Source organism: Lissotriton helveticus, chromosome 11 (assembly GCF_964261635.1).
Source record: "Lissotriton helveticus chromosome 11, aLisHel1.1, whole genome shotgun sequence".
Classification (NCBI taxonomy): Eukaryota; Metazoa; Chordata; class Amphibia; order Caudata; family Salamandridae; genus Lissotriton; species Lissotriton helveticus.
The window spans coordinates 786,147,931-786,292,109 of record NC_136072.1 but is presented as its reverse complement, the minus strand read 5'-3'; the positions used below and the strand labels follow the sequence as shown (position 1 = coordinate 786,292,109).

Below are 144,179 nucleotides of genomic sequence, written 5' to 3'. Positions count from 1 at the left end.
CTTGAGTGGTGTTCCCGGTGCCATCCTTATCAGAGTACCTCTAGCGTAGCTTGACTACGTGGTCCCAGTACCAGCCTCTCCATCTTTACGCATGGATACAAGTGTCTCTGTGGTTAAGTGTGTTTCCTGCAGGAGTGCAATGATAACCCCTCTCCTTCTTAGATATTGGTAGACATGTAAACCCATGGTATAACCTGCCAGCCCACTTACATTCCAGGTTATAAGTTTGATATTGTCTAATCGCACGCCCATTTGCATGAGGTAAGTAGAGTGAAATTGTCTGTGCCCCATTTCAACATTAGTATATCCACCGGACGTGTATGGGTGTGTGTGCATAGCACTTCGTAAGGTTGAAAAGAACATTTGCAATAACAGGGTTAATAATGTCTAGGCGCTGGTTTAGCATTGTATCCAATAACATTCCCCAACTCTGTTCCCAGGACTAGGCACCAACGGCAGCCAGTCATCCCCACCTGGTTGCAGTACATAACAGTGAAATTTCGTACAAATATAAGCAACATAAAGAAAGATATAGTATTGAACATCAAATACTAGGCCTATAATAGCCACACAGTGTGAGTGGTAAGGGGGGGTGGAAGGGGTGGAGTCTGCAAGATAGTCTCTATAAGCCTGCCTGCATTAATTTTCAGTCCTAACCCTGATTGGACTTAAATGTATGCTCCCAAATAGGGGGTAGGGGGATGGGGGAAGGGAGGAGGGGAAGAAACTCAGAGTATCTGTCTTAGATGCCGCTGATGCATTTATATACGTTCTATAGTAAACCTGTAGAAGACCTTTCACAGGAGATCATCTGTCGTCTGTGACGTGATGTCTGGGCCATCTGTTTCCACGCAGCCCTCTGAGAACTTTTTAAGGAGGGGGAGTCCTCCGAAGGGTTATCAGGCTCAGACCCCGATGATGTGGAGGATTGAAGTACCGCATATCTTGCAGCGTTTTTCACCGCTTGCGCTCTTTCCTTCTTCGCTTGTGCTTTGGTTGAGCCCTGTGAGTGATGCTTGGAATGCTGAACTTTGCGCCTTTGCATTTGTCATTGCCATAGAGGTACGGAGGTCGATTTACTCCTGTCTGCAACGCCATGTTGTTCTAGCCAGTCCCATGAGATCTCTGGCGTGGCACAGAAGGTAGTTTTAGCATCGTGTTGGATTCTCAGTGTGGTTGGAAACTGAAGAGCATATTTTATGCTGTGTTCCCTTAGGGTTTTCTTTATTGCGAGGAATGACGACCTGCGTTGTTGCAATGCTAGGGTATAATCCGGATCAATATGAACCGTGGCATTGTCTATTGTCCATGGTCCTCGTGCCCTTGCAACCAGTAAGATGTGGTCCTTTTCATGATAATTAAATAGGCGGGCCACCATTGGCTGCGGGGGCCCCCCGGGAACCCTGTGACCTTTCCACCAAGAAGAACTTGGATTGCTTGCCCTGCAAAAGTGTGTCTACAGACCACTTCGCCAGGTATAGCTCCATGCTCTGACCTTCTAACCGTTCTGGTATGCCCACTATGCGAACATTATTTCTTTACGATCTGCCCTCCTGGTCCTCCACATGATCGCCTAAGTATTCCACCTCTTTTTGTAGTGCTTTAAGTTGCACCTCCGTCCCCTTCACGGTGGGCCTCAAGGACAACCGGGTTGACTCCAAGTTCTCTACCCTTTCCTTTAGGCATTTTTTCTATTCTCGAAGGAGGCCCATCTCAATACAAAGCGAGTCAATTTTGAGGCCTAGGGTGGACTTGATGTCCAAGATGGCTGCCATAATGTCTTCTAACTGATCTGCATGACCGGGTAAGGTCTCCGGGTTATGCCCCATTGTGTGGGCTGTCTCGGGTGCTTTGTCTGTAGATTCAGGCATGCACCCCACCAGCGCCTGTGATTGTCCGCTTTGTATCTGTCCATTTTGGTTGACAGGAACGAGGAGAAGAGAGGGGGGAATGAAGAGAAGGGCAGTCAATTGTTATTGGGATGTGAGCACTGTATTATGTCTCATTGTTCTCAATTGTTCCCCTTTGGTATCGCTTTGTTCGCCCTAAGTTGGCAGGGTATGCCCAGACGAGGGTCCATTGCTCACTTTGCCACTGGATTCAAGCTAGCCTGGCTTATGACGGCTGAATAGCCAGAAACCGGTCCCAGAATGCTTCTTTCCGTTTCAGGGAAGACATAGCTTGGCAGTTCGGGCTGGACTGTTCCCATGAGGCACAGGATCAAACTGATTTGCATATGGCCATGTTTGAACTGGGGTGGTGGAGTGAGCTAAAGAATGATGATGGATTAAACCCAGATCAGTTGACTGGGGGTGAGTGTTTGATTTGCTCAGGCGCTCCGTCCATCATCCCCTTTGGTATCGCTCTATCTGCACTGGCACACTATGTGCTGCCTTGGCAAATATTGACTAAATGTTCCAAACGGAATGCAGCCACTCGTACATAATGTACACCACAAGAGGTTTTTACATTTGAGCATGTTGTGCATATTTCATGAAAACATTGGGGTCATGTGCAAAACTACATCCCCCAGGTATCCAAAGTAATGTATTCAGGAAGTATAATGACACCGCTTGTGTGCATGCGCAGCCAGAGAGATGACGCAACTTCTGCTTGAAGCATCGCACAGATATGTAAAGAATGTGGACTGAGGTAATACATTTCCCATAGGTCCACTGGCGCGCACTCGATCAATACATTGCATCGGACGTGAGCTCCGCGCCGGAGGCAGGATGACATCATTTTCCGGCGCGAGGTACGCAAGTGACACAGATGAGGCGTCAGCTGTGGTGAATCTAGGCGGCCAATGTCCGGTATGTAAACAGGTATGCCTGTCCGTCTGGTTACCTCCCCTTCCATCTCAGTCCAGTCAGGGGTACTGACGGACAGGTAAGGAGTGATCTGCTTGGGTGTCTCTCTTGGGTGCCTCTTAGAAAATATTCTCATTGAAGAGAGACTGCACGATTGTGAGATCGGGAGTGGGGTCCTTTTTCTTTTGTTATGATCTAATTTGAGAATCTTGTAGGTCTGATGTTTGTTTTTCAAAAGCGTTTCCCAAGCTGTAATTGTTCTTTTGAAGGGTTTTGACTAACAGATAGAGCCCCCCTTTTTCTTTAAAAGACGCATGAGACCATGGTGGAGACAAATTTTGAAGGATGTTCAAAAGGAGCTATATTAGTATAGTTGGGACATCTTAACACTAAGATACATTAATGATTTTTAACAATCGTGAATGCCATGTGGTACTGGTTTGTTGATTTAGTTACATAAGTGAACCACTTACGGGTGCCTGGTTAGGCGCATCAATACATATATTTTTTCATCAGATAATCAGAGGTTCCTGGATCTCGCTAATGGTCTGAGTTTTGCGTGAAAGTGTTGCTATAAACATGATAGGTAGCCACTGTTCAGAGGACTTGGAATCTGATTGTGTTTTTTATGTTTTCACCTGTAATACAGAGCGGTGCCTCATTCCCTGAGCGGATGCCAGGTGAGGTGAGGAGTACTCCTGCATAAAGACGGGTAAGTGCGATAACTTTCTTTAAATATATTTTCTGTAATTTATATACTTATGGGTATATGATACAATCCCATAGTACCTACATCATCACAATAGCAATGTCAAGATGATGTTTTCTTTGACAACAACACACTTTTGGTTTGGTCTTATAGTAAAACATGCATATTTTGTTTTTTTAGGAATGGGTCCAATACTCCTGTGATATTCAACCATATTCAGGATTCACAGGTGATCGTAGGTTGTATTGAACCAACCTCTTTCTTTTGAGACTTTGTATTTTGTTCTTGCACATTAGGCGCACCATCGTGCAGTAGCGATTTCATTTATTTAGGTCCTGATGAAAGCCTGGATCAGAGGATCCATAGGCTGAAACATGTAGACCTGTCATCCTTGTGGACTTTTTACAGTTATTCTTTTAAACTGCACACGCACTGGTTTAATTTTGACACTAGAATAGCGTTGCTTAAAATTGTTTAGTATCCTGGTAGTCAATTTTAAATTTCACTTTTGTACACACATTAATTTACATGCACTGCAAACCCCTCTAAAATTAGAATTCCGTCTCATCATATTGGGATCATAGTGGATTCCATCTTAGGCCACTGATCAAAACATCCGTGAGCTCCCTTCCAGTGTTGGGAAGGTTGCAGCCATTGGCTGCACTAGGACTTGCAGCTAAGAGGAGATCCCAGATGATGAAGCATGCCACCTTGGTGGGTGATGGGATTCTGTCCTCTTTAAAGGCCAAATTAGTTTAGTCTGTTGTTGTTTAAGTTTATTTCTTTTAGATCAATGGTTTCTTGTTTGTTATGTAAGGATAAGTTTGTTCTTTAAATATTTTCCCCAGGACCCCCTGTTTAAATATTTTGTGATATGCTGCCTTGTGCCAACCCTTGCACCATGGTGCATGGGTGCCTGTATTACAGGTAGGATTGTTTTTGAGCAGATAGGGACACCTTCCAGTACAAAAACAATCCTTAGAGGCATTTTCCTTTTTCTTTGAGTGCTGCAGAATAGAGCTCACACGAAACAAGGAAATAACGAGTAGGATGTGAATATTACTCTATTGGGAAGGCCTACTATTTTGACACATTCCCAGGTTTACTAGTTTTAATAAATCTGGGAATTCACCAAAATCCATGAGTGAATGAGTGGGAACTCTCACAATCCACTGATGGAATGCCTCCCCAATGCAACTTGCACTGCCTTGCGTCACTCCAGATTTACTAAGCCACGCAGAGCCACAACAGGTGGCTTTGCGTGGCTTAGTAAATCTCACTGAAGCTCATGCATTGCCTTCCGTCACATTGCGTGACACAATGGCAACGCTCAGGCTCTGTAAATCTGCACCAGGGCATACTAAGGAATGTCTGTGGCACCGTGTAAGGAAACCAGGTTATCACTGCAGTAAACTGCAGCCTCAATTCTTCCATAAAGCTGACATTGGTGTAGTCTGAGTTTGCGGGATCCAGAAGGGCAATCAAGTAGGGGGCAAGAGCGTCATCAACTCTCCCACGTTAGTAGCTTGAGTGAGGGGGTTACCACAGGGCCGAATATCTGAAATAAATATTTTAAAATGTTCAAATGTTCTTTTTGTTCACTTTGCTTTGATCGGAGGCACTGACGGGAAACGCAGGATGGAGTTGTGGGGTAAGCGAAAATGCAAGAGAATACGAGAATAACAAAAGAAGTGAGGGCTGGATGGAGAAATGGATGGAAAATTGGATTGATGTGTGGGTGGATGGACAGCTGGGTGATGAGTTGGTGGATAAAGAGGTGGATGCAGGGATGAAGGCATAAAGATGGTTGCATGAGGGATGGCTAGATAGTTGGAATGATGGTGCGAAGGATGGACTGAAGAAAGGATGATGGGTAGATGGCAAGAAATAAGGATGATGGACTATACAAGAATAGATAGATAGAAATATGGATGGATTGATAAAAAATAAGCGAGGATGGATGGCAGGTGGATGGAGAGATGGATCTATGTATGCATACATGCCACCAGACCTGATTCAGACGATAGAGACTCCCAATTTTAAAGCCAAAAATCGCTTTATTCTCGCTGTCTCCAGTCTGGAATTGTCTGTGGTTCAATATTTGTCGACGAAGAAAATACGTCCCCGGTTCCCCCGAATTTTCTCCCCTTATCTCCCACTTTCCTTTTGTAAAATGTTAACAAGGAAGTAATGGTAGAGATGATCGATATTTGGATGGATGTGCAAATTTACTGATAATGCAGATGAAAAAGGGTTGATCATTGACAGAATTTCCTCGGGGAAGCAACCAAATGAGTGCCTCGCTGGCCACTCTAATTCTATGTCAGGACGGAGGCTCCGATTATGCTTTTCTCAATTTCTTTACTGAACACAGCAGCCAATAAAAACACAGTAAAGAAATCAAAAAACTACATTACCCATAAACCCTGGGTAACCATAGAGTACATAGATAGTATATAAACAGTCATAGAGGTTCCAACTTCCTCTTTCTTTGCTGCTCCGCAGCCAGTTAAGTGTTTTTTCCTTATTACTGCATTATTGTGTTTTTAAACTTGATATACTTGAGCGCGCTTTGTTGTAATTGCTTGCGCTTTGTTTATATGGCTTGCGCTATTGTTATATGCTAATTAGGAACACTCGGTTCCTTTGCTCGCGCTTCTTACCGGCCGTTTGCTTTTACGCCGCTTTGTTATCGGGGGCGTGTGCTCACCCCTCGTTGCAGGCTTGCTATCTGCGCCTGTTGATATTTTAGTGGAGCGGGAGCGGGGCTGAGAGACGCGCGTCCTGCTCGCGCGTCCTGCTCGCGCATCTCCCATTTTCGGCAGACACGCTCCGCGCATGCGCAGTCTCACCGTTGGTTCTGCCTCAGCGGCCGGAGGTGGAACTGCGTGTTTGTCCTTGTTACCAGATTCTGACAGGACTTGGTGCGCGGGTCGATCATTCTCCGTGTGGAGTTAAGTGACTTTGGCTATCAGCCTTGCCCTTTTTTGCCTGCCGTTAGACCCCTGACGCCCTAGTTTATTTTAAGACTGGGGTTGTAATAATTTTGCATAAGGCTTTGCCTAGAGTGTTTAAGCAAGCCCTCTCTCCACACTTTACACTGTTTGACAGGTTATTTCCTGTTACATTTGGCTTGCTTTGGGGTATACGCTCCCCCTGCATTGCCCTTTGAGCGTCAATATTTTTTCTTCTCCTCGTTGGGCATATTATCCTTTCCATAAGGTCATTATGGGTGACTATTATGAGGACGAAGATGATTACTATTACGCTGAGGAAGAGCCGGCTGGCTCTGAGGGTGCTGAATATATGAACCAGGCTTTGTACCAAGCTATCGCCCCTCTGAAACGGCATTTATCAGAGTATGCCAATCAGCAGGGCTGGCTACCTAAATCAGGACGCTCAAAAAAGTCACCTAAAAATCCTCATATGGCGGATTTTGTCAAATTGGCCAAGAATCTTTCTTCTTCAAAATCTTCCAAAAAATCAGCCACATATGTGAAAACGCATCAGGTTTCTCCCATTATTGATGACTCCTCCACGGACACTTCTTCGGAAGCTGCGGTTCCACCTCCCAAGAAGAAGGCTCGCAAGGAACATTTCGTAAATGCTTCCTCCACTCCTCAAGTGTTAACATTTGATCCGGATGACATTATCCACCCCAATTCTTCCGCCTAGCTTCCCTCTCCTGAGGTAGCGGACTATGTGCAATCACACATTCGTAGGCCTTTTGAAAAGGATGTTCGTGCACGCTTGCGCTCTGAGTGTCCCCGTCCGGATCTGGCTGATAAGTTGGCGGATACTCCAGAAGTTGATCCAACTATGGTTACCTACATGCGCAAGTATTCAAAAGACCCGAAAAAAGGTCTGGACAGATCTTGGAGGTCCTGTCAGGACAAAATGTTGGATCTGTTGGGTCCCCTGACAAAAAATTTGGATTTGGCATATTGTGCAAAACATTCCAACTCTATGAGGAATTGGTAGGATGGTCTCAGAGGGCCATCTGCATTCTGGGCAATGCAAATTGTGCCCTGTCCTGCGAACGTCGCCGTCCATTCTTATGAAGTTGGATCCTAAGTTGACGGATCTCGCCCCTTCCGAGTCAGGTTCAATGGCGCAAGGCTTTCTCTTTGGTCCTCCCTTTTTAAAAGAATTGACAAACTTTGTGGCAACGTTCAGTGGCCTCGACAAGGCGCAATCCAATTTGCGTTGCGCCTTCCGTCCGGTTTTCGGACGGGCCGGACGAAGGGGACGTTCGTCCGGCCGGGGAGGTAACCAGCCTAACCAACGAGGTGGTCAGTCCCACAGAGGAAGCGGCCAGGACAACTATGGATCTGGCAAATCCAGATTCTACCCTTCACGCAAGGGCAGAGGCAACTACAACAAAGGCGGCTATGGAGGAGCCCAAGGAGGACGTCAAGATTCCTCCAACTCAGGTGAGCTTGATTCTAGTTTCCGAGGTTGTTTTGGGGGGCAGACTAAAAAAAATTCTCCACAATTGGCGGCTAATCTCCAGTGATGCCTGGGTGTTGGAGACGGTGCAAGGCTTCAAACTAGAGTTTTACGAACGCCCTCTCCAACATCGCATTTCTTTTCCCCTTGTTTTTCCCAACTAGATCAGGACTTCATCTCCGAAGAAGTCGACTCTCTTCTGGAGAAAGGGGCCATCGTTCATTCTTCCTGTCATCCCGACGGCTTTGTCAGCAACATTATTCTAGTAGAGAAAAAAGGAGGTGGTTCACGTCTAGTCCTCAACCTCAAGGATTTCAATGGCGGAGTAGTATACCGTCATTTCAATATGGAGGGTATCCGTCTTCTTCGAGATCTTCTTCAAGAAGGGGACTGGATGGTCCGATTGGACCTGAAGGATGCCTATCTGTCTGTGCCGATCTATGTTCCCCACCGTCGCTTCCTTCAGTTTCAGTGGTTGGGGAAATGGTACGAGTACACTGTACTACCCTTCGGTCTTTCTTCCGCTCCATGGTGCTTTACGAAGCTCATGAGACCAGTGATGGAATCTTTGCGGGCCCGTGGAGTCCGTTTGATTGTCTATCTCGACGACATTCTTTTTCACAACCGTGTTTATTAGGAGTTTAAGCAGATTATATGTACAGTCCTCCAACATCAGGAGAACACGTCAGTGGTCAACATACAATAGAGTATATGCATAGCTTAAACGTTTAACTGGCCCCACCCACCCTTCCGTCCCCCCCAACAACCTTAATAGTCCCCACTACCCACCCCTTATCCCGCCCTAACCCGATGCACGTGATCACAATCAGCTGCATTATATACATTGAAGCAAAAACAGGAGTCATGGAGCCACCTAGGCCCCGAGGTCTCTATCAGTAGACAGTCCATCATCCATGTCAATGGGAGGTTCCAAGGGCAGGTCTCTGTAGTCTGCCCACCGCTTCCAGATCTTATAATGTTTCCGAGGGCAGCCCCTGGCCTCAAACACTGGCAATTCCAACCCCATGAGGAAGTCTAAGCCCGCCCTCCATGCGCCAAGCGGGGGAGCACGATCACTCTTCCAGGCTCTCGCCAGATCCCTTTTGGCCACGACGAGGCCCAGCAGAAGGAGATGACGCTTATAGATGTTACCACCCACTTGATCCAGGATATGAAGAAGACCCAATCTGGGTGTACGGGGAAGATCCCACCCCAGCACCTCCGATAAGCAGTCCCACACTCCATTCCAGAACCGAACCAGGCCCACACACGACCATACAGTATGCACCAATGTGCCTCTCTCAGTCCCGCAGCGCAGGCAGTCTGGGGAAGCAATAAGGCCCGCCTTCCACAATCTCTCTCTGGTGTAATAGGCCCGATGCAGATACTTATATTGTATGAACCGTAATCTCACTGCAATTGCAGCACCTCGAGGGGACTCCAGTGCCTCCCGCCAGTCATCCTCATCTAACGGACCGACATCCACCTCCCAGGAGGCCTTCAACGACATAAAGGGAAGAGGAGCAGTGAGTGACCAGCGTCTGGTAAATTTTGGAGACTTTTTTATCCCCTAGGTCTCCCATGAAAAGCTTAGCTTCCACGGGGCTAAACTCCGGGAGCCGGTCCAGCCCTACCAGACTCGGCGCTAGAGCATGTCGAAACTGTAGATATTTGAAAAATTGGGTCTTAGGCATGTCAAATTCAGTGCTGAGTGCCTGGAAGGATTTGAGGGTGGTTCCGGTAAGGACATGGCCAAGGGACGAGATCCCTATGGAGTCCCAGCCATCAAACCCTTGCAGCGAGGCCAGCGCAGGGAGCTGTCCGTTATTCCAAAGTGGAGTTTCGGCCGTCAGCTGTCCCCACCAGCCCATGCGACGCAGTGCTTGTCTCCAAATCAGGAAGACTACTTGAGTAGCCCGCGGTAGTTTCTTCCGCTGCCCGGCCGAATACAAGAGGGTATGAAGCGTGGCATCCCCCATCAGAAAATGTTCCAGGGCGTACGCCGGATCGCTATGTCCACCGTACCACCACTCATTTAAAACCAACAAATGGGAGGCTTGGTAGTAGGACAAGATGTCAGACGTTGCGAGACCCCCACAGTATGTGGACAAAAAACAAGTCCGCAGTGCCACTCTGGAAGCACCCCCAGCCCATAAAAAACGGCCCAGCAATGAATTCACACGACGGAACCACTGCGGGTCCACCCTGTGTGGATGGTTTTGCAGTTGGTATAGTAGTCTAGGAAGGGCCACCATCTTGAAAATTGCAGACCTGCCATAGATATTAAGGGGCATGCGCGACCATGTTTTGACGTCTGATTGGACCTTGTCCCATACCGGCTGTATGTTACGCTCCCATGCAATGGCAGCCGACTCCGACAGGAAGACTCCCAGATATTTCAGTCCACCAATCGCTACTTGCAGATCCGACGCCCAAGAAGACGCCTCGGACCGTCCCCCTAGCACCCAGAGAGTCGACTTTCGCGGGTTGAGGTAGAGTCCCGAGACGTCACCAAAAATGCGCAGTATCTCCAAAATTCGAGGGCCCGAACGATCAAGGTCTGTTAAAAAGAAAAGGACGTCATCCGCATAGAGCGCGATCCTATCTGAGAATCCCGCCCCCCATACAAAGCCACGAAGCTGCGCATCGATGCGCACCCATGCAGCTAGTGGCTCCATGACCAGTGCAAAGAGATACGGGGACAGGGGGCACCCCTGCCGGGTCGCCCTAGCAACCGGAAACCTCTCCGATATGGCTCCTGAAACACGTACCGAGGCGGTGATGTCCGTGTATAGCAGTTTGACGTATGAAACAAAAACCGGACCCAGATTGAGGCGCGGCAATAAAGCAAAAAGGTAAGTCCAGCTGACAGAGTCAAACGCTCTGTCGATGTCCGCGAGCAGGAGCGCCGCCTGCTCTTCTGTCGCCCCCATCGCATCTACCGCCACCTGCGCACGTCTGATATTGTGCCTTGTCGCTCTGCCTGGCATAAAGCCCGCCTGATCTGGGTGGACCAAATCCACTATATACGGGAGGAGACGATTCGCTAACGCTTTAGCCAACAATTTGGCTTCAAAATTGATTAGAGATATTGGGCGATACGACTCGTGCCTATCGGGAGACCTGCCCGGTTTCTGGAATACCACAATCTCAGCCTGACGCCAGTCCACCGGCAAGCTACCACATTCCCGCGCAGCTTCCAACGCCCGTCGATAGTGCGGTCCTAGCTGCAAGTGAAATTTCTTGTAGAATTCACTGGGAAAGCCACTCGGTCCGGGCGCCTTACCAGCGTTGAGTTGTCCCAGTGCATCGCCCAATTCCTCCGCAGTCAGGGGAAGGTCCAGAGCCGTCCTGGCCTCATCCGATATCGCCCGGGGGGGAAGGTCAGCTATGAACTTGTCAATTGCCTCCGGCGGGAGACTGTCCCGTGGGGCGTATTGTACCGCATAGTAGGCAGCAAAACTCGCCGCAAGGGCAGCAGGATCTGTCATGGCAATCCCCTCCCCGTCCGTGAGACCCGGTAGAGTGATCGGTTGCAGAGTTTGTTGACACAACCGGTGGAGCATGGTGCAGGACTTGTCGCCCCACTGGTAGACCCTGCTCCTTGTGGCTAGCCAGGCTTGTCGAGCCTCGTCTAGTAGGACCGAGGCATAGGATTGCTGCGCCTGCAAGAGCAGTCTTAACGCGACATCGCCATTGTCTTCCCTACACCGGTCTTCCAATGCTCTCACCTTAGCTGCAGCTGCCACTGTGACTTCCCGGCGCTTTCGACAGGCGGCAGCACACCAGGCGATGTCCACGCCTCTCAGCACTGGTTTCATGGCCTCCCAGACCGTCACACTATCTACACCCTCAGTCAAATTCTCCTGCCAGTATTGGGCTATCGCACCGCGGAGGCACGTCGTATACTCTGGCTGTTGGAGATGCCACGAAGACATCCGCCACCGAAACGGCCGGCGTGACTTGCGCAGCTCGATCCGCACCATGACCGGGGAGTGGTCCGACAGCCCTCGAGGTTGTATCGCGGCCTGCTTCACCCTATCGAGGAAGGCCCCTGGCACAAACACACAGTCTAGCCGGGAGAAGGAGCCATGTACTGCTGACACATACGTGTATTCACGCGTCCTGACATGCAAATGTCTCCAAGCGTCCACCCAGCCCAATCCATCCACCATTGCCCTCAGACGTGTAGGGGAGGTTGCCACTGCGGCCCCTTGCATTCTCTGCCTGTCCAGACCCACATCCAGCACATCATTCCAGTCGCCACCTATCACAGCCAAGCAGTCCGGAATCTCAGCCCACAATTCAAACAGGCGCTCCGCCAGGGCCCATTGCAGAGGTGGGGGAGCATATACACTACCAAACACCACAGGTTCCATACCAATCATGCCCTTAACAAACACATAACGACCCTGGGGGTCGATCCAATGGCGTTCGTGAGTATAAGACAGTTGTCTATGAATAAGGATGGCTACTCCCCTCGACCCCCTGGCAAAACCTGCATGGAATACCTGGGTATATCCAAACCGTTGTAAGCTTAGAACCTTCGTTCCCAACATATGCGTCTCCTGCAACATCATGACATCAGCTGAATCCCTCTTACCCCAGCGCAGCACTGCCCCTCTCTTGATTTTGTCCAGCATTACCCTGACATTCCAACTAAGGATTCGCATGGAGCCACTAGTAGGCGCCGTCTCCGGGGAATCACCCATAGTCTCGATAGAAAAGTCTCTGAAGGTCCCAGGACCCAGTCCAAGCTCCCCGTACCACTGACATCTTGGCAGCAAAAATCACGTGCATCCCCATCCCATCACCACATCCCCCCCCTCCCCTGCCCACCAACACAACCCCCCCAACTACCCAACCTCCGCCCTTCCCCCCACCCCCACCCCTATACCTCACGGAACTTTGAAGTATCTGTCGCGGCATGGGGAGCTCCAGGCCCAAAACAGAGCGCCTAAAGCCACCCATACCAATGGATCCCACTACTCTCCCCAACTAACAGTACCTCCCCTTAGGGCCCCCCCTCGAACGTGAGAGGACTAGGCCGCCCATGGGTCAGTACCCCGAGCCCTATTGAACCACATGTGACCTACCACTGAAACGGCGTGGGATAGCTCAACAACACTCATAACGCCCCTCCCGTGCCAAGCCATGTCCCAGATCTCACCACCCCAGGCGCCAGGTAATTGATCAGTGAGGCAACCACTCAGGGCCACTAGCATAGACCAGTGACGAAGTGTCGCTTGGGAAGCAAGAAAGGGGCTTCACGGCCCTCAGGTCCCAGACTCGGATTGCGTAGTGTCAGACTGTGCACCATCCAACGGGCCGCCCCCGGATCGGGAGCGTCGCCGTGAACGAGACTTCCTGTGTCTTTTGCCCTTGTTGGAAGATTCGCCCCTCTCCTGCGACGACCCACGCGATGCTCCAGGGTTCAAGCCCGGCTGGGCATTCGGTCGGATCCTGACCGTCTCATCAGTCCAGCTAAACACTGCCTCCGGGGTGTCAAAATAGTGGGTCTTGGATTGGAAGACAACTCGAAGACGAGCCGGGTACAACAGCGAATATTGGATTTTCAGACCCCGCAATTTGGCCTTCGCATCTTGGAAGGATCGACGCTGCTGCTGCACCAGCCTAGTATAGTCCGGGAAAATCATAATCCTGTGGCCCTCGAACAACAGATCTTCCTTGGCCCTCGCTTCACGAAGTATGGTGTCTCTGTCGTGGAAGTTGAGGATTTTAGCGATGACCGGACATGGCCGCTCTCCCACCGGCGGTTTCTGCATCAGGGCCCTATGGGCGCGCTCCACTACAAAGCAACGCGACAGGACGTCCGGGGGAAGCCAACTCTCCAGCCAGTGCGTCAGGAACGCATCCATGGACCCCTTCTCACAATCCTCTGGAAAGCCCACGAATCGCAGATTATTTCGGCGCGCACGCCCTTCCGCATCCTCGACGCGTAGTGCCAGCCCCTTCTGGATCTTGGCCATGTCTTCCACCTTCTTTTTTAGGGCCACTACATCATCTTCCACCCCTGTGATCCGAGTTTCCGTTTCTGTGATGCGAGCAACAGCGTTGCGGAGGTCTTGGCGCAGCAGCATGACATCAGCTCCAACCGCACCTATTTTGGCATCAAGCATGTCCCTGGATTGAGTTATGGCGGCCATCAAGGCCGCATTATCAGGACCCGTGCCCTGGCTGCCCCCAGAGGCCCCGGATCCCCCACTGGGTCCAGTGAATTTATCAATCGTTCCTTGTTTGGAGGAACCAGTGCCGCCCCCACCTCTCGTCATGGTGAGCGATAATTGAAAGGTCCGCCCTGCACCTGCGGTGGGGCCTTCCCGAACAGCTATCCAACAGCAGAGTCCACACGGGGGACCAAGAAGACACTGTCGAAGCCTGGACGCCGTCTCCAGCGAGCACCCCCAGATAACGTGTGCCGCAGCCAAGTTCCGGGCGGTAAGGCCCAGTGGAAAACAATCGTCCCCACCAGACGTGCTGAATAAGGCAGTCTCCTTACTTGTTCAGGGCCTCCAAGTGCTAGGTCCGGACCTCCACCAGGGCCTATGAGCCAGAGCACGTACAGTGTAGTCTCAGTTCACCAGGACGCCCAGTCGCGTCGGACCTCCTGGCTCCCCCACACCCCACTCGGGTCTCAGATCAGCAGATGTAGGACAGGCACCGGGGCCCCCAAACCGAATAGTATAGATCACCCCCGGGCCGCAATCCTCCGCACTGCGCCACAGAAGCAGGCTCTCCAGGGAGGGTGAGGGGGTGGGCACTCACAGTTTTTCGCGGGCTATCTGGGGACCACTCCCGGTCCCCACCAGGGCAGCAGGCGCGTACCTCCAGGCGCGTATGTAGGTTCCACTGGACGGCACTACACAGCGTCACTCCACCGCTCCATCCAGCACTGCGAGATCAGTCCCAGCCCTCCAAATCGGACGTGGCGCTCGACCCTCCAGCGCCCCGGCTGCACAGTGCTTGTACCCTCGTCCAGGAGCCAGTGAGGATACTGTCCGGCGGGGATCGCCAAAGTCCAGGCCCCGGCGTCCCCAGGGCCAGGCAGGCCGCAGTCGTACTCTTATGCCCCAAGTGCCCGAAACAGGATCCAGCAGGGACTCCCTCCTACGCGCCGCCGGTTCCAAGCGGCCCCGGGCCAGGCCAGGGGAAGCGCGCCTCAGGGCTTACTTCATGAGCAAAGTCCAGGCCACCGGGCAGCCGGGCTCCAGCTGCAATCTACCCCTTCGTGCTCCTCCTGCGTGTGCCCCGCGGTCTTCGGGCGCTGCAACCGCCCCACCAACACCAGGGGTGAGCCTCGGCAACCCACCGTCATCCGGGCCCGGGCCGGCCCGGGGTCGCCAAACTCGAGGCCCCGGCTGCTCGGGGTCCGTATAGGCCGCTGCGCCTCCCCGCCGTCTCAGAGTCGCCTCAAGGAATGAGGCCGCTCCACAGGGCCCCACAGTGGCGTCCACAAGCTCCGGCGTTGCTGTCTCCGAGTGGGAATCGCCTGACCGGCCCGACCACCGGCCGTCGGCGTCCGACCCCGAAAATCGAGGTCCCGGCTCCGCCCGTGAATTCCAGGCCGCACCTCGCTGCTGGCAATCTCGGGTCACTGGGACTGCAGAGGGAGTGGGTCGGCACACCGGAGAGATCCGGACACCACCAGGAACACTCTCCACACCGGTAAGGCAGTTAGCGGGCTCGGGGGCCAGGATAAAAGGACAGATTATGACTGGGCCGGCGGGAGCTCCTCTAAGCTGCGACCGCCATCTTCGCCCTCCAAGCCACGCCCCCCCCTCGACGACATTCTTTTGATGGCTCATTGCCCTATTCTTCTGCAACTTCATTTATAATGGTCCATAGAACTCTTGCAATCTCTGGGGTTTCTTGTCAATCCTCTAAAGTCGGATTTTCAACCCTCGCAGAAGATGGACTTCCTCGGGTTCCGCATCGATTCGATAGCCTGTCAGCTTCTTCTTCCATGTCAAAAGATCAGAGCGCTCAAAAGAGAATTGCGCATGGTCTTGTCCAAACAGATGGTCTCTTTGTGGACAGTGGCTCGGATTGTGGGTCTATTGTCCTCTTCAATCCAAGCCATATTTCCCGGTCCCTTACATTATCGCGCTCTTCAGCGCCTCAAGATCAGGCATCTTCAGAAGGGCCTTCGTTACTCAGATCTCATCCCCCTTTCGGAGGATGCTCGCTGGGAGATGTTATGGTGGCTGGACCACATGGACTCTTGGAACGGTCGTGCGCTGTTTGGGAAGACTCCGGACATAGTTATCGAGTCCGATGCGAGTCTTTGGGGATGGGGAGCCCGGTGCGGTTCTCTGACGACAGGGGGCCGTTGGTCCCAGGAGGAATTATCTCTCCACATCAATTGTCTAGAGCTTCTTGCGGGCTCTTTTGCGATCCGCTGTCTTTCCCCTCAGGCGACGAACTGTTGCATTCTCCTCCGCATGGACAACATCTCAGCGGTGAGGTATGTCAACAAACTGGGGGGCACAAAATCCAAACTCCTTTCGGAGATCGCCAAGGACTTTTGGCATCTATGCTTGCAACGCCAGATCACGATTATTGCCGAGTACCTTCCGGGTCGCGACAATCTTATTGCGGATTGGAACTCACGTCACCTCCGGGATTACAGTGACTGGCGTCTCCAGACTCTCTACCCTCGGGTGTTTCGGACTTTGGTCCGGATTTGGGGCCGATGCCACTTGGACATCTTTGCCTCTCGCCTGAACAAACAGCTTCCCCTGTTTTACAGTTGGCGTCCGGATCCGGAGGCCCTGGCCACGGATGCCTTTCTCCAGTCTTGGCCTCCTCTCCTGTGCTATGCGTTTCCTCCCTTCATGATGATTACCAGGGTTCTGGCCCGCGCGAGACGTTTTCTCTCGGACATGATTCTCATCACTCCTCTTTGGAGGGCTCAGGCGTGGTTTCCAGTTCTTCTGGAGATGAGTTGCTCTCCGCCGCTCCTTCTCCCCAACAGGTGGAACCTGTTGCTGGATCCTCTTCGGCAGCCTCACCCTCTCATTCTGTCGGGTCATCTCTGTCTTGTGGCGTGGCGGATTTCGGGGGACGCTGGCAAGTCTCAGGCCTTTCTTCAGACGCTGCCCGATGTATCGGTGAAGTTTGGGCCCCCAACACACACAAACGTTATGCGTCAGCTTGGAAACGGTGGTGTGATTGGTGTACTCAATGGTCAGTGGATCCCTCTTCTGCAGATGTCACCTTAGTTCTGAATTTTCTTGCTTCTCTTGCTTCTTCTGGTTTGGCATACAGAATGGTAAATAACTTTCGTTCTGCTATTTCGGCTGGTCACATTCCGGTGGATAGTAAACCTATTGGGGAACATCCTTTGGTTTCCAAATTACTCAGAGGCATCCGGATGGTAAAACCTCCTTGCCCTAAGTATGTTACATTATCGGATGTCTCTGTGGTTTTGCGTTTCTTGAATTCCTGGCCTGTTAATTCATTGCTTTCTCGTAAGCAATTGTCAGCCAAATTGACAATGTTGCTATGCCTCTTGTCCTGCAAGCGCGTATCGGATGTTCGTGCACTGGATCTTGCCGGTCGAACTTTCTCGCCGGAAGGTGTTTCATTTTCCATTTCTCGCCGTACTAAAAGTAACACGTCTTCTGTGTCTTTTTTTTTTTTTTTTTTTTTAAACCTTTATTGAAACTTGCAAAGTATTACATGCGCAGGCCCACAACCACAGGGGCCGGCCGCAAGCGTATCAAATGAATCAGGATGTAGAAACAAGAACACGACCGAAAAAAGCAATATCATAGATACGTCATGTGTGAGTGCGCACTGCAAAGCATAAGGATATATGAGGTTTTCGTTTTTTTTAAAGTTATGTAGAGTAGGAACGGCTGCAGGAGCAATGGCGTCACACCACATAATAAAATAAGAAGAGGTAAGGGGGGGACGTACCCCGCAGAGCAAACAGAATCAGTTGATGAACCACACAGTTGTCAAAACAATACAGTCGCCGAGACGGACCTAGAGCAAAAACAATATGACAGCAAACAATAAAGCAGAGCACCATTCTGAAAACTCGCCCCCCAGTAACCTAAAGGCATAGTTGAGTGTAGAAGCCTTATAAGAAAGGAAAAAGGGAAAGAAAGACAGCCAACCCTACTAAAGAGGTAAAGAACCCTCCCAGAGACAGACGGAAAAAGAAGAAAGGGACCATAGAACAAAACAAACTAAAATAACAAACCCCCCCCACACCCGCCACCCTACACCACTGTAATGGCTACGGCCTACCCCACTAACAGCGTGCCTGTCGCCCAGGAACTGCCCCAAAGGAGAGAGAAAGAAAAGAGAAAGCGGAGGAGGAGAAAGCAGACACACTCCCGGACTCCCATGCCCACCGCCAACAGCAACCACCCGGAGACACAATAAAACCAATATTCAGCAATTATACAAACCAGTCACGGTAGGATAAATAACAGCCACCCAATTCCCATCACAATATAGGCACAACCCAGGCATTAAGAAAAGCTATTATATCGGAACCCAGCGATAAAGTTCAGCCCTGGCCATTACGGTCCGTCCTAAGAGTCCTTGCCACTCGAGCCGCCATTTTGATGGAAAAGGCAGAGCGTCCATAAAAGGTCTTTGCAGCATAAGAGGATCGAAAACAGGATAAAAGTACATGGCTCGAACTAGGAAAGATGTCCAAGAACAGCGAGCATCCGAAACCATCAGCAAGTAACTCGTGGCCACATGGAAGTTTGTCCATAGAAGTGATGGGTGGCAGCAGGGTCAGGCAAAAGACACTAGTGAGAAGCACGGGCTGGCTAGCCGGCAATAGGGGACCGCCAAGAATCATAAAGTCCGGGCGATGCACAGGGACCCCGACCTCTGAGATGCCATGCATCGCTGGTACCATCTCCAGCTGGAGACCAAACGAGGTGTCGTCCTCAGGTGCCAGAATACCGTCCACTTTCACCATCAGTGTCCGGAACACAGCGACTGTGTGCGAATGGAGCGCCCCAATGGCGGCCACAACGGCCCGTAGTGATGGCGTGCCCTCCGTCCGCTCCATCTCCTCTCGGTAGGTGACAGAGCCGGGTTCGGACCCCGGAGGCCGGCTGCTCCGGAGTCACAGGCCACGTAAATCTCATCACAAATAATGGGCGCTCCTCGTCTTATAGAACACACCTTCGCCGTCAGGGAGGACCCAGCCCGTCGACCCCCACGGGGCAGAAAGGGCTCCGGGCGCCGGGCCTCCACCACGGCAGCCGGCGTGGCACGCTGGCGTGTCCCGGGTGTGGATCGTTCAAAGGATCGTCAGAAAAATCAACAATTCAGGCACTCTTCGGGAGACCGGGCTCAGTCCAGGTCTCACGGCCGATGTTGTTCAACTCCGACTCGGGTAGTCTAGAAATCGAGGCCCCTGCTTCAACACGATGTTAGGCCGAGAATAGAAACACGGCGTATATTCGTCAGCCGATAAGGTAGAAATCTCGGGATTGCACCTCTGGAAGCAGTAGACCTTCATAAACAAGAAAATCAGGTGTGCAGACAGGATGAAAGACAGGATAATCGAGCTGTTGGCGGAGGTCGACGGAGCCGGGAGCTTATGCGGCCATCTTGATTCGTAGCGTAGCTCCTCCCCCCACGTCTTCTGTGTCTTATCCTTCATTTCCACACAATCCGAAACTGTGTGTAGTACAATGCATCAAGGATTATGAGGTGAGTACTGCTCCTTTTCGACATGATTTGCAGGGTCAACTGCTTATTGCTTTGCAAAAGCCTTTTAAGCCTGTCTCTCCCGCTACCTTGGCACGCTGGGTGCGCTGGCTCATGTTAGAAGCGGGCATTGACGTTTCCGTCTTGGGGGCCCATTCTGCTCGGGGAGCCATGGCTTCAAAGGCTTTTTCCTTGGGGGTTGGCCTCCAGGATATCATGAGGCCGCTGGCTGGTCTTCGGAATCTGTATTTAAAACGTTTTATTTCAAACCTATTGTTGTTGTTGCTTCTGTTGTGGTGGATCAGCTTTGAACAAGCATAATCGGAGCCTCCGTCCTGACATAGAATTTAAAATTTGCTAACATTCGTGCCAAGAATTTTCAATTCTATTAAGGACAGGAGGCGAGGATTATCCCACCCTTATTTACAGTCTTTATATTGTATTGATGTATGCAATTTTGCTATACTGTAATGTTCATTAATCTATGACTTTTTTCCCGCCCTGTTTTTTGAACTTTGTACTCCTTCCTTTTGAAATGGCCTTTACGGCTCTGTTTTTTATTTCCTCCAGGCTCCGACCTTAAATGAGATGTGTTGCGAGTTTCTACTTTTCGTTGGTCTACTGTTGTTCCTGTGGCTATGGGAAGTTCCTTGGTCCCTTCCTCCGGATGATGACTTCTCCGTGGGACTTTCTTTTTTTTTTTTTTTTTTATAAACCTTTATTAGTACAGAAAGGATATACAAAGCAGGGCCTACAACCGATCCGGCCGGCCACGATACGATAAGCAGTCAAAGAGTCCAAATGAAAAGTCACAGAATCAGACGTAAAGAGGTGCGTTCAATACAATCGTAAAAAGGGGGGGGAGGTAAAAGGATCTAGACGGCCAGCAATCAGGAGCAAAATAAGGTTCATTTTATATTATAGCAATAAGGCGTATGACAGGCTCAGCGACAACAAAGAAGTATCCGGATTCCCAAAACAGATCATTAGCAACAAAAGGAGAAAGGGCAGCAATGCAGAAGTGTCAACACTGTAGACATCGGTATAAAAACAGATGTGGTGAACACAAATCAATATGCAAATAGTAACAACTTTGCATTCCCACCACCCAGTAGCACATTGGATACAGAACAGGGGGGGCGGAATAGCGACAGCAACAAAACTAGCCCGTCATACTAACCTTGGGAGAGAAGGAAAAGGGGAGGAGGGGAGAGGGGAGAGGAAAGAGGAAAGGGAAGGAAAACACAGACTAAAAGAGAAGAATGCCGCGCTGAAACAGGCGCCCCGTAGCGAGGAACATATAAAAGAACAGGAATAGCAGCAGCGAAGAGGGCATGGGAGTCGCAATGGAAGCAGCAGAACTATAAAAGAAGAGCAGCGATGTTACAGACCCCACCCTAATCATACCACAGAAGGCAAGGACAGACGCGGCACTCTCATAAAGATACACAAAAGGGCCATAGAACTGAGAAAAATAAAACATCAAAGAAGACCCAACCCACCCAGCCCACCCAGCACCCCTGCAGAAGGCTACGGCCTACCCTCCAAACAGCGCGCCTGTCGCCCTAAACCAGAACCCGAAATGTAGTAGAGACAAGAGAGAAAAGGAAGAAAAAGACAAAAAGAAGATATGAAAACAAGGTAGTAAATAGGAGGGAGGAGCATGAGGGCAGAAATAAATACGGTCGGCCACAGCCCTCCGCCCAACCATACAATCATAATACGTGTGCACCAGAACGACACGAACTCGAGCGCCACAGAACTTACAGAGGGGTCTCCCATAGCACTATGGATAGGAACCACGCCGTCACGAATCCGTATACCAATAATCCAACGGGAGCCATGCATCTTACCCCAGTCCCTTCTTCACCGCAATTACCACCCACCAAATAACAGTGTGAAGTGAGCAACACGATGCGAGGCTAGCACACAAATGAAAAAAATTACAAGAAAGACGCAGGTCAGAGAGGTCAATCAATAAGCAAGTGAACAAAAGGTCAAATAGGCAGTTCAAATGTCTCAATAACGGCAACAGGGGCAGTAAAGGACAAGAGTTCAGTTCCGCAGATCGAAAAGGCGGGGGTATGCTAGCAAAATAGAAACAAGACCTCATCAAGGCAGAAACAAGCATCAGTCCGCCATTTTTCTCAGGCACCCGGGGATGATCGGGCCTCCGCACGACATCCAAGTCCCCAATTTCCAGACATCGAAAAGCAGGAGGTTCCAAAGCCGTCGGCCTGTAAATCCGTCGATGGACAGTAGCAGCATCCTTCGGAGCCACCGAGGGGGGCGAGGCAATGGCATCTCCAAGGCAAGAGGGGACCATGAAGAAGCGTCCACCCAAGATGGCGGCGGAGCGCAACGAGTCTCCAGGAGCACCGGGGGCCAAGGTCGCGTGCAAAGATCGCAAAGCATCAAGAACGTCGCCAATCGTAGGCTCACGCCCACATGACCCTGCTCCCGTGCAATCCAGCAACCGGAGACCGCCATCAAGAGGAAATCCACATCTCAGGTCCCCGGCAGCCATTTTGTAGAATCAGCCCCCTCACTTCTCTCCGCCACTCCCGGAGCAGTCCACAAATGTAGGACTTTACAGATGTCCGGGGGGTCCCAGTAACGGCCGCTTCGGTGCAGAAAGGAGAGCCGCCCAAGGCGGAGGGTCACCTATACGAGAGCTGGCGCTCCTCAAAGGTAGAGCCCGAGCGCGAGGGTCCAGGGTCGATGGACGGAGCAGCGGCGGGGGGACCCCTTCACACGGTCAGTCCACGGAGCATCGCGCCCCGCACCAGCCGCACGGCCGCCAAGGTAGGCCCGGTTCAGGGTCACCGGGAAGTTCTCACAGTGGCTCTCTCCAGTGGTGCAGTCTCTCGGCCGGGGCCGACGGTTACCGCAACGCCGGGCCGGATCCAATAGGCGATGCCCCGGTCCCAGCTCTACGAAGGCCCCGGTCCCCTCGGGGGGCACAGCTCCGGAACCACTGCAAGCCGGAGCCTCCAGGTCAAACGGTGAGTGAGAGCGAAATGTTGCGTTTCTATTTCTTCGAAAATATGTCGTCTCTGGGCAGGATATGCAGCAGGATATGTGAGTCAGGACGGAGGGCTGACGGAGCCGAGCTATAAGGCGACCATTTCGCTCGCGAGCTTGGCTCCTCCCCCCTCCGTGGGACGTTCTTAATGGATTTTTGGGGCTTATGTGGTAAATAAATAAATAATACCTCTCTTTTTGACTAGACATATATCATAACAGATAGCTCAATAAATAAGAGTCAAGATTCGAGGTAGTAGGAGTTTTGCAGGTTTAATACAGCATAAGGACAGGAACAGGACAACCTGCATAGGAATAGGATGGCAGGGCCCAGCAGCTGCTGGGGCTGGATCTGGGATGAGCGCGCGCTGGCTTTTAATAACAATACATGAGCATATATACATAACGCAAACACATAGCATTACATTGCAGTAGGCGTAGCAGTGGGTGGAGCAGAAGGTGTGACGTGTAGCAGTCGCGAAAGATAAGGGCGAAAAGAGGTGTAACGGGGCGTATACATAGACATGTGATGCAAACGTAACAGAATATGTCATGAATGGGGCGGAAACCATGGAGGGGGCTACCTAAGGAGCCGGGACCTCTAACCTGATGGTGCGCGCAAACTAGCAGTGACGTGTTACTAGGAGAAGCTGGGGGCTATGAACTCTGTGCTAGGAGCAGAGACTGAAGTCTGGAGAGTCAGGGCGACATGTACCTAAACAGTATCTAGTATCTGATGTTTAGAGAACATGTTGATATAAACTAGAAGTCAGGAGGGGAAAGGCTAACTTGATTCTAAGACTGGACCATGCATTATTCTACATGTAGTGCGTGATGAAGAATATTAAATGACCATTAAATGCAGTATTTCTCTAACGTGGAGACGTGAAGGCTAGACAATGACGGAAACTATCGATGCGATTCAGTAGCTTAGGAATGCAGAGAAGGAGGACTGAACTGATAACTGGAAACATAACATATTCTTGGCAGACTCAGAGACTGAGCCAGGCTGGGCCGGGCACTGCGAGGCAGGAAGTAAGTGAAGGGTCGAGGATACAGGTGGGGGCTGTATCGCTCCTCAGCGAGGCTTCAGGAGACAGGAGCTGAATCTGGTGTCCAGGCCCTTTTGAGGCCTAGAAACGGGGACTTTATAATAGAATAACGTGCACACTGAGAAACGTGGCAACGTAGCTTTACATAGGCCTGATATTCGTAGTATTCACGAGGACTGGAAACTGGCATACTAGAGGTGGACACAACTGTAATTGCGTCATTAATCGGACATGGGGAATGTATATGCATATTTAATCATGCACACATAACATATGATGGATGACACGTAGGGACACAGAACATGGCAAAATTTACTTTTCCACATTCCCTCCTTGTCACTACGTGTCCATCAGGAAACATCAATTTTCATGATACCATCTATCATTTCATACAGTATCATTTGCTCGTCTCGAATTATCCTGGAACGGGATTTAGAACGGGGCTTGGGACTAGGAATACAAGAGGTAGCACAAATGCCGCAAATCGCAGGGCCACATTGTATACAGAGGCAGCAGCTGAATATGATCGCTACTGCAATACCTAGAAAGGACAATATTTTCCATCCCCATGCGGAAATTATATTCCAGAACCAACCGGACCATGTCCAGGTGCCTGGATCTTGGTGTATCAGATGGGCAATTTTATGGAGTCTGGTTATAGCTGAATAAACAGACGGCGCGTTATTTGGAATGAAAATACAGCAACTAGATCCGATGACTCTACAGGCCCCGCCCCTATCGGCCAGTATGACGTCAAGGACGAGACGATTCTGTAAAACGACAAATCTCATAGCAGATTGCTCTTCGGTTAAGTTACCTAGAGCGGAGGCAGTCTCATTTACTACAGCTTCAAGGGTTCTGGTTAACCTACGGATTAACTTACTATTCTGGATAGGTCCTATAAAGAAAAAGAAACCTTTATTGAAATCGGTATATTGTTCTAGAGCAGTTTCAGTATAATCGACAATTGGGGACTCCCTTCTATGTCTAACGTGTACTAGATGTGTGTTTCTATGATAATCAGGTGGGGCTAGGAAAACAGGTGGCAGTAGGAAGGCAATGTAACAGGTTCCCTCCCAATCGAGGGGCAGACGAACATATGCAGTTTGACCACAAATAAAATAAGAATGACGTGAAGCTTTGAAAATAGATTTCCCACTGTCACTATACTTGACAATAGTAGTACATTCACTATGTCCTACATGTACGGAACCCTTATTTCGGACACATAATTCGCCTTTGACTGGTAGTACTGAAATAACAGGTATGTCTGGAGTAGTATCAGACTGAACATTCAGGACCATAAAATTCGAAGAATAATTACCTAAATTGTAAACTTCATTTTCTAGATCTAAACCTGTTCTGTGGGGAAGACCTTGCTTGTCTGGAAAACATGTACTGTTAAGAAAAGACATATCTGTTGAGGATGACGTTAACGTGGACCATGCTCCACACGAACCATTATGTGAAAAAGGATAAGGAAAAAGTGGCAGGACTCCCTTCGGTGTCTGGAAAGGGGGGAGTCGACCACACACCCAACAATTAGTGGCATTGCTGGTCTGGTGTGAGTAATGTAACATACGGATAAAGGAGTTATTACGCATAGCGAGGCGGTAAGACAGTTCATGAGGGGGCAGATCACTAAACGTGTGCTCAACTGTAGCATTAGCAGACTTATTTACATGAAGAACTGGGAAATACAAGAAAAATGCATAACTGGTGCAGGAAATCATAAGGCTGAGAAATAATATGAAACATAGAAAAACGATACATCGGATTGAGTTTTGACTAACTCTCTCACTATGGGGGTCTATTTTATACATGTCAGAAACAGTCTAACCGTTTCACCTAGGGGAGGACTTAGACAATCAAACTGACTGACTTATTTTACTAGACCGGAGTTTTAGCTTGTACTCCTGTTGCGGAGTTTTCTCTAACAGGGGAGGGGTTGTAGCAATGTCTTTTGCGGGACAGTCCTTGAGAACAATGCTTTGGCAATCCTTCAAATCCTGGGAAATGTTCTTTAAGACGGGTTTCAGTCCATTAAAGAGTTTGACATGAGAAAGGTGCACCCAGCCTTTGCGTCCTTCCAACTTCACGGCTGTACGGGTGGTGAGGAGGACCTGTCGGGGCTCTTTCCAACGAGGCTCCAGCGGACTTGATCTGTCAAAGTTGCGGACCATCACCATGGATCCTGGAACGATTTCGTGCGGTGCCACCTCGGTATTGTCTGGAAATGCGGCAGCAACCTGTGAACGACATGAGTTGAGGGCAGACATCAAGGAAGCTGGGTAATCTGTCAGCATATTACTTGAAACATCGGTAATACTTCGGGGTCTAGGAGTACCCCACATGTTAGGGGGGCGGCCGAAAACGACCTCATACGGGGACAGACCTGATCTGGAATGTGCGACCATGCGCATATAAAACAAAGCGACTGGTAGAGCTACTAGCCAGTCCACGCCTTTTTCTTTACACACTTTGGCAATACGGATTTTCAGGGTCTGGTTATGTCTCTCTACAAGACCGGCTGCTTCAGGATGGCGTACACAATGAAACTTCCACTGGTACCCTAACAACAGGGAAACATGCTTCATGAGTTCAGATGAGAATGGCTGGCCGTTGTCAGAATATACGACTCTAGGGAGTCCATAACGGGGGAAGAACTCACGAACCAACTGCTTGGCAGTGGTCGCGGCTGTGTAATCTGGGACTGGATATGCTTCTGTCCACCTGGATAAAGCGCATACAACTACAAGGACATACTTGAAACCTCGACATCGCTCCATCTGAATATAATCCATCTGGAGGACTTCAAAAGGGTGGTCAGGGGGCTGGAATCCACCTTGTTCCACCGGGACACTTTTACCTGGATTAAACTGACAACATATCATACAGGTACGGACTTTCTGCTTGGCTGCAGCTCGTAAATGCTTGTTGAACCAAATGTTCTGGATACTGTCTAACATAGCTTTTTCTCCTAAATGTGCTGGACTATGTGCGGTATTGATAATGACTTGAACCATAGAGTCGGGGAGAAACCATGTGGCTCTACCCTTCGTTAACCATCCTTGATCTGTCTGGACCCCTCCTTGTTCGGACCATTTCTTGATTTCTTCGGGAGTAGCATATAACTGGATATCTATGACATCTTGTGTAGGGTCCTTAACTGTCATACATGTAGTCGGAGCTGGAGTATGTGTCTGTATCGGATTAACTTGAATGTCTGGAGTCTGTGCTGTAAGCTTGGCTGTGCGATCTGCTAGATCATTACCTTGGGAAATGGTGTCAGTAACTTTCGTATGTGCTTTGCACTTCATGATAGCGATAGATGTCGGCAAGTGTATGGCATCTAACAGAGCTTGAATAAGGAGACCATGCTGAATCTTGGTTCCATGAGAAGTCATGAAACCTCTCTCCTGCCAGAGCACTCCGAAGTCGTGTACAACTCCGAATGCGTAACGTGAATCTGTGTAAACATTAACTTTCAAGTTCTTGGCGTGTGTGCAGGCTTGTGTCAGAGCAACTAGCTCTGCTGCTTGAGCGGACAGGGTATCAATACGGTGTGTTTCAATAACTTCGGTGTCAGTAGTCACTGCATACGCGGCGACTAGTTCTCCTGTACTAGTTCTCATACATGAACCATCCACATAAAGTGTCAGGTCGGGGTCTGGTAACGGAATATCTGTCAGATCTTGTCTTGGCTTTGTCGTAATGTTAACTACTTCCACACAGTCATGTGGGTCAGGATTCGAAGTAACTGATGGTAACAGTGTAGCAGGATTTAAAATGTTGCAGCGTCTGATTTCTATGTGTGGCTGGAACAGTGTCAATTCATAACCTGTTAAACGTGCAATTGTCAAGTGCTGAGTTTGTGTTCGGTTTAAAAGAACTTCCACGGAATGTGGAACTTGTACTGTCAAGGTATGTCCTAAGACTATGGAATCACTTTGTCTGATAGCTAGTGCTGTGGCTGCAACTGACTTGAGGCACGCAGGCAGAGCCTGGGCTACAGGATCTAATGTGCTCGAAAAATAAGCACAGGGCTTGTATTGTCCTGCTTGATCTTGTGTGAGAACAGATAATGCTGTACCTTCACGTTCAGTAACGAAAAGTGTAAAAGGCTTACTGTAGTTTGGTGTCGCTAGGACTGGAGCTTGGCATAGGGCTTTCTTTAACTCATTGAAGCTAAGTGTATGTTCAGATGTCCAAGGGAGGACAGTCGATACGGCTGCCTCCTGTGTCGTTAACTGTATCAGTGGTTTAGCTAGAAATGCATACTGAGGAATCCATTGTCTACAATAAGAAGTAAGGCCGATAAAAGCACGTACCTCCTTCTGGGTCTTGGGCTGAGGAAGACTCGCTATTAACTGGATACGGTCTGGTGTCAACTGCCTACCCCTCTTGGACAGTAAGTGTCCTAAGTATACCACTTGCTGGACACAGAATTGAAGCTTAGAAGGGGACACCTTGTGCCCCATCTCGGCCAGGAAATACAAGACTGTAAGGGATGCTTGCTCGCAAGCACGTTCAGAACGGGCTGTGATCAGTAGATCATCGACATACTGGAGCAGGGCAGTGTCAGTTGGCATGTGAATGTTGTCTAGTTGTCTCTTAAGTGCTTGACTGTAAATACTAGGACTTTCTGTGAAACCTTGAGGAGCTCGTGTAAACATATAGCTCCTTCCATTTAAACAAAATCCGAAAAGGAACTGGCTGTCTGGATGAATAGGAACACTGAAAAATGCGTTCTTGAGGTCTATGACAGTGAAGAACGTGGCTTCGGAATCAATGGCTGTCAATAGGGAAGAGATGTCTGGGACAACTGGGTACTGCGGAATAATACATTTATTAAGTTCTCGTAGGTCGATCACTAATCGATATACTGGGGGTGCATTTGGATCAGTACGTTTCATGACTGGAATGATCGGAGAATTACATACATTGGAGTCAGTTTCTACAACCACTCCTTGAGCAATGAGCTCGTCAATAATTTTGGATAAGGCTGCTACAGCCTCAGGTGGCAATCTGTACTGTCTGATTCGTGGTAACACTACACCTGGCTTGAGAGTCACACGATAGGGTGTGATTTGCATGTAACCTACATCAGTTGGACCTTGTGCCCATAGATGCTGCGGAACATTAGACAGTCTTGAATCAAAATCTCGTAATACATAGTGACCCTTAAAGTCACGTAGGAACAATCGTATTCCCTCTGGGGAACAGCATATAACTGCACCTAACTCTTTCAGTGTCTTAATGCCTAATAGGTTTTCTGGACATGACTTAGTAAGTAACAGATCAGTAGTGCGGGACAATGGACCTACTTCTAGAGAAACTGGTTTTGAAATCTCATTTACGATAGGTTTTCCTGAAAATCCAAGGGAAACATTTCTTGAGCCTGAGAGCGGAGCCCCTGGAACTTCGGCGTGACTAATTGTGGTCCTACTTGCCCCTGTATCAATCAAAAACTTTCTGTCTTTCCCTAATACTTGACTGTGAACATAGGGACCTTCTTGATCCACAGGTATCTCGATGAGAGGCAAGCCTACCTCCCTCTCTAGGCTGTTTCATGAATACTGCTGGTACTCTGGATACTCAGACTGTGCATACTGGTACATCTGCGATGTAACATGCTGTGTTGCAGCAATAGGCTGCGGTGCGGTAACTGTCTGTGGTGCATTCTGTGGCTGAGGAATCTGTGAAACTTGTTCCTGTCTAGGCGGACGTGGTCTTTCTTTAGTCTTACCAGTAGCTAGTAGCTATGTTGTGTTTCAGAACTGCACACTCATTTATAAAATGACCTGGCTGTTTACAATAATTGCAATTCCCTTTAACGGGAGCTGCAGGATGACTGGCTTGATTCGGACCCCTCTTCTGACTGTCTTGAGGAACGGATTGTGCAACTAGTACTTTCATTTTCGTGTCTTTCATACGTTTTCTTTCGTGTTCTTGCTCTTCCCTGATTCTATTCTGATGGTATTGGAGCATTTGCAACATCTGGGACGGGGTATTAGCTTGCCAGGTACTTTCGACTTTCAGAACTCGATTTTTAATTGGTGGGCTTGAATTCTCGACTAATTTAGTAACAAAAAGGTGAGGGTATGACTCACTACTTGTCTTGAGGCCACTGTTGATACTAAAACACTTTTCAAATCTAGAATAAAAATCACTAATATCCTCATCTTGCTTTTGTTTACAGGCTGAGATTGCATCCCAGTCTTCTTTTCTAGTTGTCAATAATCTGGGTAAAACTTGTATTAATAATTCTGGTAATTCTTTACATTTATCTCCAAGACCGGTACCTGGTACTCGTGCCTTGTCTTCAGCTTCTAGAACTGCCCAATCGATCTTTTTCTCTCCCACCTCCCATTCTTTTTCCTTTAGCTTTTCATACACCCCTGCGGGCAACAGGACCTTTAACATTTTAATGATATCTGGGTAAGTGTATTCTCCCATACGGAGCATGTCTTTTAATTCTCTATGGAACCCTGCTGGATCTTTGTCATGACAGGGAATTAATTTCTTCATTTCGAGGAGTTCCATCTTTGTAATTGGAGTGTATACAAACACTCGCTGCATTTCGCCACCCGTTCCTTTAACTGGGTGGACTTCTCGTAACGGATTCTGTCTCTCCATGTAAAATGGTTTACTTTCTGGAGGTGAGACATGAACAAAATGCGGGTTCAGAAACGTTCCATATTTGTGACGCTGTTCTAGAATGACACTAATTAAGTCGGTACCTAGACCTTTCCATCTATACTGGAGTAACTCGTTCAGGATATCATGTAACGGGCCTGGATCAGAGTGTTGACCCTCATACAGAGTAATGAGGTGCTGGATCATATACATACCCACCAGTCGTTGCTCGGCTGGGGGCATTTTCAGAAACATTTGTGCCACTATTTCGTCTGGAAAAGTGGTAGAATCAGTAATCCATCGGACTGCTGATCGGGCTAGTTCTTGTTCATGCATGGTACTTAACTCACTGTAACCGATTCGTGATTTCAGAATGTGATCGGTAGCTTGAAACACTTGTTCTAGTGAACCTTGTTCTGGTGCTGGATGATGGAAAGTAGACTTGTGTTCTAGGCGTAAATGGCGATCTGGAAATCTAGATTTTCCTACATACGCTATTCTGGCGGGATTCTCGTCCTCTACCTCTTCAGTATCAGAGTTACTTTCTTTCTCGCTTACTTGTGCTGCTTTACGTTGTTCGTGTAGCTTTATTATTTCTCTACGGATTTTCTTGTACATACTCTCCATAGCACCGACGGTCTTGTGCTTACCCTCGGCTATATTATCACTCCACCTTGTCAGGGTTTTCATTTCAGCCGGATCTTTAGACGGGTAATCTTGTTCTCTTATTAGACAATTGATCAGAAACTTTAATATCATGAGCTGGATCTCGGCTTTCCTTTGAGACATGGCCTCGCTAATACTTTCTGGATCATCCCCTGTACGGATGAAACGATATATTCTGTCTAGATCTTCTTTCATATTCGGTAAGGTGACTAGATACTCGGCCACCTTTCTTACGCGGAATGAATATAAAACCATATTATCCTCGCCTGGGACTGGATCATAACAGCATTCGGCAAGGGATTTTCTTATTTCTGCTACAGTCTGATGTCTGGGCGTACGCTGTGACGCTTGTGCATGTAATTCGGCTGTCGTTAAACGCTTGTGTGGCGGCGGGGTTTGAGGAATACCTCCCCCTGTGGCCCCTAAACTAGAGTCTAGGTCTACTGAGGCTCTTCGTCCTGGCAGAGTGGGAAATGGAAATGTAGGCTGGACTTGTATGGTGGGCTGGACCGGGGGTACCGTAACAGGTACTCCGGTGTCTGGAGGAGCGGGAAGTGCCTGATTTACAGGGACTGGTGGAGCGCGAACAGGATTTGCATATTCTGGGACTGTGTCGTCCAAATAGGACGAAATAAAAATATCAGCTGCGGTCTGTTTGTGACGTAGCTTGGTCGGAACTAATGGTGGCGGGAAATTACTGGATGCCTCTGGGGTCGCTTTTGGCAAGCCCTCGGCAAGGAGAGGATACATACCCCTAATAAGGGCATGCCTCTGTCTGTCTGACTGTTCGGCTTTGACTTGTTCACCAATCTCGATTAGTTCTTTTTCTTGTGCTCGCTCCAAGGATTCTCTACTTAATTCTGACTTTCTGATTTCTTTTTCGGTTCTTTTATGAGCTTCTTTGCGCCATAACTCGATGGCATCTTTCTGTGATTGTCTGGCTTTCTTTTTCCATAATGCTTCTTCTACTCGCATGATGCACTCGGCATCCCATGTACCCGATACGGGCCATCTATACTTTTCTTCTAACTGTTTGGTATACTCTACCCATAAATCTAGATACAATATGGCGCTTATGCCATGCTTCTGATACATAAAGTGACCTGGACTGTCCCTCGGCGGAACAGGAACTGCTTCTTCTAACAAACCTTTTCTAGTTTTTAGCTGACGTAATCTCGAAAAGAGAGACATTGTAAACTTAAATCGGAACACAAATACAATACACGAGAAACAATAACAATTTGGAGAAAACAATTCAGGCATACCCCGACATTGGAAATACATTGAACAACATCATAACATAACAGTTCGGACAGAATATTACCTGGAATACTGAGAACAGAAACACAAGAATTTCTCGAGAACGGAACAGACTAGAGTTACTGGATGCACTGCTGATACAGTACGGAACATACCGGTCCCATAAAGGGACGCATCAAGACCCGTATCCACCTAGGTGAACACTTCGTTTGTGAGTCTGTGTACCACCAACCCACGGACCAGAGTCAATTTAGATTGACCCTGTCTAGATACTACCCCAGTAATGGTACTCACTGGGCAGCAAGAACGGAAGGCCTCGGATCGGACTGGACTGCTACGACGACGACGGACTTCGGACTTTAGTTACGGGTGGACCTCCGGATACCTCGGACCTTGGACTCTTGGCTTGGGCTCTGGTCGGGACTCGCCGCGTTCCTCCACCGTCTCGTATGGATGCTGGACCGCCTCCTCCGTCTCCTCCGTGGGCCTGAGGGATACTTGAAGCAGAAATATCTGCCGGTGCACAGAAGAGTTCCGTCACGACTGCAGAGGGTCAGGGGGTCGGCGTGGCTTCACCGACGCGTGGGGAAAGGGCAAGTCCCTGTTCGGGCGCCATTATGTGGTAAATAAATAAATAATACCTCTCTTTTTGACTAGACATATATCATAACAGATAGCTCAATAAATAAGAGTCAAGATTCGAGGTAGTAGGAGTTTTGCAGGTTTAATACAGCATAAGGACAGGAACAGGACAACCTGCATAGGAATAGGATGGCAGGGCCCAGCAGCTGCTGGGGCTGGATCTGGGATGAGCGCGCGCTGGCTTTTAATAACAATACATGAGCATATATACATAACGCAAACACATAGCATTACATTGCAGTAGGCGTAGCAGTGGGTGGAGCAGAAGGTGTGACGCGTAGCAGTCGCGAAAGATAAGGGCGAAAAGAGGTGTAACGGGGCGTATACATAGACATGTGATGCAAACGTAACAGAATATGTCATGAATGGGGCGGAAACCATGGAGGGGGCTACCTAAGGAGCCGGGACCTCTAACCTGATGGTGCGCGCAAACTAGCAGTGGCGTGTTACTAGGAGAAGCTGGGGGCTATGAACTCTGTGCTAGGAGCAGAGACTGAAGTCTGGAGAGTCAGGGCGACATGTACCTAAACAGTATCTAGTATCTGATGTTTAGAGAACATGTTGATATAAACTAGAAGTCAGGAGGGGAAAGGCTAACTTGATTCTAAGACTGGACCATGCATTATTCTACATGTAGTGCGTGATGAAGAATATTAAATGACCATTAAATGCAGTATTTCTCTAACGTGGAGACGTGAAGGCTAGACAATGACGGAAACTATCGATGCGATTCAGTAGCTTAGGAATGCAGAGAAGGAGGACTGAACTGATAACTGGAAACATAACATATTCTTGGCAGACTCAGAGACTGAGCCAGGCTGGGCCGGGCACTGCGAGGCAGGAAGTAAGTGAAGGGTCGAGGATACAGGTGGGGGCTGTATCGCTCCTCAGCGAGGCTTCAGGAGACAGGAGCTGAATCTGGTGTCCAGGCCCTTTTGAGGCCTAGAAACGGGGACTTTATAATAGAATAACGTGCACACTGAGAAACGTGGCAACGTAGCTTTACATAGGCCTGATATTCGTAGTATTCACGAGGACTGGAAACTGGCATACTAGAGGTGGACACAACTGTAATTGCGTCATTAATCGGACATGGGGAATGTATATGCATATTTAATCATGCACACATAACATATGATGGATGACACGTAGGGACACAGAACATGGCAAAATTTACTTTTCCACACTTCTATTGTTCTTTATGTATGGTTCTGGACAAAGAAAGAGGAAGTTGGAACCTCTATGACTGTTTATATACTATCTATGTACTCTATGGTTACCCAGGGTTTATGGGTAATGTAGTTTTTTGATTTCTTTACTGTGTTTTTATTGGCTGCTGTGTTCAGTAAAGAAATTGAGAAAAGCATAATCCTCGCCTCCTGTCCTTAATAGAATTGAAAATTCTTGGCACGAATGTTAGCAAATTTTAAAATCTGTGTCTTAAAGGAAGGGGTGATTTTATTTCAGTGGCTACTCTCTTGGTGGAGGTGCTGCTGCTATATATCCACCAGGCTCTCCGACGTAACAATATGTATTCCTGTAATTGAAATGTACAACCTACACTGCAAAAGTATTCGTGCTTTGCTCGTATCTTTTCACTTTTTTTTTATACAACTCTAGAAGGAAACACAACGGTGGCTCATGTAAAGCGCTCTGATACCTTCGGGTCAAGTTCAGGCTCTATACAGCCCTGTCAAGTGTCACACATCCGGTGTGACACTAACGCATTTTAAGTTACATTACCGCATTACCGCACGTGAAAGGATTGTCACGCAAATCAGCGTATTCAAAAGCTGAGTATATCACCAGTATTTGAGGCTGTCACTGTCAAGCCTGAGTGACTATCAAGCCTGACTAAAACTGAAAGTCTGAGGCAGCGAGCAGCTTTAGTACAATGTATCCTGGGTGAATCTAACTGCCACGGCTCGGCTCTTACTGACAGGATGATGTCATCGCGGGGGACGTCACTGCGGAAGCGCGCGCAGTTTATTTTGGGCGCTCGATGTGGCTGGGATAGTTTGCGGGCTGCGCAGCATGTTCACCGTTAAAAGGAGCACTGCTTATAATTACGGCACCGTCCGCCAGTTTGCATCGGCTCGGGCACCAGTGCAATTGTTATTACCGCCCCCCCCCCCCATTGAATCATGCAATATCTTACTGTAGCCGACGGAAAGAAGTCAGTGACCCCGGGGCCGCCTGGACAGACTGGAGGTGGAGGGCCCTTCTTCTGTGACTGAGGTTAGTGAAACTTTGCTATCACCTCATGTTCGAATGGTCGTGGTCAGTGGGAGAAAGAGCCTGTGCACGCTAAGTTAAGATGCTGGCTGAGCCCCCACCCACACGTGCAGCTCTTCCGCCGTACCTCGGTTATCTCTCCTCGGAGCCTTGGGAGAGGCCGTGGGTCTCTGAAGCGACTGGAAAGATTTTTTTATTGCTTGGTAAAGGAGCCCCCCCACCCACCCCCTCATTGGGCCTCCTTGTAGTTGTTTGTTCCAAGCGTCACGCTCTGCCCCACAAGTAGAGGAAAAGAGATTAGAGGCAGCACATGAAGGCCACGGTGGATCTTTCACTTATTCAGAGGCACTTAGATTGCCCGGGTCAGGGCAGCTAGCACAGCAAACCCCACTCCCTTAGTGAACCAATATTTATTAGCGCTTCTTGTTAAATTGAATAAACTGTGCCGTGTTTATTCACAACGTCAAATTAAATGCCACGGATTACTTTCGAAATATTAGGGCATCTTAAACTGCAGAGAACTTCAACCATTTTAAACTCATGAAAACATACCTGAGAGCTTACCCAGTTCTGTGTGTTAAGTGTGGATCATCTCAATCAGGCGCCTACCACTCTACTCTAGACTTATTCCGAGTTTGCCTGTGCCCCTGTCACTCACACAGTATGTCTCTGCTTTGGTTTTCAGTTGCGTTATAGCTCAGGTCACTGGCAGCAGTTGAGTGAGACTGCGAGTCATTCAGCTGATTATAAAGACATTTTGAAACACTTCCAAGCTGCTTTATCTAATTTCTGTAATTTTAGCTAGAGTCTGATCAATGGAAGTCGTTTACATTTCTTACGTTTTGCAGCAGTTAACTTCGTTTCTCGTTCCTCAAATGTGTGCAATTTCTGATATTATTGTTTCCCTCCTCTTCATTGCTTAATTTTGCTCACGAGACAGTGTCACTCATAGTCATTGAAATGTCACTCATAATTACTCTAAAATTATTAAAATGTCACACATAGCAATCTGAAACCTTGGCAGCTATGTCTATAAACCAGCAAAAAAACAGCAGCCACCCCGGTCTCTTTAAATATTGCATTTAAGAAACCTATGTCTGGACCCGATCATCTCGAATTGACCTGGTACGCGTCCGGCAGTAGTTTATGGCGTTTTATACACCTAGCATGGCCGCCCATTGAGGTGCGCGAATCGTCTTGGACGCCTGGGTACACGCCCACTTTCACCGGTGACGCATCATTGATGCCGGAAAAACTAGGACTCACGGGCGGAAGTGGACTTTTGAAGGCGGAAGTTCCTGAATTTTTTTCCGACCTTCTTTGAGATCACCATGAATCGTCTTCTGTTGCTGCTGCTGTGTCTGGCTCTATTTGGTAAGTGACAAGCGGCACGTTACAGATGGTGAGGCTTGTTTTCTCCAATGACTTGAATGGGTCGTCTCGAAACTGAATAATTACCTCCCATGCTTAAAATATACAGCAGATCTAAAGAGTATTCTCTCTTGACACCAGACGAATGATGCCTTCCAGTAGCCCTCAACCCATGATGCCTTTCTCAAACTTTGTGATGCTCTGGCCTCAGGAGCCTCCTCTCCATATAGCTCAGATGCCTGATATCAGGAATGCAAGTAGACCTGAACTTGGGAGAGCGAGGGGGCGCAGAGCCGACCCTTGCTTCAGTAGCGTCCTGGGCAGAAATACTTTTGCCGCACTCGCGACTGCGGGTGAATAAAGTGAGGCGGCAACCCCTTTTCACAAGCCAGTCTCATGGCTCGCTACATCAAAGCAGCAACTTGCGTCTGAAGTCACCTGAATCGCCTACAAGGTAGATTCCTCAGGCTGGTTCCAAGTTGTGTGTTGGGGGTGTTGTGTGTGTCGGCAGGGGTTTGGAGACAGATGGGAGCACAAGGTAGTGGGGCTGATAGGGCGCTGAAACGGCGGCTGTGGGAAGTTAAAGCGATTGAAACTTCTTTAAATGAAATCACTGTAGCCAAGTAAGTGGAATGTTGCTGTTTGCAGGACCTTTATGCAGACAGTTCTGTTCACTCCTCTGAGTATTGGTGCCCTGGGACTGTTTCATTGGAAAGGTATCTTTTCTTACGAAAAGCGATACACAAGGGGCATAACAAGCAAAATTCTCACAAAAGTGGGGACAAGGAGCGCTTGAAGGCCCAGCTTATATATTCCTAAATAACTCTAATTTACTGAGTTGAGTATGAAGTTCCTATACCAAAATCACTGCACACCAATCTACACTTTACAGCCACACACCCAGGCTTCATATATCTCATGATGGCATACCAAAGAGATCTAAGGTAAAGAGCTCCCTTGTAGGCGCCTGTTGGGCATTGCAGCGCAGCCCGACGTAGAGCTCGCCCAATGGTGAGGACACTTGCTCTTAAAGAGTCACGCTCCCAGTGACTCATTGAGACTTGACTGACCTGGTCACCATGCTCTGTTTATTCTCGGTATAGGAATTGCATAACAAAGAAATGCTTGCAGGACACACAATGGGTGTGGGGGGGATCTGCCAAGTAGCATAATAAAGTGCTCCCACATATGTTGATGAGTAGACTTATATGAACCCCATTAACAGTACTGCGATAAAGACATTTTATTCTGGGAGGCTTCTATCTGCTGTCACAAAATGTGGGCAGTTCACCAGTAGCACAAAAGGAAGGGGTATCCAAAGACCATATTAATTAGGATACCTGGTCGTAATGTAAAAATATGCATGTATTGGTATACATATAGCACATGCCTAAAGGAGGAGCAGCAGAGCGTTGTACATTATAGGAGTAAATGTAAGACAATGCAAGATTGTATACATCATGTGGTGTAGTGTAGTGTAGTTCCTATATTCCCAATAGGCCCTGCGCATTGGAATAATATATCCTGTAGATTAGACGTAGGACTGAGGTCGACTAGGTCTCTACTGAATATACTAAACGTAATTGTGTGTGCCAGCTAGCTCAGAGGTCACTAGAAACTTTCTCAAATTCACAAGAAGGGATTAGTCTCTGACAACCGCATAAACGTGACAACTTTGTTTCCCCAAGATAAAACAAATCTTCAGTCGTGGAAACAATAGATAGATATTTCACTCAGTCAATCGTGCATGCTTCGTTTCACTAGAGGTGCAGAGAAATAGATAGACGGGCGTTTTCAATAAAAAGATTTATTGAACAGTCTTCTTTCTCAAGCATAAGAAATTAACTGCTACAATCGTAACACAGTTTGTAAAATATAATGCGTACAGTATAAATAGTAGAATAAAATAATACTGTAAGAGCATTGTATGGTTCCTAAACCATAGAAAAATACGTACATAAATAACACAGGCTAAAAAGTACTCAACTGGTGCTTCTAAAATACGCTTACCCCGGTGTACCTAACCTAAGCTTAGTACAAGGGAAGAAGTAAGTGAGGTGTAGCATAAATGTAGTATTCTTTTGCCAAGAATCTTCCCAAGATTTCTCTAAGGGTCTAATCAGCTCCGTACCTTAGTTTAGAATGGAGAAGGCTGGTCTTGGGACTAAATTTCCCAACAACCCGCAAGGGTAGCTTGGAAACACTGGAGCTGGATTTCTCGGCAGGAGCAAAAGACAGCGTCTCTCTCAGTGCGTCTGCTGGAGGGTCGGCTTCCTTCGGCACTTGCTGTAGCAGGCTGCGTCGGGCAAGTAGATAGTCGAACTGCTCCAAACCACTGTGTTTTTGCGTGTGGGCATATTTATACCTTGAAGGTGCCTGGTTTGACGTATGGGTGGACATAACGTCATCAAAGAGTCTCAGTTCTTTGAAAACTCTATGAGTTCTTGAATAAATCAGTGCTCAAGCAAGGGGGAAGTCCCTGACTGCTGAAGGCGGGTTTTTCCAAGAAATCGTTGTGGATTTTCGGAACTAGTGGAAGTAGCCTGCCGTATTTGGACTGCATGAGCTATGCCTAAATATGGTTATGATTTCTATGATGCCTATATAAGGATATAGTGATTGATACCTATATAAGGGCATGATTCAGGAAACCTACAATATGGTCCTAAAATAATACATAACAGTGGAGGCTAAAATCTAAATGCATTTAGACTCATGTCTTACACATTAACATTTTAGGCACAGTGAGATTAAGTGATTTGCCCAAAACTACACAATTTTCAGTCAAGTGTCAGACTGGATTCAAACCTCAGTCCCCAGATTGACAGCTTAGCTACTAGAACACTCCTTCCTTAGTTCATGTTATAAAATTTTTTTTTTTAAAGTTTAGCAGTTCAGAATATATTTGAAAATGCTTAATATATTGGCCTTCATCAAACTTTGTTGATCACTCATATTCTGTTGATAGTGTACTATAGCCAATGTTCCTCATGCTATCTACTGAGAAGATTGAATGCAAATTATGTTGGTATGTAGATATTATACATGGACAGCACCTTTATTAAACTGTCTTTTGCTTAAGTTTCAGGTTTGTCTAGTCGCATATCACAATGAGTTAAAGCTATGTTTCTATTTAGAAGGCAGGGATACAGTACGAGTGACTGTGTAATATCATCCAATATTCCCAATGAGCAAGACTGATGACACCATAAAACACAAGGCCAAGTGGTTGTTTAAGGTCACCAGAGGCCCAGTGTGGCAATATAGGACTGTTCTACACGTGGATTGGATTATCTTGTATTGCATGTTTATTTTGAGGTAGTTGGGTTGAAAAAGCTGTTTTCTTCAAAGTGCTGCTAACAATGGGCAATGAACAGAATGAGAATGTTTGTTTTGTTTACGTGTCACAAAATAATTCTTTATAAAACAATGGGTGATGATGAGGTCAGGAAATGTATGCAGTATCTGCCGAGTTCACTACATAATTATGGATTTACTGAGTTTAACACATAATTTCCAGAATATGCATATTTCACAAAAATATTGTTTGTAGCTAAGATTGATGGAAATAATACCGCCAGAGAATTTAACACATATTTAACATTTTCTTGTTGCATATTTTGTCTAACCTTGAGCTTAATTTAGTCTTCAGTGCTGCATAATCCTACTAGCCCGGACAGTGGTAAAACTATGCAAAGTGGTTTAGGGGCTATCTAAAAGACAAACTCCTTATTTCACAGGCAACCATTAAATATTTTCAAATTTTCACGGTTGCTTGTGATATGAGGTTTTATAGCACTGCCTTTTCTGCAATGTAAGCACCAACACAATTTTTACTTGACCTTTGACACAGTTTCTTTCTTTCTAAATGAAAGAGGGTTGGACAAAATTACTGAGATTTTAATGTGCACATGCTTCATCGTAAATTCATCATTGGAAGTAGTGTTTGCAGTCAGTCAGTCACACAGCTTTATTCGATCTTTTGTAAATAGACCATAAAAGCACAACAGCTCATATAAAAGAATTCCAAGTTATTAAATACATATTTACATTGGTTAAACTAAGTATTACATTGAACCAGGGGTGTGGCATTCCAATAGCCTGACACCCAGGACATATTGCATGGGGTCAAGGGTAACACGTTTTCATATTTATTTTGCACTTGGGGCAAGTAGGCCCTCTCTGCTGCATCACAAACCCTTCGCCTGCCAGTCTACTATACCACCTGGATCTTGGAAGGGCATTGGCTGCAGTTAAGGTAGCGTGTATCCATATTTAAATGCTGTGCAAACTTGTTTTTATGTGTTTTTTAAAGCAACGTCTTTATTATTATGATGATGAGCACTTCAGGGAAATGTAAACACTGACTGCACTTCTGACATTGGTTCCAGTATAAAAATATGTACACACTTTTTGCAAAATTTACCAATATGAGGCTACATATAAGGCACCCCGTATGCCCTCTGATTAGATGCAAAGATTTGCAGGAGCTTGAAAGCAAGATTGGTGATTCTTTGCTTTCAAAAGGAAATGTTCACAAAAAAATGCACCTAGGAAAAAAATATTTTGCTAAACTACTGTGAAATTCTTTGGCACCATTTCTTTGAAGGACCATTTAGTAAAAATTTGTTGATACAGGCTTGTATTTCCAAACATATTCATAATGGAAAATCAGTGCAACCACTTTCAACAAGATTACGGGAAACACAAATATAAACCAGCATTGGCAAAGCCAATAGGACTGACAATTGTGGTCAGCCTTTTAGTTTTTGTCAAAGCATTTTTAGTTTTGACTTGCTTATTGTAAAACTTTAAATATGCTGGAGCTGCTGGACCCTCCCCATTATAACAGACATTGGCAAAAAAAGTTTTGGTCTGAAAATGTACTCCTTGCCACAAGAGTGTGCTGATGTGCTCTGTGTGAAGGAGAAAAATGCTTCGCTCACAGTGAAGCTAGACAGAGAGAGAGAGAATTTTAATAAGAACAAAATGTCTTCTTTAACGCTAGACCTAATTAGGGGCCCAAGTCTTAAAGAAAGTCACAAAAGTGCACCATGGTATATGTCCTCGCAATAGTGCAGATTTATGGCTTTCATTAATTTACAGTAGGCCAGGAAATGGTCCTCATAGAAAACATCTGTGAACTACATTTTAACAAATATGCATGTGTAGATTTCCCCATACGAAAGTCTGCTGAACATGTACAAATTCACCAGCTTCTTTTTTACCACAACCATGAAATAAGTTTTACGTCTCCCTTGTCAGGAGTAAATTTATTAACTATCTCAGTATGAGAAAAGGTTAAAGAAGACCCCTATAACATGCAAATTAGTAGGCCTGCACAGACCCAAAAGGGCATTCCAACCCTAAAACTATTGCTTACCGCCACCTCCAGCCCCAGTATGGAGATCTGCGGGAAGGTGGCAAAATCAGTGAATTGCTAGTATTAAAACCATACTGTAACATGAACCCTGACATAATCAGAGAGGCTATTATCAAAGTTTTGTAATGAGATTTGGGCCATACTTTTTCACCACACTACGTGGCACCAAAGGGACAGGTAGATTTGTTTACAGGACAAATAGATTTATGAAGCACCTGTGAGCAGGAGAGAATGCAGTGGCATATGGAGAGGGTAACTACATGAGTAGAGGGCAGGATCAATAGTCTTGAGGCCCAGGTGATGGTCTATGGCCAATGCAATAGTCAAAATATACTGTAGCTCATAGTATGAAAAGAATGGCCCTGGGCAGAAAAACAAAAGGTGAAGACAAAACATGTAAAATTTGAACTTTTCTCTGGGAACCAAGCTTTAACATCCACTCTTCATGTAGAAATTGAAAAGAGGGGAGTCACCTGGACTGTGTCTGAGCAACAGGTGTGTTAAACCACAGGACTACAATTATCAGTTTAAAGTTTTTCTTTTCTTTAAATTTTTCAAAAATCTATATTGCACAGATATGCACAGCAGGTTACAAGAGTGCACTATATCAAGACATATGCGAGCATTCAGTATTATGCAGCAGAGGTTACCTCATACACGTAACGCATGATATTGATACAAAGAAGAAAACGCTGTGGCAAGACTGGGGGAGTAGTGTGAGCTATGAGAAGAGGCCCATTCAATGAAGGAGAGAAGCTAGTGGAGCAGAAGGGAGAGTGAGCGGGGAGCCAGCAACTCACTGACCAGGTGGGGGTCGCAGGATGCTGAGAGTTATGACTTAAGCGGTAAGACACCAGTAGACCACATATGTCAATTGGGCGGGATTTGGCCGGCATTAGGTCCCAGAATTCGGACAGGAGTGACTGACACGGCGTAGCGTCCTCAAGCCAAGTGTCAACCTTAGGTACAAGCCTGCGACCCCAGCACATGGAGACCCTACGCCTCGCAAGAACAAGAAGCATTGCAGTCAGGTGGCGTGTTTCATCTGGGCAAAATTTCATGATGCCTAAAAGGAAAAGCAGAGGGTCAGGCTGGACCAGTGATGAGGTGATCTCAGAAGTAGCGGCACACACCTCGCGCTATTATGTGGAGATCTAAGGACACTACCAAGCGAGGTGGGAGAAGTCTGCCGCAGGAGCAGAACATCGCAGACATCTATCATTGGGGATAAGTTCAATCTTGTGCAGCTGAGCAGGAGTACAGTAAAGCCCATGCAAACACTTAAACTGGATGAGGCGCAGGCGGTAATTTGGGGATAGGTGTTTAATCTGATTGCAACAATAAAGCCAGTCTTCTTGAGAGAATTCGACACCGAGGTCCTCACACCACACTACTCGCGCCCGGTCTGTAGAAATGGGAGATGCTGCCAGTGTAAGGGCGTAAATCTTAGTGACCAACGTTCGGGGGGGGTGTAAAGGAAGTCAAGAGTGACCATCGAGGAAGGGGGCTGGGAAAATGAGGGATGAAGCTCCCTGCAAATAGGCCTTAGTTGATAGTAGAGCAGAGTGTCAATGGGGCCGGAGTCAACAGCAAGAGAGAAGAATGTGTCCCCAGGGTAGAGGTCCGACACTGGAAAGCCCCAAGCGGGTTGCGTGTTTAACCATCCCAGATGATTGAAGGGGGGCAAAAGCTGTATGATGAGCAATAGGCATGGCATCCGCGAAGAGCATGCTGGACCCGGAGAGTTTACTGAGCCCATCCCAGGCCCAGCGCAGAGTCTCCACTGTGTCAATCTCGGTGCGTGGGAGTTTTGCCGGGGAGAACAAGGCGGTTGTGAGCGGCCATGGGCCAGCAAGTTCGGCTTCCACTGCGACATGTGCTGAAAAGGAGTGGGGCAGAGCCAACATTTGAGAAAACTGGCCTGGGCGCTAAGGGCATAACGTTTAATTATCGGTTTGAAGTTGGCAATGGGTAGTAGAAGGCGAAGTAGGTACCAACTGACTTTCACAAGTATATCAAGCCCGTATGTTTTTAAATTCAGCCTTTGGAATAAATATATGTCTCTGACCGGTTTTCGTCCTCCGCTTGGAACAGAAACTGCTCTTCTTGCCTTAGTCGATGAATCTAAGAAAATTCTCGACCAAGGAGGAGCAGTAGCCATCATCCTCCTTAATCTTAGCTCTGCAATTGATACGGTAACTCTGAAATACTTCTCAGCCGAATTAGTAATATCGGGGTGTCAGGTGGAGCCATCGCCTGGCTCTGATAATACTTAACAGGTAGAACATTCCAGGTTTATGCAGGAGAAACAACTTCTAGGAGTCTATCACCCAGTTGTGGAGTGCTCCAAGGCTCGCCACTGAGACCCACTCTATTTAAAAAAAAAAAATGTAATTCAGCATTTCAATATTGCAGAATACACACAACACAAATGAGTCATTGCAATGACATTGCATGAAATAGAACTGTCCCCAACAGACCCTCTTACTGTATAGATAAGAAAAAAAAATACAATAACGAAATGGCACATCTTCATGAATTCAGCTACGATTCTGATTTGCATTTATACGTTCACTCCCCCTTTACTTACATAATTTAGAAAAGAGACGGAGACGATGATCAATCTTTTAGCAGCATTCTATCCCTCCCCCTGTTCACTCTGCAACAGTAAATATTCTCGCAAGGGAGTCCAAATGTCCGTAGGACGGGAGGTCGTTGGTAATTCCTCGGCATATAGTTCAAGCTGCTCACGACAGTAGACCATATCTTGTATCCATTTGGCAGTAATCGGGCAGTGACGACTATCCCAAGTGAGCAAAACTCTCCTCCTTGACAATAACAATGCAACCCGTACAAAATGTCCCACATTTGCCTTCAAATTAGACACGTATTCCAGCAGACATATAAGGAGCGTACAGTCGATCGTCCTGCCAGTCATTGTATATATAAGCGAAACCGTCTCCTCCCCATATTGGCTCACCAGCCTACACTGCCACGCGAGGTGAAGGAAGTCGGCCCACTCTGCCCACAGCGTTTGCAACAGTCTGACTCTGAGCCCCATCCTGTGCAACTTCTTGGGTGTGTGGTAAACCTGATGTAGAAACTTCACATGAATTATATGTAAGTTGCAATTCGATGTCAATCACCCCGTCAACATGCACATCTGCACCCACATCGCCTCTGTAATCGGGGATCAAGGACATTGTTCCATCGTTCCAGACTTGTATCCCCCTGATGTATCGTTTGCTCCTGCACTGCCTTATACAACCTAGTCAACAATTTTTTCCTCGATGTAGCAACTATAACTAACTGCAATGACTTCAATGTCGCTGGTTCCTCTGGGAAGCTAGTGTAGTGATCACGTACAGCCCTGCAAAGTCTATAGCAGCAGTATTTAAAAAGTAGTGTGGGATTTTGTATGTAGTCTAGATCTGTACTCGTGATATATTTCCCAACTATGTACAGGTCACTTAAATGTGTTATCCCTGCCTCCCTAAGATCTGCAACTGGGCCTCGCTCCCCGGCCACCGACAGTGCAGCATGCCTTTCAATAGTCAGTGCAGGAGCACTAAGAGGTAGCTTATGAGCCCGCCTCCCAATTTCCTGCCTCGCCGAGACAGTGGTGTCAATCGTGTTGATTTCCGACTTGGCCGTCCGCCTATTAGTGTGGGTGATAGTGCTTTTTAAGTGTACGGGATAGGCATCCCCCTCCTCCATGGCCACATGTGGAATGAAAGCGTGAGGTTGAAACCAAAAGTACGCATGTTGAGCTTGGCCACACAAGTAGTAGACGTAAAAATCCAGTGCATCAAACCCTCCCCTCGCAAACGGCAGAGTCAATGTATACCAGCCTATCCTCGGCGACTTTGCACCCCAAACCAAGCACCACAGGGACTGCACTATCTTAAATAATTGCTTAGTCAGGAGAACAGGGATATTACTAAACAAATATAGAAACTGAGGGGGATGACCTTTTTTATCACCGCAAGAGCAATATTACAATATTATAAAATAAAACTGTTAAAGCATTGTATGGTTTCTAAACCATATATGAATACGTACATAAATAACAATGGCTAAAAAGTACTCAACTGGTGCTTCTAAAATACGCCTACCCCAAATGTACCTAACCTAAGTCTAGTACGAGGGAAGAAGTAAGTGTGGTGTAGCATAGGTTTTAATTTTCTTTGCCAAGAATCTATTCAAGATTTCTCTTATGGTCATCAGCTCCATACCTTAGTTTAGAACAAAGGAGGTCTGGTATCTCTGTCTCGGGACTCGATTTCCCAACACCCTGCAAGGGGAGCTTGGAAACACTGGAGCTGGATTCTCAGCGAGAGAAAGGACAGCTTCTTGATCAGTGCGTCAGCTGGAGGGTCGGCTTCCTTTGGCACTTGCTGTAGCGAGCTGCGTCAGGCAAGTAGGTAGTCGAACTGCTCCAAACCACAGTGTGTTTGCTACGGCAAGTGAAGGAATATTTATACCTTGAAGGTGCCTAGTTTGATGTAAAGTCGGGCATAATAACGTCAGTAAAGAACCCCAAGGGAATGGTAGTTGTTTGTAAACTCCATGAGTTCTTGGACAAATCAATATTCAAGCAAGGGGATGTCCCTGACAGCTTAAACCGGGGTTCCAAGAAATCTTTGTGACTTTTCAGTATGGGTGGAGAAGCCATGCCTGTATTTGGACTGCATGCACTATGTCTAAATATGGGTATGATTTCTATGCCTATATTAATGGGCAATGTTAATTGTACCTATATTAGGGCATGAATCGGGAAAATTTGACTTGGATCCTAAAACGCCATACAACACTCCACTCCACTGTACTCTCCACAAGACTTTCCAACATACCACTCTACTATACTCTACAAGACACCACTCAAATTTATCGTACTTTACACGACTGTACGCTACGTCACTCCACTGTAATGCACTCCATGGGAGACTACTCTGCGAGATTCCACTTCACTTTGATACTTTACTTCACTTTACGCTATGCCATTCCACGACAATACACTTTACGACACTACACTGTCCAACACTCTGCTCCACTGCACTGTATGACACTACACATAACGGCACTACACTCCGCTACACAGGACTCTACTATCTGAAACACATTTTTATTACACATTTTTAAAAAAGTTAAAATTTAAATAAAAAAGCAAAGGTGCCAGGTTAGTTATAGTTGGGAAACTTTTTTTCTATACAAACCACACTTAAACTACACAAACATTAGAAATTCTATATTTTTAGGTATAACTTCCATTTATAATTTATGCACCATCTTCGCATTATTATGAGGAGCACACCTCTATACTGCTGAAACTAGTTTGATGTTACACACAAACAATTTTAACCCCTTTGCCGCAGCACAAATTTTGCCGCGTGGTGGGGGGTGTGCGCAACGCTTACGTGCTTGTGACGGAACCACGCCATCATGAGTCACAGGCGGCGTGTGCTCATGACAGCGTGGTTCTGCCATGGCCCCGCCCACTCATTAATTCACCCGCACAGGCGAAGAATGAATGCAGCGTGGGCGGAGCAGCAGCCGCATGACTGAACCACGCCGTCATGAGCACACGCCGCCTGTGGCTCATGACTGCGTGGTTCCGTCATGCGCATGCAAGGGGTTAAAAACATTTATTTTGGGTTTGCTGGAGGGATTTGAAGAGCGCAATAAAAGAAGTATTGGGACTAGGAAACTGGTAAATAAAAGATGTTCGGAATTTTCCTGAAGGCAATGGATTCTTCCATTGTTCTAAGAGCTAGGGGGGATTTCAGGCCATGGAATTGCTCCCTGTCTTCGAAACTGCAGGAGTAAGGAATGAAGATTCTAGTCTATAAAATCCAGTGAATAGAACTTTGGGATTTGAATACTGTGTTCTTTTCGTGTACCACTAAAGTTAATAAGGGGTTTGGACATAAAGGGGCCTGTTGAGCCTTTAGTCCATTAAGTTACTGGCCCTCTATTCAGGAGTCCTCTCTCTCCTTGCTACTGTCTTTGACTAGTTCCTCATATATGGCAGTTACCAACATTACCCAATTTTGGTAGCAGCACTCGCCTCTTTAGCCATTACTTACATTACACTGAATTGATTTTAAGACTGATCTCCTGGTGCATCTGACACTATGTCAACAGTTCTAATTGTGGATGTCAGCATGGCTCCGCGTTCGTTCCTCCTCTTTTTTTTTTTCTTTCTTTCGGTGCACCGCCTCCCACAATGATGCCATTTCCTTTGGATTCTCACTAATGGCATGTTCTCCTTTTCATCATTTCTACAGGATTAAAGTAGAGTCTCTTAACACCTGACCACCAGTTGGGGTTATATGGACCAGAACACACCCATACTTAAACTCCTTGTAGACTGAGGTGGTTTGTTTTGCAAGTCACCAGCCGTTTTGCCATTCTTAGTTCTGCTCCCTTTCTGGCACTGACATCCGCCTCATCTACCATGATGTTTGGTGTGATAGTCAGCCCTATTATGTGCCCTAAGTTGTCTGACTCCACTAGCACAAACACAGTTACGTTTCCAGATATTGAACATCAAAATATTCTTTCTTTCCAGCCCACCAAATCTACCACGAACACCCTGAATAATGCAACAGCGTCCTCGGAGGACACCTCCAGTATTCATTCTTCCCTCCGAACGAAATCTTCATATTTTGCACAGTTGCAATATGTAACATCTCTCTTTCTCACACACACACACACTCCCGCCTACTCACCCACAACAGATGGCTGTCTGTCAGCTAAACATAGGGCACTGTTCTTACAGTTATTTTCAAGGCAGTACTCTCCATTACCTCCTCCATTACGGTCTCTCTACGCTTTTCATCAGTACTATGCTATGCAAGCCATTATCTCCTAGATGTACCAGATTACCTGACATCCCATCCAAATTCAGGTCCTTCAGCCTCTCGCCCATCTACTGGAATGCTTTCCCCAATTAAATCTGAGTAACTCTTCCCACTTCACACTATAAAGTCTGTTTATAAAGCCCACCTCCTCCATTGAGAAGATTAGCATGGCTGACAGACTTCGGACACTCCACCGGGATATCTGTCCCCTCACACCTAATATAACCCATTGTAAATATGGAGCCTTTACACTATATTCCATTGATTACCATTTCATTGTTATTTTCATTATTCACCAACTACGGTTTAGCAGCACTTCTGTACTTAACCACCTAACTACCAATGGTATTACGTGCATAGTTATGGACATGTACAGTGTTTGTTTGAAATGCTGAATTTTTTTTTACATCCGTTCAGTTAGCATTTTACATCACAACCTTCCTGAACTGAATCATAATTTGTGAATGTTCTCCAAATCTTCACGTCCCTTTTATTTATTTTTAGGTCACTCCAGACAAGATAATGTTAAAGCTGATGTCTCTCAGAAGGCCGGCATCCATAGCACTCCAAAGGCTGGCACCCTGCCTTCTGACGATCATCTGAAGGACGGCGCCCCTCAGAAGGACGGCACCCCTCAGAAGGACGGCGGCACCGCTCAGAACGCTGTTGCTCCTCCAAACGCCGCCGTTGCTCCTCCAAACGCCGCCGTTGCTCCTCCAAACGCCGTTGCTCCTCCAAACGCCGTTGCTCCTCCGAACGCCGTTGCTCCTCCAAACGCCGTTGCTCCTCCAAACGCCGTTGCTCCTCCAAACGCCGTTGCTCCTCCAAACGCCGTTGCTCCTCCAAACGCCGTTGCTCCTCCAAACGCCGTTGCTCCTCCAAACGCCGTTGCTCCTCCAAACGCCGTTGCTCCTCCAAACGCCGTTGCTCCTCCACACGCCGCCGCCCCTCCGAACGCTGTCGCCTCTTCAAAGGAAGTCGCCCTTCCGAACGCTGTCACCCCTCCAAAGGAAGCCGCCCCTCCAAAGGAAGCCGCCCCTCCAAAGGAAGCCGCCCCTCCAAAGGAAGCCGCCCCTCCAAAGGAAGCCGCCCCTCCAAAGGAAGTCGCCCCTACGAAGGAAGTCAACCCTGCCCCTCCGAAGGCTGATGCTAATCCCCCAAAGACTCATGCAGCAGCTGGTCATGGAAAGTCTGATGAGGAGGCAGATAATACCATCCCTGAGGCTGATAACCTAGCAGACGGGGAAGAGGAAAATGGCGATGAAGTAACAGATCAAAGTATTGACCAAGCACAAGATGCAGAGGGGGATGATGCAAACGGTGGAGATGAAGATGATAATGCTCAGGGTCAGAAGGAGGGGAAGTTAAATGAGATTGGCAAATCTTCAGACAGTAAGCACGATAAGACTACCAATGTTGCCAAAGAGGAGTCCGAAAACAGTCATTTCTTTGCCTACCTTGTGACCACAGCCATTCTTGTTGCTGGTTTGTACATCGCCTATCACAATAAAAGAAAGGTATGTCTTGTTTTATGTCCTCTGTCTACCTAAGTACATGTATTTAAAAGTGTAAAGTGCCCTTGTGCATACCAATGCCTTTCTATGAATATTTCTCGCAGTTTCTTGATTGCAGTGCTGTTACCTCTTTTAAATCAATCTGTATGAAACGTGAATTTCCTGCCCAGATTTGCCAGTTTGGATGCAGCATAGATCTGATTCATTTAGTTTGTATTGGTTAAGGTAACTGGAAGCCATTCTTTGTCCCTTTTAAGCAGCACTCTTCTTTGCATGTTTCTCAGAAGAAATTAGCTCCTATTACTTAATTTAGGTAAAATTGAGCCTATCGTTTGATTGTTGGGTGATTTAGAGTTCACCAGCATGCTACGCAAGAGCCCTCTTTCCGTTTTGACATAGCACAGTAACGGTGTATTGAGGCAACACCCCTACATGTCTTCTTCCATAAACGTCTATATATCAAGCTCCAAAGTGGTTTCAAGAACTACAGAGTAAAATTTTATTGTATGTTAACTGAGCCTAGATAAGCCAACAAATTTATGAATTGGCACACTGAGACAACAAAGGACATGTATAACAGCAGTGTTTGACAAGAAAAAATTCAGGTATGGAGCATGTTCTAGAAAGGTGTTTGGTTGCTGATGGAGTGCAGTTTCTGAGGGAGAGAATTTCACAGGTAGTGTGCCTGGACCAGAAAGGACCCACCATCCAAAATGAGCTTTACAAAATCCGGGAATCTTGAGAAGAGGAACATTGAAAGACTTGATACGTCAGTCTGGACCTCCTGTGTGTATTTATTATTTTTACACCGGGCTCCTCTTCTGTGAATTTGAAGATCAGCATGTTGTAAGTTGTTCCTTGAAATTCATTCATCTGACCATGAAGTAGTTCTGGAGATTGGATCACGTGAGCCTTATTCGGTTGCACCAACTGAGCTACTAAACTTTGCAAATGCTCAGGTGGAGCTTTGTCTTTAGTAGAAGTGAGAATCTGTGCTACCATAGCAGGGACTCTCATTATTTAAGAATAAATAATCAGTCTTGTGTCAAATACCCGCTACTCCCAACCCCAGGGACCAGTTGTTCAGTATAAAAATAAAGGTTGTCACCAAAGAAGGTTCCTCTGGCATAGAATTTAAAATAAAACCTAGCACCCTAATTCCAGAAAGTATGGGACTTCATGGAGGACAACCGTTCAAAGTGGGCACTTCAGAGTATGTACAGGTTTTTCATTGAAGTGCAGTATTTGTATTTTACATTCTGCCTCGTTGTGCTCTTCTTTGTTGGCTAGCATTACCGGAATGTTAAGTCAGTGGTCCTCATGAAGCCCATTAAGGGTTAGAGATAGTCAACTTTGAATTGTGCTTTCCTTGCTGAATTCATGTCGTTTTAAATATGATGCATCAGTCGCATGTGAATTACATTGTAACTAATAAGTAAGTGGATCTTTGTGGCTATTTGCTTGCCGGTTGTATTCTAGGCACGTTAAACCCTGATGTGTCACATATGGAACTAGTAGAATGTGTGGGTATGGGGCACACCTTAGTCACAGCCACACTGATTACGTTTTCTTCTTGAGAATTTGTCTGGGAACATTAATTTGCACCATATTCATATTTTGGTATGGGTTTTTGTATTCACAATACTAGTCTAGATCTTCAATGCGAGTGTAGATCTTGTCAACTACGTATTTCTAAAACAATTGAACCTTTGTCACAATTATAGCATTCGGAAACAAGTTTTGTATATCATAAAAACTTTCTCCTTCTTGTCTTATGATAGATGTTAAAAGTTAGTGGGACACAATAAATAACGCTCAATAACTTCTATGTTCATTCAGTGCTTTTTAGGTCTCGCCTAGGCAGCGCTCAGGTTTGGACTTTAAGCTCTGCTCATTTTCTACCCATCTTTTCAATTGACTCTTGTTACTCTCCTCTGTAAATAGAGGCTTTTGATTCGACAATAGGCTTAGTTGTCCCTCCTTAGTACCTCCTTTTGTAACCTCCCATGAGGACTGCCCCTGTTACATGTGTTGTTAATCCACATGTTTTAATTACAGCATGTGAGCACTATTTTCCTAAAGCACTTTCTCCTGCCTGCTGTTGCCGGCAGGACATGCTCTCCCCCATGCATTTTTTTTCCCAGTGCGGCATTTCTCAGCTGCAACAATGGCAGCCACGCCTTTCTTACCTTATTTGCAGCTTGCCAAACTAGGGCACATGCTTTTGTTTTACTACTTCTTTAATTTTGGTACAAACACGGCCTGTCTGCGCTTTAGCTTTAAACATCTAAAGCGTGGGTGCAACAATTGCTACAAAAGTAAATTAAATGAAAAATCATGTGGCTGCATGCTTTTTTTTCTATTTCTTTACTTTTGTTGCACTCGCACTTTAGCTTTAAACATCTTAAAGCGCGGGTGCCGCGATTGGTTCAAAGGTCAAAAACTAGAAGGAAAGAAATACCTTGCTTGCCTTTTTTTCAAGTTTTTTACTTTTGTCATAAGCAAAGCATGCCCCGCTTTAACTTTAAACATCTTAAGCTAAAGCAATGGTGCCGCAATTGCATCAAAAGTAAATAAATAAAAAAAGAAAATGGAGCCGCACGCCCTTTTTTTCTATTTTACAACTGTACTCTGCACCACTGAACTCTGCTCCCTGCGCCATTATACTCTGCACCACCCTACTTTATGCAACTGCACTCTACGCGACTCTACTCTGCATCACTCTATTCTAGGCCCCTCTACTATATTCAGCACCACTCTACCCCACTGCAACTATGCCACTGTGGTCTGCATCACTTCACTCTATCTGCACTACGCCACTGAACTTTTCACCACTGCATTCTACTCTGCACACAATGCCACTTTCTAACCACTCTGTGCCACTGCACTCTACACCACTGCACTCACGGCCATTGCATTCTACTCTGCGCCACTCAACTCTGCACCACTGCACACCACTCTATGCAACTATGCCTCTGCACTCTATTAGCACCACTTCCCTCTCTTCTGCAACACTGCATTCTACTGTGCACCACTGCACTCTACTCTTCACCATTCTACTGCACTCTATGCCGCTATACTCTACACCACTTTACGCCACTGCACTCTACGCCATTCTATTCTGCACGACTCTACTCTACTGCACTCTATGCCAATTGTGCTCTTCACCACTTTCTCTACTCTGCAGTACTTTTGGCCACTATATGCCACTCTACTTTGCACCACTCTACTTTGCACCACTCTACTTTGCACCACTCTACTCTTTGCCACTCTACTCTTTGCCACTCTACTCTTTGCCACTCTACTCTTTGCCACTCTACTCTTTGCCACTCTACTCTTTGCCACTCTACTCTTTGCCACTCTACTCTTTGCTACTCTACTCTTTGCCACTCTACTCTTTGCCACTCTACTCTGCACCACTCTGACACTACGCTACTCTGCACCAATCTACACCATTCTACCTAAAGCCACTGCACTCTACTCTACAACCACTGCACTCTACGGCCACTGAATTCTACAGCACTCCACTGTACTCTCCTCTACGCCACTGTACTCTACTCCATGCCACTTCACTCCTTGCTGCTGTACAACATGGCTAAAACAAATTTGCAAAGCCAATAGCTCGCACGTAGTTGAGACATATTTGCTTTGTCAATGCTTGTTTTTAATAACAACAAAGTACTTTAATTAACAGATAAGTAAATGGCACATTTAGAATTCGAATTGCATCTTCTGCTCCCAAGTTTCAACATTGAAATCTTTAGTGATCCCTCATGCTAGGCTCTAGATTTCTTGTTAACTTTGAGCTCCAAAGCCAATGTTACCCTACTGGGTATGCTTCGGATCAACTCTGTACATTTGGAAGCGCTCAGGTCTCTTCAGTTAAAAATGATTGAATCGGTGGGGGGGTCACAGCCCAGTTACTAAAATTCAGGTAACAGTAAGAGACAAACTGGTCCATTTTGCTTGCAGAGATGGTACGTGAAGGAAACCGTGGGGCAGGTGCCATCTTATGCCCCAATGAGGTTTCCCAAACATTTAAGTGCCTCTCCGTCAGTCGCAATAGCGAATTTTCAATGAAAAAGCCACCGCAGATCAGGTTCACACTTTTAGATACAGGCAACTTGCCAGATTAAAAAGGAAAGAGAGTCCACAGGTTTAACTGACGATAACACAACAACTGTAAGGTCCAGAGTGATGGTTCAGATGTTCCCTAAATCGGCACAACATCCTCTACCAAATCGGACCAGATACCCCACCAGAGTTGTGAAGATAGATTGTCACCTGGCCGTGGCAACAGGTAATTAGAGCATGGTGGGGGCGGGGGGAGGCCACACTTGCACACTCACTCACACCCATGCATTTAGATTCAACCTGAGTGCTCCTCAACCCAGGGGGAGAAAGTGAGAGTACTCTTGTCTCCTGCAGCCCATTCAGAGCTGAATTCTCTCTCCCCACTAGGGGCAATCCCTTGACCAAGAGGCGACACCTCCCTGCAACGGTTTAGCTCCACAAGCCTTCAGTCAGAGGATCCAGAATTCTGAATGTTTGTCATCCAAAATGCCCACCGCTGCTACTGATGGGACATCCAGGCCTAGCAGGTTGTCCCTGCTTTGGGGTCCTGGAGCTGCTCAATTTTGAAGCTTGTTCTGTCCTGGCTGTGCAGTGGCCTACACAGGTTGTCAGACGCGCACCCAGCACCTTTGGAGCAGGAGCATCAGCCCTGACGACACATAGGACCTGAAGTGGCATCTGAATCCCATGCTTGGCTGCTGCCTAGGCACACAAGATGAGTTAGCTCACCCTTCAATGTATCCCTGGAGCTACAAAATAAAGCACAGTGATCTGGACCCCGGCAACAACACATGGGCCCTGCAGTCAACAACTGAAGAGGAGATGGCAGGGGCTGCCGGACTAAATGCAAGGTCCGTCATAGGACCATAGGCGTGGCCCTACAAGTGATGGGGGTGCCAGTGTACTGAGGTGAACTAGGAGCCCCCGAACACTCAGGCTTCTGCACCAACCTCTTGAATAACATTGCTGCTGGGGGGCAACGGAGGCCAGAATTGATATAGCTGCTACATAGAAAATGCATCTTCATCTAATATATTCAGCCCCAAGAAAGAAAAACGGCCTGAACTTAGAGACCTAAAGGATCCAATTGGTCTGTCTCCTGTGGGGGCTTGAACTTAATGCACTGTCACCTTGACCCTTCCTCCCTCCTGTCCCAGCCTTGCTGTGAAGCATAGGGTGAATGCATCGTCACTCAGAAGCCCGGGGCAGTCTGAGAGTGCCACACACTGTGGCCTTGGTGGGGCCCCTTAAAATTGTCAGCAGTACTACCCACATAGAGACATCTATTCCCACAAGACCACTTGCAGAGGGAAGACTAAACAGACTTGTTGTGGAAGAAAGCAGGTCCAGTTCCATGTAGATTCGATAAGTAGGTTTATTGAGTAAGATGTGATGAAGAGCCCATCAGGAGCAGCCTTGCTGCTGCTGCTCAGCCCATCCTCCAACTGACTCTCTCACTCGCCAACATTCCACAGCCAACTCACACACCAACATTCCACCACCACAGACACACTGGCTGAGCAGCAGGTAGAACAACACTACTCAAGCATCCTATCTTTCTGTCACAAGACTGTCTCCTGAAAATCCTAACGCATACATATAACCAGACTTATATAGAAAAGAGAAGACTATTGGGCGCTTATCAGGACTTGGATCGACCTTTTAGCATACCTACATATAGACCTATCTTCCTTGAGAGCTTCTAATACGATATCTTTGAGTTTATTTTTGGAGTATCTACACTTCCCTGTATGTTTACAATGTACTGTAGGTCCTGACTACCAAACGAAACTTTTGAGACACTTCTCCGACACATCCATTACGTGGCTTCCTGATGAAGGCAATCTGCTGAATTCGTGTAGAAAACTATACATAGAATCAAGTTTTTTGGCCACAAACTATCGTTGTTGCATCATAAGTCTTTATTTCCTATTTTACTATGAGTTGTGAACAGAATCAGTTGATATTTTTAGATCTAGCGACAATTAGCTGAAGAGAATGAGTATATCTACAGTAGAAAATATACACAATGGCCATATTATGGATAGTAAACTTATTTTGTGTCTGTATTTATCTTTATTGACATTGCAATATCTTTACCTATAAAACCAAAAGTTTTTTTCTATTTCTGTAGTAACATTATGGTACTGTCAGATGTCCTTGCTTGTGACCTTCTTCTGATTTCATTAATACCTGCCTGAAACACACTACTCTATGCATCAGAATAAGATGCGAAAGGAATCAGGCACGTGGGCACCCAAGGGCTCTACAAATTCCCCAAGGCTGTTGTATGCCAGGCATATTTGAGAATCACCATGGGGAGACAATCACTAAGGGAACAATCTATTGACCAGACTTTTGTTACTGCCCATTTGGGAATTCAGAGGGCACTGGAAAATAAAAATAAAAGCCTGGACAAAGACAGTGTAGGCTGTGCCCATTTACCCTGGAATCTGTGGTTCATTTAGTATGCAGTTGTCGACCTTTTTAATGCCAATAATCCTGCAGCACAGCATGAGAACTCGCAAAGAGGCAGTGTCCTATAGCTACACATGCAAGGTTCCTCTGGAGTTAGCACAACTTGCTAAGTTCTTTGCTATAGTAGGAAGGTTATTGAGAGTACACAGTCTGTATGTGTGTACAGCATAGTGCGCTGTACTAATTGCAGAATTGCACTGGTCTTAGTCAGGGCTTTTGCCACCTCTGGCGGTCCAAGCCTTTGCCGTCCTGCGGCAACCATAAGGGTGGGGGCTTGCAATCGATTCTAGCCTTTGCCGTCACACGCGGCCGCAGGTTAGAGCGGAGGATGCCGTCGCCCACAAAACACGTGCCGCCCGGGGAGGACCCCCCTCCTTGCTATGCTACTGGTCTTAGTCACAGATGAATTCTGATTGGTGAGCAGCAGAGTGGTTTTCAACTTTGATATTCTTTGTTGTTATTTTAATGTCTTGATATTCCTGTTTACATCTACCGCTTGTACTGCCAGCTTGTCAACTTTAACTCCGAATCCCATATTTCAGTTTTATGAACATGCTGCAATAATGGAATGATTTTGTCTGGACAGCATAGCTTGAGTTGTGTGTGATCTTCACCATGATCCGAAAACGCAATAAGTGCCTTAATTTATTTGAAAAATTGGTGGCCATTGGTTTGCTTATACCGCACGCCGCACATTTATAAAATGCATTTGCGCCTGTTCAGTAGTATGCCATTTCAATCCTGGCACAAAAATGTAATAAGTGCATTGTTTTTAGGTCTCGCCTGTCGATGCGCATGCGCATCGAGCTTGCGAGACTATTGGGGCTTAACCACTCTTTAACTAACTTGCAAGGAATCGTGGCGATTCCTTGCAGTGCCCGTGACTTTTAAGCTCAATGCGCATGTGCATTGAGCTTAAAAGCGCGTGCACATCAGTTCCCTCAGCCGCACTCCAGGCCCCTGCTGTTTTCACACCCTCTCCCCGCTCCGCCCCCTCCCCTGCCCGCCGTGTCGCATTTCTCCTCCCCCCTCCCCTTATCTGCCTTTCCCTCCGTCTTGTTTTTTTTTTTACCCGCTCCGCCCCCTCCCCTGCCCGCCGTGTCGCATTTCTTTTCTCCTCTTTGCGCCCCCCCCCCCCCACCAGGCTCTCCCGCCCCCATCCGGCTTCCCTCCGCGCAGCCATCTGCCTGCCACACTTCTCCCCTCGTTCGCATTCCCTCCCCCCCCCTCCCCCCTCCCCCCCCCCTACGGCTTTCCTTGTCCCCTCTGCTTTTTTTTTTCTTGCTTTCCCGGTTTTAGCTTGTTAAAACATGCATTCCTAGGAGACTGTCCTGCGTCAATACATATTTGATTAAATTGTGTGTATTGTTGCTACAAACGCGGTCGCTTTCACTTGCTGCGCTTGTTTACATTTCTGTTGCTTTCCTCCCACCCCCCACCCGCTGTTGATGTTCACAATGCTCCCACCCACCTCCCTTCATTCTCCGCATTCCCTTTCTGTGTTTCTCCTTTTACAAAGACGCATTCGTAGGAGACTGCCCTGTGTGGATGTTTAAAGCTAGGCTGTCATTATTCCCCTACTAAGGCAAACTTTTATAAGCAGGAACGTAACGTTATATGTTATATGGATAGATACACTGCGGCATCGCGTTCTGCTGTAGTTTTCTGTGGGAAATCAAATGTGCACTACCCTTCCTGTTGCCTCTGCTCTGCTCAAGTATATTTCACGGACAAGCTTGCACTGCTGATGTTCCGGATGTACTTGTGCTATCGGCGTATATGACCCTCGTGTGCACCTCGTCTACCCCTCCCGAGACATGCTCCCCACCCAAGTGTGTGTTCCCCTCCCATGCACGTGTCGCGCTCACATGCACCCCTTCTACCCCTCCCATGCGCGTGTTCCTCCTCACCTGCGTGTGTTCCCCCTCCTTATTCCCTTTCCGTGCCCATTTTCCCACTCCCCATGCACCCCGTCTATTAATTCGAAAAACATTTAAAAAAAAGACCAATAACTGCTGCCCAAGCCATTCGTTTAGCTTTAGGGTCCTAAAATAGTCGGAAATGTCACACATGCAGGAGTGCACTTGTGCTCTTCATGACTGGCACAAGTGAACTATTGACATATATCACATGCAGGGAAAACATCAATCTATGATCCGTTGGCCTCACAGAAGGAACACAGGCACTCTGCCCCCTTTGCTGTTAATGCGGGTTCATTGCTCCAGCCCACATCAAAGGAGGCCAGGCTGCGGTAGACTATTGCAAGCCGACTCAGCACACGAACGCTGTGGTGAAGGTGGAAGGACGCCATTGCTTTAAAGATGGCTACTTCGCTGATGTCTGACTTTACTTTCTGCTTTATGCAAACGTGCCATTATGCATTGAGCATTTATGTATTGCCATTGTGCAAGCGCATACAAATGTATTTTATTTTATATATTTTTTTATTCATCACACACCCTCACATCCTCTCACCCTCACAAACCCTCACCCACCGTCACACCCTCACACACTCTCACACCCCCTCACCCTCACACCCTCACTCACCCCCTCATCCTCACCCCCCTCACAACCCTCTCACCCCCACTCAGCCTCACACCCTCACCCTCACACACTCACCCTCACACCCCCTCACTCACCCTCACACACCCACTCACCCTCACCCTCACACACCCTCACCCTCACACCACTCAGTGCTACAACACATATGTGTGTGTAGGTGCAAATGCAATGTTCTTGGATTTTCGTCACAATAAAATACACTGAACATAATCTTCACAAACTTTATTTACAAACGTTTAAGCTATTGCCATTATAAATTACAATAACTTTTATTAAGTATTAATTATTTACAAAATAAAAGCCATTGTTATTTGTAATATCAATACATCTAAGTCACGTAAATACAACACACATTGCATTACAAATGCTATAGGTGTCACATTTGCAAAAGTTAAAACTATTGACATTGTAACTGACAAAGCTATTAATTTTGCTATTTTCAAAACCAACACATAAATTAAAAAAGTGTCATTTACAATACCAATCGCTCAAACTTTCCTAATGCGAAAAGTTAAAAGTATGGGCATTGTAAATCACAACACAAAAAAATAAAATTTCATTTAGAAAACAAATAGCTCAAACTTTCCTACTGCGAGACCTATTGGCAACGCCAGTGCTTGTTTTAAGGCCTGTCCATTGGGCTGTCTACGCTGCACGTCACACTTTTAGTGAAATTCTCTTGTACAAATGCCTGAAATGGTTTGGATATTGTTCCTTGGAAAGTCTATCACATTGATTTCCTTATGTTTTAATGCAATGCACTGAAGATTTCCTTCATGTGCTATGATGTTTTTGTGAATATTTTAACGAATTATATAATGAATCGCTTACCCTTCTCTGTGCATCAATCACACTGAGAGAGACAACAGACACCCTAAATCCTATGATGAGACCCAAATTGGACAAATCCAGACTGACAATTGAGTGGGTCTGCTCACCTTACAAACTCTTGAACAGCACTCCCTAGTCTGTGTGCCGCCTTGGCAGATACCCACATCAGGTCCCATTACAAATCTTTCTAAGCCTCTCAGTTCTCACAATCCAGATGCATTGAGTGTTCTTTCCCGTCACAACACGCATGCAGGACAAAGGCTTCTGCTACAAATGGGGTCTTCCCTTCTGCATCATCTTCAATTGGGAAGGCTGCACTTGAGTGTCTAAATCTCTGTATGCCCTCCTAGGCCTGAGCCCACCAAGAGATAACACATCAGGCAAGCTGGAATCCTGAATGGCATAAGGTGTCAGGAAAAAAACACATGAAGAACTCTGACACACGAGAATTTTGAAATCCAGGAAAGATGAGAAAATCTTGAAATCCTGGAGGACCTTAGGGCTACAGTCGTTCGTCTCCAGAACTCCAGCGCTGAGCACTCTCGGCCACCAGATTCTCAAAATGCTGATAGGACAGGGATCCAGTCTCCGGCTGATCAAGCGGGTGTGCTATATTTGTGGGGCACGAGTATCTATACTTTTTGCTACTAGTATTCTCCTGAGGAGGTGGGATCCTTCGCTAGTCCAACAGTAGCATTCTTCCCCTTACCATTACATCCTACCACAGCCGGGACTATGGCCTGTTTTCGAAAGCCTATCACCCCACACCCTAAGGACACGGTTAGATAACAAGTTATTGGTTGTTTTCTCCTGAACCTAAATGATTTTTTTTATTGTTGATACCCCTGGTTTTGGGGTCTTGTTTTATGCCCCTGTCCTTCTATTTCGCCCTAAGACACCACTGCACATAGTCTGGTAGCCTGCAGCCTTTATACTCCATGTCACCCCTCTCATGTTTAAACAGCCCGGCAAGGAGGCACTCTCTCCTCCATGAACTAGCACTATTGGATATGGATTTAGCCCTCTTACAGGAGACCCCCCCCGCACTACCTAGGAAAAGTCTGCCTCTGATCCCATCTGTTCCCCTCATAAACCTTTTCCTCATCTGAGAATAAGACAGCTTGAGTGGTTATTCTCTTGACGGTGCAAATTTCACTTCAGAGATTCAGGAAGGCGGGTGAGTGGCACTACAAGGCACCTTCAGGGGCCAAACTAATTTTGATATCGTGCCTAAACCAGGGACAGGAGCATTTCTTACTTCAGACCCTAGGGCTTCTTCTAGACTGGGCAGAGTTACACGTTGTCATAGGGGGAGACTTAAATATGGTTATGGGTGGTGACCTGGACAGAACACAGCCCACACATTGGGGTACAGTGGTTCTGTTGGGCCCAGGAAGAAATGGGGCTGTTTGATGGTTGGCGATATAGGCACCCACTAAATTGATTATTTCCACTAATCGGACGCTCATAAAAGTTATGCGCTGCTTGATCATATCTTCTCTGGAGTTCAAGATGTCTCTCAGGTCTATTACCTGTTTTAGACCACGAGCTGCTCTACTGTACCCTAGATCTGTCACTGCCCATAGATAAGAGCACTGGAATGTGGGATCTTAGTGAAACCGTGCTTCAAGACCTGGTAATCTTTAACTGTATAAGTAGATGCATCAAAGATTCAGGTACATTGAGTGATACTCAAAGCAGTACTTAGTGGGGAGTTCATTGCTGAATCCACTAGACTTCGGAAAATGAAAGAAGCATTCTCTCAGGCTTCAAATGGAGCTGAAAGAAGCCACAGAAGATCATAAACAAACCTTATATCAGAAACCCGGGAAAAAAGTAACCGCCTTAAGGGAACAGATTAATCTGTTAGAAACAGATGGGGCTCATATATACTGGCCAAATATTCAGCAGATACTATGAATTTGTCAATAAACCGAACACATTATTAGCTAATCTCCTACAAACAAATAAGGCGGTGTAGGGTTCCCAACTATCTGGACTGTTGTTATGCAGCCCACTTCTGCTTTTTCATTACCTGAACAAGAGGGACCACCTTTGTGGATGATTTACCATACTGTTGGGGGGAGATATTTCTATTACGTCCCGTGGACCTCTAAGTCAACCTGAAAAGTGGCCTTATATGTTTCACCGACTCCAAGAGTACATTAGGGCTACAAAAAGTGTAAACCACCTTCGCCCTCTCCATTTTTGCACCTCTGGGTATAACCTACCCAGGACGTGATAGGAGAGTTTTCCAACATAGGTGAGAAAGCGGGTTCAGAACAGAAAAAGATATGTGTAAGAAAAGACAAATTAAACCATTCGAGTAACTTAAGGACGAATGTGGCCTCTCAGAAACCGACCATTTTAGATACCTTCTGGTGAGGCAACGGGTTTTACAACCACACAAAGTATGAAGCTGTTGGAACCCTGAACTAAATTACCATTAGGGGAAGCCTGCTCTTTCTAGATGTATGGAAAACAGAGCTGGGCATTACAATAGGTGATGACAAGTGGGACCACATAATCACCTGGGTGTGGGGTAGGCACTACAGCTAGCCACATTGATGGTAAAGAAACGCTCTTAAAAATACAATACAGATGGTATTCTACCCCTATTAAATTGAAGGCCGTGGGTTACCCTCAAGGGGCCCAGAGTTGGTGGCAATTTGAAAAACTGGCCCACGCACCCATGTATTATGGTCTTGTCCGAAATTACATTCCTTCTGGCAGTACGTTCTCAAAACGATTGAAGAAGTCACAGGATGACAATTAACACAATGTCTTCAGGTCACTTTACTGGGGTCCCCCTTATAAAACATCTATCGAAGATTTTGCAGGAAAAGCAGAGTTATCTCTTATTTGTCGTGACGGTCAAACAATGTGCATTAGCTCTATGCGGTATGGTGGGGGTCATAGGAGAGATACCCAGGCTAGGTGGAGTTTTATGGATCCTAGCAATGGTTAAGACTTTGAAAACCGCTTAGGGAAAGGAACAGAAATGTAGGAAACTATGGGGGATTATTCTGCAGTACCTTTATAGAAACTTTCAAGAACTACAGTGTTGACAACAACCAAGAGCACTTCAAATTCTACAGGGAATGCCAGCTGGAATAATACTATGAGACTAGAAAAGACACTTGAATCCATAGTTAAATCTATGGCTGACTGCCTGTTGTCGGACTTCTAACTAACTCATGTGACCTTAACCCGGAGCTTTAAATTATTCAGATGGGTTGAGTTGGGGGTTGAGGGGGCGTTGAGGGGGATGGGGATGTGTGGGTTGAGATTTGGGAGTGGTGGACACTTTGTGAGCTACCTCTCTTATTGCTTTAATTTTGATAAAATGCTATATAGATGTATTCAAATAAAAAATTATGATATCACTGCAACCACTGGCAATGAACAGTAACTTAAAACTGATTCATGCTGCAGGTGGACCTGACTCCTAAAATGTTTCGTGTTTTCCCCATACTTTTTCCATAGGAACTTTAGACACTACTATGGCTGAACGGATTTATACTAAATCTGGCAGAAAGCTGGATCTTGGTCCAGAAAGAGTGCTTTTTGTGATTTGGTGTAATTCTGTCCAGTATTATTTGAGTAATGAAGGCTCAAAAACATTGTATATTTCACGCCGTGTAGGATCCATGGGGCAGACCGATTTCATGGTGAGATCTGACTGGCTGTCACCATGTCAGTAAGGTCGGGGTGGCAGCCATTTTAGGACTTGATCCCAAGTCCTCACAAAAAGGTTAAAAAAATACAGACCTGGTGGTGGTAGTCAAAACCTTTTTTTTTTTTTTTTTTCTTGTATTGCTTTTTTCTTATTTTGCTGCAAATTCAAATAGAATCCTCTGTAATTTGTTTTTTTAAATACACAAGCTCCCATACAAGTGAAAAAAACTTCTAGCTGCCAGAGCAGAGATGCCTTCCTCTGCCTGCAGTCCTGCATGTCTGTTCCTAATCGGCTGTAACTTTACAAAAGCTCCTGTCAGGCGGGAGAAGACTTAGGTCTCCCTTCCTGCGCTCCTGTTTGAACGGAATGCAAATTGTTCCCACCTGAGGCAGCAAGCAAAAACAGCTGCTTCCTCCAGGGTGGAGCAAAGCCAGCTCCCAGTTCACCCAGGATAGGTGCAGGCGGGAAGCCGGAGGGCCATGGTGGCCAAGGGCTCACTATGTGGCCCCCAATGTAGGCCCCAGGGGATGGAAAGGGTCAGGGTGCGGGGCCCCAAGGGATGGGGTCCCCGAGGCCCATTGAGACACAGGGAGGGGGGCAGAATGTCCCCTTCTCCCTAAAATGATAATAAGGCCCCATGGGATTGCGTCCCCAGAGACCAAGGAGGCTTGGGGGGAGCAGGTGTGTGCCTTCCTCCCCTCATTAAAAAATAAAGGCTGCAGGGGCTGGGGTCTCTGGGGCAGTAAAGCTCAGGGAGAGGGGCTGCTTGCCCCCACACCACAATAATTGTTGTTTTAAAAAAAAAAAGGGTGTCCTCGGTGGGCACCAGGACACCAAGGTGAATAATAAATGGACGGCAAGTGCCGCTCATTTATTATTTACTGTTCCAGCATGGACCCCTTCATAATGCCCTGCAGCAGCGTTTTTGTTCATTCATTTTTAGGTCTCGGCTAGTAACGCGCTGAAAGCGCGTTCTCGCCGAGAACTATAGTCGGCGTCTCAGCAGTCTGAGAACGCCGAAGTGAGACAAGACCTGGCCGCGCGCAGCGTTTCCCCATAGGATAACGTTGTGCGCGGCCAGGTCTTCTCTCCACAGCATGCCAATGCAGACCGGATCGCGCCGCGCGCCTTTTGGAATGCGGGGGGAGTCTGCAGAGAGGCGCGCAGCACGTCAGCAACAAGCCCGGGCTATGGCTCCCGAGTGCTTGGTAAGCAGAAAGAACATGTACCAAACAAACCGCTCACACGCAAATCACGAGAATTAGCCTTGTAATGAAACACAATTTGTTCCCAACCAGTCCATACCCTCTGGCACGTTAGTGCGACTGCCTAATCAAAGCGTATTTAAAGCAGTGAAACACGCTTTTTCTGTTGCTCGGCTGTGTTTCAGGGTCAGGAATCTATTTACAGCACGCCGTTGTTTAAAATCTCACATCATGCTTTAGTAGCTTGGCTCCAGCTGAAAAACTTTGCTCATGTTAGCTCACGGGCACTGTTCCAAAGTTTGTTTTGGGAACTCTGCATGAGAACAGACCAAGCCAGCCCGTAGGTACATGACGATTCAAAACAGACAGAGAGCAAACTGCACAAAAAATCATACAAGAAAAAAAGTGCAGCAATTATTATTTGCGTCACTTCAGTAACAGTAGAAGCCTGGCCAATGGCGAAGTCTGGTCTGCTGCCACACCTGGTTATAGTTGCCAAGTATATTTGACCAGCCCTAGTTTATTGTTTAGCCAACAGCAAATGTAATCTCTGTAAATACTTACAATGTTAAAAATAAACTACAATCCCCAGAATGCAGTATGTTCGACAAACGCCAGAGCTACCTTAAGACGTTATCATGGCATGCCACAATAGTTAAATTATGCTAGAATCAACTTCATATTCTGGACTTTCCTTTCAGAATGTGCTTGCTTTCTTGCGCCTATACAAAGTGAGGACAGAGACCTGTGTGCACAGCTTATGGTAAGGAGGACAGGAGGTCTCAGCCATTGGCTTCTGTGTCATTCATATGTTAATCAGCACATGTAACGCTAATAGGATTAGGACCTTCTGTCCCTTGACTGGCGGGAGCGGGCACAGTACTCACGCACTTGAGTGCTGGTTTACAACTCCATAGCATGAAACATGTGCATGTAATGGTGGGAAAGTGTGACGCATTGGGGGAGGGGGGTGTTTGGTGGTAGCGGCGTGGATGTGCTTTGTCGTCATTAGTTGGACAGTCCATGTAGGTGCCCAACAAAACCCCAACATTTGCTCATCCAATTTTTTAGTCTGGGCGAATGAATGCCCAAAGATCTCTTGCCTGGGACAAAGTTATGGGAGATTATTTTCTTGGTAGAAATGAAAATGGGCATTAAGAAAATGATGACTGATAACAGGGTTTAGAAGACTGAAAAGTTGGTACATTGCTAGTCGCGTTGGTGCAAAGCCTGCACCGAGGTAAACTTGCTACATTCACCTTTCAGCACCTTGTAGTAGTTTGGCGGTGTATCCCTCCATAGAAAGGGTAGTCTGCAGAAAATGATGCCATCACTTTCTTGCAGTTGCAAGGATTAACACGCTATGAATAGATTATTATTGTTATTATTGCTCTGCTCTCTGTATATTTGTAAAGCGCTCCGATACCGGCAAGGGTCATGTTTGCGCTATATAAAAAAAAACTATTGAAATAAAAATAAAGTAGGATGCAAAGGCAAACGGGTAGTTTGATGTCGGGGCGCAGGCTGATGGGGCAGATAGCACTGCCATTAACAGAGTACACATGCCAGTGTGACATGCAGACATGACAGAATGCACCAGGACTGTGACGTGAAATCAGAGCAGCAGCACAATATAGTCATTGACAATGCCGTGATTGTTGTGAACTGTGTAATCAAGAAGTGCACCGCTCAATTTTAACATCTCCAAGCTTTCTGCGCGAGGAGGCACAAGGCCAGCATAGTATCTGAGAAAGTGCAAGCGAATTAACCCAAGTCTGAAATGCGCTTGTCCTCGTGCCATGCGAAAGGGTTATCCGGTTATTCTCTCTTTTACAGGGAATAGAGTTTAATGTTTAGGCTCCGCGGTTCCCTTCACGCTGCTGAATCCGGTTTCAGCCACTCTATGCTTTCTGCTGCATGCGGCGAGGCTGCCACGGGTCGTACTGTCTCGCGCTTTACTTGGCAGAGTGACATGTTTGTCTAGAAAACGTGTCTCTCTGGTGCTGTTTGGACGTCTGAGGCCAATGGTCCATCTTTTGTGTAATCTTAATTAAGGCAGGACTGACACAGTCACTAGATATAGGTGTGTGTTCACAATAGAATGGTTCGTGTGAGGAGGTCGGCCCTGACTACATAATTCAGAACAACTAACCAAGGCATAAGAAGAACATAAACTGCATAATTCCGTGACTCAGATTCATGACGACGAATTGGGTGAGCTGAATATGTTTGCAGGTTCACAGAATCCATTCGGAGTTTGCATGGAAATCTACACAAAGGGACGGTTTCCAGGCACACTCCCTGATACCAGGCGTCACCGCCGACTCTTTGCTCACTGAGACATGTGTATGACATCACAGCTCTCCCCCTCACTGAGACATGTGTATGACATCACAGCTCTCCCCATGATCTCACAGACCGTCTCGCCCCACACTCCATCCCTCGGCGCACACTCCATCTCTCGCCCCACACTCCATCCCTCGCCCCACACTCCATCCCTCGCCCCACACTCCACCCCTCGCCCCACACTCCACCCCTCGCCCCACACTCCACCCCTCGCCCCACACTCCACCCCTCGCCCCACACTCCACCCCTCGCCCCACACTCCACCCCACACTCCACCCCACACTCCACCCCACACTCCACCCCTCGCCCCACACTCCACCCCTCGCCCCACACTCCACCCCTCGCCCCACACCCCACCCCTCGCCCACACCCTCTATCTCTCTCTCGCCCACACCCTCTACCTCTCTCTCGCCCACACCCTCTATCTCTCTCTCTCGCCCACACCCTCTATCTCTCGCCCACACCCTCTATCTCTCTCTCGCCCACACCCTCTATCTCTCTCTCGCCCACACCCTCTATCTCTCTCTCGCCCACACCCTCCATCTCTCTCTCGCCCACACCCTCTATCTCTCTCTCGCCCTCCCTCTATCTCTCTCTCGCCCTCCCTCTATCTCTCTCTCGCCCTCCCTCCTTCTATCTCTCTCTCGCCCTCCCTCTATCGCCCTCACTATCTATCCTTTCACCACAGCATCACTCTGCACCACCACAGCATCACTCTGCACCACCACAATATCACTGCACCACCACAATATCACTCTGCACCACCACAATATCACTCTGCACCACCACAATATCACTCTGCGCTACCAAAATGCTTACAAGTACAACAGTAACTTACAATATTATTATAAAATAATACTTATTGCCAAAATTGCTTAATATTTTGCAACAGCTATCATCTTGCAAATCCTCTTTATACACCAATACAGACTTTGCTAAAAATGTAATGCAACACATTGTCATATACAATGCCAATAACTCAAACTTTAATGCTGCAAGACCTATTGCATTGCAAATGCTTGTTTTATTTAAGCTTGGTGGTACCCCTAGAATAGGAAAGGGCACCAGCAAGTATTTTCTTTTTATATTGTGGAAGACAAGGGGATGCAGGAAGTGAAACAGCCCCTCAGCAGCATTACAACAAAAAAAACAGTATGTCCCCATGGTCATTAAAACAAATGGCCCCAGGAGATCATAAGACATTTTCACCTAACCATAATGTCACTTTTTTCAGTACATATAACTATTTGAATAAATATGTGCTATAGAATTCTGTGCTATGTCGGTCCTGATTTTTCACACCTGGTGAAGGAGAAAATGTTCGTGGGGAGAATTGAGGAGTTGGTGGATGAAAGTAGGTTTGAAGGATGCAACATGCAGAAGTCGAGGGTTGGTTTTCTGTGGCCAAAGACTGCATAATTGAAATGGTGGTTAAAATGTGGGGATGAGCCTTTTCAGGGGCCCACTGGTGCAGGGGCTCGCCCTTCTTTGTCCTTAAGTCCTTATACTAATAAAATAGAGATTGGCACAGAAGCTTTATTATCAAGGACATTGATTTCTTAACCTCTCATGAGGGAGACTACGTCAATACGGTACCCTCAGGCCACTGTATGAGGTAGTCCAAGGAGTACAGAAACCATGGGCCTTTTATGGCCAGTTTATAGCAAAAACCCTTACATCAGTTAGAATAGCCTGACAGTTCTACACTAAGACAGATGCATTCTGGCAGCTACATGCCTTTCTGATCATACATTGCTCTGGCTCATTGCTGAAGAAGTTAATTATAGTTGATGACTCAAGCGAAATACAAGGGCAGGCAACAATGAAGAGGGAGAAGCACATGGCGAGCACATGGCTAACTAAAATGGCTGCTACAAACAAAATGGCTTTAGCTTATGCTAACTGTAATTTCTGCGATTTCCACGGATGGCCGTTTTAGCATTAGCTGAAGACATCCGCTATGAATTAATAGAAGCATGGAAGTTATCCTGCACATCTATCCTCATAAATCCTTTAATATCCTGGTCCATTGCTAGGTGGGCATTTACATTTTGAACATTTCATGTAACTGGTGAGATACAGGTAGAAATACATGGGGAACAGAGCATTGGGTCACATTAAATACGAAGGCTGCGGGAAAAAAGGGTTGCAACAGTTTTATATAGGGCTTTCCCAAACGGAAAACCATGTTAAAAATCAACCAGTCCAAGTCCATGTCTAGTGGATTTCAGTGGCTATTTTATTCAGTTTGGAAATAGCCAATAACATATGCCTGATGCTATGTCTAAATAAAAACATTTTATTGATAGACCTTCCGATGTTCTTCTTTGAGGGCTAAGGTATCAATGATATGTTCGGGGGGAGCGGAGTAGTATTTATCAAAGTGTGCACAAAATATTTTTCCTGCAGAAAACAATATTCTGAATGCAAATATTAAAGCAACTAGACATATTTTCACAAAACAATCTTTGTGTTGGGGAACCAGGAGGACCAAATGGGGCCATGGGAATTAGGACGAGGAGCTGCAAAGGGCTGCTCCTCTTCAAAAATGGGACGACCAAAGGGGTAAATTGCTAAAAAGTACATGGAAGAATAGAAACCGCTGTACAACCAGCCAGAGGGGAGTCTTCTCCCTGTGTCAGTCTGATCCTCACAGGCAGGCTCTTATTGTTCATTTCTCCCACGGTGGAACTGCACAACTTGCAACTCAGGAAAAACAATCACGGCCCAGGTGGAAGAAGAAAACCTACTTCTTTCAGGATAGGGCAATCACCTTCCAGGGCAAACACCCTCAACGATCCTATCCAGTGTCTCAGGCAGTGCACCAGTATTCTTCACTTTAATCTAACAGGCACCAAAGGCACAGCACCTGTACCCTGAACTCAAGTCCTTCCCTAACTCCTGTGTTGCTCCGCTGGAGCACTGCTCTGAAGCAACCCTTGTTTCAAAGTGGGTCACCTCAAGCAAAGCCTCCTTGCCATCCTTGTCGGTCTGTGACTCCCTCAGCTGGGCATCAAAAACTGGATCAACACAAAGAATTCTCCATCCTGATTTCTGATCCCGTCAGGGGTACACACTTCACGTTGTTTTCATGAGCCCAGTGCTTCCGGCCTTTTACCTTCACTGCGGTCCTAGTTGCCAGCAACGCCTGTGCTTGGTACCTTCACCTCTTCTCCAAGCTGGATCAGCGCTGACTCCCCAGGCTGGATCTGGTGTCTGGGCCCCTTTGTCAATGGTTTTAGGGCAGCAGGTATCTATTGGTGGTCAGAACAAAATATCTTTAAGACGAGGCATACAAATAATCTATCAACAGAGAGGATACTCTATTTCAGAGAACTTCTTTAGTCTTGGGGAGCCCCATGCCTTCGCAGGGCACCCAAGAAGCACTTCATGTATCTGAGAGTAAAAAAAACACCCTGGACCTATTAGCGAGTATAAAAGGAACTTTTGGTGAACTGACAAGAGTAAAACGTTACACGTTTTGATTTGTTTCCCCCAATCCATAGGAAGTCTGTGTTTATTTACTAAATTCTGAGGGAAAAAGAAAAACAATACGGACATACTCTGAATCCTTACATTTGTGTATTCCTATATTATTCATCTGAAGAACCTCAATAAAGGGAGTTTTTTAGAACAAGCATTCTTTTGTGCTTCTTGTCTTAACAAACTTGTGTCTCATAAGTCATGACCTTGCACTACTTGTATAGGACTGCAGACACAAAAATTATTTTTCTTTGGGACGCTTGCGCAATAGTAAGGGATTCGACCAATGGGACGACATAGGTATCTCCACTGTAGGCGACCTATGGGACAAGGGAGACGTGATCCCGTTTACCCTGCTCCGACAACAGTATGACCTTGCTCCCTCTGAGACCTTCCGATATATACAGGTCAGGCACGCACTGCTGGCGGCACTGCCGCAGGGTACGGAGGTCCCCGAATACTCCCCACTTGAAGATAGGCTGTTAACTGACTACCTACAGGAACGCACCACGTCATTTACCTACCGTAACTTGATTAATACCGTACCGGACCCCACAACACCACTGAGAGACAAATGGGTGGACAACATAGGAGGCATGGACGAGTCAGAATTGCAGGAGGCACTGGCCTCTCCCAAAGAAGTAGGGATACCGGCACGGCTGCGGCTAGTTCAATTAAAAATCCTGCACCGGGCATACCATACCCGAAGCACCCTGCATAAAATGGGAAGGTCACAACATCCACACTGCCTTAGTGGCTGTGGGGAGGAGGGGTCCTTCTATCATACACTGTGGGACTGTCCCCGGATAGCTGATTTCTGGAGGAGGGTACTGAAAACACTATCACAAGTCACTGGTGCCTCAATGGCTCCAGAGCCCCGAAAATGCCTGCTAAACATATGGGAACCAACGACCTCACACGCTTGACACAAACTTGTGTAACACTGGGATTCATGGTGGCAAAGCGTAATATAGCGCAGAAATGGGGAGCCGAAGATTTGCCTACGCTATCGGCCTGGTGTAAAGATGTGGATTTAGCCATGATGGCGGAAAGAACGGTTTATATTACCCGGGGCTGTCCCCAAAAATGGACCAAAATATGGGCAGCGTGGAACATTTATCGGGGGAACATATGTGAGCCTATACCCGAAAATGATGACGACAGCACTGATGAAGATATATGAGAAATATAGGGGTGGTATGTTAAATCCAATGTATGTGGTCTTACTTGCAGCCGATTGGGCAACTGTACGAGTTATTACTGATTTTCTAAAACTAGTGTGCATATTAATAGTCATGATTGATATTTTCTGTATTGACATATTTGCCATTGTTTGGAACATAAACAATAAAAACAGATTTCCCCCCAATTTTTTTTTATTTTTCTTACGTAAAAACACTCACATTTTACGCTTAGGACCATGCTATCATGTTATAGGCGCAACGGGAAAATCTAAAAACTACTAATTTACAAAACCTCAACATAGTGGGTACATGAATTTCTCCAGCAGAAACTGTTGTGGCACATAAACTCCTATAAAGCAATATTTTCCTTCAAAATGTTTGCAGAGGATCACACAGGTGTCTTTCCTAACATTTAGAACCCTGTTCATTCTACTTTTCACGATCTGGACTATGTAAATCTATTTCAGAGAAAAAACCTATTCACTAGCTCTAATAAGGGCTGTCAGTTCAATTACACGGACTAACTAATAATAGACTAGTGGTGCCTTTGCAAAACTGTATATAGCATGAGAATAACATAGGGCCAGATGTAGGTGGCCATTTACCGACCGGTAACAGCCGATTTCGGCCGTTACCGACCGGTAAATGGGTATTTGGGATGTAGGGGGCCAATTTTACTGAATCGGTAAATTTACCGAATCGGTAAAATACATAATCGGTATTTTTACCGATTCGGTAACTTCGAGATGTAGGTGGGACTCTTCTGAGTCCCAAAGGCCTTTCAGATTCGATATTTTACCACCCAATCCGATTGGGTGGTAAAATACCGAATCCAGGTGTGCATGCCCATGTGTGCATGCACACCTATGCCATGTGACAGACAGACATGCCCTTAGGGCATGTCTGTGTGCCACATGGCACACATGCCTGTATTTGGGGTGCTAGAGGGTGTCAAAGTGACACCCCCTGCACCCTTGCTGGAATCGGTATTTACCGAATCGGTAAATACCGATTTGGTAATGCCCATTGATTCCTATGGGCTTCAATGCCCATAGGAATGAATGGGCATTACCGAATCTGTATTTACCGATTCGGTAAATACCGATTTTTACAGATTCGGTAATTCAATTACCGAATTTACCTAAATCTCCCTCCTTCTATTTTGCCGATTCATAAATACCGAATCGGTAAAATTCGGTATTTATGAGTCGGTAAAATAGAATTACCTACATCTGGCCCATAAACAATAATGGTGGTATCACCTGAGCAGTTTAGAACCAAAACCTACCCACATATAGTTCCCCTTAAAGGTCAAATAAGGGAACATCAATCTATTCTACCCATCCTTTCATAATTTCCTCAGACGGGATGGGCAGTAACATGGCGTATTTATTTATCCATTTCATTGATTCTAACAATTTTAAAACAGTATTACTGAATAACCAATGAGACGTGCACTGGTGAGGTGCTTTTGTCTCTTTTTATTTAAGAACATATTCACAGCATCTTGTGAAATGAATGACTAAAGCGAGCCCAACCAGTTGTCTCATAGCCGTTCCTAGACAGCTTAAACAGGCTCAAGAGAGAGTGGGAAAAAGAGACAGAGAGAGAGCACATAAATCAAGAAAAATTACAATGTGTTACTTAATTTTGCTTACCCTTAATTTGCCCAGGAGCTAGTCTCCTTTCCCCATTCAACAGTAGGTAACCTAAACAGGTGACCTCCTGTCGACAATATTTACCCCCCTTTTTGGCAGCTGGGCACAAACAGACTTGTAGGAGGTAAATAGCACATTGAGGTAACTAGAAAACATTAATAACCAACTACCAATTCCTTTAGCTTATTGAGCTATGCAACATAATAACACATTAATGCAAACTTTATTTCATAGCCTTTTTATCTGGCCCTAACACAACAATTTTGAGTGAAAACCAGTATTCCTGTATGCATAGCAGAGCTATTCTCTGCACATGGCCTGCAGACGCTGCTACCCTTTGATAATTTTATTCAATAGGATAAACCCCACCCTCATATCTCCTACACTTGTATTATTTCTCAAGACAACACTGATATCCCCATATGCTCCTAATAGAATATGCAATATTTCCTTTAGCTAATGTTGCCTAAAACAGATCTGTGTTGTCCAATCTTGTTCGAGGAAGGCTTAACAAAGGCCATAAGTTAATTGAAACAGTTATGTAAATTCTCCCATTTCTTAAATGTAGTTAAATTACTAATGAAGATATCCTAAATATTATTAACATGAATTGAGAATTAATTTGACCCTAATTTTCCTAGGCACATTATAGCCAAAGACTTCATTAGAGAAAAATGTACATTAGCTGTAGTGGTTTACCCTCCTACACTGTTAGAATCAGGAAATTTAATTAATACAAAAAAATTAGCCTATTAAACTACTCTTTAAAATTACAAGTTTTCATAGTGTAATGTTAGAAATCACACACTGTCACAGTGGCTCCCTGCCTGGACATTTTGCGTTCAGTAGTTCTGGTCAGTTCTAAATACAGAACTTGGCCTCTGAACCTTAAACCTGTTGTCCCCTGTCTGAGCAAGGCTATTCCATCCGGCCTTTACAATTCAAAGTAACTCTCGAGAGGCACAGCTGAAAAGCAGCCCTGCTTCGTGCCTGTGTGCTGATAATTTAAAGGTAGGATGCACTTTTGCTGTCTAACTTTTGTTTTTATTCCTGTGAAATGTGTGTTCTAGCACCTAAAGAACTTGCTCAAAATTTCAGTTTCCTGAATGCCATAGTGCGCCCAGAATTCTTGTGCACAAAGGCTTGCATAAAGGTTTGCAATGCAATTTACATGTTTGTACAGCTACTCTTTGCATAACTTGTAAGTGCATTTCAGAAAGCAGCATTAGGACATAACAGGAATCATATTTTAAGTTTGCCCCTAAGATTCAGTAATTGTCATTGCTAGAGAAACTAATATACAAATATTTAATTTGGTGCAACAACATATTTTAACTATTAGGAGTGTAGCTTGTGAGCCATGTATTATTTACTCAGCTGTGTTTCACAACCAGCAGGCGTTAACTTCTATGCTTTTTCAGGAGAAAAAGGCCTTGCTGTATTGCACAGAAACCCAAAAAAGTTGATAAACCATTCATTACCTCTGTCTGTTCTGACAGACAGCTTCCTTCTGACAGAATGCTTTGAAAAGCTGTTAAAAGCTGGCTTTCTAGCGCCAGGAATGAGCCTGGTGCATTTTATTTAAAACCCATGCATTCCAAGCCAGTCAAAATCTATCGTTTTGCAATGTGGTAAAAGAGGAGCTTTTATTTTAGCAGCAACTAATTATTCAGATAATGTGAATGCCTTTTAATATTTAATATAATGTATCTAAGGATAATGCTGTAACGTTTTGTATTGAGTCCTAGTTGTGTAAAGCACACACATTCTTTTTTTTCCTCTGTGAGGCCTTTTTTTCCTATTGAGTGTTAATTCTAATTTTTCTTTACCATTGTGGCAATATTCACACGTCTATACTGTTACTGCTTTACTTTTAATGGCAGCATGCAGCTACTTAGCATATGTTATATAATTCATTCTTTGAATTTTAAAATGTAATTCTTCCAATGACATCTGCAGAACACAATGACGACATCAAACCAATTGAGCTCATTTCAGACATTTTCAAGAAGGGGGTCACACACTCAGAACACACAACACTGCTTGCAAAGGCAAGCCATTCTTACACAAAAACACATGTAATTCTTCCAATGACATCTGCAGAACACAATGACGACATCACACCAAATTGAGCTCATTTCAGACATTTTCAAGAAGGGGGTCACACACTCAGAACACACAACACTGCTTGCAAAGGCAAGCCATTCGTACACAAAAACGCATGTAATTCTTCCAATTACATCTGCAGAATACAATGACGACAACAAACCAAATTGATCTAATTTCAGACATTTTCAAGAAGGGGGTCACACACTCAGAACACACAACACTGCTTGCAAAGGCAAGCCATTCTTACACAAAAAACACAGCCGCTACTCACTCAAACAAGTACTTCACAAGCATCACTACTGGTGTCAGTCCACAAACCACATAGACACTCAAAAAAGAAAAGAAAAACAACCCACAAATCAACACTTGGGACAAAAGCAAGAGGCAGCCCACAGACTGTACTCAAACCAAACCATTTGTAAATACCAATTGTAAATCATATTTACAAACGAAAGGACTCTCAAAAAATAGTACAGAGAATACACCAAGACAAGTAGACAGCCGAAAGACTGTGCCATGTTCAAAAAGACAGGCTCTAGCCCCAGACTTTTTCCAAAATACAGCGAATTACCAATGAAGCTGGCGGAACGCTCAAAAGTGCTCCGTATCACCATTTTTTATTTTTACTAAGTGCGTAGATCAGGACCCTTTTTAGTGCATTTGTTTCACAGTGTACTATACATTATGGAAGAAATACCATATTTAATGTACATACTCCTATTAGGTATCCCCTCTAGGGGAGCTAGCTGAGTACTTTCTAAATCCATATTGGTACCACCAAGACAGCAACACATTCTACTAAGTGTGCTAGGAGCGGGCATGCCAAAAATATTACAATGCGATGTAATATTATAACCAAAGCGTATTTATCCTGAGAATTATCCAAAAGTAGAAAACATCTCCCCATTACCTGCCTTTATTTGCTGCAGCAAACAAGAAAACAAACCAAAATCTTGGCCAAGCTATTCTAAAACAAGAGTGTGGCATTGCGACCTTACCAAACAAAAGTCTCCAGCCTCCAACTGCCAAGTTATGAATCGACCTAATGGTCACTGTGAGACGAACACCAAAAGGGATCTCCGTCGGGGACCAGTCACAACCTGGAGGGTCAAATCGGGAAAACCGGAAAAGCACTTTGGTCTGCAAAGACAAGGGTCTCATTGTGCAGTGTACATCCTCAGCGAGATTCCAATCCTCCGTTGAGACCACTCTTTTGGGCGACCGCGTCTCCGATGAGCCCCGCGGTGGGCGCCAATTTGTGCGGGTGAGACTTTTCACAGGCCCACTGGTGCAAACCGCCCTTCTTTGTCCTTAAGTCCTTAGACTAATAAAATAGAGATTGGCACGGAAGCTGTAATATCAAGGTAGTCTCCCTCTCATGAGGGAGACTATGCAATACTGTACTCTCCTGCCACTGTATGAGGTAGTCCAAGGAGTACAGAAACCATGGGCCTTTTATGGCCAGTTTATAGCTAGGTTAGCATGAAGACTCAAAAAGAGGCTGTACAAGTATACATAAAAATAGCTATTTCACATATATGGACAACTGTAAACTACTTAGTCAACAGAGTGGGAGAAGTAACAAAAACCCTTACATCAGTTGGAATAGCCTGACAGTTCTACACTAAAAGAGATGCATTCTGGCAGCTACATGCCTTTCTGATCATACATTGCTCTGGCTCCGTGCTGAAGGAGTTAATTATAGTTGATGACTCACGCGAAATACAAGGGCAGGCAACAGTGAAGAAGGAGAAGCACATGGCGAGCACATGGCTAATTTAAATGACTCCCACAAACAAAATGGCTTCAGCTTATGCTAGCGGAAATTTTTGCAATTTCCAAAAAACGTGTTAGAATTATTTGATGGATAGTGGCACATTTCATAGTTGCAGCAAGTGACTGTTCCTTTGAGCAGTGACCATCAGGATATTCTGCTGCCTTTCAGTTGGAAGGTAAAATGTAGTATATATTTTATTTATTTGCTTATTACTCAGAGTGTATGACTGCATCGGAATTCAGTATCACTTTAAACCAGACTTTGCAAGCCAAAGGCAGATTTTTCTGAAAGATGTTCAACATCGGTGTTAATCAGTGTGCCTTTACTGTCGTTTGCATTCTAAACACTTATGTCCAGATTTTGGGAAAGATCTGCAGCGAGATACATGTTGATGTTTACTTTAGTACTTTAAAAGGTCCAATATTTAGATTGCTTCTTGCCTGCCTGCTATTTCGCTTCACAGATGAAGTACTCTTTGGTGACATCATTGTGAGCCTTGGAAACCTGTTGAGCAACCTGCAGATGTTGTTGCATGCAGCCAGTTGTGTTGTTAGATACTGCTGCCATGGCAACTGGGAATTGGGAAAAATAGAAACAAGGCACGTGAAAATGTGTTGTCTATACCACCAACGTATATGAAGTACTAACTTTAACCTCCCCTGGAAAGCAAAAGATTACTAATGGAAATGTGAAGAACTCCTGCCCCACTAGGTTAAATCCGGTAGCTGTCATCGCGTGAAAACCTTTTTCAGTAATACCTACCAAGTGAACATTTTATGCATTACTATGTGGGTGCATCTGTGGGATTTATATAAGTCTTTGTTTACATTTATGTTGGTAAAGAAACATGGAATGGTTCATCAGTAGGTACTGCCATTCAATTTTTAGCAGTTAATATCATACATAGACTGATATTTCAATGGTAATGTTTTGCACTTTCTAGTGTTAGCATAACAGTGCCTCAGAAATTCCAGTAAGTATTGTATTGTAATTGCATTTATATAGCGCTTACCTCCCCTGACGAGGCATCAAAGCCCTTTTACGGTGAGTAGCACCTTACTCCGGGACCCATAAAGGATTAGTGTTGAATTAGTATAGTGAAATATGAAAGTAATTAAAGTGGTGAATTGGTTATTCAGTTATTTGGATTCGGAAGGATAGCGGAAGGATAGAAGAGGAAAAAAGGTTTGTATTTATATAGCGCTTGTTACCCCTAAAGGGGTGTTAAGCTCTTCTTTTTTTAATTTTTTTTTTATTTTTGGGCAGTAGCACACTACTCCGGAAACCAATTGAAGCATTTGTGTTGGGAGTATCAGCTTGATGAAGATGCTGGTTGTTTTAAAGAAAGTTTAATACACTTTACAAAGCTGACTCATTAGTCTCACCTACAGACAGTTTTATCTGTCACTTGTCTAAGATACATTGTGTACAATTTTCTGACATTGACTTACTTTATTTAGCCATGTTATTCATTCAATATCTATCCTGTCAGTTTCTTGTGTGGCCTGCTCTGTAGAGCATTATTGTCTTAATCATTTACATCGGGGTAAATGTGCTTTCTTCTGTGTGTGTCGTTATAGACGTTTTATTTGTCCACATTTTGTTATGCTTGTTTTTTGTGGCGCGATGGGCTCAAACCTGTGAGACCAGAGCTCTGGCATTAACAGCACTCTTTCGTCCATTGCTCTCCTGCCACTATCTGTCCCCACCCCTTTGCCCACTGTCCACTCATCAAGTTCTCTTCTACCCCTCCTCCTTTCAGGTCTATCTTACCGGCTTGCACTGTCTCTATCCGCTCTTCCATTCCTCTCCAACCTTCCCCTTTTTGACACTGCACTCTCGCGGACTACTTCTTTCTACCGACTGCTAACTATTCACTCTCCCCCCCCCCCCCCCCCCCCCCCCCCACCTCCTTCTTGTCGCCTGACAATTTGTTTTGTAAAGAGTCCAGTACCACTTTGCAGCTTGGAGGTACTGTGCCAGTTGCTTCCATTGAGGTAACCAGCATCCCTTGCATACTTTTTTTGATTTATTGTTCCAAAATGTCCATCACCACCTTGGTAGGATAAATGAATGATAAGAAAGTATAACAAAAATCATTGTATGTTGGTGAAACCAGTTTGTGCAGTTGTTCCGTAGCCATTTTAGAACGAACCTTGTTATACTTTGACAACACCCATTCCACAATGCCCACAGCTGTGTGCGCATGTGGATGTGGAGAGAAGGTCGGATTTCAAGAGATGTTTTTTGTCCCAAGTATTACACAAATCTTTCTAATATCCCTGTTGGTATGTGTGCATAGCAGGGGGTGCATGGGTAACCCTCTTTGAATGGTTTGCTATTATTATACCGAAAAAAAACTTGAAGATGGCCAACTTTGCTTGCGAATCCATATGGGAGTCACTTTGGAATGCTTTTGACCATAAAGTATGCCCAAGCAAGCACTGGCAAAGCCAATTCGTTTGCACCCACATATTGAAGGCTAGGTCTATTGCCACGACCCACATGTTAACTGCAAACCCTATTGACTTTGCTTGTTGTGCTTAGTAAACCACCTGGCAAGAAAATATTTGTGCGGTAAATTGTGAATTTATTAATGGCTAAACAGAAAAGTATTGTCTTCTTAATACTGTTAACTGATAACTTTAAAAAAAAAATGTACATCTAAGGTACATTCAAATAAAATAGAGTTGTATAAGTTGAGTTACTGAGAGCTGGCATAGCTTTACGAACTCTCTTGCTTCATATTATTTTCCTCTTCTTACTAGATCATCGCCTTTGTCCTGGAGGGTCGCCGAGGCAAAGGAGGCAGACGCCCTAATTCTGGAGACTATCAACGCCTGGATCACAAGGTAAATTCCCTACTCTTGGTCAACCAATAAGCTACCTGAGTGTTATACATGATATTCATTATTTACTATTGTATAGTACCAGCCTTCCAATTATATGACCTCATACCACTCCAAGGAGCCTGGGCACCATTTTGAAACCTTTCTGCTATTTCTAGGTAAAGTGGAAATAATGGTCTAATTGTCAAATTAAGGTTGGGGCATTCATGGCCAAAATGTTCAGCAGTATAATAGGTGCAGGTTTCTATAGAGCGCAATTAATATAGCATGTCCACATTTTGCATAGTGGTAGATGCAAGGATGGTATGCAAGGGTGCTATTTTTCTTCTCCTCTCCCTCCCTCCTACAGAAGCACTGCAGGCAGAGGGTTATAGTTTGTCAGGCTGTCGGGGCTTTCACTGGTGCAGGATGGGGTAACAGGAAAGTGTCCTACCAGTTCACCAAGGTCCATTAAATCTAGGGCAACCAAGCCATCTTTGTGACAAATATTGCTGTCCTCACTCGAACCACAGACACCAGTACTACAATGGACTAACTGAATTGACATGTGCCTCTTATGTAGGCCTTTGACTTTCAGAGGGTACTGCGATCCAACAGTCAAGCCTTCTTAAGGTTGGTTCTTGAGTAGAACCTTGCCTTCAGCTTGTACATGTATCACTCACAATAAATCAGTGTCTGAGTATTGTCTTTATAATAATATTAATAAACTTTACTTAAATGCTTATTAGTATAATAAAATAGCCCTCGTACTGTTAAACTGTGTTTAAAGGCCAGCAGATACTTTGTGTCATCTTCTGTACTGTTAGGACCATGTTCGCACAGGGATTGCACTGTGCAGCAGTTTATAAAAGAAAGTAGCCAAAACATTACATCTTGGAAAAAGAGTCTTGTTCGAGGTATTACTCAGTTCTGTGGCAAGCATATGCTCAGCGCACTGGGTTTCACTAGTGTCAAGGGCAGTTTGTCCTATTTGTGCATGCCTGTACTGTAGTCTCTGAATTGTCGAGTACAGGGGTGCTTTTTAGGTCTCGCCTAAGCGCGCGGAAGCGCGTTCTCGCCGAGAACCTATTGTCGGCGTGTCTGCTTTCCAGGAGACAATCCTGGCCGCGCGCATCGCCTTGGAGGCGATTTGAAACGCGCATGCGAACGCTCTCGCTGAGGCCAGCTGCTGTCGTGCATTCACACAGACACACACACACACGAGCGCCCGTGCACGCACGCACATACAGACACCCCCCCCACACATACACACACACACGCGCGCGCGCACACACACACACGAGTGCTCCCCCCCCCCAGCCCTTTTTAACTTACCGGGCCAATCTCGGGGGACTCCGCCGCTGCGGCTCTTGCCAGCTCCTTTCACGGGGCTCCCTCTTGGTCAAGGGAGCCCCACAACACTTGCGTAACCTCCTGCTGGCGGCCCCGGGGCTCTCTACCGCTCACAGGAGCCCCGGGCCGCGATACGCATTTTCTTGCTTACCGCAGGGGTGTTTCGTTCTCTGTACGGTGTCAGGACAATAAAGAATAAAGGCACTTCTACTTCACTAATTCAACACTGGTACCGAGGCGGCCGCTAAGCTAGGTTCGATGTTTTCCTTTTAGTCTCAGTCTGCTTTCACGGAGCTAAGATTAGCCAGCGCATGCGCATTAGCGAGCGAGACGCTTGCCCAGTTCAAAGACCTGATTGTCTTTTCCCTTTGATCAATCATGTCACCTATGTGAGTCCCACACTTTACAGTTCAGTTTAGTATAGGCCCTTATCCCCGGAAGATGTTGCCCTAATTTAGACATTTTAAATTTACTTGGATTCTGCCAGAGCTCTGTTTGAAAACTTCAAACCAGAAAAACAAGGTTGACCAAGGAGGTCTTCTGAAGATTGGTTGGTGGCAGCAGAGGAATTGTTGTACCAGTTCTTTCTGAGGAGTGTTATGAATTAAATAGTTTGCGGAAGAGAGAGTTATTTAGCTCAGTGTTTAAAATGACTTTTACATGTTTATGGGGTCCATCGACAACTCCTACTACCTCAGATGGTAGATGCATTTCCTCGTAATGCAGGGATAGTTAGGTAGTTGCTCATTTTTCTCTGGCTTCCTGATTGAAGAGGTAGCTTATATTCAGCTGTTGTAGTCCAATTCTCAGCGGAATCAATGTCGCCCCAATATATTTAAGTTAATGCTGTGATTAAGCTTGTGCTTGACTCTCTAAGAGTTCTCAATGATCTTTGTAGTCACTCTGCTTCTGTGGGTCGCCTCCCTTTTATGCAAATGAAGAACAGTACCCTGTAAACCTCTGTTGTAAAAAGAGTATTAGCCTCTTTGAGGTGGCTATGTGCCATACGATAGACCCCTTCCATGGGCCTTGAACACAATGTTGTGTTTAGTTGAACTAAACTGCACTCTTCCAACTCTTCAGTTGTTACCCTGTTAAGAACCTCTGCAAGTGATTTAAAAAAAAAAAGTTTTTTTCACTTTTTATAGAATCATCACCTCAGTATCCCCTTAATGACAGACTGATTACTAAATCTATAGACCACCTCTATGCTCTTGCCTGCCCAGTGAGGTGAACTGTGGTAAATGACTACATATTTTCCAAACTTCCCCACACCTATGATTCCCAACCTCTGGTAGGGAGGAGGGAGTGGAGCCTGACTTTGCACACTGATCACCCTGCTTGATTGCTGAGGTAACTGAAGTCATTTAAATTTCGAAATTTCTCTAGTTATGAATATGGCAGTGATCCTAAGAGCTTATACGCTGCGGTGGTGAACATAAGAAAAACAAGCATTTACAATGCAACGGTTTCACCTTTGGAAAAGTTTGAGCTATTGGCATTGTGAATGACAAACTTTTTATTTATGTGTTGGTTTAGAAAACAGATAAATAAATGGCATTGTCATTTACAATGTCAATAGCTTAATCTCTCGCAAATGCGATTTGTATTGCAACTATTTCAGTTAGTATTTTACACTACGATGAAAACTGGCTAAAGATAGATACAAAAAACAAGTCTTAGCTAAGAGGTAATACTCACCAGACAGAGACACCCGGCAAAAATGACTTCACTTAAACTATCATATGTACAGCACTAAACATTGCACATCCTTCGTTGAATAACTGTTTGTTTACTGCACTAAAGATTGAAGATTACTCTAGTGTTATTTCTATAGTGCTCACATGCTTCAGAGCAAAGAGGACTCTAGGAAAAACACTTGTAAACAAATAATCATCGTGGGGTGAATTATAGTCAGGCATTGTCGAATTACAGTTCGTTTTGGAACATGTAAATGCTATAGAAGGGAAATGGTTAAAGGTGCTGGTTCAGAATTTGTAGCTGTGGTTCTGTGCATTTGCAACGGGTGCATTTAGTCGCAAAGTTTCAAACTAGAAGACATGGAATTCATTCCTAGCCTAATAAACTGATCAAATTGTGTGATCCTGTGTAAATCATGTTTTGCCACTATGCTCTATTTCACTTTCGAGTTTGTGTTGGGCATGAAAATACATTATTTTTTTAGAGGGGCCGGGCAAAGCTCCCACTCAACCTGACCCAGGCTGCATGTCTCTTTCACAATAACTCCTCACTGCTCCAATATCTACAATCCCAGCCTTTCACCGAAAGTGCAGCAGACTTGTGTGAAATGTCGGTCCGATTACAGCTAGACGGCCCCCGCGTATTCTTCCTGTGGCCCAGTCCGCTGGCACACACTCTTATTATATAGCTCCTCACTAACTCTGTTGTGGGAATTAACAGGTGGGAGTGTAAGGAAGCAGCTGTATTTTAAATAACTAAACGGAATCTCCAATTATTGAGCGCTATAATACCGAAACTCAATTGCTTTTGGGAAAACGAAACACAGAATATAATTTCTTTTAATGTAGCATTGTTACGGGACATCCACTAAATTGTCTCTGATTATTACAATTCGCTCTTCAATGGAAGGGCGTCACCGAAGTTAGGCCCAAGCAACGTTTTGTAAAGCGCTCGCCTATGAGAGGACGAGATGCAGCAATTTCGTTGAACTGAATATTGTTAAGCAGACTAAACAACTTAACTAAAGAAGACGAGTATTCATTCCACTCAGGTCATGTTTGGACATGTAGGATTGTAAATAAGATTTGGGCATACGTGTCTATAAATGATATTTCAGCTATCAAGTTGAAATATTACTCATTTAACACTGGCACTCGTACAGCAATGCAAGGCATTGAAGATCATACAGACACACATAACGATCATGTGACGTTCACAAGTATATACACACACACACACGTATGCATGTTTGTAAATAATAACCATGGGGCCTCCAACGAGAACAACTGCATTATCAGAAACATGTCATGATTGGCACTGAAGACGAAGGCTCTACGGGTATCACAAGACTTGACATCTCAATTCATCTGCCTCAAAATCAATCACAGTTAGTGAATCGTGTAGATATATTTGGAGTAAATACCGTATTTAATGTGACCTGGATTTAGATAATATGTTGATTCGCGAGGAGGCGCGCCTATGTTTCAGGAAACTTCAAAAACAGAAGGTGCCCCTCAATCCAAGCCAACGTTTTCAGAGCACAATGCTGCTTCCGCCGCCTACCTATCGCCTACGCTGTACCTGACAGAATAAATGCCTTCGATGAGTGTCCAGTGAACAAACATACCCCAAGAGGAGGAGGGGATCAGAGCACAGAGGCAACAGAGGAGAAGAGATCACAGGAGCGCAGATCAGGGCACAGAGGCAACAGAGGAGAAAAGATGAGAGCACAGAGACAGCAGAGGAGAAGAGATCAGAGCACAGAGCCAACAGAGGAGAAGAGATGAGAGCACAGAGGCAACAGAGGAGAAGAGATGAGAGCACAGAGGCAACAGAGGAGAATAGACGAGAGCACAGAGGCAACAGAGGAGAAGAGATGAGAGCACAGAGGCAACAGAGGAGACTAGGTCAGAGCACAGAAACAACAGAGGAGACGAGGTCAGAGCACAGAAACAACAGAGGAGAAGAGATGAGAGCACAGAGGCAACAGAGGAGAAGAGATGAGAGCACAGAGGCAGCAGAGGAGAAGAGGAGAAGAGATGAGAGCACAGAGGCAACAGAGGGGAAGAGATGAGAGCACAGAGGCAACAGAGGGGAAGAGATGAGAGCACAGAGGCAACAGAGGGGAAGAGATGAGAGCACAGAGGCAACAGAGGGGAAGAGATGAGAGCACAGAGGCAACAGAGGAGAAGAGATGAGAGCACAGAGGCAACAGAGGAGAAGAGATGAGAGCACAGAGGCAACAGAGGAGAAGAGATGAGCACAGAGGCAACAGAGGAGAAGAGATGAGAGCACAGAGGCAACAGAGGAGAAGAGACGAGAGCACAGAGGCAACAGAGGAGAAGAGATGAGAGCACAGAGGCAACAGAGGAGACGAGGTCAGAGCACAGAAACAACAGAGGAGAAGAGATGAGAGCACAGAGGCAACAGAGGAGAAGAGATGAGAGCACACAGGCAGCAGAGGAGAAGAGATGAGAGCACAGAGGCAACAGAGGAGAAGAGATCAGAGCACAGAGGCAACAGAGAAGAGATTAGAGCACGGAGGCAACAGAGGAGAAGAGATCAGAGCACAGAGGCAACAGAGGAGAAGAGATGAGAGCACAGAGGCAACAGAGGAGAAGAGATGAGAGCACAGAGGAGAAGAGATCAGAGCACAGAGGCAACAGAGGAGAAGAGATGAGAGCACAGAGGCAACAGAGGAGACGAGGTCAGAGCACAGAGGCAACAGAGGAGACTAGGTCAGAGCACAGAAGCAACAGAGGAGTAGGGAGCAGAGATCAGAGGAGCAGAGATCAGAGGAGCAGAGATCAGAGGAGCAGAGATCAGAGGAGCAGAGATCAGAGGGGCGCAGACCAGAGCCGCAGCCAGCAGACCAGCGCTGGGAGTCCAGATGAGGCGTTCAGAGCGCGGGGGTCGCCTCAGCCATCAGCAGCAGCAGCGGAGGGAAAGTTTTCCGAAGTGGCTGCAGGGGATCCAGAGCCACCAGACCCGGGGCTCGGGCTGGGATCCAGCCAGGAAGGGATCCGGCCGAGGATGCACCCGGGGACCCACCGCCCGCACTGCCTCCAGCCGAGCCCAGCCACCGACCCAGCCAGCAGCTCCGGCGAGGGAGAGAGAGGGAGGGAGGAGAGAGGAGAAGAGGCAGAGGGAGGGCCAGGGGGAGGAGGACACACCGACATGGAGGGGGAGAGGGAGGGGAGACTGGAGGGTGCGGGGGGCACAAGAGGGCAACAGTGCGATGGGAGACAGAGAGAGGAAGGAGGGAGCAGCGGGAGGAGAAAGGAGAAGGGACCGAGGGGACATTCGGGGATAAAATCAGGAGCGGGTGAGGGAAAGGGGAGGAGAAAGAGGCGGGGGAAAGAGAGCATTGAGAGGAAATGAGTCGGGACGAGGGGAGGGGTGGAGAAGAGAGAAATACGTACTGAAGAGAAAAACATATGAGGCAGGTAATCAGTGGAGAAGACGCCTGAAGCAGGAGGGTGAAGGAGAGGAAACAGAAAGAGAACGGAGGAAGAAAAGGAAAGACAACAAGAACGGGGGGGCGTGGCCGGGGGTCAGCGCAGGACGGACGGGGAGCAGCCACCCCCCGCCGCCGCCCGCAGCTCCAGACAGGGGCACGAGTCTGTGATGGGAAATTCCGGGGGTTGCATAGTGTGGGGGGGGCGATCAGAACCATGGGCAGAACTGGGGAACTCCACAGTACGTGGGCAATGCTCTCGGGCAGAACTGGGGGCGTCCATCATGTGTATGCATTCGGGGTGCATAATGAACAAGAAAGCACTCACCTGGGCTTCCTCCGGCGGCCGTGGTCGGCATGGAATGACAAAAACAAACCCAGAAAAAAAAACGAAACTCCGCCCACCACCGCGATGACGACATCGCAGAGGCGGAGAGCGAAAAAATCGCGGGAACGCCCCCGAATCTGGTCCGGCCTTGACGGACAGATCCGGCTCCCAATGGCTAGCCTCCATTTATGGAGCTAGCCAATGGGAGCCGGGGGACGTTCCTGAAGCCCATATTGTAAACAATAGATTTCGCTTGCGCCGAAAAGCTGCGCAGAGCGCAGCCTTCGGCAGGCGAAACCTAAAAAGTAGCAAAACTGAGCATTAGTCTAATCTCCTACTATTGACTTTTGTTGTTAATAATATGACAATCAATATTTTTGAGGTTGTTTTTGAAGTCTGGTTTTGCAGTAGATGTTTTTACGTGCTTCGTTTTCCACATCATTCTTAAGTTCCTCTCAATGAAAATGATGCCCTTTGTGGCACCTAAACTCACATCAGTTGATTTCCAGAGGTTGGGCCCCATTTGTTATCTCCTTTAACTACAAGAGCTCCCAAGACATGCCTTATATAAGCACACCTCTGAAAGATCCCCATTTACATTCTTGATACTCTGGAGTGAGATCATATAATTCAATACTAGCTTAATTTATTGTCTGCTTCCAGGATTCCCTAGTCTTTAATCTTCCTTTAAAGAGTGTTGGACGTGAGACTAAAAGGTTACCTGTATAAATGCACCACCTAACAGCGGTGAGCCTGGTTAACAATGAAGTAGGAATAGAAGGTGAGGCATAGAAGCTATTCATGCATATTGCTATGTTTGAGGCATGCATATGGGCTTACAAATTGGCCCATCACGTACAATTGTAAGAAGGCTGCCAACAGTGTTTTGCATTAAGAAACCATCACCTCTCTCCTTTTGTTATCTGATTCTGACCAAAAGTGCTTCCATTCAACATCCATCACCATCCTTCTTTGAGAAATGATCCTTAGGCTCTAAAGAGCTTGGGAGCATTTGATGGCCCCTTAAACTTTACATCCCTCTAGAAGCTTCAATCTGATAGAATCATTTGTCCAACTACACTATCAAGGGCCTTCGTGAACAAGAAATTTTAGCCCACCTCTGATCTCACTGTGAATACTCCCTAATTCCTCTGGTCCAAATAAGATTGATTATGTTGTTCATAAGTAATACAATATCAGGAGCCATCGAAGATCCTTACTCTCAGTTCTGATGGACAACTTTCAGACTTAATTTGTGGGTCCCAGTCGTATGGGGGCTAAAGATCACAACCATGGGGTTCATCGGCTTTTTGCCACTATTATCCTGGGGTCCTTCCTACTATGGCCATGCAAATCGAGCACCAAGTATACCCATTTAGCACTTAAATCTCAATGGTAGATGCAGATGAGCAGTCCAAAGCTCACTCAGGAATTTGGTGTGGAATTGTAGACTCTGAATTCAACAACGCCCACAGCAACCCACCTATATTCAAACGTGTACGAAATATTTGACCTTAATAAAAGGCAAGCTATTTTATTCATAATATACAAATAAATTGCAAAAGACTACTGTATAGTACTGCCACTATGATCAAGCACTATACCCCGGCAGGAGTCTATAGCGCATAAATGGGCACTCTATTGGAACAAGCTTCACATGAATATACCAGGTGCTTTAGCTGTCTCTATCTTCCTACCAACTTTACTCCCAACCCCATGGCCCCCACCCTCACTTCAACTAAGTGACCATTGTGTCAGTCTCTGGTATGGTAATGTTCAGTAAGTTCTTTTATCCCTGGGTCCACCGGCAGAGCAGGTAAACCTTTATCTGGACAGCAGATGCATTACAGTCCCCACTGACGCATCTCTACCAGTTTCTCGAGCAGTCCATCTAGGCAAGCAGTCTAAGTTGGGTTAGCATGCATGCTGGGACTGACGGACAAGTTTCTGAGAATGCGCTGTGCAAGTTCTTCTTGGTTCTCTGTGCTGGTCACTGTGAGGTCATACACCTTACTTTGTTAAGAGGAGTTTTTATATGATGAGATGGCACAGCTGCATTGAGGTGCTACAATATTGGTCGCATGAGCATTCACAATAAAAGTGGTTCCATCGTTCTAGGTATCGAGCCTTCTGCATAATACTACCACAATGGGCACAAACTAACTCGCATTGTTCTTCCTCGGTTGACCACCAGAACGGCATGGGTACTGCACACCTTAGCTCCTTCTTGGAGTCTCCTTCTGCAGTGGTGCCTTTCTCGCTTTAATACACAGCTAAGAGGCAGGTCACAAAGTAGGGAACATTCTATGGGGTTTTAAAGTTGATGCTTTACAGAAACACCTCTGATGGCCCTCTCTTAAATGAGAATTCCCATTTCCTATGCAGATATTCAGCAGGAGGTTACAGTCTTCTAGATGATGTTGCCCCCCCCCCCCATCCCTCACTCTCTTGGAAAATTGACAGTAAGAGACCCCTGACTTAGATCAGCGAAGTCCTGCAACCTCGCTTGGACATTAAAAATACTAGAATGCGGAGTTGAAGCTCTGGCATTCTTCATACGGTCCTTCCAGACATCCTTTTTCGATTCTGGGTCTTTGATCACAAAAGATTTCTAAAGAGTTCCACCATGGAATGGAAACGTTGTATCTGAAGAATCCATAGGCTAACATGACACACACTCCTTCAACACTTCTTTCACGCACTGACGGTATGCATTCATGCAGACACACCCTACACTTGTGCACAGGATATAGTGTGGGGACCGTGGTACTGAACTGTATATGGCAATGCTGGTAAGCCACTCACCTCTGTGGGTATCAATAAAAAGGCCTGTCCTGCTAACAGTTCACGCTGCCACACCTGTCAGCATCTTACAATCCAATGGTGATCTAGTAGCCCATAAAGTAGCAACATGGTGGAGCATGTGCACATCCAGGCACTTCCATGGTTGGACAGAAACAGCGAATAGCATGTCTGAAGCGGATACAATTATATATAGCACAGTTGGAGGCTCCTGAACTATGCAGAGAGATACCATACAATTATATGAAGATATAGTAGTACTACTGTATGGAAGGCTTACTTGGTGCATCCCACCAGACCAGAGAGCCTTCCACATTGTCGCAGCATTTTACATTACATAGCTATAGCAGCTGTCAGTGCGCAAGCATGATTGTCATGCATGCCAAGACCAAAAGAAAAATGCGAAACTGATAGAAACTTGTGTGCAGGGTTTCTCAGGGCAAAGACTCATGATGCAAATTATGCATGGGACATTTTCTAACAACTGGGACTGTACTATGACTTTCTCCGCATCCCAGAAACCGGACTTCTCATCAATTACCCCTTATAGAGATTCATAAATTCTGTGGGCTCTTGAAACCGCTTACAAGACGTAGGGCAGGATTTTGTGTTGAACACTCTGATGATTCCTGAAGTTGCAGTATATTATTATCATTGACATACAACATGGAATTCTGCCAATTTTGCCTTTACCATGGCTGCTAGCATTTGATAAACTTAAAATGAATAGCCACTACCGACTTTATCACCACCGCCACAACTGGTAAATCAAGACCGTTAATACTTTTACTCCTGTGCGGATCTAAATCCAGATCATTTTTTTGTTTTAACGCCATAGCACAGACACCATAGATATAGCAGGTTTAACCATTTGCTTTGCTTCTGTTTTTTCAAATTGAAAAATTGGAAGCGTAGGCAGATAGAAAGCTAATCTCCACAAAAATAATAATAGGATTTTCATGTTCGCGCTATATGAAATATATAATAAATAGGGTAAAAGACAAAAGGCTAAGGGGCGCTGTTTTGACAGTTGGTGCCATTCCATTATGCACTGCATACTGTTGGGAAATTTTGAACACAGGCTTCTGCCATTTGTTTTGCCTATATTTATCTCCTTTTCAGTCAGATTTATTTTACTTTTGGCACGATTGAGCATCTTTTGGTGTGGCAATTCACTTGCTTTAACAGTTATAATTTGCATTGTGCTATCCAAATACGTTTTGCTGTCACCTCATGAAAACATTGCAGCAACAAATCAGCCAGCCTCCTGTCTAACCATAATTACTACTGATGCGAAAGGGGAACATTTATCAACCGGAACTAATAACTTTAAACTTGGCAGCTGGGACTTTCACCATCAAAAGCTACCATAAAATGTAGGGGGTATAAAGGGAAGCAAGGAAGCCAGTAACACAGACACTGATGAGAATAAAGCCAATGCACAAACTAAATGATGCATGAAACAAACATCAATTGATACTCAATGTACTTACTGACCAGTGCACCATTGTAAGAATCATTTGAAGTACACGTATCTGTTATTGCTGCATACACAAGGAGTGTCCGAGTTAAACAACATTTTACCAGAATTTGGAGGGAGCTAGAATGCATCCCAGACATGCAGTTTCAACTCCAGCCTATAACTAATATTGTTTTAGCACATCTTAAGAAACTGCCATTTGAACTGGAGCATGAAGCATTTACACAATATAATCCCCATTTTAATAGCTATTACTTCCTTATATAAAGTTACTCAAATCCAAGCTCTACTACTAGAGAACTTTATTTACAATTTCATCACAATACGGTGGGTGTGAGAAGAATCCTGAAATTCGTTCAGAAGGCAATATATAATTTTCATGTTACTCAGTCACTGCAGCTGCCATCCTTCTTCCGGCTGTCAAATTCACCTGCACATTGGAGATTAGGAGAGCTGTGATGAACTACACACAGGAGAGAAACCTTATGTGAGAATGTCATTTACCAAGGAAACCACAGTGAGATGGATTTTGCAAACAATTCAGATGTGTGTGGGTGTGTCTGTGCGCTCTAGAGATGAAGCTACAGCACACTAAAAAAAGAGAGGGCCATCACTACCGTGCTTAAGTATGTTATTTTCTGATCAGTAACTTGGACATCTGCATATATACTCGGTACACACTACTGTGTGTATGTGGTCTCAATAAGAAGCTCAAGTGAGTCACACAGTTTTATGAAATGTCAGGGCTCGAAAAATCTTGAAAAATGTACTAGACATGCAGGTCTAGTAACCTGCTCCTACTCTCCTTCCACTGCCTCGTCCATAAGGGGGTGATGCAGCTCCATGATCTTTGCTGAGCATGTGATCTAGAATAGGTTCACACAGCAAAATAAACTAGTTACTTCCTGTAACAATCATTTTACTGCTTGAAGTCATCTGTTTTCATATTTGGACCTCCCACCTTCCCTGAGAGCGAGAGCAGGTCCTTTTCAGTAGGAAAACATTTACCGAAATACCTTGTTTATACACAAAATAATTCATGGGCAATAAAAAAAAACTGAAAATGTTGACTGTGCAATGAAGCATGGTTGGTGTGAACTCAACATCATAATAGGTAATTGTGACTCCACTTACAATTGATGCCCAAACTTTTATTCTTACAAACCTTTCTGGACTAAACCACTAGGCCACAGAATATTTCATAAGCTATGAATCTAGAAGAGTAGGAAGCGTCAACATTATTGTTACAGGTAAGTAACTGGTTTCTTTCCAAAGCTGCCTAACCTCCATAGCTTTTAATCCTTTCAAAGTAAGCATCTTCTATCTTCCTGCAGCATACTACCAGCTTACCCTCTGAATAAACTGAAGTGCTGGTCCTGCAGATACCTGTAAATGTAGGGATTTTCCAAACTTGGCTTCAGTCTCTTTTCACAGGATTCAGATGTGAACTTACTGCCACAATGAGGACTTGCAGAAAAATTGAATGTTGTTCAAAAACATCAACCCTTCTGGGGCAGTACTCTCTGTCAGATGTAGTATTGAGGGTTACACTGTGCCGCTTCTGGACCAAAATACGTTTTCTCAACCCAGTTCCAACTGTATACAGAAAAGTTTCAGCAAGGTGACCAGTAGATGCATGTGTTCAAGTAGTAGTGTCAGACTACGAGACTCTCTCCAAATCGGACTTAAACTATTTTAAGGTTGGATGACCCATAACAAGCTTGCCTTAAACTGACAAAATGTAACCACTCATTTTCTTTTAACCCTGCCGTTCTAATAAAGTGGCATTATCTGACTGGTTCACCTTCCATTCAACTCCCTACAAAACCTCTTTGGTGACCAGCTTTTTTCAGCCAGCCACACAGCAACTAACTTCTCAACGCCTGACATTAATATTTAACTATTATTGAACATCACCCTCTTCGTACAAGAAAGCCTTGTGGCTTCCTAATCTTGGCCATCATTTCACATGCAAATTCTGTCTTCATTGGTTTCATCTAACGTTACATACAAATAGCAGAACATGATGAACATTCTTCCTGAATCCTTACCAGCACCTCTCCAAGCCTAGGCAGACCATTGTTGGCTACCACTGGCGTAGTTCACCAGTCATGGCCAAGACGTTTGTTTGACCCCATAAGAGTTCCTCGTACTTCTACCCATGCATTAGCAGATACTAGTTGTCAACGAATCCCGAATCCTAACACCCACCACCTATCCATTCCTGGGATCTTGAAACAAACCCACTTAAGGATGTTCACAGAGCGAGCCTCCTCCTCCTGGAACTTACTTCCCTCCCTCAACTCCTCCACTCTACTGCACATTGAGCAAGACTGCAGTTGTTTTCCATGAAAGCTAAAAACCTTACGTTTGCTCCTGATAGCTTCAGTCCCTTCTCCTTTGCGTCAGAGATTGGGAAAAAATGTGTGGATGGGAGACCGTTTTAATATCTGCATGAGCTCCTACAAGCAGCCAGTGATTGTTGCTCCTTTGGACTTAGTTATTTAATAGTCTGGGGGATAAAGGATTGGAAACCCCTCTTATGACATAGACCCTGGTATGACATCCATATTTTAGGAACAATAACAGAAACATGGTTACATGAGGCATCTCTGCCAGATGTCATCGCCACAATCCTGCAAGAGGAGGAGGCATAGCTATAGTCTATAAAGACATTCTTCAGTGCAATATAGAGAAGCCACATTTTTTGGCATGTGAAGTCCTGCTCTTCTCACTTGGCCTGACGCACAAAATTTATGGTCTCCAGCACTCTAATTTACCAGCCCCACAGCTATGCCAGGCACTGGTGCTGTATAATCCCTTATGCAATTTCTCCTTTTATAGTAAAATGCGCCAATTTTACTTTACTTGGAGTTCTAAGTATGCACTTGGAAGATGTCACCTGTACGCTTAGCCAGACTGTTTTAGAGGACCTAGGCGCTCTGAACCGTAATCTAATAAATTCTTCCCCCACTCGTAAAGCAGGTCATTTGCTAGACCCAATTTTTATTAACATTACAGGCCTTACTACAGATTCGCCTATTTCGTTACGCAAAATTGTTGCTTTTAATTTGTAAATAGGCTTAATAGTCCCTCCTTGGTGCCGCCTTATCTGAATTTGTAACCTCCCATAAAGACTGGACTTTTTACTTGTGTTGTTACACGGTCTGCTTTATAAATCAGTGAGCACAATTTTTTTTTATGGGTGTTGTCGTCACTCCTCGCCACTCACCCTATATATATATATATATATCACCAACAGAGTCGCGGATCTCTCTGCCAATTATGACGGCGGGCTCGAGTGAGGTCGCAAACCTCTAATAATGAAACGTTTATTCAATTTGAATAAACTTTCATGCTTGAAGAATCTGGGCTCCAGTTTAACTTTCCGCGGACGTACGAGAGTGGAGAGACGAATATATATGCAAAAAAAAGAAGCAGATACCTCTGGGTAGTTCTCAAGTTTAGGTGGAAAGTCTTTGAGCGTAGGATTAGCACAGTTCCATCCATGCCAAGATAGAAAGGGACAAAGTCTTTTGCCATGGCTTGGATGGTATTTTACCAATCCAAAGATGTAATAATGTGCCTGGAGTGGTAAAAGGCTTTGGCCATTTTACTGCTCGGCAGGGATTTGCTGTAGAAATGGCAAAAGACTTTGTCCCTTTCTATCTCGGCGTGGATGGCACTGCTAATCCTACGCTCAAAGACTTCGATAGAGAAGCAGACATTTGAGGTGAGCTCATTTAGAGTGTTGCGGGTATTGAGAGTGCTCTATACTGAAGCTGCTTTCCACCTAAACTTAAGAACTACCCTGAGTTCTCTGTTTCTTTTTTGCATTTTATATATATATATATATATATATATATATATATCTATCACCAGGATTGTCCCCATGGAGATGTCTCACGTGGAAGGGTTGCTGCACACCACCTCCGGCAGCAAAGGACACAGTAAGTCCTTATCCTCCTTGCTTCAATTCTGCCATACGCGTTTCGAGCGCAGTTTCGCTCTTGTTCACTGGCTTGAAGAAATATATATATATATTTTTTGTTTATTGGCATTCCTGCAACTATAGTCATGCATGTATTTTACATTGTATTGTTAAAGGCACAACCTACGCCAAGAGTCAAACCTGGTTCCCCGGGTTCAAAGTCGGCAGGTGTGGTGGCAACGCCTTAGCCTCTCTCCTGATTCTTTGCTTTTACTTGTTAAACTGTGAGCACATGCGCTTTCTAAGTCCCACTCCCTTCTGTAGCTGTCTTATAAATCTGGGACTTGCAGTCTTAGTTGACCCAAGATAAAACTGGAAAACTTGGCTGTTGTATGATCCTAGGTGGTCACAAACGCCTAAAACAATGTAGACCAAAGCAAAAGCAATGACAAACAATTGACAGTGTAACTCATAACCATCAAACGAAGGGGCAGTATCTTGAAACGTGAAGTGTGTTTTCTGGCTCTGGCACGGTAAACCCTGTCCTCTGAGTAGTGATGCTGGCCAACCGACCGATTGCTCCAAGCGTGGCTCCTTCGTATTAATGTCACCTGATGACTAGTTGTCAGGAAGGATGCCATGGTGCAGTTTAGTTCTCTTTCTAAAGAGTACGGGCGATTGTAATCGAGATATGTTGTTCAATTTATGCAAATTGCTGTGAACTTAGACAACTTTTAGAACGCAGTGGGTTGTGAATGAAAGCAGAGCACTTGAATGTGGTGCCCCAGATGATATACCTAAATATGGTGGCTTTATTTAGTTACCATTGCCCTTCACTCCCCCTCTCCGTTCAAATGTAACCCTTTCCTCCCCACTCCATTGTCAACATCATGAAGCTAAGGGCCAATCTCTGATCAGCATCTCAGACTAAGCGACAGGGAGCTACGCAGTGCATCTTAGTAGACCACCATAATTTCACGAGCAAATGTTTTTTTAAGTTGCTATGTGTATGTTTTTACATACTTTTCACATTCACTGTGCCCCTCTGGAGAAGTTGTACTGAAGCAGAAAAATATTTAATTATCTGAAAATATACATGCGGCGACACTCAGTGCTCTTTGGGGGTCCTCGCTGGTGGTTCTACCTGTAGACATCACAAACAAACAAAGAAGCATTTGCAATGCAACAGGTCTTGCATTTGCGAGAGTTTAAGCTATTGGCATTATAAATGATGTCTTTTATTTATGTTTTAAAAACCAACACATAAATAAAAGCCATTGTCATTTACAATGCCAATAGCTCAAACTCTCGCAAACGTGAGACCTTTTGCATTGGAAATGCTTCTTTCTAATATTACAGCCCTTACTACGGACTCACCTATTCCGTTACTTTGGTCTGATCATATTGCAGTGCTCTTTCTTTATACCTTTTCATCCTTCACCCTCCCCGGCAGCAGTTTTTATACATGCTTAGTAAGTACTCTACCTCAGCTAGTGAAGAAGGTTGACCTAGGTCAACCTGTGAACAATAACTGGCTTCGAGATTCTTTAGATATAACTCTACCAGCCAAATCTAAATGCTCATCTAGGCAACAACTCCCACCCCCTGGTTTAATGAGTCCTTACAGGCAGTAAAGAAAATCTGTAAGCAATTAGAATGAGCTTGGAGGAAGCTATTTGATGTGAATTAAAAAATTAAATATAAAATAGCTCGCAATCAGTATCATGTTCAGGCCTTTTTTTTTCTATTCAGAATCTCTCAGGCTCAAACTGACCCAAAATAATACTGCTCCTCCCCCTCCATTGTCACTGCTCCTCCTCCTCCATTGTCTCAATGTGTGGAACTTGCTGACTTCTTTGCTAAGAAGGTGGCAGATATTCAACTGACTCTGACTCTGGCTACTACTAGGAATGACAATATCCATCCAGGGAGTAATAGTTCAAACTCCAACTCCATTTTACCTTCCACCAGGGAAGAAAATCCCTTGGCGACAGGCTGCTCGCCTGTAAGACTGCAGTCTCTATTCACCTTGGACTATCTACGTCTTCTGGACTTATTGCAGTCAATTCAATAGGGTTCACCGTTAGGGCCTCTCCCGCCAACCAAACTTAGTATTTTTAGCCCACACCTAATGCAATTGGTGGTGAAACTATTAAATTCCCCGTTTACCTGTGGGGCACTTGCCTAAAGGATGGAAGCATGCTTAGTTCTCAAAAAGACCCCACCTGGAATCAGACAACTGGTCCAATTTTTAGATCCATTTCTTTGGTACCTGCCTTGATCAAGATGCTGGAAACAACAGGTAAACGATCAGCTCACCTCACTTGTGGAGGCCCAGTCCCATCCCAATCAGGCTTTCGACCCGGGCACAGCACCAAATCCACCCTTCTAGGACTCATGGAAAATCTTAGGCGGTTCCTGGATATGGGCGGCACAGCCGGGCTAATTTTTTTAGATCTCTGCGCGGCTTTCAATAGTGTCCCATGATATCCTTGCTGAAAGACTCCCTTAATTGGGTCTCCAAGGTACGGCGCTTGCATGGCTATCCTCCTCACACTCACCTCTGGACTTCAAAAGGGGTCCGCCCCAGCCCCATGCTCTTTATCATGCATGTCCGCCCTTTGGCTGTGTACTCACCCTGTTTGCATACGTGGCGACACCCAGATTTTTTTGGGTCGTCCAGGAGGGAAGTTAACTCTGAAAATCTTAACTCATGCCTTGGCCTTGTCTCCACTTGTAGGAACATTAACTCCTTAAATTTAAATAGTGACAAGACCGAGGTTATGATATTGGGTACGAACCCCCAGCTCTGGGGCCCAAACACTGGTCTGCTGCACTGGGAGTGCCTCCTGAACCCACCAATAAAGTGAAGAACCTTGGCTTGACTCCTTCCTTTCCATGAAGCCGCAGACAGCTAAAGTACCCGCCACATGTTTCGTCACCATAAGATTGCTTAAAAAGATCCTGTGGATACTTCCTTTCTCTGCTCAAAAAACAGTTATCCAAGCCATAATACTATCAAGGTTAGATTATGGCCGCATCCTGTATTTGGGGGCAGATAAGGCTGTGATAAGACTCCTTCAGGTGGTGCAGAAGTCACCTGCCAGGTTCCTGTTCCGCCTTCCCAAATACTCTTCTGGATCTGGCCTTCTTCACAATCTTCACTGGCTTACAGTGGACAAGCAAATAGATTTCAAAGCTCTTTGCTTCATGAGTAAATTTAGCTCATGCTCGCGGCCTTGGTACCTGCAAAAACTGATGGTTCCCTACAGCCCCTCCCACACTCTGTGTTCTAGCAATCAAACTTCATTTTACAGTCCCTAGACTCAAATGCACCCAGATAGGTGGCCGTTCCTTTTCCTTTTTGGGCCCCAGGTCATAGAACCGAGTCTTTGAGATGCTGTGCCTCCCTATCCACCTTCTGCAAGGAATTCCAAATCTGTCTATTTTAGTTCTCATTTCTAAGCTGTTCTACCTGTTCTCAAAGTGCTGGGAAACCCTTGGGGGTAGCTATGCGCTACATAAGAACTCAATAATCATAATAATAATAATTTATGGTCATCCTCTTTCATAACTGCTACCATGAGCCTAGATGTCTGCAGTGCATGCCCAGCCTCAAGAGGCAGTTTGCTGCCCTTTGTTACATTAACACAGTAACTTCCATCTACTTCGTCACTCTCCCGTCAAGTAGAAAAGCTTTTATTCAGAATTCTTTCTTTCCCAATCTTTCTTATGCACTAACGTCTGTTCACCCCCTGTAACTTTGGAAATAAGTTGGGTGACACCATCAGCAGATGCCTTGTGTTTTGTATCTCTCCAAAACATTAAACACTTCGACATTTACTAACCAAAATGTTTGACAAATATTGTAAAATTGCAGCTGCCACGCCCAAAACACGTTTACTGTGAAACTTAACATATCTGTCACAGAAAAAAGGTCAGTGATAGTAGATTGATACTGTAGTCCCAGCATCCTAAGAAGAAAGGCTGTTTATATGAAGCTAGATAATGTTTTATTCTTTGCTACTTGTGGAATTGCTATCTGTTTAATACATCAGTTATTTGAAGAAGATTCTCTGATTATTGCATAATGTACTAAATCTGATCACAGGGACACTAACAGAGCATGATGACAGACATGAGCTCGATCTTTCCGGTCTCTCCAGCCTCCGACGGCAGCCACCCTTCTAATTCCAGCATGGCGGCCGCGTAGCTAACTTTTATCTAATGGTGCACACTTGCGCCCGATTCACGGCCACCGTGTTTCATTTTTGTTTTTAGGGGGGGCGGGAGAGTTAGTTCCGATCACAGAAGAGAGAAACACACAACTGTGTATGCCATTGGTGGGCTATTTTAACATCAGGCAAACATCAGTCTAATCACGCCCTTCTTAGGTCTACTTTCTCTCAAACTCCGTTCCGCTTTCAGCTGCCTCGTCGGAAAGGTACTCCGTTGCTTTGGTCTGTTGGCATCCTCCTCTGTTCCGTGCTCTGCTGCTTCTGCCTGTTCTTGCTCACTCGGGACAGGCTGAGAGTCGCCTCTCTATCTGGAGGTGGTGATGAGGAAGGCGCAGTAAATCTCCCATGAAATGGGTTCCGTTTGCTGGCTAGTTTCTTTTTCTTTTAAAAGTTTTGTATAGCGCTAGCTAGACCCGTAGGTATCCGAGCACTTCACATACACATTGTGAAAAACAGAAGGGCCTTACATTACCCAGAAGGCTGACAGTAAGTAAGCAAATCACGGATAAAGAATTCAGCATGAACCATAAATAATTGTGCAAAAAACAACGTGATTAGCATAGTCCGTTCACCAACAATCCTTGAATGGGAGTCAACTCGGAATATTGAGGTCTGTTAGTTGACGTAGTTCAGGAAAGTATTTGTTAAGGAGATGGAGTTTGAGGTCCCTTTTGAAACAGGAGAAGGAGGAGTTGCATCAGAGGACTCCAGGGAGAGTGTTCCATATCCTGTGAGCGTTGCCAGAAAACGATCGGAATTGGGTGGTTTTCTTTTTCATTTTTGGTGGAATGAGAAGGAGTGAGTTCGAGCTTCTCAGGGTTCTGGTTTGACCTGCTCTTACCAGTTTGTTGTTCAGGTAGTTGGGGGCCGGAGAGTGGAGGGTTTTGTGTGTGATGCAGGCCAGCTTGTAAATACATTTCCCTTCCATGGGAAGCCATTTGAGGGAGTTGAGAGCTGGAGTGATGTGTTCAAATCTTTTTACTCCAGATACAAGACGAGCGGCCATGTTCAGCACTGCCCGAAGAGGGGCTAGGTGAGCTTTTGGAGTTCCTGTAAGGATGGCGTTCCCATAGGCAATTTTAGAGAGAACCAGGGATTGAACTACTGTCTTGAAGTCCTCATGGGGCAGATGAGGTTTCAATTTCTTGAGGTGTTTTAGAGAGAAAAGAGCCCTTTTTGCAGAGTTTTTGATGTGGGCCTCCATAGATAGGTTCTTGTCAAGGGTGATGCCTAGAGACTTAACTGAGTCGGATAGAACGAGGGGGCAGTTTAGGGCAACCAGATTCTTGAGCCACTCTTGGATAGGACGATGGTTGCTTTTTGGATAGAATAGGATCAGTTCTGTTTTATCTGGGTTGAGCTTTAAGTGGTTGACGTTGAGCCAGGTTTGGATCTCCGTTAGAGTGGTATTGTGGTGTTGGATGTCATCGGGGGACTTGATTTTGAAATAGATTTGGGTGTCATCCGCGTAAAGGTGGTAACTCACTCCAGCTTTTTTCAAGACAATTGTGAGGGGCTCCATGAAGAGATTAAAGAGGGACGGGTTGAGGATCGAGCCTTGTGGTACCCCAAGTGTTACCTTTGTTGGCTTTGAGAGAAAGGAGTTGATTTTAATTTGTTGCGAGCGATGCTGGAGGAAAGAGGAGAACCATTTTAGTACAGTGCCTTTCATGCCGGAGCGCTTCGATAAGGTCTCCAGAAGAGCTGGATGATTAACCGTCTCGAATGCCGCCGATAGGTCAATAAGGATGAGTAGGCAGGCATCACCATCATCTAAGGCTTTGCGAATGTCGTCCGAGACGTTGAGTATGGCTGTTTCAGTGCTACAGACTTTCCTGAAACCCGATTGAAAGGTGTCGAAGAGGTTGAACTTATCAATGTGTTTATTGAGTTGGTGGAGAACACATGACTCCAATGTTTTTGCCAGGAATGGGAGGTTTGAGATAGGTCTGAGGTTGTTAAGATCCTTAGGGTCGGCCCCTGGTTTCTTGAGAATGGGCGTGATTTGTCCTAGTTGAAGGGAGTCTGGGACACAGCCTGAGGTGAGAGAGGCGTTGATGATTTTTGTCCAGAAAGGGGAAATGGTGTGGTTGAGTTCTTTTATGATTGTGGAAGGGAGGGGGTCCATGGTGTGAGAGGAAGGTTTTAGATGAGAAATTATCTTGAAGACCTCGTTTTCCGCTATTAGCTCAAAGTCGGACCAGTGCGCATTGTTTTTTAGCTGGAGGCCGGTCTGAGTGGCCTTATACAGAACTCTTTCTGCATGGTCAAGGGAAGTAGAGGGGGGGCAGGTTATGAGGGAAGGGGTGATTGCGGTTTGTAGGAAGGATTGATCAATTTTAGAGACTTTATTAGTGAAGAAGGTGGCAATTTCTTCACATCGCTCAATTGTGGCTTCGATATCTTGAGAGGGGGTGCTGTTAGTTTGGCTTTTGACAATGCTGAAGAGTTCTCTCGGTCTGTTTTTCGCCAGATGTAGTTGGCTGCGGAAAAAGGACGCCTTTTCACTGAAAATGTGTTTTTTATATGCCTGCCGAGCAGATCTAAGTTGGGTTAGGCCTCCAAGCCCTTTCCGTTTGTCTGAGTTGATGCCGTTCATCGTTTAGCTCCACGTTAAACCAGGGTTTCGATTTGTTTTGCCTCTGTTGTTTGAGTTTGAGTGGAGCTACTTGGTCTAAAACCTCTGTCATTTTAGAGTTGAAGTGTGTAGTAAGGTCATCAGCTGTCCATGATGAGCGATGGAGTTGAAGATGGGGATGAATAATGGAATCAAGTTCGGATAAAGGGACTTTTTTGATGTTTCTGGTCAAGAGTTTAGGTTTGACGTCACAAATAGGTTGGTGGCTGACTGGTGTGTCAATCCTGAACTGAATGAGGTGGTGGTCGGATCAGTCAATGGGAGAAATCGCTCTCAGAGAGACCAGTTTGTTGTTGGTAATGATCGCATCTAGTGTTGCACCTTTGATGTGAGTTGGGTTATTGCAGTGTTGTTTGAGGTTATGTATTTCCAGAAGGTTGGATAGGTTCAGGACAGTGGAGTCTTTAGGGTCGGTCCAGTGGATATTGAGGTCACCCAGGAACACATTTTTGGTATCTGTCAAGGAGAATCGTGTTATCAGGTCTGTTAGTTCTTCGGGAAAAAGAGTACGTTCTCCAGGCGGATGGTAGCTGGTGTGGAATTTGATGGATGAGGTGCCCTTAGTGGTGAGTTCAACACCCAGGTATTCAAATGATAGGTATTCTGCAGGTTTGAGATTGGTAATCTGTATTCCAGCTTAGTGGATGATGGCTAGTGTCCCCCCGCACCCCCCCCTGTTTTGATCGGCCTGTCTTGTCTGATTATGTTGTACCCTGGGGGGGTGAGAATGTCAAGGATGGGGGTAGAGTAGACATTGAGCCAGGATTCAGTGAGGAAAGCGATGTCAATTTCTTCAACGAGCAGAGCTTCAGCAATGTTAGAAGCGTGTTGTACTGCTGATCTGCAGTTTAGGAGCATACAAGAGAGAGGACGGGGAACCTCGATGATGGGGGGAGTTAGGTGGATAGAGGTCTATTGAGCAGGGGGTCTAGGTGAGTGGTCAGTATTAGGGATTCTGCTTGTGCCAGTAATGACAGGGATGTGGAAAGGGGCAGACTTTTGTTTGGAAGCGAGGTAAGAGTCATTGATCTCATCTGGTTTCGGTCCCGAAAAAGGGCTGGCTATCCCTGTTAGGACTAAGTGTCTGACTTGCTGCTGGACTGGGAGGTCGAGGGGTGCTCTGGGGGGGTCATGAGAGGTGTATTGAGTGGGGCCGTGGGAGGTGTATTGAGTGCGATATGGGCAGAAGTACCCAGGGGGAGGGAGCACGGTGGTTTGGCTCTGTTGAGGAGGTTTTGCTGTAAGTGAAGGAAATCAGCAGTAAGGGAGTTAATTTTCATCTCCATTCTGTTCAGTTGCTGTGTTATTGAGCTGAAAAAGTTTGAGGTTTTAGGCAGGGGTCGAGACTGACTTGGGTCTATGGAGGGAGATTTATCAGGGGTCTGTGATAGGATGGAGTCCCTGGGATTAGGAGAGGGGAGAGGTTGTACACAGGGAGCCGGATTAGCCATGTTCCCGTTCGAGGAGTTCAGAGGAGGAGAAGTGGGAATAGTGTCCAGGTGAGGAGGGAGAGAAATTTTAGGCTGAGTTCTGGGTCATGTCAGAGAGATTAGCGGTGGATGTAGGTTGTGTATGTGGGAGTGCAGCAGCGGAAGGGGAGTGTGCAGAGGAGGGAGGGGGGAGAGAGACCATCGGGTTGGACATGTTGTTAGACCCGGGGGGAGTCAGGGTCAGTGGAACACGGACTGTGTAGGGGGTCGGGGAAGATTGTGAGGGAGAGTCCAGATTATCAGGGGCGGGGTGGGGAGTGTCTGTACGTCATTCGTCAAAAGAAGCTAGCCATGGAAGTTTGAAGCATTTTGATAGTGATATCTTAGTACTATAAACCGTGGACATCTTAAAAAATACAAGAGCAGAGCAAATGTTTAAGTTAATTAGAACTGCGTCACTGATAAGCCACTTTGTGTACATGTGCGGTTTGATAATCCCAAATGATCATTACCCAAGCACCACTCTGCTAGTGCGTGACTTGCATCATGTTTACTGGTGGGCTGTTTCAATAATTCTTATGGAGCACGCTTCTGTTGTGTCATCATGCTACTCAGATGCTTAGCTGCACGCGTTTCTTGAAATCCGAAAAATTGGGTAATTTTGAGCCACGCCGCTCACAGTCCCTTTGAGATTATCTGTTGCTCCATAAAATGTAGCTCACACATAACAAGCAGTCCTTTCTGTGGAAACAAAATATACATGAACATCTGCGTCGAGTGTGACCTATTACTATGCACTTAAACTGTGGCTTACGCAGTTTAGCTCACTAGTGGGGGTTATACTAAGACACACAAAAATCCGCTTGAAAGGTTTTTCTCACAGTGGTCCTGGGTAATATTAGTCAGAAATTGACAGTATTTCCAAATGTGCAATGGCCCAGACATCCTCTATTCCTAGTGATGTCCTACCTATAGGCCATTTTACAAAGGCACTATGATGTGTTTCCTGTGAAGCCACCCAGAAGCAGAGGTTGGTTAGTGGGTATTGCCACCCTTCACGCTTCTGTTTCATGATCATCAGATCACTTAAACTTCAGGCCAAGAAAAAAATATTTATTATTAGTTGTATCACATCCTCATTAAATCTACTACTGTCTCTTATAAAGTGCCCATGCATAAGTGGATTGCTTATGCATAGTAGTTGTGCTTGATTAAAAAAATATAGGCCTGTAGAAGACTAAAAGCCAGCGTCTCATTTATTCTTGTGTGCATTAAAAAAAATAAACACTGGCACATCCAATAGGTCTGACATTTTTCACACAATGCAGACAAATGCAATAAATATGACTGCTACAGTGCAAAACAAAATTAAAAACCAGGATTTATTAACTTATACAATGCATGGATGAAATGTGTGGGATGGTTCATCGCTGGGATAAAGGCCACGCTTGCTTGGGTTGTCTATCCACAGTCCAGTGTGCGGGGACTTGGGTGGACTTGTGTAAGTCATGTCTGCTCTCAGGTGCCCTTCCTGAAAATGCAAGCACTGTTCCTAGTAAATGTCAGGGAGGAGTACATGGCCGGACTAGCAACACTGGGCATTTCCCAAGAAGGCTGTAAGGATGGGAGCCGAATTTGCAGTGGAGGGGGCCGTTTTTAGGTCGAGCCTAGAGGCAGCACACATGCGCTACTCTGCAAGGCATGGTGTATTCTGTCTGTGGCTTTTGAACACACCTACCACATGCCTATCGCTTTTCATAGGTGGCTTCGTCTGCCTTTACTAATTTAATAGTTTTCATTGGTGTATAGTGCACATTTGTCCCGCCTTGTGGGTGTTTTGTTCCCCCCTGGCAACTGCCCCTTCTACACAGATCCTTTCGATGTAAGCCGTATGTTTTCCTAAACTGCACCACTTTTTCTTTCCGCCCATTCCTTGCTGCTGGCTGGCACGCCTTCTACGTGCCGGAGCAGTAAACTGAACCGTATATTTTTTGTTAAAGAAAATAAAAAGGCACCAGCCTCACTGAGCGTTTTAATGGGAGCAGGGAAATTCAGGGCCAGACGTAATCAGTGCTTCCTAGAGGCTGCTCTAATCCTCCGTTTTTGCCTCTTCCGGCGCGGCCTTTGGAGGAGGGGCGGGCAGGGTAGAGCCGGGGCCGCTATATCTCCTTTGTTCTCGGAGATCCCATGCGGTAAAAGCAGCTTCGTTCTGCTAATCTTTTCCCTAACTTTCCAGAGGCCTCGGAGGCAGGCTGGCTCACTGAACCACTCTTGGTTACTCAGCGAGTCTGTTTCATTTAGCAAATGTCAGTCTGTTCATACTCAAATGCATGATGACAAGGGGGCAGATAAGATGATTCCTGATTCTCTTGCTAAGCCATGGCCTGGACATTGGAAAAAGGTGGAAGAGTAGAGCCGGGGCCGCTCTCCAGGCTTATTTTTTAATGGCTCCCATTCAAAATGCTCACCTGTGGCAACGCAAGAAGCTCGCAAAATACAGCACTGACAGCTAAAGAAACAGGAAGAATCTTATTTGCCCCCTTGTCATCATTCATTTGAGAATTCACAGGCTGACAGAAGAAATGTCGCGCAATAACAGACCACGCATTATGTAGGCGTAAAAGGCCATTTTATTAGACCAGGCTGCGTAATCTGTACATAACAATAAACATCAACAAGTAAATAACATCAAACCCCCACTCACACTCCCCCCTCATTCGTTTCACCCGTTCCACCTCATCACAAACCCCTACAAGCTCCATACCATACCTTATTCCTGTCCATCAATCACTTGTCATCCAGCCTGCTCCTTGCGTCCTTCCAGTCATGCCTCTATCCGCCCTTTGAACTCCCCCCCCCCCCCCCCCCCCCCCCCCCCAAGGGATGGGTGTGCCCGCTCTTGACCCCCTGTCCCTTCAAAGTACCGCCTAAAGCAGCTCTGGCCTAAACTGGCAACGCAAAGGACCTACCCAAAACCGCACCTCCAACTGCCGGGTGGGTGGGTGGCCTTTCTTTCTCCCTCCCGATGGTGCCAGGCGCAGGAAGAGGAAGTTCCCATCCTCCCCTGCGCCTAAATACCCACCCCCTAACTCCTCCCCTTCCCCTGCCTGCCCTATCCTGCGCGAAAGACCCCGGGGGAAGACTAGTCTGCGACTTTGCTTCCCCCGGGGCCCGTCATTGCAAAATGAATCAGACTCGCTGAGTAACCAAGAGTGGCTCAGTGAGCCGGCCTGCCTCTGACGCCTAAGGAAAGCTAGGGAAGGGATTAGCAGAAAAGAGCTGCTTTTACCCACAGCAGTGAAAATTAACCTAACTTGAAAAAAATATGCAAGTTTGTGAGGCAGCTCTAATCACTGTACCTCCGACAGAGCCAGGAACTTGGCAGGTAATTATCTGCTGACTGCAGGAAGCTTGAGTCATCCACAGAGCACTGTCAGGGAAGCCGTAAACAGAAGCTAACAAAAAGAAACATTTTTTATTGAGTGCGAGGACTAAAAGTAACAATACAGTCTCGCCTCGCATGCAGGCAGCTTCCTCACCATCGCAGTAGACATGCCACCTGCATCACAAGTGAACAGTAACCCAATTCCTGCAAATATAACTGAAACAAGAGGCTCCCTCCCAGGCTTGCCACGGTTGGTTTTCCTTCAATAATGAAGCTTGTGAGACCTGTGCTGGACCTTGAAAAATCCTTCGAGGAAGTCCGAGTGCAAAAGGCTGGTATATTAATTGACCACCTGGTAGTAAATAAGATTCCAGATCCGGAACTCTGTCCCACTTGTTCATATCTGCTTTGAAATGCATCCAACTTTATTCTATTTCTTTTCTTCTTCTATGCATAGAGCTGTTTCAGCCCACCAGCCACACCTCCTAACCCAAAGACGTTCTCTCATCCATCCAAACCCCATAGGTGTGTCCACTCAAATCCCAGTCACAGGTGTCCTGCTTTGCTTCGCCTTTGTTGAAGTGTTCAGCCCACATTAAAATAGAACTTTACGCAAAGATTAAAAGAGGCAAATAAAAAAATTAAGTAATTGAATTTTTGTTTTTAAAACAATAATTTGGAGCACTATATAAATAATGCAATTGACAACACCTAATACACTTTAGGACTTACAAGGGCTGTTCAAATCATATATAAATACTAACACAATACAATGTTTACTGAGATTCAGCAGGTAATGAGCGGCATGCCCAGGAACGCAATACAAATTACAATCTGCATTTCTGTCATTAAAGCGTCATTCCTGTGCAATAACCAGAACTTTCAATTCTTCAGTAAACGCCTTCACATGCTGACTGCTGGTTCCCATCAATAAGTGAGGCCAGCACTGATGTAGTCGGACTGGGAAAACCTGCTCTGTAGGCCGCAGGTACCAATCAAGCCTTCGGTTTGAAGAATTATTCAAATACCAAAGCTGCCTTATAAGGCAGGGTTTGGAAGAAGAAGCTTGGAACAGATTTGCTCAATAACAATGCACTGTTCAAGCTCACTTACTCACTTACCATATGTATGTTGTGTCTAATGCCCCCAAACACCATTAGAGGAAGTGATTTGGACATTCAGGGTGCTCAGTGGCGAACACTCGGTGTTGTGGTGAATTGGCTTGTTGAGTAATTTAACTGTGCAATGCAAGGGTTTCTGCAGATGTCTCCATTTCTACAGTATGAAGACCACACTTTTTACTCAATAAAAAGGAGACCAGCTCGGTTGGAATGCTCATCCGCGGCTTCAATGTGTTTTCGCTAGCATGATTAAGCTGATTGTTTGTGTCTCATCCTTTCCACTTGTTTCTGTTGGCGATTTTTAATAAATACATTTTCACATATTTTTCTATTTGCTGGACTCTAATGCGTGTGTCTAGCAGGAAGTTTTTGGCGCGTGAATTAACAGTAGACGTTGTACCACGTAGGATAATGAGCTGCATGGCTAAATACTTATATCGTCCCAAAGGCGAGAACTATTGGCTATGCCAATGCTTGTTGTAAATGGGGGCTGGTTTTTGCAGCTGTGCTGCTATATTGGCCCCCAGTAATGTAATGAAAGCATTGGGGGGGGACTGGTCCATCAAAATTGCCAGGGCTGTTATGGGTTCTCACTACGGCCCTGCCCATTTACCTTGTCAAAAGTGGAAATGGGGATTATTAAAGAATAGCAGCCTAATGGCTGTACTCTTGGGGAAACACGGCTTTCGGGGAAAGAGTGTTGCTGAGTAATGAGGACGGATAACATTCAACAGCATTGTTTGGTAAGTCTAGCAGCCCTAATTGTGAGCTCCTTCAAAAGACATACTATATTGAGGGTTGATAACAAATGCCTAATTTGTTGTAAAATGCAGGATTTACATGTAAGAAAGGTAGGTTGGAAAAGGTATAAAAAGAGAATAATACTGATGTTTGGTTCTTCAAATAAAATATATTTTTTTAACAATTATATTTTTGTCTTTGGGCTTTTGCTGATCCTTCATAAATACATTGCGTGGCTGTCTAATCCTCTAGTAATTTTCACACTTGCTCACCTATCTGTACACTCTTGTTTTAGCAAGAGGTCAGAGCTTGTTGACGGGTACCTCCTATTTAAATCGTATTTGATCTTAATTTCTGCTAGTCGCTACTCATAGCCCTGGAGAAATTATTATTTTTTTTTTTAATCTATAGAGGCTTTTTCAACACTCGTTAGATTTTTGTTTATGAAGACATTGATTGGTAATACAGAGTGTGTAGCAAAAGGCACTTTACTGACACAGCACATAAGATTTAGTATTTTTTAATATAACTTTACCAACAATACCGTTATTTTCCCTTTGTATTCCAGATTTGAGGCACTACCACCCGGAGCTATTGGAGAATGGGGTTTCAACGGTGGAAAGCGTGATGTGGAGAGGGTACAACGCAGGAACGTTGAACTGAGCCAATACAGACAATATTTGTTTAAATTCTTTTTAAGTGGAATGGGTCAGAGGGAAATCTTGTAGGCCTTGCACTATGATGCCTGTTTTGCTACACCGGCACACCTATACCGGAGGCGCTTTATTGGAGCATTCCACATGGTGGCTTTACAGTCTCTGTCCACTCTCACTCCTGTAACATGGCGGCAGCTAAAACAAAAGGGTCACCCGTGGCACATGCTGCAGCTGAAGCTAAAGTGGGCAATTGTGACACATGCTGGAGCTGATGCACACTTGCTACTCTGTGTTTGACTTTTCATTCAGAGACAAATCTAGGCAGATCCTCTATTTATTTTGCCTCCTGTATTCTCAGCAGCCTGATTGGTGGTAATGTTGTGAACCTAGTTGTGAATTTCGTTTGCACATTTTTCATTTGAGCTCGCTGGATTATTCTTTTACGAAACAAGGATTTGTAAAATAGTTCCAAAGACCGCCCCTTTTTTGGAGTAACGGTGTGAACAAACCTCATTGCTTGGCTCTGGCCGAGGTCATCAAAACGTCCTAACCTGTCACGGAGTGGAAAATACAGTCCTTTGTATGAGTACCACCATTGCCAAATGTGGCATAGGCCAACTTAAGGTTACGCCAGTTGCAATTGTGTTTGCAAAATATTTCAATTAATTTTTTTAGGCTGTCATCTGAAAGTATTATTGGGGATTTTGAAGTCAAGACCTTGCCTGTTATAGCCAAAGGAGAGTGACATGTGACTGGAATGCATGTTAGATGCTTTTGCTTTATAGCTATGTTTGTGAACCCTGCCCCACTATTGTGACTTTGAAGTGAACCTTAAGTTGTATGTTATTTCTTATTGTACTGGGACTAGTTTGTGTATGGTATAGACATAAGAAAACGAAGATAATTTAGTATTTTTAATAGATTTGTCTGGGCCAGAGAGATTTTGGATATTTTGGGGTTATGTGGTAGATATACCCCCAAGTATTCATGAAATCACAGAGGGCATTGTTTTAGGGCAGATTACAAACCCTTATAGATATTTTTGTTTCCTTTCTATGCTAATTTTCGGACCTGCTTTTTAAACTTCTCCTACTTGCCCTGAATTTATTTAGGGAAGGCGCTTGCTGATTAATTCAGGAGTATGGCTCAAAATACTCATTGTTAGAAGAACAGAAGACTCTTGTGTCTATTATTAAGTTGAGGGGCTTAAGAAAGATGTTTGCAGTGGGGAATATGAGAATGAGATTTTAAAAAAACTGAAGCTGGGCTGAAGGGAAAGCAAGTTCCTGAATCATTCAGAAAAAATGTCTGTATTCTTTTCGGCTGAGATCTGCAGTAGCTTGACTTGCTACGCTTTATAGTCTGCCTTTACCATTAGCCATCCATCTATGACTGTGGCTTTGGGACAGCGGAAGAACAAAGTATTGCAAAACACGAGAACATAATCGACTTATTTTTAACTCATGAGCTTCCCCACTACACAGCTTGTCTGTAAATGTCTGAGGTAGCAAAGAGGTGCAGAGGCTTAACACTATTAAGCTTCTATGTCAGAAATTTAGGCAATTTCTTTGAACATGTCCACTCAGAATGAGTGATTGTCACCCACTTGGTTGCTGACCAAGGATACCCCTGTCCCTGGCATAGGCCAGTTACACCTTTCACTACTCATGATTGACCGCAGAAAAAAAGGGCCATGCAGCATCAGCCCACGCCCCCCCAATAACTGCTGTGCAACTCCGTATTAAAATACCTTCCCAGTTGGTATAAAGATTTGGCACTGTATGATGGGAGAACGAAATGGGAAGAGGCTGAGAGAGATGTAGTAAAGAAAGCGAAATTCGTGATATTGAGCGTTTGTGAGAAAGTGGTTTATGTGTGTGTGTTTTTTTATGGTGAATGGGAAAGTCGGATTAGGGAGAAGAAATACAGGTTTGTGGGGAGTGCAATGGTGAATAGAGAAATGCCAAGATGGGTAAGAAATGAAACACAACACTAACAATTTCAACATTGAAGAAAGCTGCACCTGCGTCACTCTGACCAAGCGATTAAGGGGAAATTGTCTTCGATAAAAGAAAATTGAGAGACTGGTCAAGAAAATTGGTTAGCTGCGTCTGGTATTTAGCAGAAAGTCAAGGTCCTGACTTTTTGACTTATCTAAAGGTGCATTTGTAGATCTGTGTTCACGTTACTTACAGTGCATGCTCTCTTTGGCTCCATGTTCTGGAGTGCATACAAGTGCCAACCCACCGCTGTCTTTAAGAGCTGTAGAACCTGCCAGCTTCTCTCCTCTGGGCCTCTTAGGTATACTCCACTTTCATAACAGAGGACACCTTTTAATTTTAAATGATATTTGAGCTCATTTTGCCCCCCCCCCTTTACTTCTGATTGTATAGAGAATCTTTTTTTAGTGGTTTTGTTAGTAAATCCTAGAAAATAGACTGTAAGTCCTGTTTCAAAATGGGTGCATTTTAAGTTGCTTCTCGGGTGGGAATCTTTCACTTCTTTCTGGCAGTAAGGGTCGAAGTATTAAAACTTGACAAAAAATGGTTCGATCGAAGAAGAGCAAAATAAAGCCAAAGAGGGCCATTTGACAGCTCCACTCGCGTTTTGCAGATTCGTGCATTGTCTACCACTTTGCCTGAAATGCCAGATACAGTCTATGTATGTTTTTGCGTTGCTTGACCACAATCACCCTGGTAGCTGTGAGCCTTGTAACATCCCTCGCCTTAGGGGAATGAATCCTTTGCCATTTGCACACGTTCAGCTGTTCACAGTAGAGCGATCTGGGTTCATTGTCCTGATTCAGGTGTGAAAACCATCTAGCCCATCTAGGCCTACCTGCAGCAGCTTGGCAGATCTCCCTACGATGGTGGGAGAGAGGACAGGAGACATTTATACAAGACGCGTGACATGGTTGCTTGAGATATTTTGGCACCCTTACCAAATTACTTATTTTCCGCCTATCTCCTTTTTTATGCACAGCACCTCAGAACAGTTGCAAAACACTGCGAGGTTAGTTGTTGGCAACAGGTACACACCGTTTGGTTGACTGTATAGGTGATAAATTAATGGAAGCAGCCCTGAGAAGTGGCGAGAAAGAGTCTCTCCTAACTGTGTTTTACAGAACATTGGCTTCATGCTGAAGGTTGGTTTTACTGGAGTATACTGCTTTTCTTGAAAGGGTAGGTTGTGTCGTCAGGTCTTGTACTTTGTACTCCCTTTTGCCTTTGTGAAACTTCTAAATGTCAAACGTGCCGTAGCCCATTTGTTTGGGCTTCCCAATTATGGTTTATATCACAGTATCTTCTTTAGATGAAAGAGAACCCTACATGCTGTGGCTATCTTTCATATTATACCTTTTTCGTGTTGAAGGGAAGGGCATGGTGTCTGGGAATAGAGATTTTTTAATATATTCAGCCTTATATAAAAAAAAAAGTAAGTTAATATATTGTTTTCTGCTTCAAGGCAAGACTTCTTTGTCTGCAGTGTTTAAAACTCTGTCTGATTTTTAAGTATTAAGGTGAAAACGCACCAACGTTTGCAGTGTCTTCACCTGCTTTGCAACGATTGGTGCCACGAGAGTTGCTGTTCTTGTTGTGAGCTGTGGAATTTTAAAACTTGTCTTTCCTTAGGTGAAGCATGGATGCTTGCAATTGATCGTTTTAAGATTTTTGTTTGCCTAAAATTATATGTATTTGGTTAATTTGCTTTTGCGTGAATACATTTTGATTTTTAATACTTAAAACCTGCGTCATACCTGGGCAACAATGACATTGTTTTTGTTTTCCTCATTGTGATTCGTGTTGGTTTTTATGCAACCTGATAAAAATTTTACAGGTTTTTTTTTTGTCGGGCAAGAATGTGGATTTAAAGATATTCTGAGACAGAGGCAACAAGAATGCCACACATTTGCAACTCCATACATATAGTTTATCATGTTATCACACCTTTGTCTCTAGAGCAGCTGAGGACGAGGTCTTGTGCAATGATGCCTACATGTGTAAGAAATTCAGCATGCAGAGAAGAAAATATGGACCACCGGCCAAGTTGTTGATTGTGAAACCAGTAGCTTGGGTTATGAAGATGGTGTGTTGCTTGGTCAAATTGTTTGATATGCCGAAAGTCACTGTATCTCCATGTGTTTTGATTGGAAGTGTGTTAAATAGGCTCACCTTAGTAGAAGTATCTATATTATAAAAAGCAGGACATCCGTAGTTGTTGCAAATCATGCTAATCTGCTCAGTGACACATTTCGTCCGTGTCCCAGTATCCGGTTGCGTAGCACTCCATATTTTCATTCCAATAGCCTGTCCCTTAGTTGGAGTGACGTCACAGCCTATTCTGTCCCTTGCCATATTAGAGCAACTTGGAGACCTGTAATATATATATATATTGGTAGTGTGGCACTGTTGAGGGCTTTGTTGATAGCTGATTTTGAGGAACCATTATTACCCTCTGCTGTGCCGTAGCAGTAGATTTGAATTTCAGCGAACATATTTCCTTCCACTCCATGTTTCACTAGTTTTGTTATAATCTGTTACGCCACTTCACACTTAATTAATGAAAGTGATCAAGCTTACCTGAGAGACTACACTGTGGTTCGTCGCAGCAAAGGTGAGCTGAATTACCTTATATGTTTGGCCTTGCTTCATCAGCAAGGGAGACCTGCCTATAGCACTTAAATCTTTTTATTCTTCAATATCAGAACAGAGGTTTGCCCCTGAGGGAAGTGGTCGCCACAAGAAACAGTGTTGTAGTCGAAATTTTGACAGCTTGGACAGGACTCCAATTCTCACTAATTCTCACTAACTATATTACTTTCCTTTTGTAGTACCAGACAGGCTTTTGTGCCTAGATATGGCCTAAATTTCATAGTCTCTGTTTTGACATGCCCATCTTGCCATTCACATTGTGAAATGTTATTGATGAAAATGCGAATTCTAGCACTCTGTAACCCTTGTGCACAGTCCCTCCGGGGATTTTCCAAGAGTTTTGTAAAGACACTTTATTCTTTTTAAGGTTTTGTGTTAATGAATGTTCACCTAATTGAGACTGTGCAGTTTTTGTACCATTCACCTTGTTTTTGTTTCTCTTAAACCTGTGGAATATGATGAAGCGGTCGATTGCCTAATTGTATTACTGTACATGGGGGAGGGCCACGCACCTTGATTTCAGCTTGCTCGTAATTTATTTTTGTTTACACGCAAAGAAATGTTTGATTTTGTATATTTTGGTATTTTTGGTTCTGACATGCAAATCAACTAAATAAACTAAGGGAATGGATGGAAAGTTCTGGTCTCATTTGGTTTACTGTGTTTGATGCACATCAGATGACTTAATTTGCAGCTGGTTGATGGGAGATAGTTTCAGAGGGGCCACAATACATTCTCCCCAGTAAGCAATGTATACAAAGAATGAGTGCAGGGGCCTAAGGAAATCTATAGATTTTCAAGAGTTCAAAGGATGGTTTACTTAACCCCGTGCCCATACTTGGTGACATCATTCATCATCAGGGGTCAATCTGCGCCTCACTGATAATACTGGGGAGTGGAAACATGTTGACCCTTATTTAGATCCAAGGCAGGTCACTTAGAAACACCCCATCCTCAGGTTTTAATCTGGCATGAGATAGATATTTAGTATAGCCTTAAAGCCTACCACAGCAGGCTCTACGCACCATTAAAGGTCCGCCCCAGTGTTGCATTCCGTTTGTACATCTTCACCTACTACATATGTGCAGACCTTTAAAGGCCGGTATAGGCCACCCCATCAGAAGGGAATGTCATAACTCAAAAAATAAAATAAAGCCTCTCAGGGAAACGTAAGGGGATTTAGTACTCCCATTTGTCCCTTTCATAGCTCCTACCATCTGTGCCCGACAATTGCTAGCATGCTCATACAACAGAAGCTCTAAAAGGAGACTCAGTCCCTGATTTTCCCTCTGCTCTGCCAAACTGCTTTTCTTAGTTCAGCAAAGCTGAGGGAGACTTAAGAGCTATGGGAATCAGCCTCCCTCATTCCGCAGCTACAGTGACACTGTCAGCTGCAGGAGGACAGAGTGGGAAGAATAGCTGTATGCCCTCTTCCACAGCCTTTGGCTCACACACTTTCCCTGTTGTTCAGTCCACAAAGAATGTGTCTGATGGTTATGCCCAAAGAGGTGCAAGATGCTTCATCTCCAGCAAGTCGAAGAAGCAAGTTGGATGAGCCTGTCTTCTGAGGCTTCCCATCCCTCCAACTTCCAAGCATGTGGGTGGTATAAGTATAGCATAAGTTATAACATCAGACTTCTGGGTGTTCAATATTATCCGAAATGACACACCATAGAATTTATTTGCAAGCCCTCGATGAAAGCATCAAAGAACCAGTTTCATTTACATCTGGAAGTGAGAGGATAGCGGCACACACACAGACAACAGAGGACAGCTAAAGGGGCTTCTGAGCAATTGATGGATTCCTTCTGGTCACAGCCCAGTCCACTGAAATCTGCAACGTTTGGACCAGATGACTGCTTTCTAATACACATGGACGCAGTAATTGGTGAAATGGTCTGTGTTAATGACATGCTGGAGGCTAGACGGCTCTGGGTCACCACTGATGGACGATGAAGGATCCACTGTTGATGTGACAGTCGAGGGAGGAATCGTTTGCAAGGAAATATAAAAAATCAATTCAATTATTTGTATCACATACCATCGCTTACAAAGACTCCCTCTTTCCCAAGCGAGGCATTGCCCAGTGGATTTTGGACATAAGGAATCAGCCCGGTATCTTGAGAAAAGTGTGGGAACTCACTTCATCAGTGGTATGTTGAATCACTGTGGTTGACACTGGGTAGTTATAGTTAGGATCGTGTATCCATAGGAAATACATTTTTGTGTTGCTAATAACTTTGGCACCGCTTGACAAATTTCTACGAAACTTTCCCGAAAAAAAGTGCAACTTTTTTCTTTACTAGTTTGGGCATGGAAAGTGTTGGGGCGATTCATCAAGCGGGGGTCAGGAAAATGTAGAGGGCCCCAAAACGCTTTTTTCCTATTCATTTGTCTATAGGAACTTTAGACTCTGCTACAGCCCAAACCACATAACGGATGAATACCAAATTTGTCAGAAAGATAGATCGTGGTTCAAAAGAGTGATTTGGGAGAAATAAAGGTAAAGAAAAGTGTATATGTCATGCCACGGAGCGCCACGGACCAGACAGATCTCAAGCTACAATCTGATTGGCTGTCACCACATCAACCAGTGGTGGAATCTACCTTAGTGTCGTGCAGGCCTCAGCCAGACCCGCTAGTGCAAGGGGTTCGCCCTTCTGCGCACGAAGTCCTCAGACCCAAAGGAAAAAGTTGGCACGGAAACTGGAATTGCAAAACATAGAATTTATTACACCTCATGAAGTGGTGCTAAAGTTCAACCAGTACCCTTCGGCACTGCAAGAAGTAGCACAAAGGGCTACCGGACACATGGTTTATTTATACCCACACAGGGGCTAAAAGGAAGGAGGTACAAAGCACAAGAGCACATTTTATGTCCATACAAGGCAATATCGAGAAGTACAATCAATCAATGGGAGGAGTTAACAGTCTTGGGGTCTCGGCTAACGCATTCCAATCTAGGGCTAATCATTAGCAGATGTGGACCCTAACGGTCAGCAGCAAAACACAGAGATGCTATTATTAGCCTGTTGCCGGGCAGATTCAAAGGCCATGAGCAGAAAGATAGGACAACGCACATGGTCGGCACGAGGCAGCATGTGGCAGACAAAATGGCTGCCACAAATCCAAAATGGATGCGCTAAACGTCAAGATAACAGTCAGAACTTGGATGTCTTTCGCTAACGCTCAACCTAATCACTGTCAAACTACAACAGACCCTTTTAGCATTAGCTAAAGACATATGCTCTTTTTGGGTAATCTGTGCATTCATCTCGTATATCTATGCACATTATACTTGTCACCTCCTTATCTGACAATTGTTGCGCTTTTACGGCATTTCGTTTGGATGGTATACAGGCAGTTATGCACATAGAACATAACATTGGACCACAATGTATACACATACAGCAGGTGAAAATGAATGCAGCTGCAATACACAAAATAGTCAATAATTTCCAGCCCCAAGCAGAAATCAAAGCCCAAAACCATCCAGCAAATGTCCAGGTACCGTTTTTCACATGAATATCAGACGCTATCTTATGCAGTTTAAGAATTGCTTCATATACAGAAGGCGAATTATCAGGAATGTACACGCAACAACTACTTCCGATGACTTTACATGCTCCTCCTCTGTCTGCTAACATAACATCCAGAACCATTCGGTTCTGAAGAGTTACAATTCTAGCAACTTGCAGTTCCTCGGTAATATTGCCAAGCGCTTCTGCTGTTTCATTGGTAACATCTTCTACAACTCTAGTTAATCGTCGTATTTTCCTGCTGTTTAATGCAGCTCCTACAAACGAGAACAAACCTAAATTAAAGTCAACATATTGCAGTAGACTAGTGTCTGTCTGATCAACATCATCAACTCGGATTGTTCGTTTATAACGGTTCATAGAAATATTCTGGAATAGTTTAAAGTCTCGGTGGTAAGAAGCAGGTGCAAGAAAAACAGGGGGTAATAGAAAAGATACATCACAAATACCAGACCACCCCATAGGTAATCTATGATATCCATGACTTTCACATACTAGATATGTGTTATGTGAAGCCAAAAAAGTACTATCATTTATTCCATCCATATTTAACACAACAACACAATCGCTATTCCCTACTGGAATTCGTCCAGTACTTTGTACACAGAGGTTAGCTTTGGTTCGTGTTACAGTAATTACAGATTCATTGCTCGTAGTAGAGTCTCTTGTATGGGTGAAAACATAAGGCGTTGAAGCATTGTCCGGCCGATATTCTTCCCATTCCCATATAGTTCCATTCGCTTGAGGATAACCATGTTCATCTTGATAACACTCTTTATTCAAACGGAAGAGAAGTCCACCTACTGCTGGTTTTCTATTTGAAAAGAGAAGAGTGTACCAGGCTCGACAAGAACCATTGTGCGAAAAAGTAAGTGGAATAAACGGCGTTCCACCTTTCTTCTGGTGAGCTGGAAGCATGCCGCAAATCCAGCAGTTCGTAGTATTGGTGGCATCGTGCGTAGGACAAAAGTATTATTCAAATAAGATTCTCGATGCTTATGTTCATGATAGGGAAGAGAAAAATGCTGGTGTTCTTCCAGAATCGGAGTAGTAGGAACCACAAAGAATGTCCGAGCAGGACTCACCCTCTCAACACACCAGGTGATCACTGCTATAACAGTTAAAACAACAAAAACACTTAATACTCCTAAAATCTTCTTCTTAGTAGCATTCATAGTCACAAAACTAAATCTTCAAAACTAAAAAATAGAAAAAGCAAAAATAGTCCATGAGCTCTTTACTCTGGGCAGACGTTGGTTTCTTCACCACAGACCAAGACAGGTGCCACTACACTACGCAGGGCTGATCCCCCTCCCTTGTCATATCGGCTCTCCGTTTCCTCTACCCAGAGCGGTTGCTCAACCAGTCTCGCAACAAAAAAAAACTGCAAATTACTTTCTTGATCTCAGATTGTATCGCACTGCTCCAGGAGTCGCCTGGTCCGGGAAGAACTCCGCAGATCCGTCAGGTGATACAGCAGGGCCTTTCTCCGTAGTCAAGATATCCCGATGATCGGTCAACACAGCAGGTTCCACCAAGGTCGGCAGGACTTTCCGGCAGTGGGTGCTATGGACCCAATTCTTCTTGTTGGTGACTCGAACTGCCGTCCTCGTAGCGAGGAGTACTTGCTCTGGTCCCCGCCACCTCGGTTCCAAGCTGCTTGACCTTTCAAAGACTTTCAGCATAACAAAATCTCCCGGGGCGGAGTTCATGGCCATCACCTTGGGATTTATCAGGGAGCGCTTCTCGAACCTGTTGATGAATAGGAACCAAGCTGTCAGTTAATTGTGCCAAATAGTCATTCATTAAAACACAAGGTACACCATACACAGAACTTGGTTTTGGAACTCCCCAAATATTCATCGGTCGCCCGAATACCACCTCGTACGGGGTAAGACCCGTCCTAGAATGTGGTACTGATCTAATGGACAATAATGCCATTGGCAGCGCATCTGGCCAAGTCAGATTCGTGGAGGCTTGAATTTTCGCGATTTTGAGCTTGAGAGTACCATTATACCTCTCCACCAATCCTGCAGATTGTGGATGGAACACAGCATGGAACTTTTGCTTAATTCCTAATCCTTTCAGGACATACTTGATAACTTCCCCGACAAAATGAGGCCCGTTATCATTCCATAAAAGTCTGCAAACACCAAACCTCGGGAAGAACTCCTTCAGAAGCACCTTAGCAGTAGTAATAGCAGTATTATCCTTCGTAGGGTATGCCTCAATCCATTTACTGAAGGCACAAACCACCACTAGAACATACTTTAAATTATTACACCGCTCAAGCTGAATAAGGTCCATTTGCAGAACTTCAAAAGGTGCAGTTGGTGTAACAAACCCTCCAGACGGAACTCGTGTCCCCTTTCCAGGATTCTATTGTAAACAAATCAAGCAAGACTACTATTCTCTTAGCTGTGTTGGCAATTTCTGGATGCTCCCAAACTTGCGTAAGCATTTTCGTTATTGCAAGAGCTCCAACATGCGCTACCCCATGTGCCATCTGAACCATAGGTTGCACAAAAGCTATAGGCAGCTTCCATCGATCCATCTGCTTGTTTCTCCAACAACCTTCATCATCTAACTCTCCTTCTTTGGACCACTGTTCACGTTCTTTGTCAGAAGCTGTCTTCTGTATCTCTCGCACTTCCTGCCTAGCATCGTGCCATCTTTCAGCCTGTGACTTCACTACATACATAGAAGTGGTATTTCTCTGCATTGCAGTCTCATGCGCTATACGATCTACAAAAGCATTTCCCTGTCCAATTTTGTCTGTAACTTTCTTATGTGCACTGCACTTTACTATGGCATTTTTCTTCGGTAGCGTCAATGCAGTCAAGAGATTTTGCACTAAATCTCCATGCATTATCTGTATTCCATGAGATGTAAGAAAGCATCTTTCCTTCCAGAGTAGGCCAAAATCGTGCGCTACTCCAAAAGCATAGCGGCTATCTGTGTAAATATTTACGCATAAACCAGCACTGAGCTCACATGCTCGCGTCAGTGCTATCAATTCAGCTGCTTGAGCCGATTTCTGTGGTATACGAGCTGTCTCCACTACTGTCTCAAGCGTGGTAATTGCATATGCGGCTGAGGTCGTACCATCTGGCAATTTCAAACAGGACCCATCGACCCACAATTCACCAACTACATCTGAAAGGGGCGTATCCTGTAAGTCAATGCGACCCTTTGTCTGTTCTTCAGTCAGAAAAATACCATCATGCGTTTCTTGTGACTGGGACTGAGTCGCCGGATATGGCAACAATGTGGCTGGGTTCAGAGTTACACATCTCTTCAATGTAATGTGGGGGGCTAGCAATGTCAGTTCATATCCTGTAAGACGAGCGCTAGTCAAGTGCTGTGTCTTTGTCTGATTCAGGAGGGCATCAACAGCATGTGGCACCAGCACTAACAATTTGTGTGACGAAACTAGTCCCTCACTCTGTCGAATAGACACTGCTGTTGCTGCAACTGAACGAAAACATCCAGGTAATGCTCTAGCAACGGGGTCAAGAACTGCAGAAAAGTATGCACACGGACGTTGCTTATCGCCGTGTAACTGAACCAGCACTGACAATGCACATCCATCTTTCTCATGCACGTAAAGTGTGAAAATCTTTGTGTAATCTGGTGTACCCAACACTGGTGCTGAACAAAGGGCTTGTCGTAATTGTCGAAAAGCACTTTCACATTCATCTGTCCATGGAAGAGGTACTGGGGTATCTTTCGTCAAAAGTGCTAACAAAGGCTTAACAATGTGTGAAAATCCCAAAATCCACTGTCTACAAAACGAAGTAAGACCCAAAAATGCACGTACTGCTTTCTGTGTGGTAGGGACTGGCGTGTCTAAAATTGCTTGTATGCGATCTGATGTCAATGCACGTCCCTCCTTAGACAAAAGGTGACCTAAGTAGGTTACCTTTGGTCTACAGTATTGCAACTTCTTTCGAGAGACTTTATGATGATGTATAGCAAGAAAAGAAAGCAAAGATAAAGTACATTTATCACACTGCTCCGGAGTGTCGGCCGCCAACAAGATGTCATCGACATATTGTATGAGAGCCACACCTTTGAGCAGTACAAAAGAATCAAGTTCCCTTTTCAATGCTTGACTGTAAATGCTCGGACTTTCAGTATAGCCCTGAGGAACTCTACAAAATCTATACGATCGATTATTCAAAGTGAAACCGAACAAATATCGGCTGTCAGGATGAATAGGGATCGAAAAGAAGGCATTCTTCAAGTCAATCTCAGTGAATGTAGTAGCAGTTGGAGGGACCAAAGTAAGAAGTGTTGTGATGTCAGAAACCACAGGTTATTGTGGTACAACTATCTTATTCACCTCTCTCAAATCAATAATGAATCTGTAAGCTCGTGTGTCAGTGTCTCTCTTCAGAATCGGAAGAATCGGGCTATTGCAAACATTATATGGGACTTCCTCGACAACCCCAACTTATATCAAATCATGTACAATTCGTATGAGTGCCTCTTCTCCCTCCTGTGAAATGCGATATTGTGGCAAACAAGGTAAAACAGCTCCCTCCTTGACACTAATCTGGATCGGGGGAATAATCATCCGACCCACATCAGTGTCTGAGGTAGCCCATAAAGATTCAGGAAGTGAGGCTAATGCAATGTCTTCCTTAACCAAGCAAATTTTATCAAAGTCAGTGTAATTATCATTCAAAATAACTCGCACCCCTTCAGGAAAACATCGTATAGTAGCTCTAAAATACTTTAACATATCAAGGCCCAAAATGTTGTCTGGAGTATTAGGGGAAAGCAAAAAGGGGCATGGAGCATTGAATCTATCAACATAGAATGGGAGTGGTTGGGACAATGGGCTAAGGGAAGGCGTTCCATCGAAACCTATCGAAGTAATAGTTGTGCCAGACAGGGGAGCCCTCGGAATCAATTGTTTAGACAAAGCGCTACAGGTAGCTCCTGTAGCGACCAGAAACCGATCAGTAGAGCCCAAAACATGTGCTGTAACATAGGGACCCGTCTGATCTACCGGAACTTCAACTGATTCCTTACCCCATCCTAGGCAATCCTATGCATGAACAGAATCGTACAAATCAGGCTGAACATAATCAGATATTTGACATTGATTTCGCCAAGCGAATGTGTTCTGTCTCTGCTGTGGGCGTGCATTCATGTCGGATCGAGCACGATCATTCATATTACCTTGAGGCGCCGAGAAACCTGAACCAGTTCTACCTTGACCCCGTCCTCTAACATCCTGCTGGGAACGTAACACGGGGCAATTTCGCATCCAATGGCCTAACTGCTTACAATATGCACACTGATTTGAAGAGACATTCAAACGACCGTAAGGAATATTGAGAGGTGGTCGTCCACCTCTATCATAAGTTCTATCGAGGCCCCTATCATAACCTCTAGAGGGCGGACCACACACTTGGGCCAACATAACTTTTGTTTTTAACTCTTTTAATTTCTTGTCCTCGGTCCCCTTCGCCTACGCCTCTTGGCGCTCATAATACTGAGCCATCGTCAAAACAGAGGCCGGAGAGGACGTAGTCCAAGAACTTTCACTAGCTTTTAGGCGGCTTGCTATGCCAGGTAACAGATTCGAAACATATTTATCGACAAACAGATGTCTGCCAGTATCATCGGTAAGGGACTGACCGCTAAAATCATGAAAAGCTTCCTCAAAACGCGTAAAGAAATCAGAAACCGATTCATCTATCTTTTGTTTACAGGACGCTAGAACAGTCCAATCAATCTTTTTAGGGGGAATAATCGTTTTAAGCTTAGTCAAAATAGCAGCAGGAAGATCTAATATTAACTGATGCGGTTTTTGGGCGGGCTCTCTATCCGCATCCGTGCGCTCTATCTCCTTCCATTCGGCACCAAGTACAGCACGGTCATCAATTTTACGAACGGTCCTCCACATATCTGGGGGCAGAATAAGACCGAAAAACAAATCTATATCACATAAGGTCATGACACAAGAATTTAAAGCACCCTCAACTTCTTCATAAAAGGCGGCTGGGTTTTTACGTGGGTCAGGTAATGCATTTTTAAGCGCCATTACATCTGCTCTATTCCAGGGAGTGTATACCCAATTATAAATAAAGTATCCCTTAGCATCGACAGAATTTTTATCATCATTATCCCCCGTTCCTTTAGGAGGAACATACAACGGCGCGGCTTTCCGCATAGGTTTCATGACAACTGGTATCATCTTATCTGTCACGAAGATAGGACGCATCGCCTCTCCAGGCGGATTAGTCTGTGGAGCGGTATCCGCAGGCTATTTCTGTTCCTTCAGATATCTCGCCTCATTCCGTATTTTAACCAGCCGTCTAATCATATCTTCTACCTGGGAAAAACCAAAAAGACCTTCACGTAACTGTTTATGATCAGTTGCAATATCAGCAGGTTCTAATGTTGGGAAACATTTACGATACATTTCTACAACTTCATCAGCAAACATCGCAGTGAAATATATCTGTTCCTTTTCTGACCAATCCTTTATAATAGCAAAAAGATCGGAAGCAGGATCAGTGCTACGTAATGCTTTACGAGCAGCTTGTCTGATTTGGGCCGACCGTTCAACTGACAACATCGATCGGGTGTCCCGCGCTTTCTGCTGTCCTGAATCAGAATCCTCATCGTCCCCGGACGGAGCAGACGGAATGATATACGGAGGTGGAGGTCGATCTAATAACAAAAAATCATCTTGTGGTTTATTAAGGACAGGATAAAGAGGATAACGGACAGGATATTGGCCAGATATCTGTAACCTACTTTCTTTCTCCTCTCGCTCCTGTAGTTCTTTCGCTTCTTTCTTTCTTAATTCCAGCGCTTTCTCATACAGTCTTTCGCTGTTCCTTTTCAATCAACGCTTGCTCACGCTTCTCCTGCTGTCGTACTTCTTTCTCCCACATTCGCAAACTCTCAAACATATCACGCCTAGACTTTCGTTCAAATAGACATCGCTCCACATATTCAACCTTTCGCGCATCAAACGACCCATGCAATGGCCAACGTAACTCAGGATCCTTCTTAGTGTATTTATGCCACAACATGCTGTACATTATGGCAGAAAGACCAAACTTCACATACATATCTCGATTAGGAGTCCCCTCGGGGGGAGCCGGCTGCGATTCCTCAAGTCGTAAACTGGTACCACCAAACAAGCAGCACATCTTTCGAAGTGCGCGACCAACAGACATGCTCAAAAATAGTGCAAGATATACACTACTATAGGGAAAGAGCGCTTAAGGTACTTTCTTAGTACGTTGCGCTATACAAATCAAAGCGGAGAAAAGAAACTCCATGCTATGTCTGCCTATATGAGTTGCAACACATATATACCAAATCAAATCATTTCAAACAAAATCCAAAGTAGACAAGTCTATCCCAAAGTCAAACGTGCCACGATAAGCGTCCTTATCATACATGGCACTCCAAAGGCCAAGGCCTACAACAGGCGCCGCAAAACGGCTCTTACCAATCATAGACCGTCCAGATTCCAACTGCCAAGTTCTAAATTCGACCAAACGGTCACTGCACGGCAGACCAGCAGAAGAGATCTCAGTCGAGGACCGGTGCCGCCTGGATGGTCGGATCGGAAAGTAGGGAAGGAACACCTTGGATGCCAAGACACGGGTCTCATCTGGCAGCGATCGCGTCCTCAGCAAAGTTCCGAACCTTCGTCACGACCAATCCTTCGGGTATCCGAGTCGCTGATGAGCCCCACGTGCCGGGCGCCAATTTGTCGTGCAGGCCTCAGCCAGACACGCTAGTGCAAGGGGTTTGCCCTTCTGCGCACAAAGTCCTCAGACCCAAAGGAAAAAGTTGGCACGGAAACTGGAATTGCAAAACATAGAATTTATTACACTTCATGAAGTGGTGCTAAAGTTCAACCAGTACCCTTCGGCACTGCGAGAAGTAGCACAAAGGGCTACCGGACACATGGTTTATTTATACCCACACAGGGGCTAAAAGGAAGGCGGTACAAAGCACAAGAGCACATTTTATGTCCATACAAGGCAATATCGAGAAGTACAGTCAATCAATGGGAGGAGTTAACAGTCTTGGGGTCTCGGCTAACACATTCCAATCTAGGGCTAATCATTAGCAGATGTGGACCCTAACGGTCAGGAGCAAAACACAGAGATGCTATTATTAGCCTGTTGCCGGGCAGATTCAAAGGCCACGAGCAGAAAGATAGGACAACGCACATGGTCGGCACGAGGCAGCATGTGGCAGACAAAATGGCTGCCACAAATCCAAAATGGATGCGCTAAACGTCAAGATAACAGTCAGAACTCGGATGTCTTTTGCTAACGCTCAACCTAATCCCTGTCAAACTACAACATTAGGACCCGGGACGTTTAAAAAATAAATGAAAAAAAAGACAGGGGTAAGTTACCCTGACCTCTTAGGCCTGGCGGTGGAATCTCAGAAGGACACCGCCTGGAGCCAAAAACGTCTTTTGCCGCAAATTTGTGAAGGATCTGTGGCAAAAAAAAGTGTGAGTTACAAGCTTGTTTTGGGGGGGGGCATGTTTTTATTTCTGCCCTCCTTCCCAAGCCTCTTGACCGGCCCAGGGACCCCATCCCCCCTGGCTGAGATAAAAAAGAAGGCAGGGGGTGCACCCTCCTCCCAGAGCCTAATTAGGCCGCAAGGCCCCCATCCCCTAGGGCCGTGTAAATAAATAAATGAAGGGAAGGGGGCTTTCCTTTTGTTTTTAAAGTGGGTGGCGGCGAAGTGGAATCACTTTCACTTCAGCCACTGCCCAACTATCGTGCCAAAATATGACGTCGCTGCTAGGTGCACTGAAGTCACTGATTCCCCTGATTCTGCACTAGAGCGATGAGTAACAGTAGCAAGTGCGGTCTCACACTCCAGTGCATAATGTAGATGGAAAACGGCCTCCAGGGGTTGAGGGAAACATCCTTGGAAAGTACAGAGCCTCCCCTTTAAAACAAAGCCTTCCTCAATTAGTTTCCTACTCGTGGATCACAATTATGGCGCAATACGTGAGGCGGAAACCACTGGTTCACCACAGATTCTCTGTGTTTGGTGGGGCTGCTACCTCAGGAAATTCGGCCGCCCCCCATGGGCCCAAAATGTGAATAATAAAAGTAGGTTTTCCTCTGGGGGGATTGATTGCGCCCTCATAGGAGAAAACATATTGGTGGCCATAATTTAGATTTTTTTTTAGGGTGGGGGGCAGGGCCCCGTGAAATAGGCCAACACCACTCAACTCAATGGGGCATAAAAAATCATTTTAAAAGTATATTTTCCCCAGGGGGGGGGGGGGGGGAGATTGGGGGGAATTATGGATCCTAGATGAAAAAGTATGGCAGCCATTATTTTCTGCTATTTCGGGGTCTGTCCGCAGGGGGAATGCGCCACCTAACCCTCCTCCCACCAACCCCCCCAGCGGGGGCAATATTATTATTAAGAAGCATGTTTTCCCCTGGGTACGCAGTTGCACCCCCAAGGAGGGGGCTGTCACACTCCCTCCACCCCTCCCTGCCTGCCCCCCAAAAAATGGCAGTAGTCCACCAAACTACCAGGGAGTGTGATTTCCCAATGTAATGGGCATGTTTTTAGTGGTGTCTATTGAAATTAAAAGCTGCCCCAATGTTGCGATGTGGGCTACTTTTGATTTTTGTTTTATTTATTGATAGTTCGAAACATACTAAAACGTTTAAATTTTAAAAACACAGGACAAAAATATACAAGATTAAAACCAGGATAAAAACAAGAATAAATAACAACAAAAAGATATTTGTACAAAGTTCATCAATGGTGACCAAAACAGTTTCAAAATAAGGCTCACCCTTGCACAGTGGCTAATGATTTATGCCTGAATGTCCATGCAGTATACAAGAACTTTGAAACCACCATAATTGAGGTGGTATCGTTTTTGCATATTCTATAGGCTTCTCAACGCTCTAGCGAGCTGAGGGATCTACACAGGGGGTCTATCTGTCTGCTTCTAGGTGGAATGTAAAGTTGGCAGAGAACCAACAAATGCTCGCCCGTCTCCTATATATTTTACAGTAAAAGCAATAGTCTGACCCCTGATGCGTGTTCCCCCAGTGGACAGTGAAAGCTGCCACAGGGAATATCCCATACCTAAACTGAAGGTACGCCAACGGTGCGGGTACCGGTTGTATTTAACCCATGAACCCCTCAGCCTTGCTTATGGATTTGTGGAGTAAAAAGGCACTTGTTAGGCTACTTATATGCGTTTGATGCTCCCTGTGGATAATAGCTTTCTCATGGACCAATTTTATTATTTTTAGTGCATCACCTGGGCAAATGCAAGAAAGCTTTTTCCAAAATTTCTCCAAACCCATTGCGTTCCATGCTCTTTTAATAGATCCCAACCATCCTATTTTGCTCACCGATTTGGAGTTTAGGATAACCTACAAACCCTCCTTAAAGTGAGATTGCTCCTGAGTACTCCAGATACCGATCCAATACAACAGGGGTCTTTGCGCTACCAACATTGCTATGTCGTGAATGCCAAGGTTCAGGCGCAGTGGTATAAGTGGTATTCCCTTCCCAAGACTAATCAGGGCTCTGAGAACGTTTTTTTCCAGTACGCTCGGGGAATATATTTTGCAAAATGCCCCCATCATTCTGCGCCATAAAGTTTCACCCACTAGTGATACAGGAGTCCAGTTTTCTTTTTTTGTGAATCTGCATATGACTCGAGCTCTATGCTTAACAGCTGTAGTGGTTTTTAGAATCTGCGGAAGGACCTGCTCCAGCTAATTTAATGCCCAGGTAATCGAACACTTTAAAGTATTTCGTTTCCCACCTTGGTGACCCCTATGCCCTACCTCTTTTTGGGTAGGTCATCTATTTGGTTTTGGAAGTGATTTGGTGGCCATACTCCCAACAAAACTGATTGAACCTATCGATCAGATTTTGCATACCTCTCCTAGTCTTGGACAACAAAAGCATGTCTGCAAAAAGGAGCGCCAAGATTTTTTCCCTAGCCAGGGTGTGTGCGTCTTTGACACAGTTCTGTAGGTAAGCAACACAATTGTTTATAAATAGCAAAAAGAGGGTTAGCACAAGAGCGCAGCCTTGGCACACGCCTTGACCGACCAGGAAGGCCTCAGACAGTTCTCCATTCGTGCCACACCTAACTTTAGAGCAATTCCCTTCATGGAGTAGTTGGACTATATGCAGAATATTTGGAGGAATCCAAATCCCATGGAGTACCTCCAACTTTTTCCCTCTTGGCCCCAGGTCAAACCCACAAAAGTCAATGATTGCCACAAAAAGTTCCCCCATGGCCAGGTCCACCGTCTTCCATTTGACATGGTTGAAACGGAACGCAGGGTCAACTGCGTTGGTCTTATACCTTAATCCTACTTGCAGGTTTGAGAGGATGTGGCTTTACTCGCTCAATGACCTGCTTGCAGAAGACCTTTTGCATATTATCTATTAGGCTGATTGACCGATAATTGGAGGGGATGCTTGGATCCCCTTTTTTGAAAATTGGTATGATCTCCGCACCCCTCCAAAATGTTGGAATTGCCCCAACCATCGAGATAGTATTTGAAACATTGATATAGGAGTCCCCGACAGTGATGTCTGATTTAAAGACATCTGCATGAATCTTGTTGAGGCCCAGGGCCTTCCCGTACTTAAATGAAACCACAGCAAGTTCAGTTTCCTCCAAGGAGAAGGCTACTGGGGAGAGGTTGGGGTCTAACAGGCAGGTGGAGTCCCTGGCCACAGATGCTTTTCTCAGTGTCATTGGATGTGGAATACAACCTTCAAAAGTGGGCAACTAACTCGCAAGGTAAAATTTATGTTTGACGGTTTACCCGATCTCCCTTTGCCTGCACTAACCAGAGACCGGAATTTCTTCTGGTCACTGGTTGCTGCGACATACAGGAGATCTGCCCAAATGCAATTTTCCCCAATTGTTTTAGCTTCCCATAAAGTGACCCGATAAATAGCCCCCTTTTTATTGCTTTTAACAAATTTGCCTTTGCATTTTTACAGGAACTGTTAAACCACCTCCTTGGAGCCATTGGTCTTGGGTGCCCCAAAGCTTCCTTAGAGAAAAGGTCCCTTAGGTTGGAAAATATTTTGTTCTTTGGGCACTCAGAAGGGTTATCTTTCTGCCCTGTCTGCCTTCTTGCGGCTGTCTGATGAACCCTCTTTATTTAAGTCCCCTATTGTAAATAGATGTTTGAAGGGCCTTGACCTTATGTCCCCCTGTCCCCTTTTATTATGCCTCAGTGGGACCTTAATTTTGTCCTCACATTCTTGATGTGTGCTCTTCTCGAGCTTCTTCACAGTTATCCCCACATGCCGCTCACCATCAAAACAGCCTTTCTTGTGGCAATTACATCGGCCATGATGGTGAATGTGCTGCAAGCTTTATCTTCCAAGCCTCCATTCTTTTTGGTTTATCCGGACGAACTGGTGCTTCGCATTAGGGCCTCTTTCCTGCCGACAGTTGTGACACCATTTCATGTGGGCGTAGCTGTTAAATTGTCCACCTTCTACACTCCTCCACATCCTTCTAAGGAAGAGGAGTGTTGTAAATAACTCCGAGGACAGCGTGGCATTTCAAGGTAAGGAGTTTATTCATATACCATCCGATGCAACCCGTTCCCTTCCTGGCCAGAAGTCAACTGACCAGAATGGAACCCTACTTTGCACAACAGCCGTCATGTGGAACTCAAAGACAAAGAGATTCCAAATGCGGCACGAAACAAGCACAGCTTAATCACAACACATCTCCTTTTCTTCACAATAAAAAAATTATAATAACTGAAGAGTAAAGAGGTAAGCAAAAGAAGCCAATGAAAAGAGTATTACAAGGAATAAAGGATAATGAAAAAGGATATGATGAGAAAAGCAAGAGTTCACCATACATAGTCCTCAAGATACACTGGAGTTTTACGTTCTCTGGTTTGCCTCCCTTCATCTCCTACACAACTATTTGGTTCTTCCATTGGGAGAACCACAACATCAGAGGTTCTCCGAGCGCTAGCCCCTTCCACCCGGTGGTGACTGGAAGAAGGACCAATTCTACTGCCAAAGTCAGCAACTTTCATAACCCTGGAACCATGAACTGCTTCTTCATACCCTTTCGAACAAACGCCACCTTTCCGATACAAGGCAACTCTGTGTGTTCCAATGTTCTCCATTCTCCAGGACCACGTAAAAATCACAAGATTTGACCCTTAATTTGGTAAGTTCTCCTGATACCCTTCCTGCCAAGACTCTCAACCAATCACCCACTACAATCCTAGTTTTCTTGCTAATATCAACAGTTGCACTATTATGCACAGCACACTCCTTCAACCAGCCAGGCCCCTAAACGTCACCAGGAACACACCCTTTCATCACTTCAAACGGGGACTTACCCAATGAGTCTTGTATAGTAGTACAATTTGCCCACACCATTTCCTCAACACCTTCTTCAACATCCTGATTGCCAACCTGTTGGCCCTTTCCACTATGCCATTGCCCTGGGGATTGTACAATAAGTACAATGAAGTACGCTGATGTCTGATACAGCTACCAACCAAAAAGTCTTCCATGGCATTGGAGGTGAGTTGTGTACCATTGTCTGTCATCAGAACAGGAGGAACACCTTCTCCACGAAACACTTTCCTCAATGCACAAATTGTGGTGCTCGTAGTGATGTCAGTCATGAATTTTACAACCACTTGGAAAATATCTACACAAACCATAGCGAACTTAAAACCACTGTGTACCTCAGACGTAGGACCAATGAAGCCTAAGCAAACAGTGTTCCAAGGTAAAACTGGATTGTTAATGCGACCCATGAAAGATTTGTCTCCAACTCAAAGATGTTTCTCACTTTCCTTACACTCCACGCACTTGACAACCCAAAACACCACCTGAGCATCCCTACCAGGCCACATCAATTGTGCTCTGGGTCAAAATTTGTCCCAAATGTCCTGAATGAGCCATGGCTACCAATGTCTGTCTCAGAGTACCCGGAGGCACAAACTTCTCACCCCTCATAGGAATATGGCTTCCACATGCAGACAACTCATCTACTAGTTTGACAAAAGGTTGTACAGAACTGGTTACACAACTCTCCCGCAGTTTTCCCTTAAATCACCATACGCATGACATCCTTAAGTGTAAGGTCTTTTTCGATAGCTTGACACCAATCCTCCCTTGTGATAGGACCTGCCCACCCCACAACCACAACTTGCATAGAAGCATCTAAACCTTTGTTCTCCTGTTCATCCACAGCAGGGCCTTATACCACATGCCAATCCAGAGTAAGGCGAGATAGGCAATCTGCCTGCACATTCTTCCATCTCAGGATATGCTCGATCTCAAAACGATAGTCCTGGAACCTGGCAGTAAATCTCGCCAGCCTCGCTGAACCCTTGCTAGCGCCACCAGGTAGAAGGATTTTAACGAGGGGATTATGATCAGACCTTAAAGCAAAGTGAGTACCCCACAAATACGTTCAAAAGTATTCGACACCCCAAGCAGCACCCAATGCCTCCCTTTCAAACACAGAATAGTTTCTTTCCGTTTCAGTCAAAGTGCGTGAAGCAAAGGCTACTGTTCTTTCACCATCACAATGTTTTTGTGAAAATATGGCACCCACCCCTGTAGCACTGGCATCTACAGGCACCATGGATTTGAGTTTGATGTTAAAAGGGACCAATATGTCCGCCTCACAAATTTCTTTCTTTACATTTGCAAAACACATTTCTTGTGCCACTGACTATTCAAACATCTTTCCTTTCTTCAGTAGCACTCTCAAGGAGTCTTGTCTGAAAAATTATGTAAACATTTTGAATAATATTCAATTAGGCCCATAAACTACCTGAGCTGATCTTTGTCTGTGGAGCAGGAGCTAAACGTATGGCTTCCAAAATATCTTTTTTGGGCTCACCATCTGACAACGTATAACCTAAATACTCAGTTGCTTCTTTCAAAAAGGAACATTTTTCTTTCCTCAGGGTGAGATCCACAGCAGCAATCATTTCCAATGCAAGTTTCAACACAGTATTATGTTCATGAACGGATTTGCCAAAAATTAGTATATCATCTTGAAAGTAAATTAACTTTCTAGGCAATGAAGAAGTCAGTGATCATTCTTTGAAACAAACTTGCGGCAGATGAAAGGCCTTCTCGTAAATTGGTATGTCCCCTCATGGTGATGAAAGCAGTGAGAGGTTTAGAGTCTCTGAAGTTTGATCTGATGATACGTGCTTTTGAGATCCAGTTTAGAGAAAAACCTTCCTCACTTAAGCAACAAAATCATCTCATTGATGTTGGGCAAAGGGTAGGTATCTGTTACAAAATTCCGATTGAGAGACCTCATGTCTACACAAAATGTGAGGCGTCCATCCGATTTAAGTGTGATTTCCATGGTAGAGACCCAACTTGAAGCCTCTTCTGGCTCTATTACTCCTTGCTGAAACTTTTCTTGAATTAAACTCCTCACTTCTTCACGCACCACCAAAGGGACCCTCCTGAATGTATACTGTACAGGGACGCATCCTCCTTCAAAATAATCTTATGGGCATAACCCTTTGAAGAATCCTTGAACACTGCACTTTTCGCATTAAGAATGTCTTCAATGGATTCTTGCTCAACCAACATAACTTGGGAAGGTGCCCTAGGGTTGACAATAATGTGTAAGTCATATTGATGGAGCTAACCCAGAATTGGTGGCCCACGCTCAGCCATATACACCTTACCCTCAATGGACCTTCCCTGAAATTGAATTTTTGCATCCATAAAACCCAGAATGTCAATAGATTCCCCTTGGTAGCCCCCCGGAGATATTTCATTAGGTTTCAAAGTACAGTTTGGCCACCACTGATCAAACACAGATTTGGGAATGATGGTATACATTGATCCCATGTCGACCATATGTTCAAACTTACAATTGTTTATGACAAAAATGGCTTTGGGTCTGTTCTTTCTCTGTCCATCTTGTGCTACTCCATCAACATCGATCACCATAAGAATCCTGTTGCTGGACTCAACATGACATACCCCACTTTCCGATAATAACCGAACGCTATTGCGATTACTCATTCTGCACATTTTGCAAAATGGCCTAATCGGCCATACTTCCTGCACCACATGTTATTGGCAAAGCAGAATTTAAAGTCTGAAGAATGACTGAAGGTGCCACAACTATTGTAAATTCTGTTGCCTTGTCTAACAGTTCCACCATACTTGATGGACTTGCCAGTGTACTTGAGAGCGGTAACGGGCTTCACTGGTTTACTGACAGCAGCCACTTCCGAGACACCTCCCTCTTGTTTTTTCCTCTAAAGTTCATGCATAACAAGAAGCAGACTGTTCTAAAACCTTAGCCATGTCAATGGCTTCCCTCAACGTAGGATTTTTGGCTGCCCATAGCCGTTCCTGGATTTTCTTCTCTCTACACAGAACTCTCAATTGATCCCTTATTAGCTCGTCAGTCATAACCCCAAATTTGCACTTCATGGACAACTCACGTAATCTTGAAACAAACTCATCAATTGACTCTTCTACTCTCTGTGTTTGAGTATAAAATTTGTAGCGTGTCATGACTACGTTTTCTTCCCTTGTAAACTTGACCTCCAATCTACGTTTAGCTTCATCAAAAATATCAAGCCATATTTTCCCACTTGTGCCTATAGCTTGAAGCAAAAATCGAAAAACTTGTCTTTAACTGCTAAAATACTTAACAACAACACTTTTTTCTGGAAGGATGAAAATCCTGACCATCTAAAGCCTCCAAATAATCATCAAACAAACTAACCCAATCCTCCCATGGGACTAGTGGGGAGCCTGGGTGAGGAAAAAAAACGGAGGTGTTAAAAAGTTTATTTGTATTTTATGGTGCTCCTAAGGTGACGGCGAGGGTCCAACGGCGTCTTAGGTTATGAGATAGAAGTGAAACTAGAAAGCATCTAGTTTCATCCCTTTGAGGCACACATGTTTGTTGTCTTTCCCATTGGAAAAAAGACTTCCACTCCGTTCTCTGTGAGTTACGTATATGACTTTTTAATGGGTTAAGTTTTCTCTTCTGTTTATCAACTTCATTACATTTTCATTTTCATGTGAATTATAACCCTGTGCATTTCAGGCAATGTCTTTTCGTGGCATCCAATGCATTTCGGGCATTCTGTTCATGCCCTTCATCAGGGAATCGACACTGTAAACATAATATGGTGATCATTACAATGTTGTTTTTGGTAACTATGAAACATAATATCTGCTAGCAACTGCGTTGAGTGATAACTGTGCATTGTAAAAGGCGTTCAGTGTGCGGTGATATCAAGTGGGGATCTAACCAGCTTAGGAATGTTAACTTTGAGAGACTAGGCAAACCGTGAAGGAAACACTAAATACAAAAACCAGAAAAGGATCAATAATATATGTAACGGTACCCTAGAAGAGGAAATTAGGTATAGGCCATCAGTCACTTAAGCATAAGAGAAAACTACACTGTTTACTAAAATCTCAGACTGGTGTGTGTATCACCCTGAAGGGATGACACGCAAAGTGTGCAAACCACTGAAAAGCTGTGTGAACTATGAAATAATGCGAGCGAAAAGCATGTGTAGTGTCCTGAAAAACTCTTTCATTCATCTAAATGTGAATGTGCTTATCACTGCAAAGCAATGTCACATGCACCAGGAAGAAAAATGTAAAGGGGTGAATGTATCACCGAAGAAACAATGACATGCTTAAGGTGTGCATGTCACCGAGAGAAAAACATGTGTGATGCGTCGCTTGCAATGAATAGCTCTTAGGCTGAGTGCTGCAACCACTATACCCTAAACTAGTGATCAGTCCTTTCAGATTGTTTAAGCTTAGCTCACCTGCCTCGGTGCACTCGACATGTAGGAACCACTCCGACCAGACTGCGACAAGAGCCTGAGCTGAAAGTACCGCAACAGGCCGTGTTCGGCCCGACCCTCTCAAGATGGTGGCACGTTGGTGTATTACATCAGTGGAGGGTTGGAATGCCTGTAGCACGGAAGGCAAAATCTTGTGTTCCAGTGAGACCAAGATGGCGGTACGTTGACATGTGGTATTGGTGTAACGCAGAGATGTGCTGTATGCAGTGGGACACTACAAACTGCCACTGATGGTGAAGAACAGTTTGTAATAAACACAAAGTCTTCTTTAATTTCTTAAGATCCAGCATGGGCAGCTCCAACGGATAGGCAGCTCTGACAGCTAGGCACCACAAAAAAATCCACGACTCTACGCATGTATCCTCTACGGTTCAGTTCTACGGAGGGGTACGACTGGCCAAATCGTCACCACAAAGTGACAGTGTGGCATTTCAAGGTAAGGAGTTTTTTCATATACCATCCGATGAGACCCGGTCCTTTCCTGGCCAGAAGTCAACTGACCATATGGAACCCCACTTTGAACAACAGCCATCATGTGGAACTCAGAGACAAAGAGATTCCACATGCAGCACTAAACAAGCACACGTTAATCACAACAAGGAGCAACTCCACTGTCTGAACAAAAAAGAGCATTGTCATTCTACCTTAACCGCACAAGAGAGTACCGGGTGGACCACCAACTCTTCATGGTGTATGTTGGTGCGAAGAAAGGTCAGGCGGTGCTGAAACGGACTATCCCTTGATGTGTCGTTCTCTGCATCAAGATCTGATAAACCCTGGCAAAGAAGCAGCCTGCTGAGGGCTTAAGGGCTCATTCCACTGGAGCTAAAGCTGCGACCACTACTTTAGCATGTGGAGTTCAAGTCCTGGACATCTGCCAGGCAGCAACGTGGGCTTACCTGCACACGTTTACCAAGTATTACTGCCTGGACAGTCAGGTCCACAGGGACGGGCATTTCACCCATTCGGTCCTGCAAGACTTCCCAGTTTAAATTTGTCCCCAGACCCACCACCCAGATGGTATTGCTTGAGTATCTATTCAAAGGTAAGGAATCTGCGGCTAGAAGCCTGTATCAGATGAACAAGTTACTTACCTTTGTTAACGCCTTATCTGGTAGAGACAATATCTAGCTGCAGATTCCTTACCGACCCACCCATCCAACCCGTTCTGCTGACAGATTTCTAGGGTCAGGGATGATCCCTCTTAGGGCCCCTAATTTCGACACACCCATTTCTGTGAACTTCATCGCTCCACGCTTTTGGGGTGGAAAGTCGTGAAAAGTAACTGATGTCAGCACACCAAGGTGGTGCCTCGTTACTTGGCACGGATGTTACTTCCAGTGCAGCTGGCAACGCCACGTGGTGATAACCAAAACCACCTACCAGCCCGTAGGGGTACTGCTTACAAAATATCTTCCTGATCCAGTCAGACAGTTGGGGAAATTCAAAGGCAAGGAGTCTGCGGCTAGACATTGTCCCTACCAGATAAGACATTACCGATGGTAACTTGTTTGTCCAGGTGAGTTCCACAACCTGAGTGCTACTCTAGAAAGGGTCCTTTTAGCTGGAAGGGCAAGATCAGGAACACCCAAGGTGAGTCCACTACGTTTGACAAGTTGCGAGCTAGCCCACTTGGCTTGAGGTAGAGGTTGAAATTCCCTGCAACAAGTACATGGTAGATACCAGAGTGAGCAGTTAGTACTGTGTCCAATAATTGTAGAATTTTGGATTCTTGCTTGTGGCTACAACTACTGATGTAGATATTATTTACTATGAGAGGTTGAAGATTTTGGCCCGAAAAAAAGAATCCTTGCACATCAGGGGAGCCCACGTGTACAACCATAGGAGAATAAGATGAAGTGGACTGAACCAGAGCAAGTAGCCCACCCGAGGGACATCCAGCACTAGATTTATTAGCTGGTATATTGTAGCGTTTGAACCCACCCTATTCACTTGGTCTATCGTTCAAGTCTCCTGGAATAGACTAATATCATGGCTGTCAATACAAGTGCCCCAGTCGGGATGACCCAGTTTTCCCCTAATTCCAGTGATATTCCAGCTCAATAGAATTGACAGTGGGGTGGAGAGCTTGGTTACCTGACGGTGGCATCTATAACGTCTATCTTAGGACGCTCAAGTGTATTAGATGGTGGAGTTGTTACACATGCGTAAACTGGCCAGTGTGCCTGTGTCGCTGGGAGGAGATCTGGTCTCGCGAGTTAAAGACACTGGACTGTTTATGCAAGGGGCAACATTATGCGCTGTACCATTATGGCATGGTGGCCCGTTTTTATTGTGGATCAATTGATTGATAGAGAGTTAGGCAACAACATTAAGTGAGGGGGAGGTTTCAGTTGGGGCAAATAGGTCCCTGCTGCTGGTACTTGCTCCCATTCTATAGACTTGCTGGCCTACTACTGGAGAGTGAAAAGCAAGCCCATGTCTATTCCACAAATGATGATAGAAAAAAGTCAAAGGTAACAGGGCAATGGTTGAATCTAACAGTTTTTGATGGGGGGAGTTGTTGTGGAGGGTGCGGATGATGGTTAGGGGCCTGAAGTTCACAACAATACACTCACCCATGAAAAGCTTAGGCATAGGCCCCACCCTCCTAACCATCAATATATGGCAGGCATCAAGATAGGGCAAACCTGTGTGAGTAGAGAGCCAGTTTAGGGAATGACTCCACATTGCCATTTGCGGCAGAGAATGTCGTGTTTGCTAATAGGGTTTCTGTCCTGGGCATGCAGTGGGGGAAGGCGAAGGAGATGAGTGGTATTCAGCATTCATCCAGTTAAATTTCTTTACTAATCACCCCCACAGCTCTCTGTAAAAACCCATTAAGAGTGGAGCTGGTAGGGGCCTTAGGGCCACTCTCCTGGGTTTTCCGTTTCCCCATATTGATTCAAATACCAGTTAAATATATTTGCAGAAGGATTAATCAAGGGGAAAAAACTCACAGTACCTGCAATATAGCAGAATTAAAGAGGACTGCCTACCCAGCCTCTTCCGGGTGATGACTGACCCATGTTGTCCCGGTCTTCTCACATGGGAGGTCGCCGGCGCTTATCTAGCACATCAAAACATTCAGACCCCTTCTAGAAACAGGGGAAACCTGGGGGATGAAGTTCCACCCCAGCCAGGGCCTCCAGATTAGTGCAGGTGATGAAGAAGAAAAAAACACCCTGGATTGCATCCCTTGCTTTTAATTTTACTATAATAAGAACCAGACTAACAAAGATGTTGCATCATGTTTGCCTGACTTTTTTCATGCATACCCAAAGCAAAATCCTTGTTTATATTTTACAAAGTAATGGAAATGGCTATTTGCATTGCTTTATAAAAAAAAAGTAACAGCATATCGTACTTCCTTGCGTTACTGTGCACCAGAGCGGCATTCCATGGGTGGTGCGTGGGCGCTCCCGTGCGTCCACCCTTTGTTTTTAAAGGCCAATCAATGTTTACAAAGGCTTGTAGACATGGACTTGCGCCAAATTCCGGCACCTACCTGAGGCTGGCGTAACCAGGAGAAATGTCTTTTTCTTTGGGGAGAACACTTCTACGGATAGTTTTATGCAGAAAGATGCCACTTCTTGCATAAAACCTGACCATAGCACAAACACCCTTGTGTAATGGTGTCTGCGTTGGCGCAAGGCAGCACACAGTGCGCCAGCTTACAGAGAGGATTCAGAAAAGGGGGTGGTGATGAACAGAGTGTCTGAATTAAGCAGACCACTCTTACCCAGTCCAAAGATCAGGGCTTGATCCATCAAGAGCACTTCTTCACTATGTCACATACACAACATACAACAACATACTTGGGGCAACACAGTGAGCAACATTTCTGCGCTGTGTCACCTGGGGAGAGCAGAACTGCATAACCTCAAAGAAATGCTCCAGTTCTGCTCTCTCTGTAAGCTAATTTACAACAAGGGGTGGTGATGGACAGAGTCTCTGAATTAAGCAGAGTACTCTCACCCAGTCAAGAGATCAGGGCTAGATCCAACACCGTTATTTATCTCACTGCCCCATCCCAGCTCAGAACCTGGCTATATGCAAATTAGTCTGTCCCTGGCCCAGTGCATCATGGGAACAGGGCAGACCAAACTACCAAGCCAATTCTTCACCAGAAAGGAGACAAGCTACCGGGGACCGGTTTCTGGCATTTCAGCCTCTTCGGCCCAGCTTGCTTGAATCCTGATGGAGCAGTGAGAAAGGGACTCATGTCTGAGTATACCCTGCCACACCTATAGTGGCCAAAAACGATTCAGAAAAGGGGGTGGCGATGAAAAAACGGTGTTGGATCTAGCCCTGATCTCTTGACTGGGTGAGAGTACTCTGCTTAATTCAGAGACTCTGTCCATCACCACCCCTTGTTGTAAATTATTTTGTCCACCCTAAGCGTGGAAGGGTATACTCAGATGTGAGTCCCTTGCTCATTGGACCATCAGGATTCAAGCAAGCCGGGCCGAAGACGCCTGAAATGGCAGAAACCGGTCCCCGGAAGCTTGTTTCCTTCCCAGTGTAAGAATTGGCTTTTGTAGTCTGGTCTGCCCTGTTCCCATGATGCACTGGGCCAGGGACAGACTAATTTGCATACAGCCGGGTTCTGAAACTGGGATGGTGCAATGAGCTAAAAAACGGTGTTGGATCTAGCCCTGATCTCTTGACTGGGTGAGAGTACTCTGCTTAATTCAGAGACTCTGTCCATCACCACCCCTTGTTGTAAATTAGCTTACAGAGAGAGCAGAACTGGAGCATTTCTTTGAGGTTATGCAGTTCTGCTCTCCCCAGGTGACACAGCGCAGAAATGTTGCTCACTGTGTTGCCCCAAGTATGTTGTTGTATGTTGTGTATGTGACATAGTGAAGAAGTGCTCTTGTTTTTTTGTCTTTTTTTGTGTCTTTGGATAAGCTGCAGTAGTGTCAATCTACTAAGTGTTGCTTTTACACTTTGTCACACAAATCTCACAGATGTACACACCCTTCTATTTAGAATCATACTTCTGTCTTCTACATAGGACAAACTTTGTAAGAAGGAAGGTTTTAGGCCAGTTTTAGACCGTCAGCAGAGATGGTGTCTCGGTGGATGATTGCTGCCCAGGCACTAACTTGAGTGATGGATGACAGCTCTGAGGCAGAATGAAATACCAAGACAGCATCCGAATGGAGCAGATTTCCTTTTCAGCCAGTGGAGCTCTATGCAATGATTCCTCTTCTTGTAATTCTGGAACATGAGAATTGCAGTTGTGATGTCCCTTCAGAAGCACAATCTGTGCAGCAGAGAGAGAGTAGCCAGGTAGACCAGCACAGCGAGCAGGCATGTGGAGTGGCAAGCGCAGAACGAGTGCGCTCTTGTCATCCCAAATTTAGTGCAACCCCAAGTTCCCCTGTTAACTAAAGAAACTGGATGTAACGCCGATAGAGCAGTGTTTTTCGGCTATTGATTACGTCCATCTCTTTTTGGATGTTTATTTCCTTGAGGAAATTGTGCACTAAACAAATTTGCATGCCAATCATTTTCTTAGGGATTATGGAGGCACTCTTAGGACACTGGTGAACTCCCACTTCACTTGGGGAGTTGAGACATTTCTGGGCCTTAAGCTCAAAATAGGGATAAAGCACAAACCAAGTCTACAATCGTACTGGTCTACTCGCACTGTTTAGGTAACACCCAGCTTCGCACCGACCCTGAGCAGGGACCATTTATTTTATGTTGTAGAGTATGCTGCATTTCAATGATAATTCTGCTGCATTGCCCCAGGATCATCCAGACCATGATGGGTTGTTCAAAATCCTGCCTGTTGGAAAGAATGTAGCCATCAATGAGTCCTTAATGCTGTATAATGGGTGGCTGCTGTTCAGGCAGTACATACCAGGTAAAAGACCTTGATATGGCATCAAAATGGACATGCTGTGTTAGAGCTCTAGTGGTTATGTGTACAACCTGAGGGTGTATACAGGAAGGAGTCTGGTTGCACTACCACGCCCTGATTCTCAAAAAAGATTGCATGGGAGCTGGTTTAAATACTCTTTCATATAGGTTATAACATTTAGGGTAGAGCTGTTCAGCGGGCTGTACCAACCTGGCACGATGGCATGCGGTACAGTTCTATTTGCCACAAAGTATTCCCACAGGAGCATGTTTGTATGAAGCTCCCAAAATTCCCATAGTACTGCATTGCTTTCTTACAAACTGCTTACAGTTAAATTTTCCAATAAATGGGATATATATGTACGCCTACAATCCGTGATAAGAGCACTTCCATGTACACAGTTGGGGGTAAGTTGTCCGTAGTTCACAAGCCCTTTGGTATACTTGATTAAAACAAGTATACGCGCGGAGTGGATAAGAATGACCAGGTACTTCAGCCACCCAACACAAGTCCTAAAACTTGCACATGGACAAAGAAGCTGTTGAGCCATCTGATCCAGTTGTTTACTGTCAGACCACCACATTAAAATCTATTTATTTTGTCGTGTAGTTTCTATAAACTATATAGAACTTGTGCGTTTAAACAACATACCCTGCGGGCTTGGTGTCAGACTGTTTCTAGACATCCCCGCTGGTTATGTTGGCCGTTATACCTGCTAGCTCAAAGTGCCACTAGAAACTCCTCTTACCAAGGAGAGTACAGTTCTCGGCAACTATCGAACATGCCAACCCTGATCTCTCAGGACCATGGAAACAGTGTACTACTTTTCGTTCAGTCACTCGTGCTCACCTAGTCTTGGAGAGTTACACAGAATAAATCTCAGGGACGTTTTTCAATAAGTATTTATTGAACAGACGTTATTCTAGTGTAAAATAGGTGTGCTGGAACAATAATTAGATTGTACAGGATATAAATGATTAGAAGCATTAAGAAAGTAAAAGGATGGTATATTGCTACGATTTTGCTATAACCATCAATACAGACAAGTATATAAAATATATGACAATAAAAATGTGTACTCCTACGATGCTACCCTAACTAGATGTACCTAAGTGTACCTAGCGTGTATGTATGTGTGAATCCAAGAATTCCTCTGAGATAAAGTCAACCCCATTACCTGAAGTGAGAGACTGTGAGACCCCGTCTTGATCCTCACCCCACAAGGGATGTTAAACCACTACGAGCTGCAGTATACTGCATGCAGGGACATCAGCGTCTCGCGTCAGTGTGTGTAGGCAAGGAAGCCCTGATCTCCTCTCCTTGTCTCAGCAAGATTTGATGTTTATATACCCCAAGATTTCCCCGGGGGTTCTACCTTGCTGTACCACTTGACGGACTTAGGATGACATCAGGAATTAACTTTATACATACATATTTTACAGGAGATGGTACTCCTGCTGAGTTTCCAAGAATCCTCATGCATAATGTTTGAGGCATTTACCAGGGAAAATCCTGTGTTCTGTGTGCAGTGTCGTATCTAGGTAAAAGGTCAGTCCCTAAGAACCGATATGTATGTAATGTAGGGACGAATACAGGTGAAGGGTTACGATGTTACCTGAGCCTATAATGGAGTACCTATATGGAATATAACACCCACTCCTCATCCGACTGGACGACATAAATAAAGTCTAACCTACTACTAGGCGTGTCTAGGCACTGGTACGCAAACAACTATAGTAAAACAATAGTATTTGTTGGACCTGGCCTCGTGGCGTGGTCCTACCCCTCCCGCATGGCGGGCCCTGGACGACACCGGCCCTCCATCGACCCGCTGTTGCCCACCCTTGACACTACCCTCCACGAACTCTCGACGAGAACAGCCCCCCCTGGCAACCAGCGGCTCTCCCCCCTGGACCTCGGCGAACCAGGCTCGCCCCAACTCTGCAGGTCCGGTTACCACTCCGGGTCGCCACTTCAGGCCCGACTCCATCTTGGGCCCATCAAGTCCCGAGCACGTGGCCTCGGCCCGACCCCGGACGCGGTCCCAGCGAAGCCCCGACATCGAGGCCCCAAGATCCGCCCAGGTGGTAGAGTGGCCACTTGACGGATCAGGGAGGAGGGGAGTTTCGATGGCCCTCCAGCCGTCCCCGGACGCCTGGTATCGAGCACCCTCCGGCCTCCCTGGGCGCGGACTCCACCCCCATGCTGGGTGTCTGGACACCTTCATCCCGGCCCCTCTGACCCCCAGGCGCTAGGGTCCTGACATCAAAGGACTCCAGTCCTATATCTGGGCCAGCCCTGGATTAGGACTCCAGTTGTATCCTGGAGTCGAAGCCCTGCTGACCTCGTCGCGGCTGATCCTGATAAGAACTCTTGTACCTGGAACCTCGGAGCCCTGCTGACGCTGTCGCGGCCCGACCA

At 45.4% G+C, this 144,179-nt stretch overlaps 1 protein-coding gene across 1 annotated transcript; it reads left to right on the top strand.

Moving 5' to 3' along the window:
- Positions 1-36,459: 36,459 nt before the first annotated feature.
- On the top strand, positions 36,460-115,090 carry LOC144791925 (uncharacterized). Its single transcript, XM_078666736.1, has 4 exons — positions 36,460-36,569; positions 49,317-50,329; positions 80,481-80,564; positions 109,714-115,090. Exons 1-4 carry the CDS (start codon positions 36,527-36,529, stop codon positions 109,717-109,719), a joined length of 1,146 nt encoding a protein of 381 aa, XP_078522862.1. The 5' UTR covers positions 36,460-36,526; the 3' UTR covers positions 109,720-115,090.
- The last annotated feature ends 29,089 nt before the right edge of the window (positions 115,091-144,179 follow it).

Bases quoted from the DNA above. Each gene is read 5' to 3' on its own strand.
- LOC144791925 (XM_078666736.1), top strand. From the start codon at position 36,527: ATGAATCGTCTTCTGTTGCTGCTGCTGTGTCTGGCTCTATTTG. The intron at 36,570-49,316 runs GTAAGTGACAAG...ATTTATTTTTAG, and splicing joins GCTGTGTCTGGCTCTATTTG to GTCACTCCAGACAAGATAAT. The intron at 50,330-80,480 runs GTATGTCTTGTT...TCTTCTTACTAG, and splicing joins CCTATCACAATAAAAGAAAG to ATCATCGCCTTTGTCCTGGA.